The following is a 137,154-nucleotide window of genomic DNA, read 5'->3' on the forward strand; positions in this document are numbered from 1 at the left end:
ACTGTACGTCTTTTAGTCGTACTTTGAGTTTCATTCTGCTACTTACTACGTATTAGGGAATCATAAGTGCATTGAAACCAGATAGATGCAATAAGTCTTTTGGTATAGAGAAGAGAAAATCCGACGATGGTGGCTCATTAACATTGTCAGTCTTATTTCCGTACCACTGCTGGGCTGCGGCCTCCTCTCACACAGAAAAGGATTGAGCATTAATCACCACGCTTGCTCTCTTGGCTCAATAGCGTCTCCAGTTGGTTGGCTGCTCTAAGCGTTACATGAAAATTCTTGGCAGCAAATTGTATTGCGGTAGGTTGAAAGATACGCTTTTAATCGCTGCGTTTTATTGAGAAAATGATATTAAGCTCTTTGTAAAAACCGTTTATTGAGTTAGCGTCTGTTGATCAACACCCATCCTTTATATAGGTTTCTTAATACGTGTTTATGTATCTTTAAAATATATACATTTCGTCGAAATCGTCACTGAAAAGTACTCGGGAGCAAAGTTATTCGGGAAAGTTGTCATTATGTAGTTTGAACAGCTCGTTTCTAACACCGCGCTAAACAAAGCTTGCCATGGTTAGTCGTGGATGGGTGACCATCTTGTTATGAAAAAGTTCTTCCGTGTTTCAGAAGGCACGAGAAGCTGTAGGTCTAGAGGGTCATTTGAAAATCCATGGCTGTTGTTACGGGTAGTCACAAGCCAGAATGTCTTACCAAGGGTTTTTAGGTTGCCCGGGTAACTGAGTTGAGGAGATCAGATAGGCATTCACTCCATGTCAAACACTGGTACTCAGCTGCATCCGTACAGACGCAGATCATGGTGACATAAGTATATAGGTCAACTATGTAGAATGTAGGTCAACATGACATTATAATTGTTTACAATTAAACAATAATATCTCACGTCATGTGTCATGTAATTCAATTTGTTAACAACTACGTGACGCCTGTCAGGAGCCCTATAATTAATGTATTGTTAATTGTCATCGAAATAACTTGCTTTGTAATGGATTCTGTGTCTTAACTTGTAGGTGTTAAGGTGTATTTTTGGTAAGCTGTCTGTTTTCCACGAATTAGAGGAACTGTTTAAGCTAGACTTAATTATAAAATCTAAGTAATGGTTAAAGTACATGTAAAGGGGATGAACAGTTTTACCACGAAATTATAACATTAATTACAACAGAAATAATAACTTCTGGTAAATTTCTAAAAACATCATTTAGATCACAAAGCAATCTTTCAATCTTATTTCAAACAAATAAAATATCCGATAAATGATAAAACTTGGAAGATAAACTTTATTTCTCACTGTTTTATAGAAAAAAGTAAAAGAAGGTTTATATCGAATTGATTTAGGATAGCAACATCGTAAACGTGAAGTAAATAAAACATTACTGGCCGATAAAGAAAGCTACATAAAAAAGGGCGGCAAAACAACTGTCAAACTGTATTTACTGTTTCAGTGTTCCGAATTCAAAAGTTTGATCAACAGATTTATTTATTGGGATATAAAGCTATTTTACGTTTTTAGATAGGTAAGTAACTTATATTTTATGGAAGGAACACATATCTATTATTTGTTTACAAAATATACCAACGACAATGAGAAATAGTAAGCAAAATTAACAAGAAAATGCAAGTCAAAAATTAAACCCTTTCCGTTTCCGTCTTACCACTAAAACTTTTAAACGTCAGTTTAACACTTGTCTAAATAAATGTCAGATTATGACGTTGAATTAAGGTTCATTTTGCGGCCACACTTTTTTTAGACAAGTGTTTGACACATGTTTAAGTTTTTGTAGTAAGACCGTTATGTTTTACTGCGGATTCCTATAATCGATGTTTTGCTGTGGACACATAGATTAAAGAAATCAACCAGGAAAACATCTCAAGGAAACCTGGACTAAGTAAATATCATATCTGAAATCACCAACCCGCATTGAGCAAGCGTGGTGATTAACGCTCGACCTTTCTCCGTGTGAGACGAGGCCTGTGTCTAGCAGTGGGACGATAAAATGATGAAAAGAATGCAAGTAAACCCAAGGGAAAAAGTTAGTATAATATTCTAAACAATTTGACTGACGTTTTGCAGTTTGTAGAGCTCGCTTTAATGTGCGCTAAGATTTATCGCCGTCTTAAAATATAATGATTGATAGACGAAATATTTACGCATTGAATAATAAGCAGACTGGGCGCGGGAATGTATGAGCTAACAATAAAATGTATACAGACTTTCTTCTTGTACTAAAAAAGCAGCTTAGAATAATACAAACACTCCAGCTTTGTGATATCAGTATGATAGAATTCATTTTCGCAACAGCAACAGTGACAGCGCTTTCATACTAGCGGGTTTTTCGCAAAGTTCCTACTGGCGGTTGTTGCAAATAATTGAAAACTGCAAAATATGACGTTTAAAACCGAGTCACAGATTGTTGTCGCGTGTATGTGTCTCTTGGGTTTGCTATGCGCGACAAAGGTCGCCAGTATGCAATCACTGTTAGGCGCGCCCTTGATATATCATAACCAATAGATCATATCCATACTTTGGAACTACTCTTTGAGAAATATCAAGAAAGTCAGAGAGTTCTATACATCGCCTATATAGACTACAAAAAGCCTTTGATATCCAAGCGTCTGGAAGGCATTAATAGAACGAATACATTCAAATAATGACGTTCAATATGAGTATAAATAGTGTTCCCATATTGTACAATTATGGTTTTGGGTTAACATTGAAGTTTGCGCAATGATTTTTAGCGAATTTGATTGCACAATTATTTTGACCGTCTAAGGAGCGCCTTACGCTGTAAAAATGATTTACTTGTGTATGAGTCTATCCTAGTTATTGACATACATTCGGCTTCCGTTCCTGTACGTTTAGTTTTATGCGTTCAGTTACATTAGCAAGAGTTTTTATAGTTGCGGCTGGTAGAGAGTAACGTTGGTTTTCGAGAAATGTTTGCTTTGAAGTATGTTGGTAAATGTTATGTGTAATTAGATTTTTATCTTTTTTACGTTTTATCTAAATCCTATTGTGGTTTGCGTTTTGTTAACAATCTGTTTGGTACTTCAGTTTAACTTAATATTTGAATGCAACTTCCTGATATCTTAGAAAGTACGAATGTTGGATTCCTAACATCTAAATATTACCTACTAGCTGGTGTCCGCGACTTCGTCTGCGCAGGTTTAGTATTTCGAACAATATGTTTACAAATTGTAGCCTATGTGTTATTCTGATGTATAAGCTATATTATTGTAAAGTTTCATTAAAATCCATTCAGTAGTTTTTGCGTGAAGGAGTAACAAACATCCATACATCCATACATCCATACATACAAACTTTCGCGTTTATAATATTAGTAGGATATTTCAATTTTCACAATCTTCTGTTGTTTGTTCGTTGACTTCAAATAGTTTCTTTTCTAGGTCAACCAGTCAATAATATAAATATTTTGATAGAAATGCACCGCTTTGAAAATTAAGCTCCAGAGACGAGCTTTCACAGTCAATCTTAGTTAATATAAAAACTTAAACGGATATTCTATGAATGATCCAATGACCAAGTAATGATCGAATATTGAATTCTGTATAGAGGCTAATCCTCTAAATACTTACACTGACTTCTAATAAGGCAAGATGTTTTATGTCACGAGAGCAGTTGAAGCATACTTGTCCGAGTCGCAGAGTCATACAAAAAAACATGATACTAGTTGCTAGATGCAGCGGCAGCGAGTGTGGGAGTGTCATACCTACTTATACTGACTAAATAAAACCCAGGCGAGTTCCTTTTGAAGCCCTTTGTGTACCAGGGCCGCGGTAACTGGCGCGAAAGATCGTGCAGGCTTTTTTTTTTAACGACGTCAAAAATCATCAAATGACCCCTCCCGCTGTGGGTTAGCAGCGGTGAGGGAGTGTCAGACTCTTACTGACTAAAAACCGTCGTGTTCTGTCATAGGCCTTTTATGTACCAGGGCCGCGGTATCTCTTTCGAACAACCCGCAGCCCCGGAGCAACCCGCAGCCCCGGAACAACCCGCAGCCCCGGAACAACCCGCAGCCCCGGAGCAACCCGCAGCCCCGGAACAACCCGCAGCCCCGGAGCAACCCGCAGCCCCGGAACAACCCGCAGCCCCGGAGCAACCCGCAGCCCCGGAACAACCCGCAGCCCCGGAGCAACCCGCAGCCCCGGAACAACCCGCAGCCCCGGAACTGGCCTTCCTGCATCCTGCAGGATTTGGCCAATTTTGCAGACATCTCTTTGAGATACCTAAGCTTTTTTCTACAGTCTTTCTTATGACCTGAACCAACCTTTGCAGAAAAAAGGATGCCATCTAAGTTACGAATGTTTATTAAGTTAATTAAGCTAAGTTAGCGTCGGCAATCGATCACACTTGTTTGTACACAAACTGTGCTAATCTACGCATCAATCATGGTCCGATGAAAACGTAAACAGGCGACAACTTTGTTCAATTGTGAGCCGATGACACACCGAGGTTTTTCTAGGATTTTAACCTTTTATGGTGAACTAAGTCGTGGTGGCCTAGTGGGTAAAGGACCAACCCCTCAAGTATGAGGGGCGGGTTTGATCCCAGGTCAGGCAAGTACCAATGCAATTTTTCTGAGTTTGTATGTACTTTCTAAGTATATCTTAGACACCAAGGACTGTGTTTCGGATGGCACGTTAAACTGGAGAACCCGGCTGTCATTGAACATCCTTGACAGTCGTTAAGGGTGGTCAGAAGCCAGTAAGTCTGACGCTAGTCTAACCAAGGGGTATTGGGTTGCCAGGATAACTGCGTTGAGGAGGTCAGATAGGCAGTCGCTCCTTGTAAAGCACTGGTAGCTGAATCCGGTTAGACTGGAAGCCGACCTCAACATAGTTGGGAAAAGGATGGGGAGATCTCGGAGGATGATACGGTCGTTAAAATGTGGACTCTTTCGTGGATGTTAGATTAGATTTTTAAGTTGGAAGTATACCCTGCTGGAAATCTTTCCGTTTTCTTTGTATGTAGTTTTAAAGAATTATGAGGATTAAGACAGCAAATCACCAATTTCAGATGGACAAGCTTTGATAGTTGCGATTTGACGTAAATCTGTTATCTGAAACGAACAAGGAAATAACAAGCCGGAATTAACGAGCAAAAACAAAACATTTAATTTTAGCAGCTTCCAGTTTGAATCAGTTTCGTCCAGTTTCTTTTCAGGTCGGTATCGATATTGATTTATAAATTATATATAAATTATAATTTTTTATAACTGTAAAAATACTTTTTTCATAAGTATACTTGTAGATAATATTTTTACTCTTCTGATACAGTTATGTATTGTGGCCAGTGTTATTCGGAGCAATGATCTGTGAATGAATGAACGAGATATTTTCGTTCTGAAGTTATTTTCGTGAACGAATTCCAACAATCGTTGCTCTTGAATTTAGACTGTCATGTTTTTTATTGTTCATCATTTATCTTTTCAAGAACTATGTAGTTTAATTAAGTATGTTTTGTTTGGTTTTAGAAATGTTTTGGAAATATAACTGATAAAGTTCATTCGCATAAATAACGGCACTAAAATATCTTGTTGCTAATTTATCTTGTCAATTCGTTTAAACTTTACAGATACTCACTATTTATATGTTGGTATATTTAGAACTAGATTTTTTTAAGGTTAGTGGAAAAAAGAAACGTTTGTATAACGAGATAGAATAGTTAAGTAAATCGTTCTCTTCAAAAGTTTTGTAAGTTAGTTAGAACACTTAATTTGTTTTCATTTTCAAGTCCTTTTCAGCCTATTTCCGCCTACCACTTTTTTCTAAAATTATCTAAATTTTTCCGATTGTTCTACCTAAAAATGTGAAAAATACAGATTACTTTTAGCTACTCATTCGCCATAAATCGCCTATCTAGAAATTATTCGTGCAAAAGAAACGGTCAAGCAGAGACAATTATTTTTGTATTTATGATATTAGTAAAGTCAAGATAAACTTAGGTAGGTGCGTAATTTAAGTCCCGTATAAATTAATCCTCAACATTTTCCTGTAACAAAAATAAAACATATGATGACAAAAATACCTATACAAAAATACCTATACAAAAATACAAAATAATACAAATTCCATAGAAACGAACATCATCACTGCAATATTCCTCATTCATTCATTTTAACAGGAATTGGGTCAAGAACGATGCCTACAGAGAAACTTTACAATATGACCTGCACCAATATTGTAATAATATAAGTCAGGAATGTAATGACAGAAACGAAGACTTTTCCTCATTTACATCCTGGAATATTTGTACAAAGGTTTAATTTTACTAACATAACGCGACAATTTTACAAAATAATCGCGAAAGTAGGTTATTGTTTTTATGCTTTCACGCTAAAACACCTGAACCGATATAGTATTTAGAGATGGGAGTAGCCTAAGTAAACATTATACGGACGATTGAGAAATTTTACTCTCAGTAATTTAATTAGCGCAGACAAAATTAAATAATAATATTTAATGTTACTTCTTCTTCTTTCATGTGTTTTCTAAACACCTCATGTTTAACAATACCTGTGTTTTGTAAACATATGCCCATGTTTTAACAAAATAAATTATCTTTACTTTAAATATATAAATAATTAGTAGCGAGTTTACAGGTACCTACCTACATCTAAGTTACATAAAATAGCAAAATAAGTATTATTTACTTAGTACCTACAGGTAATTATATTATTACAAAACTGTTACAAAATCTGACTCAAAACTTAACCACTGCTAAGGTTAAAATTAGGCCAATCTATGCTCAACACAAGAGCTATAAATTTTCTATAAGTAGTTCTTGCAAATCGCTGTTTGCAACGTCTAATACTAAATTCAAGTGACATTGTAAAACATGTCATGCGTATAAACACAAAGATAGTGAATCGTTTTGTTCGCGAGAGAAAGTAAAAGTGTACCTAACGCATTAAATCCGAAAGTAAAAGGAATTAGAATACTTCTATACGTTTTAACGGTACTGATACAATGCTTATTTACCTTTATTTCGCTCGACAAAGGTTTTAATCCAAGATAGCAGTTTAAAATACCGTTGCTTACGGTTTTAAAATTAGAATTAGAAAATGGCGAATGTATTTGAAGGACAGTCATTGTTTTGATGATTGATTTTAATTGCTTACATATAACAACATTTCATCTGAATCACCATTTATATATCAACGCTGCGTGTAAATAATTGTCAGACATTAACAAAATATCAGAGCCAACATGTTTTTATTTCTAACCATAAATTATTTGTCTGAGCCAATAATTAGCTCTCGCCCTACGTACGCGTCATAGACAATGTTGTATTCGAATCTCGAACGCGGCTTTCCCGCCCTCGACGCGTGATCCAAATGAAAACTCCGTGGGTGTGGAAATTCAGTAGGCCAGTTCTCGCGCTGCGAGCGTCAAGTGCGGTTGTCTCCACGTCGCTCTCACCAAAGTTTCCGCGCGAAAGTTTTCACGTAAATAATAGTGACAAGATAATTTTACAATAGTGTCAAAACAGTGTTTGTATTATTAAGATTTGTGTTAAAGTGCGCCTTCCGACTTATGACCGACATTTCGATTTGTGTAAGTATTTTTATATTAGTATAAGTTCGTTTTTAATTTTATTTTTGCTTCGAATAATAATTGATGCCGTCTAAATAGGTTATTGGAATAGATTCGTAATGAGTGGTTCTCGCGACAGTTTTATTCATTTCGATTGACACGATGGGAAATCTTCAAAGAGTGTGATGTGACATATTTTTTTGTAATTAAAAATTATTTTAGTTAATGTTGTTTTATATCCGTTGGGATATCAAACGAATTAATGAAGATTTAGAAGTTTAAAACGAGATATTTCTTTCTTTAGATACTGTTATTCTAAAAGCAACAAATTGATGACAGAAGGAGACAAAAATGATGTAATTAAAAGTACCTACATTTTTATATTGTAAAATTTTTGACATACTTTTTGATAAGGAATAAAACCTTAGTAAGTAGAAAATTACTTTACCCAGTGTATTAAGGAATATTAAATATTATTTCGAATATTTATTTCAATATGCAATTAGAATCCAAAACCAAATAAATACTTATGGTTATTACCAAGTACCTAAATACTAAAATATTAATTACGTTTTCATGTCCTTTCGTAATAAAACATCACAAGTAACTAACTACCTATACTTACATATGTACCTATAAGTATGTAAGAAAACGCTTGGCACTTATTTCCCGCGCTGGGAACCACAGATTAGTAACATACGTAACTGAGCAAGTAGGTTAATTAAAAGAGTCCCTTTTCCTTACATACGTATGACCTTAATAAGTTATGAACCCTTAGACACGATTAATATTGCCCTCTGATTGTTTTTTCTTCTATAGAATAGTGCTGAGATTCAGTATTTTTTCTATTTACAGAGGAAAAATAAAACCCTAATTAAGGGCTATAATTACCCATAGGACGTAATTAAGCATATTTAAATAGTTAAGGCATGTTTTTCTTATGAAATGTGGAACTTAGTTGTATGTCTTATTATTATTTAGGTAATAAGTAGGTAATTAATATTGACATTCTGTTTTTACGTTTAATCATCTGTAGATCTATTACGTTCATTTTAAAGTACATAGATAATAATGTACTTACTTTTATATTTTCATAAATAATAAAATGATTGCCTACTTCAACTTCCACTTAATAATGTAGGTACTGCTTTCTTCGAGCAAAACACAAAATAGTTCCACTCATATCATCATCCTCCGAGCCTTTTTCCCAATCATGTTGGGGTCGGCTTCCAGTCTAACCGCTGAGTACCAGAGCTTTACAAGAAGGGACTGCCCATCTGACCTCCTCAACCCGGGTAACCAGTTCAATAGTTCCTACAAAGTTCCAACTAATACAAAGTTCCATAAACTAAATTTAAATTTTTAACTCATCCTACATTAAGAAAACGCACTACGTTAATCACTTGAGTTAATGAATCTTTGGAACCCACACACGTCATATATCTTAATAATGAGTTAACATAAAACTAATTAACGTTGCATAGGTATAAATAGTTATAAATTGACTGTTATGTTCTTTATTATGGAGGGACTGTCGTTGGTTATGTTAAAGATGATGGATATAGTATATTAGTGATATTTATGATATGGAATGAGTTGTTAAAGGTTTTGAAAAAGTCATGAGACAGAAGAGGGATAAGTTAATTATAACTTTATACAATGTAAAATTATGTGTTGGAAACGCATAGGCTTCCACCTTCGTCTAAGTTTACCTACATAAGTATTTATTTGCTATGGTAGGAGACCTTTCCATATTTTTCTTAATCATATTCCATAATTCTATAGTTTTCAAATATTCCTTAAGCATATTAAGAATTGTAATTTTCCCTGTCTCGTTTATTTTCTTAAAGTTTCTTAGCCAAATAACATAACAATAAAGTTACCTCTCAAACTTTGATTATACTAAATGATTAAAGCCTCCAGATATCTTCTTTCATTCTCCTATTTAGACTTGACTGCAAATATTTATTGACCTAGATACTTAGCTCTCTAAAAGTTTACTTCCTACCTAAAGATACCACCGTCCCACTTCATAGTAGCAAGTAAAATAATTGAGCATGGGTCGCAAGGTGCATATCCCATGTGTAGCTTAGCTCTAGACCCGGAGTCACGTAGGACGCGTTTATCACATTCCCTCCTCTTATCTTTCAGTAAAGACATCGGTTTTTATACCAGCGTTGCAATAAAAGAGTACTTAATGTAAGATAAGGCTTGATTCGCATCTGCGTTTTTTTTAAATCGGTAAAAAAATCTGTACCTATATAAAAATTAGGATCTCGTCTCTGATTTTTTTGATGATATAGTTCATTTAGCAAGAGTAAAACTGTATTAGACACGACTGTCTATGAAAAATAATTTGACAACTTCCTTTCCTCAATAAACACGGATTATAGTAACACCTAGGAATTAGAAACGAGTTCCTAACCATACATTTTCGACAGTTACCGAGGGGATTAGATGAGATGTTATTCCTTACTTGTATCCCACGTATTTTTGATATTTTACAGAACTAATTCTGATCGTCATCTCTATGAAAAACGCTACTTTACAAGACGGCTTAAATGTAACTAACTACATAGTTATAAACTGAGTCATTAAATAAGTAAATATATATAATTTGGTAGCAATTTTAATTCATACACTTGAGTAGTTTGAGCGGCAATTTAGTAGCAATTAATATAGTGCAATAGGAATGTTGTATATAGCTATGTGGTAATTAGCGTAGTTGTCAAGTTCTGAGTGCCAATAATGTTATTACTGCACCATAGAAATGTTTATTTAATGACGGACTTGGAGATAAAATCACTGCTTTGGCGGCGCGGTGGAGTGTTCATACACCTAGTTGCGAAATATCAAGGTGGGATCGTTGGAAAGAGTTATCACTGCTCTGGAAGATGCTCCAAGAAGAACAAAGATATTTTTTAAGTCAGTAAAAGTGTGACATATTTCTATGTATGCAATATTACAAAGCAGTGTAACATTGCAGGAAACTTTACGAAAAATGGTTCTAATGAACGTTAAAACTGAACCCTCATTACTTAGGTAAACAATGTCATGAGGTACTAGGGTCTCATATCCGCATAAAGGTATTGTATTACATCCCTAAAACCTAACAGCCTCACAAAATACATACACGTATTACACGAGAATCCCATACTTACACTAAAATTAGCAATAAGTATAGGGAAGGATAATATCATAATCTTTTATGATAGATGCTCCAACTAACGATTATGATGAAGAACTGGATTACTGGTATTATGATGCTTTTGTAATCTGAGGTCAATGACCTGTCTCTAAAACAAGACAGGCCCGCGTCGGCGGCGCGTGTTGTTCCACGCGCTCCTCAAAGAGAGTCAGCAGACTCAAGGGGATCCTATTAGGGGCAACGCCTGCTGGGGCTAGCTCGTTACCGCGGCCCTGGTTCATGAAGGACTTAAGAAAGAACATGGTGGGTAAGAGTCTGACACTCCCTCACACTGCACCCACAACGGGAGGATCATTTGATGATTTCCCACAAAAAAGGACAATGACCTAATGTGTGGATTAGTTTTATAAGAAGAACACGTGTGACAAAGATTTTGTTAGAAGCCTTTGGGTACGTGTGGCACATTTTATGCGTATAATTTTTGGATTAGCTTTCTTTTACATAAAACATGACGCTGGTTTCCTCAAAGGGTCTTACAGATTATCTTTCTTTTACATAAAACGCTAGTTTTCAAAGTCCTCAGAGGAACCAACTGAGGAGTATGGACTAACTATAAGATATGGAAAGTTAAATACGCTTGAACACATTGCTTTTACAAAAAGTTAAAGATATTTAAATGTTTAATAGAGTTTTGTATTATTTTTTTAAGCCCCGTGTCAATTATCTTTAACTTTTTTGTATCTAATGACACCTCAAAAATCTAGCTGTGTCTAAGAAGTAATTGAGGACACGACTTGCCATTATTCGGGCAGAATTGAGATTCCTGGTTCCATTAAATGTCACTTGGGAAACCCAATTACAATGTACCTGACTCGGAAATTGAACTTGCGAGCCTCATATTCAGTCGAGTGACCAATATCTGTGTGAAAATCATAGCAGTCAATAGTTCTACTGGCCGTTTTCCCGCGGTTTCACCCGCGTTACGTGGGAACTACTGCCTGCCCTGTCATTAAATATAGCGTATGTTACTCGGGAAGAGTGTAGCTATCCAACAGTCAAAGAATTTTTCAAATTGGTTCAGTAGTTTTGGAGCCCAAAACCTCTTTATTACACTAGTATAGAAGAACCTATAGACCAAATAAATGTCACAGTAAAGGCTTAAAGAAATTCAAGGAAAAAATGTTCTGTTCTCTCCCAAATAGAATAATAACAATAATTTATGATACATACGTGGACATTGGACAAATCTGTCGGCAGGTCACCGGGTTGGGGCACAAAACCTCAGCCCCCTTCATATGTCTTCATTAAGATATCCCGAAACAAATGTTCTATAATGTGTTGTTATACGGTGACCACGTTGCTAGAAGTTTGAGGTCAGTCCCGAAGAAAAAAAAATGCTTTCATTTATACAATAACTTTTCTTGAAAAAAAAGCATTTTTAGCTACTTAATTTTTTTATAAAAAAATACATCGTTAGCACATAACTTAAGGGATTTCTAAGAGCAGTGGATAAATACAACAATATACTTTGGAGTACTTACAAAATAATCTATACAAAACAGATATAGGTTCTTAGAAAATTTTTGGAGCGGAAAATAAAAGAAGCTAGATAGAATATGTAAACGATATCCGTTATGAATAAATATTAAAATAGCCTTAAAACGTTAAAACCACTTTACGTGCCATGAATAGCTTAGAATCTGGTCGTAAATTATAGCACGCAAAAATCTTCACAGCAAAATGGGGGCAGACGCTAAAAGGATTGAGGGATCCCAAAAAAAAAGAGACGCTTATCCCTTAGAATACCCGCATACTGTAGATTAAACAGTCGGCCAACAGTTGACACGATCCTCTGCCGAGCCTTTTCCCAACTATGTTGGGGTCTGCTTCCAGTCTCTGACCTCCTCTACCCTGTTACTCGGGCAACTCAATATCCCTTCGTCAGATAGGTGTCAGACTTACTGGCTTCCGACAGTTGACCCGATGTTTTGCAAAAAATATTTTTCAAAGAAAATCTTGAGTCCTATCAAAGTTTTCAATCGGTCTGATACCGGCTAAATACCCGATCTTTGTAACTTGCGTACTACTGATTGATGAGCCCAAACAAACTATCGGCTGACTAAAAATTTGTAGTGTGCCAGTACTCTTAGAAGTTGTTCTTCGTAATATGTATTTGTCAACATGTAACCTTTTTGCTATTTGAGGTTGGATTACAAGGTCTACTCAAGTTTAGAAACGTCAAGCGTGGTTTGTGATCTGTCTTTTTGTTGCTAACGATTGAACCAATCATCTTTGGTTCTTATTTGCTTTTGAAAAACTTGAAAAGGTTTATTTCTTATGAATTGACCGTCTTTTAATCTGTTTAAGGTTCAGTAGACCTAAAAGAAATTCAGGCTTTTAAAGGGTTGGGTTTAGAAATGTTTAAGGTTGGAAATATATTTTTAGATTTTTTTGCTTTCTCATGAAAATAACATGAATAAATAGAACTTTATATAAAAATAAGGTATTTAGTTGTGTAAAACGAAAATTAATGAGTAACAAATTATCTAAGAAAATATGGTTTTCTGTGATGTGGCGAATAAATTAACGACTTCAATTGATAGAATTAGTGTAGACCACCTAGATTTTCTAGTTTATGAGCAGAAAAAATCTTGTTTGTCACTTATTTCTCAGTAACCATTTACTATTTGATGTTGCTGGATCTTTACAACTTCCGATGACGTCAAAACCCCTTTTAAGATTAATTTATTTCTATCTACATATTGCTATTAACTGGCCATCTAAAATCATGAGCGGTGTAAGAATTATTATACTTTTTACCATTATGACGGACCTTGGTAAAGGAAAAAACCGGCCAAGTGCGAGTCAGACTCGCGCACGTAGGGTTCCGTACCATTATTTAGAAAATGAGCAAAAAAACTCGTTTGTTGTATGGGAGCCCCCAAAATATTTATTATATTCTAGTTTTCAGTGTTTGTTATTATAGCGGCAACAGAAATACATCATTAGTGAACATTTCAACTCTCTAACTATCACAGTTCATGAGATACAGCCTGGTGACAGACGGACGGACGGACGGACGGACAGAGGAGCGAAAACATTAGGGTCCCTTTGGGTACGGAACCCTTATAAAAGATTTCAGTGCATCACACTTAGACGGCCCACGGAAATGTTATTTAGTGATTTGGAAGTTCGCCAAAGTACAATTTTTCATGTACTTTCTTCCAATTTGACTGATTTACACGTCATTTCGGTTTCATTATGAGTTGACCGAGAATTTGGGAACACTCTGGCGGAAACTGAAGTTTATGAAATTAGCCGCCAGTGTATTTATTGGTAATAAACATATTATCTCTGATGTGTTATGAGGGTTTTTACGCGTTATTATTTATTTGATATCAAAGGAAGTTTGTTGAAATATTGGAGATGTTCTTTTGTTTTTAAGAATTGCACGCAAAATAAATGTGAGAGTGCTGAATTTAGGACAACTATTCAAAGGAGTAGGTATTTTTGATTAATTTAACAATGGCAACTAATATTTAATTATATAGAGATAAATATGGCTAAGCTAAGCTAGGTAATATTGAGTTTCTACAAAAGAAATGGTGTTTTCTTTACGACTAAGGCAGTTTTGCTCAAAAAATAAAAAAAAGAAACATACAATAAAATAATTCGACCGACATGACACAAATACACACAAACACATAAACCTATTTTTTAAACATTATTGTTGAACTAGTACCTACGTGAAACAAAAGGTAGTTTTATTGTTTTTTTACGGTAATAACTGTCAGTGAGAACAAAATACACGTTTTTTTTAGATTTCTAAACGAAAAGAAACATGATGCTATTTTTGAAATAGATATAAAATAAATCTACTTTCCTTACTTTGCAACTTAAAAAAATCCATGTATCAAAGAAGCGTTTACTCAGCAATATCATAATATGATTTTACAATATCAAAACAAGATGTTATTAATATTATCTTTGTCGTAAATACCATTGGCACAAACAAGACATTAAAAGTTTATAGGTAAAGCCTTATATGTGACCTATTTTCAGGCATTAAATATCAGATATTAATTAATAATTGTCTGTTTCGTTGGGATTTTATCTGCGTTTCCATGTTTAGTTTGAAAACTATTGTAAACCTACAGTTTATATATTGATTCTCTATTAAGTGTGCAATAAAGCAAATATTTTATTTATCTTTATATTTTTTTGCCAACAATCTCACAAAATATTATGTATATTTGTCCCACAAAATATCATATCACTGAAATTTTGTAACACCTTATGAACCTACTGTATTCATGTGCAAATAAATACTTTGACTTTACAAAACTCAAAAAAACGATGAAGGTTGTATAATGTTATTTTTACTATTAAATCGACTATATATTTACAACCTTACCTACACGTAATACAAAAGTAAAAAAAAGAAAACAGGAATGTCCCACCAAAATCATGGAGTTCCTACAAACGGATGGTGAAGCAACGCGCAGTGCAATGGCGTCTATAAATCGCGCCAATTGAACACAAAATTGATACTAATCGCTTGAACGGATCGTTTTATGTGGCCGAGGCGTAGAACTAGTAGTAGGTGGCTACTACTGTGAATGAACACGTATTTATTGCTGGTTTTGTGGACTATTAGGAAAATCTGTAGTTCCAAAATAATATTATAAGGTAGAAGAGTTTGTTTGTTTGTTTCATATACTAGTTCTCCAGTCTTTATCATATATCGCTTGAAAAATTCATCTCCTCAACCCATTTACATCGCTGAATTGAAATTAAAAAAACGTATAGCAACAGGGTTCCTTTATCACGTTATTAACCAGAAATAAAACAATAAGTGCGAGGTTATAAATCATTGAAATGAGTACGAAAACAATAAACCTAAAGTTAGTCAATTAAAAAGAAACAATAAGGAACAACTTATAATTCCAGACCAGACCAAGTTAGGCGCAAAACATTAAAGTAAGTGTATCCGCACACTATAAACTTTTAGTCGGCCGATACTTTGTTTGGGCCCATAAATCAGTGTGAAGATGAATGGTATAACGCATTACTAAGATCAGGTATTTAGTCGGTATAAGACCGGCTGAAAACACCAGTCTTTCCAAGAGGTATCGGGTTCCAAGAGTTATCGGTTATTCGAGGTATCGGGACGTCAGATAGGCAGTCGCTCCTTGTAAAACACTGGTGGTACTTAGCTGCATTGGGTGAGACTGGAAGCCCCGACATGGAAAAAGGCTGAATCACTTTGATTGGACAAAAAAAAATCTTTAAAAACAAATTTTGCCTACCATCTGAGCAACTGTAGGCCGACTAAAAGTCTGTAGTGTGTGCAGATACTCCAAAGTAAAAGTTCCATTACAGGACAGACTCGAGCGAAAATGATTAGCATACAGAACAATAGATTAAGCTCGGCTCGGGAAAATAGGACGGAAATAAATGGGATCTTTTTGGACAAAAATACGGTTATGTTTTATTCTTCTGAATGATACGATTATTACATCTGATGGTATATTTTTGGTAATGAAATTCTTTACTATTTTCGTGCTAACATAATTATGTAGGTATTTATATGCAAAATTCCTGTTTGCCTGTACATATAGGTCTAACTGAAGTTTATACTGTCGGAGTACTTGGGCCATAGCTGTTTGTTTTTGAGTGTAATGTGATCATGACTGAACAATTGAACTGATTAACAATAGTTTGAAAACAAACAATTGACAACTGCCTGAATTAAAAGATGACACCTGAAACCAAGCGACACTTTTTTCCACGAATATATCGCGCGTTAAGCGTAATCCGCTAATGTAAAAGCGTTATTAGTCATTACTCATCAAGTAAGCAGTATATGTGAAAAAGTACTGAATACGCACGTACAGGCGTAAAATAAACAGACACGCAAAACGTACGAGATATTAACAATGTCAAAACATGTTTCGTTTATTTTGACAACGTTGTTTTTTGTGAAAAAATATTGTTGAAGTTAATATGCAATAATATTTACTGTTTTATTTATTAAATGCTTTCGTATGAAGACGCTTGACGGATTAAAATAACATTACTTATTTGTACTTATTTGTGAATAAATTATTTAGTGAGTAAATATTTTTACCAAAGGTGGCTTGTAGAAAGAAGTTTAAGGTGTATTTAGAAACTTGCTGAGTATTAAAATACATAGGTAGGTAGTAGGATTTTTTAAAATACAGATTAACCATTATTGAAATTATAGTTAAGTATAGCTTACAACATTATTCTGATCCTTTCTGATGCTTTGTATAATATTTTACCTACCTATAGTCATTTTACCTACTACCAAAGAATATAGCCTACATTTCTAAAGCCACGTTGCTCACCTACACTAACACAACGTCTATGTTATTTCTTCTAAAAATAAGTTTTGTAACTTTATGAACATAGGAGAGAGATAACTCGGATACCTTATCCACAGTTTACCCGACAAACATAGACTTTGTATTAGATTTGCACTTCGAGCAATGTCAGGATTTCCATTTTTTGTCAGACTCGGAAAGTAGATCAGATTTCTGCGATGTCAGACGATATTTCTGACGCAAATCGGAAAATGTGTTGACGCTGGAAATGGAGCAATGGTGTCTGGATACGTTTTGAATATTTTTATACTTGAACTCAGGTTTTTGGCTTAGTAACATTTACATGTAAGATGAAGCTGTAAATTTATCTGTTTATGGACCTTATTTGCTATCGGACCTGTAAGAACAAAATTAGGCTGATTTCGGCTGAGTGGTTACATGTATTCTTATGTGATAAAGCTGAAGAGTTTGTCTGTTTGAACGCGCTTATCTCGAAAACCACTGCACCGATTCTAGAAATAATTTCAGTGTTACATAGCCTATTTATGAAGGAATCGAATGGGCTACTTTTTATCTGGGTGCGTGAAGTTGTCCCCGCAGAATGCAGGTGAAACCCGCAACAAACAGCTAGGTTATTCAAAAGTAAAATTCATCAGAACAAAGTTATTAAAGAAATTTCATATAATTTAAATGTTTAAGCCTTTTAACTGTCAAACTGAACCAACTTTACGAATTTAGAAAGTAATTTAAACTTGCAGAAGGTCACTTAATATCTGTCATTTCTCAGTCTAGAGTCTAGATGAAAAGGGTATTCTTAGCACATTGATTGACTTTATCAGATTCCTGGCTCAGTCATTAGTTTCTAGTAGAAATGGGAATAAAATTCTTCAAGAAAGTTCTACGAGATTTACGTAATCTTAGTATTTTAATGCCATTGCCAGATTTCTTAGGTTTTAAAAGGACTCAATCGATTGAGAGGAAATTTTATTTGGACTGATGCTTGAACTACCTACCTAGTTCTTACAGGATTCGTGTGAAACTGTGGGGAAAAGCCACTCCTTATTATATGGAAAAACCTAATATTTAAAATCTCTAGCTTAAATAATACTCAAACGATACTTAATTTTAAGTTCCACTGAAAGTATTTCTGTGGCAGCAAACGTAAGCCTAAAAATAATGACGTTTGAGCAGTCACGCAGTGGCGTTTCAATATACGGTCGTAAGATCTATTGCTATAGGAAACAACCTCGCATACCCTACAAGATTAAGTGCCCCAAATTGCAAAAAAGAAAAAAGCCGTTACGTATTTATTTGGTCCAAAAACTTTGACGGAATTGATTAAAACTTCGACGGCACTTTGTTAGGGTGGGGCGGCCATTTTTCTAAATGGCTTCACCTATAAATTATCTCTTTGTAAAAGTATTCCTATCATTATTTAGGATTAAAGGGGTGTAGTCACGTTACTTACGTGGTTTGAAGGATTTTTATAAAATAGGGGTTTGCGTTTCAAGTTGTCGTATGTTAGGAGCGCTATGAACTAAACTGGTTCTATTTAATTCAATCTTTTAGTAGGTAAATAGGTAGCTCATTCATTCCTTCGTTGACTTTTTTTTATCTGAGTGTGCGGAGCAGTTTTTACAGAATACAGGTAAAACTATACTTAAAAAATAAATCTATATCTATACATATAATAAATCTGTAAAAAAACTGTGTCTGTACATTGAATATATAAAAAAAATAATTATTGGGTGGGGTTTAGAAACAGTAATGGAGCACAAATCCAAAAAAAAATTCTGTCTGTTTGTCTGTATGTCTGCATGTCTGTATGTCTGTATGTCTGTTTGTTTGTACACGCTAATCTTCCGAACTACTGAACGGATTTCAATGATTTTTTCTTTGTTGTATCAGTATTAAGTCTGGTCAACATATAGGCTATAATTTATCTTTGAAACTTGAAGACCTGATGCAGAACACCAACAGACCAACAAAACTATAAGAGATACAAAAATGGTGTCATAGCAAAAATTGTTTCATGTGATGAGCATTTTCAGCTGAGATAATAAATTTGAAGATCTGGAACACCTGATGTGGAACCCCAAGAGCCCAGCTTCTCTGTACCATATACAGGTACGACGTTTTAGCAAAAGTTGATCAATTTGATAAGCAATTTCTATTGACTTATACAAATTGAAGATCTAAAACACCTGATGTGGAACTCCAGGGGCCCAGCTAGACTATAGCATATAGAGGTATGACGTTTTAGCAAAAGTTGTTCAATCTGATAAGCACTCTCTGTTGACTTATAAAAATTGAAGATGTAAAACACCTGATGTGGAACTCCAGGAGCCCTGCTAGACTATATGAAGCATATGAAGATATGACGTTTTAGCAAAAGTGGTTCAATCTGATAAGCACTCTGTATTGACGTATAAACATCGAAGATCTGGAACACCTGATGTGGAACTTCAAGAGCAATACTACACTTGAAATGTATAGAAATGAATGTTATGAAATAGGTATGGTGAATCAAAAAAAGTAATTAGTCCGTCTTTTAGTTTAGATAACCCTAAAATAATGGACACGCATTTTTCTTTTCTCTCTCTCACAAACAAATAATAACGAAGATACAACAACACTTGAATTTCGTGTTAAGCACTGCTTAGTACAAAGGATGATGGGTAAAATTGGCCGGTATATCCAATAAAAAATACCCGACTGCACACTAAAAAAAGAGTAAAACAAGCCCCACAATAATATTGATCAATACAACTTTACTGAATATAATTTATAAATATTGATGGAAAGCATCGCAGGCGGGGACCAACAGAGGCTCATTTATAGTCATTTGGGTTGTGCACCATTTAGCAGAATTTTCGTTGGTGGCGGTCAAGGTGGTCCCCGCCTGCGATGCTTTCCATCAATATTTATAAATTATATTCAGTAAAGTTGTATTGATCAATATTATTGTGGGGCTTGTTTTACTCTTTTAGTGTGCAGTCGGGTATTTTGTTTTTTAATAATAATTCTTTTATTTATAACTTTTAGCTGTTTTTTATTTAAAAAATGTTGTAGATGTAGAAGACTATGTATATGTAAGTACCATTTTAAATTATTTCGACGACATTTGGCTTTAGATTACGAGTGATGTTACTCCGCAACATAAATTTACCGCCAATGCGACGTTCAAGACGATCAAGACGACGTTCATGCATTTGATCAAGACGACGTGATTGTATCGCCAAAAGAATCGCTTTTTGCTTGCTAACGCATGAGTTGCTTTGCGTTGACGCAGAATTAACATGTTCCCGTGGAATTTTGAGAAAAACGTATCCTATATTAATTACTCCCGTGATTGAAATGAATCTAATGATACCGCATACATATTTTTAAAGGGAAATTTAGAAAAAATATCCCGTGGACTTTGGATAAAATGTATCCTATGACACTCCGTAATCAAGACAAATCTAACGATACCTCATACTTCAAAATCCATCAAGCCGTTTAGGCTACAGGAGGTCACAAAGGAACAGACATACATACATACTTACATACTTACATACTTACATACACTCGAAAAACATTACCCTCCTTCTTTGGCAGTCGGGTAAAAACCATTCGCATATCAAATGAAAGCTTAGACCCTAAGCTTCATTTTTTGTTATGGGCACAACCTTGTAAACCACCGGAGAACGAATATATGACACTTGATAGCATAGGACAGCCTATGGAATTAAACCACTTTGGCACGTATAGGTATACCTATCTTCTTATTATAAACTAGCTGATCCCGCGAACTTCGTATCGTTTAAACCTTCCCTGGAACTCTACAAACATTTTAAAACCAAAAAAAGCCAAATCGGTCCAGCCATTCTCGAGTTTTAGTGAGACTAACGAACATCAATTTATTTTTATATATAAGATAAAGATAAAGATAAAGATAACGTAGCTTTTCCACCACTGAAAGATTTTTCAAATCAGTCAGTTCGTAGCCCATTTAATGCAAATACTTGTCGTGAGTACTTGCACAAACATCATCTAATGGCCAGGATAATACATCTTGCTTTGAAATATAACCCTGTGGTTTGTGCATCGCTACATAGATAGTATAAGACAAAGTCGCTTTTTCAGTCCTTTTATCCCTATGTCACTTTGAGAACTTAACTCTTCCAAACTGCCCAACGGATTTTGATGCGGTTTTTTAATATATTATTATATTCAAAGATAGAGTGATTGAAGAAGAAGGTTTGTATGTGTAATAACATCCGTTAAATAGTGACGAAATACTGTTTTCCCGTGCGAAGCTGGGGTGGGTCGCTACTTTTCTAATAATTCGACAACCCAGGGCCGAATATCCTGGTGCCGCAGAAAGAGGAAATGCTATCTCCAATAATGGAAATAATATACGGTGGTAGAAGTAAAAGTTTTTATGTTTTGTTTTGCTATTAAAACAATTATGCCTAGTTAAGACCGTTTTAAATTGATAGTCTACCCTAGGCTTATTTAAATAAGTAATTAGTTGACGAAAATACACCATGCGATGAATTTTTCTACTATGGATTGTATTTTAACAAAAAAAAATGGTGCAAAAAGTATAACTCCTTTGTGCCCGACTGTACTTATTTCCGGTCGATTCTTGACATGAACTGTTTTATTTCAGTAACTGTATGGTGTAAGCAATAATCTAATATACATTAGAACTTTATTGGTTATCAGGCCAGGGTTCATATAAAATTGCCCATCATCCTTTTACATATCTAGACGTGGCGTCACGGGCCCCCACTCTCTAACTTTGTTCCGTTATATCTCATTATTATTTTGTATGTCTCTTCCAGACCTCGGGACTACAGAGTTCCGAATTTTTGGGCAAACGTGGGGCCGAAGCCAACACGCTGAAGCTCTTTTGAGACAACTTTAATGAAATGGTGACACAAAACCGACGATTATCCCTTTATACACTATAGAAATGCACTATGAACCCAAGGACAATCCCCGGTGGACGTCGTTAAAAAAAAGACAATCCCCGGTTCTGTGCTAGACTATTGCTAACTATGGAGGAAAACTACTTGGGCTATTGTGATGGGATGTTAGTGGATGACAATGTATTAGGTACATGTAAAAACGGCAGGTGGAGACTCGCCACCTCACTTACTGGGCCCCCGGGAACCAGTCACTGAATAGGAACAAGAGGACAACAGGGACATGAGGGGCTGAAGGGTGAGGATACCTCGGCGGACTTTAAACGCAGATTACGCGCTCCCTGTGCTTACCATGAGGCACCTACCCTCCGAGCAGGGCTACTAATCCTGCTCTAGCGACTCCACTCTGGACGGCCAAGCCAAGCCAGAGGCGTGAGACCTACCCCCGTCATGGTTCAGTCCGACCGGCCGGAGATGGGGGACAGTATACACTCCCTGGAGAACTCAGTATATATAGCCCCGCGGGGTCGCTACTCCCCATCATCAGCCTCAGATGTCCTGCGGTGCCTATATCTCATTATTATTGTCGTTATTATCTCAAGAGCCTTTGTCCCAATTATGTTAGGGTTGACTTCCAGTCACGATGCAACTGAGTACCAGTGTTTTACAGGAGCGACTGCCTATCTGACCTCCACAACCCGGTTACCCGCTCAACACTCCTCCAGGTAAGACTTACTGGCTTCTGCTATAACGACTGCCAAAATGTTTCAATGACAGTCGGAACCTACAGTTTAACATCCCTCAAAAACGGTCATTGGTATCCAAAATATACGTAGAAAGTACATACGAACTTAGAAAAGTTGCATTGGCAGGCACTTGCCAGACTGGAATCAAAGACGCACGCTCATACTTGAGAGATTGGTTCTCTTCCCACTAAACCACCACGAATTCCACTAAGTCACCACGACTTTGTCATCTATTTAATGTTTTTTACGTAATAATACGTGTTATATTTTTGCCACACACAACTTAAATGCAGACTAATTAGAATCACTACTTTTATCCCTATGGTCACGTCTATTGCGACTATTCAGATCTTTGATTTTGCTGACAACGTAGTCGCTGGCATAAGGGACAGGATCCGCGTACGAAGTCGCGGGCAGAAGCTAGTATTTAATAAAAGATTGTCGTCTTTGAATATAAATTGTGCTAAAACTATAAAACCTTGTAGTTTATTTTATTACAAACTTTTTTTTATTCTTAGACTTTGCGGTGTCTTGTAACCTTCCTTTGTCAAAGCAGTTTACAAGGGGTTAAGGATATTTAGTTACCGATTTATCTAGACCAAAAAACGTAGTTTTAGTAAAACTATATCACATCGTAAAATTCAATGTTATTTGAACAAAAATCTTCTTGTTTCTTCCAAAAGTATCATGTATATTTTAAGAGATCGTCTAAAATATGGAATGTGTGTATCAAATTACATATTAAGTTATTAATATTGGCAATAAATTATCCAATTTATTAAAGTCATAAGTTTTGCAAGAGCAACAGTTTGCTGCATAATAAATTAGAGTTAAAACTTTATTCGTTTATAAACTTTGACCTTATGTGCGTTATGGTAAAATTCCGATCAATATTAGCATATGAATTTTATTGGTAAAGTTTTCCTCATGGTTAACATATCTGTATGTTTTAAAACAAAGTCTAAAGCTATTGCATTGATTTTTATGTAGTTTCATCAATAGATAGAGTAATTCATTATGAAGGTTTGCATATAATATGTAGATATGTATCTATTAAGAAGCAGTTAGTCAAAGTCAAATCATTTATTTCTTTTAGGCCTTTACACGCTCTTATGAATGTCAAATAATGTAACTAAGTTTGATTCTAGTTGCCCATTCCAAAAGGGCGTATCATTTATCAAATAACAGTAATGTCTGACTGATTTAACCAAAGAATCGCTTTTATTAAAATGAAACCCAACCTAAGAACTATCCATTCACTAAATCTCATCCACATCCATATCACAGTTTTTACACACCTTTGCACCAAACATTTAAACTAACTCCTTAGTACATTTACAACCAGGACATCATAACTCCCTCTATTAAACACAGTTCATAATTCCTGTCCTCAAGGGAACGGAATTCTAACAAATGTAATATCACTTTAATATGCAGAATATGTGTAGCTAGTAAAATTCAGCGCAAACTAGTGTGATCGTGTTCCCGGCTGTAACTGAAGGATTTGTGAAATGTACAGTAGACTGCACATCAGTGGTAACTGTCATGCACCTTAACCCAATAGTAATAAGTACGATTTTCCTATAAAACTGTTACCACTGACCTGAAGTTGACTGTACGTATGTACGGACAAACGATACTCTGGTAGTAAATATGTAGAGTATTGTTTGGCAATGTTTACTGGGAGAATGTTCGTCGTATATTTTTGGTTATGTTTACTCTTGATCGGATGTAGAAGGGATTTATTTACAAGGGATCCGTTAAAATATGGATTTAAAACAATGGAAAAACTGATTTTTCCATTGTTTCACACGTCTGGGAGAACTTCCCTTATTTATATAAAATACTAGTATAAAATATAGCTTATCTTACTAGGGAGTAGTGAAGTTTTCCAACAGTAAAATATTTTTGAAAATAGTTTCTGTAGTTTCGGAGCTAAATAAACAAAAAGTTTCCTGTGTAGGTACTACATTCCTTTGGATAAGTGCAAAACGATTAGTTCTTCTAGTTACTAGAAGAACTAATCGTTTTGCGTCGTTCGTACTAGAATCTAGTACGATAAAAAAAGCCTGAAATACCGCTAACGAACTAGCTAAGCCTATAAATAAGTTCGGAAAATAATTGAGTGTAAAAATGATCGCAGTAAAAATGGGTCAAAATAAACTAATCATTCATTTTCTGTCACCGTCCGGTTTCCTTTAATTGTCCAAGTTAAATAAAGTTCTGTTTTTTATTGACTGTAAATCAAGAAGTTCCAATAAGTATTTGCTTGAAATAATGGTCGTGCCAGTATTTATGGAAATATATTTTTATTGTGTAAGTTTTAATTACTTAATTAAGTGAAGGATGGCTTTGATTTAAGCCGATGTTTTTTTACGGGAATGGCTTTAAGTGGTGAAGTTCCAAGTTCTGTTGATTATGGAAGCGAAGACGATTTCTAAATTCAAAAGAGTTTTTTATCGTTCCAAGAAGGTTTGAAAACTTTTTTATGTCACTGGTGATTTTTAGTTGTAGTGGCAACGAACTTATTTTTTTCAGTAGTATTGTATATAATTTATTTTCAATTTATTGCTACAGCTCAGAACTAAAATTCATTGACACGAGAAAACCTATCATTTCAAGCCATAAAACTCATAAAACATTCTACTAATATCTCCGGTTTTTAATAATCCCGTAATATGAATCCCGGAGAGCACAGACTGCCCCGGGCTAGCAATTAAGTTGCAGATTTCCCCGGACATCGGACAATTTTATTATAACCTCGTTCCGATGCACTGGAAAAAGATCTAAGCAGTATGGTCAAACGCCTTTGCCTTTTATTAAATCTGATCTACATAGACAATGTAGAATATTATATTTGGCGGGTTTTTGATACTTGAGTTTAGAACGATGCGTTTTCTGTGATGTGTTTATGAATATGGTTCTTCTAACCTACAGACAGATATGTGTTGCTGGGGAGTTTGTTGCGCCACTTCTTCTTCCCGGCAAAAACATATAGCAAGTGGTGAAGGGTGGGCGTTTTAAGGGCTGCCTTTTTGTGAATCTTAACGTTCAAAAAGTGCTGTTTTGCAGTTAAGTTTGAATAAATGACTGAGATTTTAATAGTCGATGCGGATTTTTTATTCATTAATTTAAAGTATTTTCATATTCTTATGAACACTAAAGAAATTTACATTTCGTATTGCAATCAATGATTTCAATATTTTTTCACCGAAATTATCAACTAGGTACAATATGTATACCTTCGTATGACAAAAAATAAATAAACATACCTGGATATCTCAACTTCCTTCCCTTTATCAGTTCTGAAGCAAATGTACGGTAGTTAAAAACACGTTAAACTGGTTGTTACAAGACAAATGATAAGAAATGCAACTGATAGCAAAGCATTAGCTCTTGATATGTAAATAAAGGATATGTTTAACATTATGGTCATGATGGTTTTCCGTTGTGACGCATTTTCGCGATCATTTTGTTAAACACTGACTCTCGACTGACTCGATCGGTTTTTTAACATCATTTTTGAAACCATATTTGTAACAAATAGAGCGTTGTGGAAAATACGCTAAAATAGAAGTGCTGTAAAAAGAATTCTAAGAGAGGGACATTCCTAATTTAAATGTTGTCTGTTTTTTTTACTGTCAAGCCTAAAAATGTTGTAGTTTCATAAATGTTTCTTCGTTATTTGCTACCGCATTCGCTTTTATTCCAAGGTGTACCTTTGCGGATTTTGGACTTACTTCAACAGGATATAATACTTTTTGAACAAACCGCAAAAGAAAAAGAAAATGAAATAGACAAGAAATTCAATTTAATCGAGGATATCTACATGAATTATTAGGTACTCTATCGATTCTTTAAGACAACTAAAGCACATCCCATTATTTATTTCTATTAACCGACCTCTTTAAATAGATTAGGTACAGCACTTTAATGTAGTAAGAGAGTCCTTGTAACTAATCTTTGCGATATTATCGCGTAAGAGCGGATGCCGGCTGATATACTAATGGATCATCCATTAGTCGTCTTCTTTGACTGAAAAACGGATAAGATGTCTATTCTTACAGTCTGTTATGCATATTTAGCTAAGGGATAGAAATTACATGACAACATCTAGTAACATAATAAGGAACAAAGTTTTCCGACTACTTAAATGATAGTTTTTCTTAAAACTGTTTGATTTAAAATTGAACGTCGTTTTATGAAAACACAAAAATGTTGACGGTGAACTTAGGCTAAAGCAAAGCTTGTACTATAAGAACTGGACAATTGATAAATGGACCTATGTTTTGTAGATATTCATCATCTCCCAAGCCTTTTTCCCAACTATGTTTTGTAGACATTATACGTAGGAATGCCAAGGCTAAATCACATCTATGCTGGAATCGAAGCCGCAACCCCCAACGATTAATTTGTTTTGCTAACACCAAACAAAAAGACTTCCCTGATTATTTTGTCTTCCGTGGACTTCCCCCTCTATTCTTTTTTAGTGTCCTTCCACCAAAACCACATATTAATCCCGTAAAATTTGTCCGTCAATTGAACTTAATAGCTCGCTGAGATACGACGACATATTTACGCGTTCTCTCCTAATGTTAGAACATGTTTATGTGTTGTCTTTACACAACATTTACTTAATGTGTTCCTAAATACAGCCTGTGAGCCTGCGAGTGTCTCACACTGCCGCGGTACAAAATGAGAATTGATGCTGTGTGCTGTATTGCCTGACGCGGCCCCTAGACCTTCAAATTGTGTAATACCTATTATATGATAACTAAATATTGTGCAAAATTTGTTCCATAGTTCCATTCCAAAAGTTTTAACACAATTTGGGAACTCCATAGGTAGTAAATAAGAGAGAATCTACCCGACACTGTGACTACTTATTGCTTTAGCAAACAGTAACAAATTACGCGTACCTATTACCTACGAAAATCTTGCCTAAACTGCAACTGTACGCGAACAGAAGATCAGGGAGCAGTGGGCTGGAGCCGAAATATGTTCGCGAACAAATGTGCGTGGCACTGTGTGATCCGCCTACTTTCTTTACGGACTGTAAAATGTTAGTAGGCTGAAAATTTTACTCCACAAAGATTGGTCTATCGTTATGGCTCATAAAATGTCTACTGGTATAATGTAGGAAAATGCTTTTATACAGTGGTTAGACTGCCTGAAGTACTGTTTTATCTAGTTGTTAGTTTTGTTTTAGTTTTATTTTTATGTTAATTGAAGCTTTTGTTGGTCATTGACTTTTGTGTTCTAATTGTCTTGTGTTGTTTATCTTAATTTAATTTAGATTGGCATATAGCTTCTGCCCTTGTCCAAAATATTATTTGGTGGGCTCAGCATACATATCTTCTTATTTCATTCTGCTCTATTTGATGTCATCTCAAATTATAACTTTACATAAAATAACTCCATTGCCAAGTCTCTGGAAGTTGGTGATTGATACACTCGTATATCGGAGAGCACATAACTGTCGGTCCTGCGTTTTATCTCTCGCCAATCGTGTCGAATTGTCCCATCGGGTAATGAGAGTGAAGGAATAGAGAGTGCACTTCTCTGCGCAAATGCTTATGCAGAAGCAGAATGCCTTAAAAAGAACCGCCATGGCCTTTATCTGGACGTTATTATTATATACAAAAAAATCTAAAACAACCTCCAGCCAATACAAGCACTCAGGCAGATAAACAGTATCAGTTCAGAGGCCACTCAACAAGCGAGCTTGTAAAGTGATCCACCAACAGTGCATTATCTACTTTAGTGTCATTCCATTACTGTGAGTTAGGGTGTGAACACTTGCACGCGGTTTGTGAAAAAAATACATAAACAGAATAGATTGGTATTACCTGTTTTGACATTATAATATTAGGGCTTATATTTTATTCAGGGCCTCTATCATCCACCTGTTTAATACCTTTTATGTGAACTTCTTGAAACATGGTGGTGTTCGTTGCATGGGAATTGACAATATCCATATTTTTGTAAACCAAATTTTCTAGCCCCATTTGCTAAGCTGTTGGATGATTCGCGTGAATTACGGCGCCTCTGGTACGCAAAGGGCTCCAGAAAGAACATGGTGGGTTTTCTTATAAGTCTGACACTCTATTTCGCTGTACATACAGTGAGAAAGGACATCTGATGATTTGCCACAGTTTAGAAATATTTCCATATTTCTCGTATTGTATAATAACGTAGAACTTACTATACTGTGTCCAAGCCTTTACAACATTCTCAAATGTAGTGACGTAAACAGATCCATAATCTATGGCTTTATCTTTATTTCTATTACCATCACTAGGTCAACAGGATTCAAATGTTTTGCCCGACTGTTCAGAAAAGGGTCATGGTTTCGCATGACGTACAGTCAACTTCAGGTCATTGGTAACAGTTTTATAGGAAAATCGTGCTTATTACTATTGAGTTAAGGTGCATGACAGGTACCACTGATGTGCAGTCTACTGTACATTTGTGTCATCTTTAGCGAAATGCTTGACATATTTGGATGTGCTTTATTTGGTGCAAGCGAAGGTTTTTTGGTAAAGGATTAAGTAATCAAGATTTGGCAATCCGGTTCGAATACTGTTTTGGTATTTAATTAGATGCCATAAAACCATAAAAATGTGATCTTATGGTTTTTAGAGCCGCTATCATTGATGTCGTTCACCAAGGTGTTTTTTATATAGTTACTTTTGGTTGGAAAGAAGTTCTTATAGCAGTAAAACATCTACTAAGCGATGAGGAAGTTATGAGTTATAAAATACAATATGTAGTTAACAGTTATTTATTGTATCTATTGCAAGCAGACATTAATTTAAAATCTGAAAAGTATGACATTAAAATCACTATTTATTGCCTTTGATATTTAAAACTTGTGGCTGGAGGCATCTTTACTAACACACAATAATATTTTGTTAAAGATATTTATTTAGTAAACATACATCATCATCATACATCATCAGCCTATCGCAGTCCACTGCTGGACATAGGCCTCTCCAAGTGCACGCCACTGAGATCGATTTTCGGCTTCTCGCATCCAGCTCCTGCCAGCCGTCTTGCGCAAGTCATCACTCCACCGTGCCTGAGGACGTCCTACACTACGTTTGCCGAGGCGCGGTCTCCACTCTAGAACTCGTTTACCCCAACGGTTATCGGTTCTTCGGCTAATATGGCCAGCCCACTGCCACTTCAGCTTGCTGATTCGGTAGGCTATGTCGATGACCTTGGTTCTCTGACGGATTACCTCATTTCTGATGCGATCCCTCAGAGAAACGCCGAGCATAGCTCTTTCCATAGCCCGCTGAGCGACTTTAAACTTGTGGACCAGCCGTACCGTCAGTGTCCACGTTTCGGCTCCGTAAGTCATGACAGGTAGGACGCACTGATTGAAGACTTTTGTCTTTAGGCACTGTGGAATCGACGATGTTAGGACTCGACGTAGCTTCCCAAATGCAGCCAACCCAACTGAATTCTCCTATTCACCTCGTCCTCAAAGTTGTTTCTACCTAACTGCAATGTCTGCCCGAGGTATACATATTTCCGAACAACTTCGAGAACGGCGCCGTGTATCGCAATCGGTTCCGGTAGAACATGTTCATTGAACATGACCTTGGTTTTGTCCAAGTTCATCCGTAGGCCGATGCGTAGAAATTTCAGCCAGGTCGTTAAGCATCTGTTGTAGGTCCTGCAGCGTTTCCGCCATGATGACGATATCGTCAGCAAATCAAATGAGAGATGTGTTCGCCATTGATGTTGATGCCGCGTCCTTTCCAGTTCAGCGTCTTGAACATATCCTCCATTGCATTAGTGAACAGTTTCGGAAATAACATCCCTTGTCTCACTCCTCGATGCAACGGTATGGGCCTTGTTTGCTGATTCTGTACTTGGACGGACATTGTAGCGGCTTCGTAGAGACATCTCATCACTTGAATGTATCGCCAATCTACTTGACAACGCTGCAGGGACTCCAGAACAGACCAGATTTCAACCGAGTCAAAGGCCTTCTCATAGTCCACAAATGCTAGACACAGGGGCTGATTATACTCTTTCGGTCTTCTGTATAATCTGCCGCACTGTGTGGATGTGGTCTATGGTGCCGTATCCGCTCGAAACCCAGCCTGCTCCGGTGGTTGGAATTCGTCGAGTCTTCGCGCAAGTCGGTTCGTGATCACTCTTGAGAACAGCTTATAGACGTGGCTTAGGAGGAAATGGGTCGATAGTTCTTCAACTGGGTTTTGTCTCCCTTTTTGAAGAACAGGACGACAACACTCCTACTCCACGCCTCTGGAGTTCTCCCTTCAAACAGGACGGCATTAAAAAGCTTCTGGAGCTCCCCCAGTACGGGCTTACCTCCTGCTTTTAAAAGCTCTGTTGTAATGCCATCCTCGCCAGGGGCTTTTCCATTTTTGAGCTGTCTCAGAGCGATCTCGATCTCGCCACTGCTGACTTCTGGCAGTCTTCGGTGAAATGGCGTGTTAATGTGGCTCTAGAATCCTCATTTCCGGGATCAGGTCGAGATGCATGCGATGCGTATAACCGGCCATAGAAATTTTCCACTTCCGAAAGGACTGCCGGCACCGAAGAAACGACTTCTCCACTTGTTGTGGTCAGCTTCGTCAAGTGGCTTCTTCCAAGAGATTGTACGAACACCTTTGACCCCCGATTCAGCTCAATTGCTCTTTCAATGGCAAGAGTATTGGAGTACCGGAGGTCGCGTCGTACGTGCTTGTTGATCTCTTGGTTTAGAGCCCGCTTAGCTGACGAAGTGACAGGCGGGTTTTCACGTCGTTTCTTCATAAGCCGTAGTCTCTTCCGAAAGCTTTGATTTCTTGCCCTTACGCTGCATGTTACAGAATCTCGAACCTTCCTCCCTGAGGATCCGAACCACATATTCGTGGTTCTGGTTAACGTCTGTTGTGGTTTCCACGGCGGCAAATCGGTTCTCCAAATTTGACTGGAACGTTTCGGATCCTGTCATGGTTTGGAGCAGTGTTGGTCGGAGCCTGGCCTTCATCAGACGGAAACGTTCAGCCTTGAAGTTAATATTCAGAGAGCCTCGGACAAGTCGGTGATCGCTACCGGTATTAAACCTATTGATCACGGAGACGTCTCTGAATATGTGCTTCTTGTTCGTCATGATGAAGTCAATCTCATTTTAGTCATAGTGTCGGGGCTTTGCCACGTCCACTTCTGGGGGGCTGCTTTTTGAGAAAGGAGTTCATCAAAAAGAGCCCCTCGCGTTCGAGGAAGTTGACGAGCATTTGCCCCCTATGATTCCTGCTTCCAAATCCATGGGATCCTACTGCCGATTCGCCGCAAGTCTGTACTCCCACTTTAGCGTTAAAGTCCCCCATGACAACGGTGTAATGGGTCTTTGTAGTGAAGTGGAGGGCCCTTGATATATCATCAAACATATCCTCCACTTCATCGTCTGAATGTGTCGAGGTCGGTGCGTACACTTGCACTACCTTGAGGCTATACCTGTCGGTGAGCTTTATGATAAGGTACGCTACCCTGTTCGACACACTAGACACCTCCACAACGTTATCAGCTAGGGACTTATTAACCAGAAACCCAACGCCACCTTGGGATTGTTGGTCTCCCTCTCGGAAGTACATTAGGTGACCTGATTCGAGGGTTATGGTGTCCTCCCCCTCTCTTCGAACTTCACATAACCCTAATATGTGCCACCTAATCTTCCCAAGTTCCACCTCGAGTTGCGCCAGATGCGAGTCAAGCCGTAGCGTGCGGCCGTTGTACGTCGCCAGAGTCAGTTTTGTTTGGTGGCCTCCCGTAACCCGGAGATTCTTCGCACCCCCTGCCCCGCCGTAACCACGGTCGCCACCGTGACCGGGAATAGCGGGACTGCCGGGAACTAGGGGCCGTGGCTTTTTTGTGCTGCTCATGGAGGTATTTAGCCTACTGCTATCACGCTGGCCAGACGGGTTGATAGAGGGTTTTTTTCGAGTTTTCCTTCTCTCGCACTGGTGTTCGGTGCAATTGTCTCCATTAGTCGACTTCTACGACACCCACTGGAAGAAGGGGTAGCGACATATGTATTCTTAAGCCGTCGCTACACGGCATATTTAGTAAATGGGATAACGAAACATCTCTTTCTTAAAACCATTTTATTGGCATCATTTTTCACAACCGAGTGACCTTTTCCCTGGATAAGACAATCCAGATTGAAGAGAATCGGATTAAACTCAGTTTGCAAGAGATAGGAATCTCACAATTATATTACACAGACTAGTCTTGCCCTATGACTTCACCTGTCTTTAGTTTCAACCAGACATAGTAAAAGGACCCAACTTTACACATGTCGTTCCATTATGAATTCTTTTGTTTCTATTTATTTTGCAGATATACGCGAGACACAATTGATTTTCTATTGTTTTATAATTAGCGACATACATGAGGTTAAGGGTCAATGTATATGGCTACATAGTTTATAAACTTTCTAAATGATTGTGTTTTCATTTATATCAGTAGATTCAGACTAAACTGATACCGTCTTACCACAAAAACTTTTAAACGTCAGTTCATGCCTTGTCTAAAAAAATGTCAAATTATGAAGTTGACATATGGTTCATTTTGCAGCCAAAATTTTTTTAGACAAGTGTAAAAACAGGGGTTTAAGTTTTTGTAGTAAGGCCAATAGTTTTTGTGATTACTGCGTTCAAACAAATGAAGAGTTTATACATACCTAGGTCTATGTAAGTATATATTTTAACTAGGTGTTTTTGAGACTTATTTCACGTCTTGAAATATACAAGCTGAAGGCGACATCCCTCTTCAGAGTTTTATTTTGCTCCTCAGGAAATTTGTTAATAATCTATTCGGCCAAACTTTTTTCGTAAAAACTTAAAGAACAAAAAATGTCATATTGATTTTAAATAAGCAAACAAGGCACCTAAGTACAAAAAGCAAGGAGGCTTAACATTAGAAAAATATAAAAGTCTGTACCTACATTTCGTTTTTACTTTAACTCCTATTGTTTATATTCATCGTTAAATACGACAGTAAAGTGCTATGGGCAGTTCAGATTCTGTCTAAGATGTTACTGGTGACTGCCTTTGAAAGCCTCGTAAACTTGTACGTCTGATAAGCAATGATGATCGTCTGACATACTTCTATGTTAAAATTTGTAGAATTTATGAGGTTTTTCAATTCGCCTTAAAATAAGAAAGATATTTTTCATGTATGGAAAGGGATTTTAGCTATGTAATACTGCAAGAAGTCAACAGACTGCAAGTTTTTAGTCGTCCGATAATTTGATCAGGCTCATTTTCAGCTTCGTAATCCAAACTTCCAAACTATAATATTATAAATGCGAAAGTAACTCTGTCTGTCTGTCTGTCTGTCTGTCTTTCTGTCTGTCTGTCTGTCTTTTCTTCACGCCTAAACTACTGAACCGATTTGTGTGAAATTTGGTACAGACATAGTTTGAAACTTGGGAAAGGACATAGGATAGTTTTTATTACAAAAAAAAATAAAAATAAAATTATTCCGGACATATAGCGCCATCTATTGGTCAAATCAAAAATCTGCTGGTAGTCACTATTCCACGCGAACGAAGTTGCGGGCAAAAGCTAGTGATACTATAAATTATTCTTCACATTTCTCTGTATTTTACAAACTTAGGTATCTTTTGAAAACTGAGTAACAGTTAAAAACTCTAGCAGCATAATTTTAATATTCATTTAATTTCAACTCTTTCAAATGTAAAAATAACCTAAAAATAATCAAGTAACCTAAATCTAAAACAGAGGTTTAACTTAAAAAATGCAAACGTCAGAAGTTAGAAAGTTGCACATAAAGTATTTCGCGATTTACTAGCGTTTGTTCACGAAACTGATGCAAATGAGGATAAGCAGGTCTGTAGGTTCAATGGTCGGTGCCATGGAGAACAAAATGACTAGCGGAGATGTCATACCGCAATATCTGGTAGGATATGGTCAATGCTCCTTTTGTTAAATAATATAAGATCCACATGCACACATACATATTCGCAAAAATAAATAAGTTTTGAGTTTTGCAAGCAAAGCGCCAAAGTGCGGGTGTTCGGGGAACGAGGAACGTTACTAGCTCGGCTCTTATACGCCTTCTATAGCTATTCTAAAATCACCAATCAATCAAGACCAATCTTAAATCTTTGGCAGATTGGTTTTGATTTGACAAGGCACTCGAACGCCTCGTTAGTTGTAGAAACTGACCACTGACAAGAAGGTACCCGACTTACCTTCTCTATGGCATCTCCGCTATCTGTTCTTCATCCGTGATCGGTACTCTGTACCAACTTGTAACTATATCTGAATGGTTCGAGGACTTGGTAAAGGTGGGTGTTTTGTGGATACGCGAAGCGGTTGCGAATATAGTTTTTTGTTGTTGGTTGTCAGTATATTGTGAGATTTATTCTAAGCTTTTATTTACCTTCACCGATGTTTGTGTGTCTGTAATGAAATTTTGTTTTATGCGTGCGTTTATTTAATTTTAACTTGGTAATGAAATAGGTATCTTTGAGTGTTTAAGCATCTACCTACTATATTTTTTTGTAAAAGAGGTATTAATAAGTTCCTGAACAATTCCTTTATTAAAAATTAAGCTTTGGATTTGTGTAAAGTGGATTATAAAATAACATAGGGCGAATTCCTACGAAGACATATGAATGGTGTTCAACCTTTTAGGGTTGATAATTTTTTAAGAAGTAGTCTGCACCGAGAACATTGCTCGCTATCCGCTGCCGCTTCTTTTATCACTATACACCCTTACCAAACTAACCCTCGAAAAGCAATAGATCTAGTACTGATAAAATCGTGTTTCACATACACACAGATATTGTGGAAGATCCCCAACTTGGGCCATTTATCATGCCCTCAGCATTACGCTAAGTGGTATAGCCTATTCGGTGAAATGTTACGAGGTATTGACTACGAGGGCTGCCTTTTAAGTTGTGTCGTTTGAAATAAGTATAGACAATCCAATAGGTTATTACTGTTTATTGTTTTTTTAAGAATACTTAGGGATATTTAATGTACTTTTGCATACGTTCAAAGCAGTTTTTGAAATATTTATTCCATTCCAAAGTGGGGCTAGTCAAAATGGCCTATTTGCAAGCGTCAACAGCTTCTTCAGGTGTGCTGAAAGGTAGACCACGAAGAATTTGCTTAATATTAGGGAATGTAATAAAATAGTTAGAATCTTAAATAAGGGCTATCAGCATGTCGATTCTATAAAATATCACAACTCACTTCGACATCACTCTCACTTCGACTTCGATCTAAAGGTAGAATTCCGTGGACGCGACAATAGTCAACCTATGAAAATGTATGGCACCGTTGCCGAGGCCCATGACAGTCGCGCGCGGCCGACGAATTTCGTAAGCTGCTCGCGGCATTGTCAACAATTTAATTCTGGTTTTACTAAAATTCTATAGATGTTATTAAGCGCTAGACCATGTTGAGAAGAGTACGGCCGCGAGCGGCTCACGAAATTCGTCGTCCGCGCGCGACTGTCGCGGCCCTCGGCAGCGGTGCCATACATTTTCATAGGTTGACTTTGTCGCGCGCGGCTGCGACAATCGCGACCCACGGAACCTTTAAAGTTTCGTGATTGACATTGTCAAACTACTAGCGCTACACTATCGAGCGTGTTGACAAGTTGAACTAAATCAAAGTCGAGATTTTGACAGATCTGTCAAAATCTGTCTATCTATAGGGGAGGTAGGGAGAGATGGGCAGTTGGGAGACATGATCAAATCAGAATAAAAGGGGTCCTTTTATTCTGATTTCTGATCATAGTTTTGTTTTTTTTATTGGGTAGTTTACGTTACCGACTGGTAACGGTGTTCATCCATAGATATAGATATCTGTCATTTCTGTGAGTTGTCAAGAACAAACACTCGTAAAAGTACTTAAATATTTTGTTGCGGTTTCGGATCGTTATAAAGAGAAAACTAATGAAAGGTATGTTTATTTTCTATTATTAATTATTGATTGTCAAAATCTCCAGTTACAATTATAGTAAGTCGATGCAATCCACACCTATTATACCTTTAGAAGAGAGTACTACAGCAATAGTTAATGGGCCCCACGTTTTTATTTTAGTCTAATATGACCGGGACCACCTACGTAGGTTGACAGGTAAGTCACAATTTTTATTTTCTAGTTTTCAGTGCACATAAGATAAAACCGTTTAACTTAAAGTTTTTACCGATTTTTTTTCATAAACTAAGTCAAAGTGTCAATTCTCCTATGGTAGGGAGGCTTGGACATACCATGTAATGTATAATTTGTAAATTTTTGCTCTTCTTCGTCAGTGAAAATTTGTGAGGTTATAAATCTGCGCGAAAAATCCTTTATAGAATCTTGTTTCAGGTACCGTTGCCAACTTGATCTAGAGACTATTATATTTAAAATAGTGTTTAAATAAAGTTCTAAGTGTTTAAAAGTGATTAAATGCCTACCTTTAACGATGGCTAGAATGTTTTTGCTTAAATCTTTATTAGAAGAAGCTCATGCTTTAGATAATTTAGAAAAGCGTCAACAATCTGCTAGAATTCGTAGTTTATCTTTATTAACTCGCGATGATGACTATGTGAGCATATATAGATTGTCAAAGGAGCTAATTGACCAACTGGAGTCTGATTTACTGCCCCTGATAAAGCCCACAAAACGTCGAGGCAAAGGACTTACAACTCGTGTAAAAGTAAGTATTGACACAGTTTATAGTTGAAAAATTGTAATCAAGCACACAATAATAAGAAAAACACTTAGTTCTTAATAAGGAGTATTCCCTTTATGTGGTTTCCCATAGCTGATATGTTTTCAAAAGACTCTGTACTTCAGTTATAATATTGGTATTCTCTTAAGCATGAAAATAACCAAATTGGTCTCAATTTTGTTTTCACTAAATCAGATAAAGTAGGTATTACATTTTTTATTGATTTATTGTTTCACAGATACTATGTACTTTATCATTCTTGGCTAGTGGCAGTTACCAGAAGGTTATTAAAGAGGGCATCAGAACTTATTTATCGCAACCGTCTGCATCTCGTTGCATAAATGAAGTAGTGGAAGCTCTGAACAATCCGGCCGTAGTAAAAAATATATAAGGTTTCCTCAAAATCAGCAAGAAAGGCAAATTGGCGCTGTCAGTATTTTTTTTCGTAGGGTAAGCATAGATTATATTCACAGCACGAATTTAGAGATTTCTGTTTATTTTATACTTAAAAGCTGCCTCAAATTCCTTACAATAACAAATTATAACTAAAACATCATATTTAGCTAAAATTCTGTGTCAAAACTGATAAAATTAAAACTGATTAATCTCGGTTGACATTTTGTCGAGTGGGGAAGTCACTAGCACAGCATTGGTCGATGTCGAGCTCATTTCACTTCGCAAGTGATTAGGTGATGTTTACAGAATGCAAAATCAAGGTCGTTCTGAATCGAATGCGAAGTGAGAGTGAATAGCGAAGTGAAATGCGAGTTGTTGTTCGAATTTTATAGAATCGACGTGCAGGCAGGCCTTGGCCCTGTTGGGCCCGCTGGTTGCTGACAGTATTCTACTTGTGTAGCCCTTTCATTTGATACCCATATTGAGGGGGCTGTGCCATTTTGTGCCGGCGGCCATATTGGATTTAATTAAAGGTGTATACAAAATTTCAGACCAATCGGTTGACAGGAAGAGGGTGAAATTTGAATTACTAAATTTGATCCAAGAATAAATAATAAAACAAATGGGGTGAGCTAAATAAAACCGTTTAAATATCTCGTAATGTTGAAACTGAGTGTAATTTTTAGGAAAGCTCTTTCATTATATCTAGCCGAATATAAGAAATGACAATAAAAGTTGATAATGATCTGTAAAATCTGTTTTTTTATGCAATAAATTGTGAAAAAGTGCCCATCCCTCCCCTACCTCCCCTAAAGTATGAAATGACATTACGAATCGAAGTGAAATGCGAGTTGTTGATCGAGTTTTATAGAATCGCAGTACAGGTGGATGATCCAAAATTTCAACATTTTGGGAATTCAAAAACGTATTTGTTTGGCGGGCGGTGAGCGAACTTACACTGTCATGGTGCAGCATCATTCGACGTCTTGAATTATTTTTTCTAAATTCGGTGATGAATTGTGGCAAACAAATAGTGGTATACTAGTCAGCGGCAACCGTTTTGCAATATTCTAGTACAATAGTGGCGAGGTGGCCACCCTTTGCCACAAACGAGGCAACCATTTTTTTTTTAAGTGATTCTTGAACGAACGACTCCGGTCGGTTTTGGCTTGTCTTGGAAGACCCAGACTGGTGACTGCTGCTTGGAATATGGATCGCAAGCATATATCCAAGACTCGTCACCCCAGACTATATCATAGACATGCTTTGACTCTCCTCGGTTAAATCGCTGCGGAGTTTTGCGACACCAACTTACACGGGCTGTTCGTTGGTCGTCGCTAAGCAAATGGGGTATCCAACGAGACATCAACTTTTTTACGCCAAGTTCTTCGTGCAGAATTTTTTGGATAGTGGTCCCTGAAATGCTCACGGATGCCCCTATTTCACAGTATGTTACATATTGGTCTGCGAGAATTAGCGGCCGCACGGCGTCGATATTATCTTCCGTTATGGCGTTTTTTGGACGACCTTCACGTAGCTTGTCACTGAGGCTAGAGTGGCCACGTTGAAATCCTAAATATAAGCGTTCTACGGTTCTAAGGCATGGTGCTACATCACTAAATACAGAACTAATCTCTTCAAAGCACTAAAGTCGCGACAACCCCCTTTTAAAGTTCTAGAAAATTATCGGTCGCAAATTTTCCTTAGATATTTCCATTTTTACAACCGACCTGCCACGTTTGAATGGACAATACAATAAAACTATTCGACCAATTTAAAAACATTTTTTTGTTTTCGAATTCTAAAATCAAGAAGATGAAAGTGGCATATACATATATTTTTAATAATCGCGGGAAGTTAGCAAACGACAGAACTTAAAAGGCAGCCTTACGTACTAAAGCGATGTGACAAACGAGGTAGTTTTACGATCTATGGTACTTTGGCTGTACGGATTTACTCATTTATTTGTCAAAATGTTTTGGGGGATATTTTATACGGATTTTTTTCATAGATATGTTTTCTGCCATTTATTTTTTAGGTAATAATTACTGCCACAAACTGAAATTTAATTACACATGGTTGTATAAGTGTCTAAAAATCATATTTAAGTTAAGAAAGGCTCGAAAACCGTATTACATGTTTTAAAAAATGCATGTAGCAAAGAATGTTACGATTTTTTGGTTACCTTGTTTTCCTGTTGTTTTAATCTTATTTTAAAGTAAAGCTAATAATAACTATTTAAAAGTAAAAATGTGCAAAACACAACTGACTCTTGCGACGTACAATGGCCGCACGCTACGGCTTGACTCGCATCTGGCGCAACTCGAGGTGGAACTTGGGAAGATTAGGTGGCACATATTAGGGTTATGTGAAGTTCGAAGAGAGGGGGAGGACACCATAACCCTCGAATCAGGTCACCTAATGTACTTCCGAGAGGGAGACCAACAATCCCAAGGTGGCGTTGGGTTTCTGGTTAATAAGTCCCTAGCTGATAACGTTGTGGAGGTGTCTAGTGTGTCGAACAGGGTAGCGTACCTTATCTTAAAGCTCACCGACAGGTATAGCCTCAAGGTAGTGCAAGTGTACGCACCGACCTCGACACATTCAGACGATGAAGTGGAGGATATGTTTGATGATATATCAAGGGCCCTCCACTTCACTACAAAGACCCATTACACCGTTGTCATGGGGGACTTTAACGCTAAAGTGGGAGTACAGATTTGCGGCGAATCGGCAGTAGGATCCCATGGATTTGGAAGCAGGAATCATAGGGGGCAAATGCTCGTCAACTTCCTCGAACGTGAGGGGCTCTTTTTGATGAACTCTTTTTTCCAAAAGCAGCCCCAAAGGAATGGACGTGGCAAAGCCCGACACTATGACTAAAAATGAGATTGACTTCATCATGACGAACAAGAAGCACATATTCAGAGACGTCTCCGTGATCAATAGGTTTAATACCGGTAGCGATCACCGACTTGTCCGAGGCTCTCTGAATATTAACTTCAAGGCTGAACGTTTCCGTCTGATGAAGGCCAGGCTCGACCAACACTGCTCCAAACCATGACAGGATCTGAAACGTTCCAGTCAAATTTGGAGAACCGATTTGCCGCCGTGAAACCACAACAGACGTTAACCAGAACCACGAATATGTGGTTCGGATCCTCAGGAGGAAGGTTCGAGATTCTGTAACATGCAGCGTAAGGGCAAGAAATCAAAGCTTTCGGAAGAGACATTAGGGCTTATGAAGAGACGACGTGAAAACCCGCCTGTCACTTCGTCAGCTAAGCAGCTCTAAACCAAGAGATCAACAAGCACGTACGACGCGACCTCCGGTGCTCCAATACTCTTGACATTGAAAGAGCAATTGAGCTGAATCGGGGGTCAAAGGTGTTTGTACAATCTCTTGGAAGAAGCCACTTGACGAAGCTGACCACAACAAGTGGAGAAGTCGTTTCTTCGGTGCCGGCAGTCCTTTCGGAAGTGGAAAATTTCTATGGCCGGTTATACGCATCGCATGCATCTCGACCTGATCCCGGAAATGAGGATTCTAGAGCCACATTAACGCGCCATTTCACCGAAGACCTGCCAGAAGTCAGCAGTGGCGAAATCGAGATCGCTCTGAGACAGCTCAAAAATGGAAAAGCCCCTGGCGAGGATGGCATTACAACAGAGCTATTAAAAGCAGGAGGAAAGCCCGTACTGGGGAGCTCAGAAGCTTTTAATGCCGTCCTGTTTGAAGGGAGAACTCCAGAGGCGTGGGTAGGAGTGTTGTCGTCCTGTTCTTCAAAGGGAGACAAAACCCAGCTGAAGAACTATCGACCCATTTCCCTCCTAAGCCACGTATATAAGCTGTTCTCAAGAGTGATCACGAACCGACTTGCGCGAAGACTCGACGAATTCCAACCACCGGAGCAGGCTGGGTTTCGAGCGGATACGGCACCATAGACCACATCCACACAGTGCGGCAGATTATACAGAAGACCGAAGAGTATAATCAGCCCCTGTGTCTAGCATTTGTGGACTATGAGAAGGCCTTTGACTCGGTTGAAATCTGGTCTGTTCTGGAGTCCCTGCAGCGTTGTCAAGTAGATTGGCGATACATCCAAGTGATGAGATGTCTCTACGAAGCCGCTACAATGTCCGTCAAGTACAAAATCAGCAAACAAGGCCCATACCGTTGCATCGAGGAGTGAGACAAGGGGATGTTATTTCCCCGAAACTGTTCACTAATGCAATGGAGGATATGTTCAAGACGCTGAACTGGAAAGGACGTGGCATCAACATCAATGGCGAACACATCTCTCACTTGCGATTTGCTGACGATATCGTCATCATGGCAGAAACGCTGCAGGACCTACAACAAATGCTGAACGACCTGGCTGAATCTTCTCTACGCATCGGCCTACGGATGAACTTGGACAAAACCAAGGTCATGTTCAATGAACATGTTCTACCGGAACCGATTGCGATACACGGCGCCGTTCTCGAAGTTGTTCGGAAATATGTATACCTCGGGCAGACATTGCAGTTAGGTAGAAACAACTTTGAGGACGAGGTGAATGGGAGAATTCAGTTGGGTTGGGCTGCATTTGGGAAGCTACGTCGTCGAGTCCTAACATCGTCGATCCCACAGTGCCTAAAGACGAAAGTCTTCAATCAGTGCGTCCTACCTGTCATGACTTACGGAGCCGAAACGTGGACACTGACGGTACGGCTGGTCCACAAGTTTAAAGTCGCTCAGCGGGCTATGGAAAGGGCTATGCTTGGCATTTCTCTGAGGGATCGCATCAGAAATGAGGTAATCCGTCAGAGAACCAAGGTCATCGACATAGCCTACCGAATCAGCAAGCTGAAGTGGCAGTGGGCTGGCCATATTAGCCGAAGAACCGATAACCGTTGGGGTAAACGAGTTCTAGAGTGGAGACCACGCCTCGGCAAGCGTAGTGTAGGACGTCCTCAGGCACGGTGGAGTGATGACTTGCGCAAGACGGCTGGCAGGAGCTGGATGCGAGTAGCCGAAAATCGATCTCAGTGGCGTGCACTTGGAGAGGCCTATGTCCAGCAGTGGACTGCGATAGGCTGATGATGAAAAGTAAAAATGCGCTAGGCATTTATCATGCCCTCAACATTACGCTAAGTGGTATAGCCTATTTGGTGAAATGTTACGAGGTATTGACTACTAAAGCGATGTGACAAACGAGCTAGTTTTACGATCTGTAGTAGGTACTTTTGCTGTACTGATTTTTGTTCCGTCCAAATGTTTCGGGGTTTGTGTGATTTTTCCTTGATTTATGTACCTACTTTTACTTTTTTGATTGTGTTGTGTAGTTATTAAATGATCTTAAGCGATTATTATTATATATTTTGGATCAGTTTGGTAAGTATCTACAAGTTTAGGAAGACTTGAAAAACGTGTTACGTTTGTGTTCAAAAGTCGATTTATTACGCGATATTTTTTACACACTTTTGTCTAGCGAGAAAAATTAAGGTTTCTTGTATTTCTTATTTATTTTGTGTTGTTTAGTCATTTCGTGAAATAAAAACAGTCCTAGAAAAGTAAACTGTTTTTTGTGACAGCTGCAGCTAAAAAACAAAACGCGTGCTAACTTTCCAGTTTTCTATTTTTAAAAGCGACTCAATAGCCTTTAAACCGATTTTAGTTCTATAAAAGAAAACTTTTTGCTTGTCTTTGTATTGCAAAATGAGTTTATATAAAAAGAGTTCCAATACTTTGTAAAATAAAATGTTGAAGTTACGCTCAATGGGGCTTTGATGTGTCTCGATAGACTGATATTAAAGGAATTTTATTCAGATCTAGACTTTATTCGCGTTAGTGCAGAATACTGAATAGTTGCAAAGAAAAAAGTGTTTTTCATCCAATAGCTGTTTGGTTAGCTTAGTTTGCTGTTGATAGATTATAAGAAATATTAACTTAGAACCTGTTAATAGGTACCTATTGGTTGTGGATTGTATTTTTCTGAAGATCTATTCCTAAGAGCAGGTTATTAATTTTAGATCATACCTACGTAAATATGTAGGTAGATGTTGTTTGACAGAAAGACACGCAAAAAATCTAAACTAATTTACATAAATGTCGCTGAAAATATTCGCTTACAGGACTGACAGCCTGACAGTTTCCAAAACGATCGCCCTTCACCACTTCACATATGTTAAAAAACTACGTGCCAACACAATCTATGTATAAATGTTTAAAATTCATATTGATGATTTCCCAGCCCACCATTAATTAGAAACTTCACAACAGTACAGGAAAATTTTTAAGTCATTTTGGCAACATTACGAAAAAATATTAAGAATATATTTCTGATCGGTACTTTCCATTAATGTTTTGCTTAAATCTATTTCAATCTACTGCTAAATAAATAAATTAATTAATAAAAAAAAACTCGAAAAAACACGCTTTATAAATGCATGTAAAAATCATTAAAAGACTTTTTTTGTGGCAAGTCCAAACACCGCTATAATACAATGTTCCATCATGAAATTTCAGTTCATATCTTCCGGCTCCATCATCAGAACAGTTCGACAATACCATATTATTGTATTGTCGTCAGAACTACATTCAGCATCCTTGGAAGATGGTTAAATTACTTACCTTGGATTCCATTACACAGTAACATACAGGTCGACCTAATAAAAGCGTGTTAAAAATATGAAGAATATAATTTTTAGATACCATTAATACTTTTTAAACCGATTTCAATCCACTGTCACATACAAAAACAATTGCTATACACACGGTAGGCCTCATTTTTGGCTAGATTAGCGATTCGGCGACATCAAAGCATTGGCCGATTGCCAGTCTGACTCAAGTACAGTCGCGGTCGATGGTTATCCAGAAAAACAATACGACCGAATAAAATACTCTTTGGTAATTGTAATGTGACTTTTAACGCGAAATAAACGTTCAGAAGTTTCTTCCGAAGATACTTGATAATGATCTTTTAGATCTCGCGAAATGAGGTTTTTTTTGTTGTTTTTTTTTTCTTTTGTGTGTTTTTTTTTTCGCTGTTCAAAATTAGAATGGATCGTTTAAATTTTGTAATGAAATTCCTCGGTGTTACTGGGTGGAAATTATTTTGTTAGCATGTTCTTTCCTTTTTATGTAGTCAGTTTTTGACGATGCCGTGTATAAAATAAATATTGCCATAATAAACGGTTTATGGGAAAATCATACAAATCTATACTAATATGATAAAAAGGAATATTTTTTTTGTTTCAAAAAGGCTTCGAAACTACTGAATCAGTAGAAATAATATTTTACTGCTAGAAAAGCTATACTCTTTCCCCGACGTGGGTGCAACCTTTTGAAAACGGCTAGAATCTCATAAAAATATGTTTAAAAGTATAATTTATTCAGCACATGATATCATAAATATGTTATGTACCCTCATTTACATCTATTGACAAGCTTATTTCCTTTCGTTTTATATTCATTAGCACCCGAATATAATTGAGAAACTTTTCTGTAAAGATCAAGGGAAAATTCTTATACGTCGTTTATTTTTTTGTTTTAAGTATACAATAATGCTGACAGCATGTAGGTTATAAAGAAAAGTATTTTATGGTTTTCGATAAGTACTTTGTGAGCGTTTTTTGACGTAAATGGCTTTTCTTATGTTTGTTATGACAGTTGTTACTGTAATAAATCATTTGTTCTTTATTCCAAAGAATTTTTATTTTTAAGGAATTTCGTCCACCAGAAAAACATTTATTGTTGATAAGAAACTGAATAATCTTACATTTTTTTCGTTTGTATAGCAAAACGACTTCAACGATTAAAAATAATCTTTATGGTAAGAACTTCAGGTGTATAGGTATGGGAATCTGTACATAAAAAAGGCTACTTTTTATCCGGGTACATGAAATAGGACCATTGAAACTCAGGTCATCCACGGTAAGAACTTTTCAGGTACGTATCGGAAACTGATCATGGCACTTCTAGGGAATGTTTTATTCAGCTACAGGACCTTGCAAAATAGTAAAAATAGAACCACTATTTTGTTGAGAAGGTCAGATGGGCAGTTGCTCCTTGTTGAACACTGGTACTCAGCTGCATCTGGTTAGACTGGAAGCCGACCCTAACATAGTTGGGAAAAGGCTAGGCAGATGGAGATGATACAGGAAATAGCACCTTTGGTAAAATAGTGAGAAACAGCTAGTTGTTTGTAAAAAAATAATGTTTTTATAGGAACAGAAACTTAGCGTAATAACTTAGCGAGAAAAACAAGACGAAAGCAAAAAGCTTATCTTGTTGATCCTTCGCAAGTTTTTTAAGATTGTTAAGAAAAATTGCTCTCAGCTCAGTTTGTAAGCGTCTCCTTCAACAAAGTTAGTGATCATTATCTAAGCCGCGCGATACTTGACGAGATTATATTCATTAATTTGTACGTTAGTGAGTTTTTGCATAATTTTGGGGATATTTTTTGTGTTCATACAGTTGGCGTTTGGTCTTCATCTTACATGTAATAATTTGCATTCCTTTCGTGCACGTGGGTTCTCTACATATTTATTTCCTTAAATATACAATTTCAGTTATTAACGGACCTAATACTCAGTACCACCATTTTATGTGTTCCATTAATGATAACCGTTTTGAGAAACAATCTCTGTTACCATAAAGATCATTGCAACGTAATCACTTGCATATTTATATAAGCTGACTTAAAACTTTTGCACCTACCTGTACGTCACAGTCCATTAAAAACACCACAAATGCTATAAATATTAAACATCATTTGAATTGTGTGTTGTCTTACTAGACGATTGTTCGCGATAGTACTTACCAGTGACATTTCTGTAGATGATTATACCCATACAGTTTGATGGTAGTTGCAGCAGCAAATGTGACAGTAAATCTATTTCTGTGTCTAGTATTTTCAGTATAAGATAGCTGATCTGTAGTCTGAAAATCTGAAATATTGGTGCATTTATCCTGTAAAATTATTAGTCTAAAGAAAATCGGATTGATGTATTATTGAGCGATTTCCACAATGATTTCCTCCAGCAGGTTCACCTACGTCCCGTGGAAATTACCTCACGCACCCGTATAAATATAGCCTACTTATAGCCTTACTCAATAAACGACCTAAGTACAGAATTTTTCAACTTGATCTAGAAGTTAGAGATTAGCTCCTTCAAGCAAAAAACAAACTTACAAAATCTGTTTTAAGGTATTATTGTACAAAAATCCAAAATTATGCAACCTATAGATAATGTCAATCAATTATAAATTCGGCAAAAATGACCTAAGACAGCCGAATCCGACTGTACCTAGATCTTAATAAGGCTGTATAAGTTTCCGTTAGACGTTCTTGTTGGTACAGCAGCTGGGTTGTTTGCTGTTGTCATTGTAATCAGAGATATCCTAGGTTACACGAGCTTGTGGTATTTCATGTTTACTTGTCTTGATAGAGGATTTCTCCCAAAGCTAGGGTAAGAAATATGTGGGGCATGCGATTGATTGCTCCATAAACCATAAACATACCTAAATAACCTATTTTTTTGCAAATATCAGAGAGTTTCTGATCGCTGAATTTCTTATAAATCAGTTTTTTTTATATAAATCTCAGTTTCCCTCATGATTAATAACATACATACTTAAAGGTAAAACTGAAAACCTCCTCTTTTGAATTCGGTTACAAATGGTTTAGTATAGGATAAGTGATGAGTTATGTAGACCATTTGTACATCTTTGGCAGTCAGAAGGTACAGTCTCAGAAGCAGTCCTAATTAAGAAGTATCTGGTTGCCCGGGTAACTGGGTTGAACACGCCACATAGGCAGTCACTCCTTGTAAAACACTGGAACTCAAATGCCTCCAGTAGGACTGTAAGCCGACCCCAACATAGTCGAGAAAAAGGCTAGGCAAATGATGAAAACATTATTATGTATGCCAAAATTTACAAACTACATTTCACCTAGATACTAGTTTTCAGCTCGTTTCCGCTTGTCAACTACATGTCTGTCTGTCTGTCACATACATGAAATAGAGTTGTTACATTTAGCACTAGGTTCTCGTAAAATGATGAATATTACAATGTCTGAAATGAAGTGTAGTCTTTTTGACGTCCACTATCAGTAAATTGAAAATGTATATCGCTGTCAAAATCGTATTTGAAAAAAAGTATTCTGTCTTTTTCTAAGCAGTTACAAACATAGGTTAGTTGAAATTCAACCGTTGATTTATTTGCAAACGCCGTAAAAGTCACTGAAAGTTTCAATATATTTTTTCTCTACGTTTTTATTGCGGTTAACTAGCTGTTTTCCACTCGATTTCAGCAACTACAGCCCGTACCGGGATAAAATATAGCCTATATTACTCGGGGAGAGTGTAGCCTTCCAACTGTGAAAGAATTTTTCAAAAAGTATCAGTAGTTTCGGAGCCTTTGGGTACAAACAAACAAATGCAGGTTTCCTCTTTAGTATATTAGTTTAGATAACTTTCGTAGACATTCAGTCAAGCAAAGGTTGTATTTATAATAAAACTCAAGCAAACATGCGTAATAAAACTAATCAGCAATAACCGTCCGTTAGCGCCAGAATTCCACATTTAAAATTATGTTTCACGCAAACACCATAAAGGTTTTAATTAGATTCCAAGTTCTTACGCAAAACGAGGGAGAATTTCTCGAAATACCCCTACTTACATAATAATTTTATCCTCTTGGAAACGTGTTGGTTTAAGCTTCAGAGTAAATTATATTTCCATATTCCTTCTCCTATTCTAACCCGGTTTTGTGATGTCCAACCTTTTTGATAATATTTACATGTCCAATGAATATTATACATATTTTTATGGGAACTCCATTCAAAAGTTTTTGGTAAGATTTTTTTAAACAGAAACATACATAGGTACATTACTGTTTATTGCTAAATGTTTGTTGATTTGCTTTATGTATTGTTTTTTTTTATTGTCATTTTCGTACGTAATAAATAAGTTCCTTATTGCCGTTGCGTATTTTTTCAACTAGGTATCTGTATACTTACGTAGGTATGTACCTATATCTTATTTAATGTCTCTTGTAATCGAGGTAACTGTTATAAGATTGTATGTGTCTGCAAAACGACAGACGAAACATAAGCTTCATCATAATTAAAAATGTCAAAACCCTCCAAATTTTTATGCTGTCAACCATCTCTTTATAATCGAGACATTTGGCAAAATCCACCGACTTCCAAAAAGATCCCCTTTACTGTCAAACTAAAGATTATTTCTGTTTTGTCACCTGTCATTTTTTCTAATCACCGTGTCACTTTTACAAATGTCAGCCAAGTTTTGAACTCGTTTAAAAGATCAATTTGTGTGTCCGCCATTTTTTTGCCAAAACATCAATCAGAATGTCCACGGTCCATAAAGTTGGGTTCGGTGTCGTTCCGTGTTTATGGAGTTTTGGAATTTATCGACATTGTTTTGTTATGAATTGGCGGCATTTGTTTTTAGAAATAGAATGCTGTCAATGTTATTGGTATTTTTAGAAGTACGTATTTTTAAAGTACTATGACTAAGTTCTCTTTATTTTTTTTACGGGTATTGAAGACTTTTTGCAATGTGGGAAAAAATGTGTTTGAGTTTTCTTTGGGATTAGATTTTTAGGAATTATTTGAGGAATCAGTTAACTATAGATTTTGGTGCCACATATCAAGAACTTTCCTAGAATCTACTATGTACATAACATTTCAAGAGGACAGAGTCTGTATAACATTTGCTTACGTAATATGTAATTGCGGTTATCTTGGACGCTGTAGGCTATAGATTGTTGATCAAAGTTTAATCGAGATTAAGTTCTAGTTGTTGGATTAGTAAACTTCATTAAACTTCAGATACAAATCCAGTCCTACAACCATTTTCTATCAATTATGTAACAAACATTGTATATATTACAACATTGTATTGTATATAGTATCCACAGCGGTAATTCCAATTCTGAATTTGCGGAAAGGCTATTTCAAAATTATTTTCTTCAGTCTACTTCTATATGATATTTATATGAATTTTAGCTACAAGTTTTAGTTTCCTTTTTCCTGTATTCTGGGTGCGTTTACAATCATTCATCACATTAATTTTCCTTGTTCTGAACAGGAATTGAATCTACAGCAGTCGATGTTACTGACCATTATATTTTACGTTCTTCCACATAGTTTAAGAAGAGAAATGATCCTCCGAGTCTTTTTACCAACCATGTTGGGGTCGGCTTCCAGTCTAACCGGATTCAGCTGAGTACCAGTGCTTTACAAGAAGCGACTGCATATCTGACTTCCTCAACCCAGTTAGTTACCCGGGCAACCCAATACCCCAATAGTCGATATTACTGACCATTATTTGAAGTTCTAGCACATAGTCAACACACTGATACTAAAATAAAGAAAATCAAAGCAAAAGTCCCTGAAATAACCGTTTCATCTAGATTTAGTGCTAATCATTCACGCACTAGTTTCAGCACAATTTATACGGTGTCTTCCTAGAATTAGCTGAAATTATTTCGCATGGAAACTGGCTTGCAAATAAATCTTGGAACTTCATTGTAAATTGTTGTAGAAGAGATAAATGTTATTGGTGATTTTGAATTATCTTTTGTTAGAAAATGTTTGTTTTGTAATTCTTTGGGATTTAATTAGGCACACTTTATTTTTTTTTATAAACACTACCACATATACTAGGCAGATATGTATGTAGGTATGTAGTTACTAAATGGGTACTAAATAAAATACGTTTAATATTAGGTGACTTTGTATCAAGCACAAACGACTGAACCAATTTTAATAAAATTTGGTATGTAGGAAGCTATACTCTGGATTAATAAAGACGCTACTTTTATCCATTTGCTCGAAGTAGTCCTCACCCACGAAATTACCCAAAACCGTTATCAGTAACATTATAATTTTGCCAAAATATTTTCACACACCAATTTCCTCCATTCATCTAATATACACACACATGAGTGCAAAAAAACTGACCCAGCAAGCAAGTAAATAAATCATTTAGTAAGTGTACAGAATATTGTCGCAGTTGGTACACTGTACACATTGGCTTGTTACGTTCTAGCTAAGTGCGTTACTGTGTCCGCTCTGTTACACGGAAAGCCCACGAAAAAGGGACAGCTTGTATTTTGATTATATTTGTGTATTTTTGGGTGGTATTTATTGTGTGGTGATAGGGTTGTGTAACGTATTTATGGGGCAAGAAGTATCTTGATAGAATGTGTATTGAAATTAAAAATAGGATTTGATAAAGATGAGAAAACGTTGCCATCATCATTGCCTAGCCTTTCCCCAACTAAGTTGGCGTCGGATTCCAGTTTAATCGGGTAAAGTGGAGTACCAGTGTGTTTTACAAGGAGCGACTGCGTCTCCGACCTCCTCAACCCAGTAAAGACTCCTAGGTAAGACAGTTTGTCAGACTTACTGGCTTCTGACCTCCCATAATGACAGCCGTTGAAAACGCTGTCATAATTAGAGATTTATTTCCAAAGTCATAGTTGTACTCTTTAAAATTGAGGTTTACAAAGTACGTAAGTGACATTACAAAGTACCTACAAGCAATTTATCTCCACTGTATTTTTATTCTGTTCTGGTCCACTGTAGAATTTTATGACACACTTCTAGATAAATCACTTGATAGCAACAAAGTAGTAATTTGTCTTTATAGTTGAATCATCTGAACTACAGAAATTTAATGAGCGGTACTTAACGAGGCGATATAAAATACTTCTAGGAAAAATATAAAAGCTAAACAAAGTCTGACAGTATGTGATAAAGTGCTTGTACATCGTAAAAATATCCAGCTTAATCGCTTGCCGTAAATTAATTTACTTGTCATTGTTTTATTGCGAACGTTAATGAATTGAGATGCTCCTTTTATTTGGATTGGAGTGTATTTTTGGAGTGGTGTTGTTTGGTAAATCCGTTCTAATAAAAAAGTATTAATTAAATATAAAAAAATATTAATTAAATACCAAGAGTTGACTTCTCAAAGTGTTTTATATTGGCCGTTTGAAACCTACAATCAATTCTTTAGAATTGTCTATTTGGGGCTAGGAGCCTTTACAATAAGCATATTGTTGAAAATACAGTATAAAAAAAACTTGTATAAATCATGTCTAAAACCTAAGTAATTGTTTACACTTGAACAAAATACATTCATCCTTACAATCACAAATAAAAAATAAAATAAAAGAAAATCTACAAAAACCGGCCAAGTGCGAGTCGGACTCGTGCACGAAGGGTTCCGTAAATTACAGTTAAATCAACCTATCTCAAAAACTATAAGAGATACTTTGATGAAACCAAAAATCGTTGAAAGAGTTAATTAGCATGCATCACCTCTATTTTTTTTAGAATTTTATACCCCGTAGTTATAAAAAATAGAGGGACATACTTTTACGACTTTGAGAGCTGATATCTCAAAAACCGTTCACTTTAAGAAAAATGTTTTTTAGAAAACTTTATATCATTTTAAAAGACCTTTCCATTGATACCCCACACGGGTATGTACATCGAAAAAAAAAATTTCATCCCTCAGTTACATGTATGGGGGGCCCCACCCCCAATTCTTTTTTTTACTATTTAGTGTCATATTTTTGTAGCGGTTCATACAACACATATTCCCATCAAATTTCATCACTGTAGTACTTATAGTTTCCGAGTAAATCGGCTGTGACAGACGGACAGACGGACAGACGGACAGACGGACATGACGAAACTATAAGGGTTCCGTTTTTGCCTTTTGGCTACGGAACCCTAAAAATCAAGACTGTATTTTTGCCGCGACATCACGGCTAGAACATAGTCGTAAATAATGTATGAAACACTACAACATTTCAATATTTAGCACTCTATTAGATATGAGAACGTTAAATTGAATGTCTCGTGAGCAAATTATCTTTGTTCTGAGTTATTTATTGCTTTCTTTGACTTTTTACTGTTATTTACGTGTACTTATTTATTAGGGTTCCGCACCCATAAGATAAAACGGGTCTATTACTGAGACTTCGCTGTCCATCTGTCCGTATGTCAACAGGCTGTATTTCATGAACCGTGGTAGCTAGACAGCTGAAATTTTCACAAATGACATACTAATTTTGCCGCTATAATTACATATACTAAAAATTATAATAAACCAAATAAGTATTCCAGGGGTCTCCCACACAATAAATGTAATTTTTGTACGGAACTCTTTGTGCACGAATCCGACTCGCTCTTGGCCGGTTGTTTGTAATCATTTATTCACATACTTAGGTTCGTACATTTGTTTTCAGTTTCACGGACGCGTGGTGTGATGACAGGTGAATATAAGGCGTACATTTAGCTATTTTTATATTTATGAAAGGTTTTTCATGTTAGAAAAAATGTTTTCTTCCGTTCTTTAAAGACGCCGTATTTTATATTTATGTGTAATGTTTCTATATTTGGGATATATCCACGATACAATTTCTTATGTCAAGAGGGTTGTAAGACTACGGTTAAGCCTTTGTATGGATAAATAAAGTGAAGTAGCAAGACAAAACATAACTTTCTTTATGTCACCTGCCTAACCTAGCCTAGCCTAGCCTAGCCTTTTCCAAACTATGTTGAGATCGACTTCCAGTCTAACAGGATGCAGCTGAGTACCAGTGCTTTACAAGGAGCGACTGCCCTATCTGATCTCCTCAACCCAGTTACCCGGGCAACCCTTTAGGCAAGACTGGTTGTCAGACTGTGGCTCCTGACTACCTGTAACGACTGCCAAAGATGTATAATGACAGCCAGGACCTACCTACCGGCCTGTTCAATAAAATTCAAATAGAAAAATAGGTAATCCAAAAAAAATATAATATCCGCCGAAAACTTAATAAAAAAGAAAAACAAGAAACACGATACACTTATTCCGAGAATAATCTTAATAAAAATAGGCGTCAACACTCTTAATTTAGTAGATTTTTCAAAATGGCCGCTTGTGGGCGTCAGATAACTTTACCCCGGGGAAAGTATTCATTTATTGTACAAACTTGGAGCCGGCAAAATATACTGATACAGATCTTGTTATTACAAACATAATTGAATTTGGAGTTTATAATCCTGTATTATGATATTGAAACGTTTATTTTTGGATGTTTTAGGAAATTGTGAGTGGCGAGGGATTCGAATAATTCGAGTATTATAATAAAGATGTCCCGGCTGTCATTTGAACATCTTTAGAAGTTGTTACAGGTTATCAGAAGCCACAAAGTCCGACAACCAATTTTACCGAGGAATATTGGGTTGCCCGGGTAACTGGATTGAGGAGGGCAAATAGAGAGTCGTGCCTTGTAAAACACTGGTCAACTGGAAGCCGACCCGAACATAGTTGGTTAAAGGTTAGGCAGATGATGAGACCCACCACGCCAATCGACTCTTACTTAGTTTGCGCTAGTTATAAATAGAAATACCTTATTATAGTTAATTTATAAAGCAATACTTAATTTGATCTGGTTAATAAGAAAACCATTTTGTCAGTTATTGTTTCTTTGAAGAGATAATAAGTAGGAAATTGTGCTAAATATAGCAGTAATAATCTGCTCTTTATGTTAATTTTCAAGTTTATTGTAAGCAGTCTACCTAAAATAACTTCCCTTTGAATTAATTTGTGACTAATTAGGACGAATTAACGTTTATTGGTTTTATTATTATTTCATACGCCTACGTGGCAATATTTCAAATACTTACATAGAATTATAAATAAACATAATTGAACAATAAGAAAAAACATATATCTTCAAACTCAAAATAATTTATCAAAACTTGGCTGCAAAACAGCATCACCACTCCCTATCTGTTTTTGTTGGGAAGAAGTGGTGCAACATACTCCCCAGCAATACATGTCTGCATTTGGAAATTCTAATTGTACAATTCATACATCTCACACAAAATATATTAAAAACAAATATTTATAGGTGTCAGTTTTCACGTCCTCAAGTGTACACCGTAAGTTGTAAAGGAAGGTAGTTTCTCAGTGAGGCGGACAACGTTTGCCGAGTGTTACATGACGGAGATGTCTGCCTACTGGAGGGGGAGTATGAGTAAGAGGGAGGGGGGGCGAAGTGGCCTGGATCAACTGTTATCTAGTTTACTAGTGATTGTATAATGAATAATTTGCTTCCGTTAAAGGTTTCGCAAGCGTCCCGTGCAAAGACTATAAAACCACTTGACTGCGCATACAGTGCCCCGACGCTCGCCAAAAGTTAGTGCTTTTGCGCGTACTATAAGGCTACGATCAGTACGATCCTTTAGTAGCGACCGTGAACTGACCAATAGTAGCCGCGGATTATGCCGCGTCCCCCCGCCCGCAGTGGTGAGTCGTGTTCTTAGAAGAAATTGGCGAGTGCGCTCTCTAGTGGTTATTTACTTTATGGTCCCGTGGATGTAATTCCCACAATCGGATAAAAGGTAGCCTGTAGCTTATAGCCTTTCTCGATAAACAGGCTCTCATAACAATGAAATTAGTGTGCTAGTCCAAACAAACTTTTATATAATATAACCTACATAGTATTTATATCATACTAGCGACCCGCCCCGGATTCGCACGATACATAGGGAGGGATGTAGGAACAGAGAAAGCGCTTTGTTTGATACTATGTAGTGATTATGTAGGTTTTAAAATGATTGACGACTTCCCCACAAATGAATTTATCATAATTAAGTATTCACTATGCTTAAATTAACATCTTCCAAAACACCTACATAAACTATAAACAGGAGCAACTAAATGTAAAAGCCTTGTTTTCCCTACAAATAGACACAACCGGTCACCTCCCTAGAGTGTAGTTAGGACAAGAATGGGATAGCAACTCTCAAGTAAATATATTAACGTGATCGTCTATTATTTGATCCTGCTCTTATAATACCTAATCGGGATTGCCGTTCCATCGGGCTATGAGAGTGAAGGAATAGTGAGTGCACCTGTGTCTGCGCAAATGCTTGTGCACTATAATATGTTCTGCGCTGTTGGCTAATCTCCTTACATGAGAACAGCCGTCATAGCCGATAATCGGCTAGGAGGACATCAATACCTAATGCTTTCAAGTTCTCACATCCCGTAGAATTGTTTGCACGAACCCGGATAAAAAGTAGCCTTCCTCGATAGATGGGCTATCTAACACTGAAATATTTCTTTTGTTTAGTAGTTCGTAAGTGGCGTGTACAATGAAACACAAAATTTTCCTATAAAATAATTATTAGGTATGACTATTCAGTATGCTTATTTTAAAATCTTCCAAAAATTAAACTTAATTTAAAAGCCTTGTTTTCCCTACAAATAGACACAACCGGTCACCTCCCTAGAGTGTAGTTAGGACAAGAATGGGATAGCAACTCTCAAGTAAATATATTAACGTGATCGTCTACTGTTTGATAAATCGTTGTTGTAATGATGCTATTTAAGTTTAGATAGCCGGTTGTATAAGTAAGTAAGTAGGTAGTAAGCGTTTTATATAACTGATGTAAAATATATTTACAACAAAATAACGTACCTATGTATTAAAATTACTTGGAGACCTCATTTTGTTGTGATGGTTGCCCATTAATTACGTTGCTACCTTTAGTTTTCCTAAACTTTTTTAAAAGCAAATTATTGGACACCTAGATTAGATTCCTAAAAAAGTCACAGAGATGATACCGAATTCATGAAATATTTTTCCGGACTACTCGCAGTAGCAAACCACAAATTATCGGTATCGGTATTATATAACCACAATAAACCAAAATATCTGCAGCCTTTGTGCGCAAGCAAATGCTCACAGTGGTCTCGCCCCGACAATACCTAAGTAGTTATAGCTACACAATTTTTGTTAACGTACAAAATTATGTGCGCGAACCATTTCGGTACAATTTCATCTAGACGTATCATACTATACAATCCTACTCTAAAGATCTTGTCTAAAATAACAAGCACTGATGTCTGAGTCTTTTTCTCATAATAAAATGTAAGTAAGTAGTTGTATTTCCTAGTTAGTTGGTTCCTCGTATATTTTGATAAAGGCACGCACAGACAGCAGTTTGGGAAACCCTCTGTCAGTTCCGCGCCATAGACTTAAAAGGATCTGGTTTTAAGGGGGAGTATCAATCGTTTTGTTTACTATCCTTATGGGAGGGTGTTCTAAAATTGGTTAACATTTTTTGTTTGTTGAAGTTAGAAATCCTTTTTCGTGTGAAAGGAGGCCTGTGCCCAGCATTGGGACGATAAAAAAAGCCTGAAAATTTTGTGTCTAGTAGGTATAGACTAGCTAAGTCAGAAATGTAGCTCAAAGTTATTTACAGCCTTTTCAATTTAGCGGATTATAGACGAGCTCAACAAAACATAGTCCAAAAAGGTTGAAGAGTCAATAACCATCCCCAAAGATAAGGTTATTAAATACGACAATAAAATCATGCATTTCGAACCAATAGTTAAAATATAGAGTTTTTAATCAAATATACTGTACTGCTCTCATATAAATAGGTGTTAATTTTACCTATGTATGTTATGTACATATAGTATTAATATACTGTGTATGGTATGTAAGTTATTTGTGTTGTTACTTAGGTGTCGTGAAACTATGTGGATTGCAACGAAGGCATAATCATTTAAATTAATTAACGAGTGAGTAACAGTCAACTCGATGAAATAAACAGAAGCCATGAAGAAAAACTTATAGTTTTGGATGTGGCATGTTGTTTTCATCAACTCTTGGACCTCCTGTTTTATCAATTTAAATATCTTAACCATTTTTTAAAAACATTGTGTGGGCGAATACACATTTTTAAAGGGGTCGATTCGCCTACTTTATAATTACACTCGTGCGAGTTCATGACAGTTAAATTCATGCAAATTGACTTCAAACCCGAAATATAATATCAGGATTACCACATTTCCCAAGATTTCCCAAAACTAAATTAAAATAGTGACGTGTAAACGACTTGCTTACTACTCGACGCGTCAGAACCATACTTCATAATAATTAAACTACATTTGCAGTCGCACCGAGCAGTTGTGTAAGAAATATTACACTTCACTCTCTGGTATGAAATAATTTACACTGTTAAGTTATTAACTTTAGCAGACTGCTGTTTACTGTAAATTATTAAGACCCACAAGAATTAACTTAGAAATTGAAAAGAAAACTTCGCAAAAAAACTGTCATTAAAAAAAATACATTTATCCGCGTAAAGTAGGAACTATTTCACACACTCGGAGAAAAAGTAGCCTATAATCTTCCTCGATAAGTAGGCAATCTAAAAACAAAATATTTTTTCAAATCGGACAACTAAGTAGTTTCTAAGAGAAGCGCGTTTAAATAAACAAACTTTTCAGCTTTATAATATCAGGAAAATTATATACTAACGAATACCAAAAACCAAATATTACCGAAAACCGAAGTTAATACCAGTTCGAATTAGATTTCAATAATATTTGTCTTTGTCAAAATTATCTTTGATATTTGTTTAATTACTATTTTGCGGGGGTAGTAAAGGTTAGTAGGTACCTATTGGTTTATTTTCAGTAGATACATAATTCGGCTAAATCAATTCTATTTTGATATTAGACTAACCCGGATATTGACAGGTGACATTTACCTACATAAGTGTCAATGTCAAAATTGGTGATAAGTCTTAAATGTCAAATGAGATAAATTAATTATTGAAGTGTTGCGGTGGCGTATGACGCAAAACTTTTCCCGCGAGAGGAAATGTAATTTCCATGAATATGTAGGTTTTAGGTTATAGCAAATGTGAAGAGCATAATTTTTCAATCATTTTGAGTCCATAAATAGGTGTATGTTTCGACATTATTTTAGGTTAGGAATGATGTGTAGATGTTTGTTGCCCTTTCATGCAAAAATGACGTACTACCTACTTAAGTAAGTAACCGATTTTAATGGAGCTTAGCAGAAATATACCTTTATATGCCATATTTCTTTTGTAAAGTTGTTATATAGGTATTTTTTATACAGGCACGGAAAATAATTAGTCTTTAAATAAATATTAGTAAAGTCACAGTTAAAAGTTACCAAGCTTCATTTCAATATTACCCTCCTACCTATGTGACATTTAGCCATAACTCCATTTCCTAAAATACCCGTTTTCAAACTAAACCTATTAACGTTTTCGAAGCTAAAATTCCTCGGAACCCGTTAGAAGGGAATCTCATCAGGATTATCCGATACTGCAACAAATTAGATACATAGTTGGTGCAGAGGTCTGGTGAAGTGCAGGCAACCTCTTTTATATGATTATCGTCTACCTATTTGGTCTTTTGAAAGTTCCTGCATTGGGAGAGCATTTGAAGAGTAGGGATTTATATTTCCACGAAAACTCATTGTTAGAAGATACTCATTAAAGAGTAAGGATTTTCCATGAATTCTCTTAGTAAAGTGTGTGATAAGAAAGGAAAATGCCGTCCTAACTTTCGAAGAAAATATGATCGTTGTACCTCTATTTTTACTTGTAACTGGATCTAGGAACTGCTAAGGTTGTCGACCTGACAACATGTACATATGACGCATAAACCCAAAGATTTAAACTCATCTACCATAACAGGCAGCCATGTTGCAAATTACGTTTCCTTAACACCTCCCGACAAATTAATATTTTGTTAGGTCGTAAAAAGTTTACAGCCTCTACGGAAATTTCCTTCAGCCTCTAATTATAATCCGTCACTTTAAATTCCTACAATAAATTACGGATGGTTTAATACAGAATGTAGGTAAGTATCACACAAAGAAAAAAAATACATCACTCTTTGGGAAGATTTGACATGAGAAGGCAAACGCTTTAATTTTTTTAAAAGGCATTAATTTTAATATCAAAAAGCCATCAAAATTTCATAACGTCATTACATGTTCTTTCAATTTGTAAACATTAAAATAAATTTGAAAAAGTATGATGATGAATTCATTCAACCACATTTCACGCCATAATTGCATAAAACTAGAATATTTTAAAGACGGAATCCGTAGCATTGTGAGACAAAAGTCGGAAAAAAGAGGATTTATGTGACCTCCTTTATAGAAGAGAGAAATTAAATTTTTGAATTAAGAATGAAGTTGAATCGAATTAGGATTTAAATGGTTTTGCAGTGCAGATTTTTGCATATATTTTTTTCTTTATATCTTAGAATATTATTGAAAGTTATTTTATAGTTTAATTTTTAGTCATTATTTTTATAATGGAAGATCCGATAAACATTTTTTTAGTTACCTATTAAATGTTTATGGGATTTTTTAATATTTTAATTAGTAGAAAATTTCCCGCCGCTTTTTTACCCACGTCCGTTGGGATTAAAATATGCCTATGTTTATTTATTTATTTGTTAGGTTACTCAGGAAGAGTGTAGTTTTCAAACAGTGAAATAATTTTTCAAATCGGTTCAGTAGTTTCGGAGCCTTTAGGATGCGTACAATCAAACATACAAAAATACTCCCTCTTTATAATACATATTATGTACCTAGTAATAACAGCCAATTTCTTCATCAAAAGTAAAAGAAAAAACGAATTTGACCGTTACTTTTACTTTTGACATTACTTTGGCTTTTACTTTTGATGAAAAAACTGGCCGAAAGACTAGAAGAACCGATAAACAAGATTTTGAGACCTATACAAGATGTCCTAACTACTACGATCTTAATTCGTATAAGATTCAAAATGAATGAAAATAGTTCACTAGAATTGAATTAGGCTTTGCACTTTTAAAGTTCTTCCTGTTCCAATCTAGTGTTTCAACTTGCAGAAAGTTTAAGTTAGAGTTTATCTTGTTAGTTCAACTGTTAAATAATTGCATTTTAACTTGGGTGCGAGTTTAAGTTACTGTGTTTGTGTAATGGGTTTCTTTTGTCGGCGTATTTCAAATGATTGCAACGTTGCAGGAAATTGTGTTCGTTCATGAATCTGTACCTACACAGCTGAATAATTTGTTAGTTTACTGAGGAATTACTATTGAAAATATTGAAATGCAAAATGCGTAGATAGGGGAATTTATAGGCTTTTTTTATTCGGATGTGTAGGTAGGTACTTGCCAGGTGATTGAAACCGCGATTGGAAATCAGTTATTTTATTAAGAATTTAAAAAGTAGATAAAGCTTATACATACATTGCATGTATTAAAACTATAGGTACTTTCTTATAAGGGTTTTTCATATTTTCTTATTTCTAATAGAAGCCCAAAAGGTCATAAGATATTTATCAATATATCAACCTTGTATAGCAACAGAAGTATCTAAAGAAAGCATTTTGTTTGTTATTTGATTTCGGCCATAAATTTTACTCAATCGCTCCATTCCTGGGAGTCAACAGTAAGATATATTTAAGGCTAATTTATTCCTGTTTACAAGAAAACAGAGTTAGCCTAGTAAGCTTTGTGTACCGTTCAATATTAGCATAGCTTGATTTATAATGGGCATGCCATTTGACATTCTAGGCTGCCTGAGCTTAATTAATGAGTATTATTGAAGTATTGATTTCATAATTGTCCACCAACAAGGTGGACAGAAGACCTTATAAAAGTCGCCGGAAGACGCTGGATGCAGGTCGCCTCCAACAGGTATCTGTGGTGATCTAAGGGGGAGGCCTATGTTCAGCAGTGGAGGTCCTATGGCTGAGATGATGACGATGAAGATTGATTTCATAGAATAGGTTAATTTTTAACGTAATTCTTGCCTCTTTTTACCCAACTGCCAAGAAAGGGTCATTCACCGGAGGCCTAAGAAAACTAAGAGCAGAATATTTTTGGGTTTCGTGACTTGAATAAATTATGACTTTTAAATAGTCTCCTCATTATATATTTGTCTATCCGCAATGCGAACTGGGTTTTGTGATTTTATCCCATTTTTAAGGTGACAGAAATGTTCAATTGGTAGTGTAATACAGAGGTAAATGTATATTTAAAGGGTGAAAATAGAGCACCACCTATGGGTCTGATATAGCCATACTAGCCCAGTTCCTTTAAGTTAACCATCCATTTTTACCAACATTGCATGATAATTACAAAACATTATCACAGAGTTGCAATATTTTTCACTTATCTCTCCACAAAAGCAGATTATCACCAACTCTTTTTTGAACTTCTTATTAATTGACTTACTGATAATGAAGATTCTTTTAGAAAGAAAGTTCTTTCACAAAGTTCTGAGCAAGATTAAATTGTTACTTTCCTTATGAAAGAATTGATATAGATGAAGTTTAGGCTTTGCGAAGTTTTTAACTAAGAGCGTATCTTTATCGGTGTTAAGACAAGCTTTTGAATTAGTTTCTGGAAACTTTTGAAGTGTCTTATTATTTTTGCGTAGTGTCTAAAGTAATTAATGTTCTTTGAAAAAATTATAGACTTTTCGACACTTTTAGTACCTACTAGCTTTTTACTATCGAAATTGAAAAGTATGTCAATCAATATAGATATTTACAGGTAAAATATTATGTACGTATGGACTTAAAATTTCAGGACAGACTTTTTCACAACTTCTGTAAAAATATTAAACTAACGCACTTTATCTTTGCAACTATCACTCAGTATTATATCCTTATAGAATCTGGCACATTCTCTTACTAAATCTCGCCTGCTAGACTACTGTAACGTCACTGAATTACAAGATTTGGTCAAGCATAATTTTATCACTGTCACACCGTTTCCCCCAGCAGAAGACTTTCAACTTACCTAAGAAATGTTTCAGCATTTGGGAGGAGCAACTATTGCATTTAACATACCCCCAACTTTTAATCACCAAAAACAAGTAGGTCACCCAATTCTCCCCAACTAAACACATACATACATACTTACATACATAAGTAGGTACATAAAGGGTAAGAAAATCCAATCCCTCGTGAATGTGGTGGCAAACTAATAAATATAAGTAAATGATGCAACTAACCAGTCTCCCTTGGGCAGTGGATCACTCGATCAACCGGCTAATATGGCCGACCGGTCATTGAGGCACGAGGGTTGAGAAAACCGGGGTATGTTGTGTATGAATATGTGTAGCTGTAGATTTTTGTTAGTGAAAGTCCGTAAACAAGAATAAGTTTTTAATGCAGCCTGAAGTCGAGTGTTAATGTTTATATAGGTACCTATTTAGTCTAACTGTAAAAAATATGACACTTTTTCAAAGCTTGTGAAAAAATAATGAAATAAATAATAGAACGAAAAATGGTTTGGTTTTCATTCCTCCAAAAGTTTGTATTCTAAAATACAAAACGTACATAATCAATTTGTGGTAATTTTTTCTCGATCGTATAGGAGCTACCATTTTTTTATTTATTTCTGTAGCCCCAAAGCCACTTTCCTGTGCTGCTATTTTATTCCTGCCAAAAAAGTTATAGCTCGTTAAAAGTTATTAGAACTCTTTTCAAAATATAATAAATATAGGTATATATTTTCTAAAAATATCCTACTTTACGACTTAACTCAATAAACTCTTAACCCTTACTGCTTTCAATTAACCAATTTAAACCGCAGCTTCTTAAATTCAGACTAGACAATTTCAATTGGGTAAGGCTGAACCTTGTCTAGACTTCGCCTACGCATTCAGACGTCTGAGAGAGACTTTAACTTAGGAACCTGTCAGACTGCTCGCGGGGTAATGAGAAGCGATCGGTTCTGCGTGGGGTGAAAACCATTTTAGTTTTCATTTGTTTTATTTTGGATTGGCCTTTGGGTGCTTTGAGCAAGTTTGGGAAACTACGTTATACTCATATTTTAAACGTTTAGAAGTTCCGCTACCAATGGGTAAAGATATTTTGGCAATTGTGAATAAAAATAATGTCTGTAAAATTAAGTGGCTTCTGAAAAAAATATATTTTACTAGCTTCTGCCAGCATTTTTACACAGCTGTCTGAAAAACTACTTCACGCAACTGGTTTAAAAAGTAACCTATACCCTTCTTCGGTAAATAGACTACGTAACACTGAAATATTTTTTAAGGAACTAATGAACCGATTTTAAAAATTATTTCAGTGTTAGACAACCCATTTATCGAGAAAAGGCTGTAGGCTACTTTTAATACAGGGCATAGTTGCCCACGGCATGCCTGTGAAACCGAAGCTAGTATTAGTATAGATACTAGCCACAAAACTTCGCTATTAGTTCAAAACAAAATGCACTCGCTATTCGCTCTCTCTACAACACAAGCCTTATAAATAAATTCCTTGAGGTTTTACCAACGCGTCTGACAGAATAGTTAATAACAAGCTCAATTTTAACTGAAATTACTTTATTACTTTTGTTTCTACACGAACAATTATAGTATTTTTGGAAATTCTATCCAATTTTAGACTACTGTGTGTCTGTGGTATTTACTTTTTAAATTCAATCTAAAATAAGACATCCGTGAATATCATTTGAAGGGTTAAAATTAGAATTGGCATTTAAACTTTGGAATAATATTTGAGTAATATTCATAGATAGTTTAAAATGTCTGACGTCATATATTGAATTAGAGACTTCATGGAATTTGTTTTTCGATGATTGCTTTTATCATTATCGAAAAACATATGACCATGGCTCTGTCTATTTATTCTCTTTATAACTATAGCAAAATGGTCATAATAATGTGGATAACATTACCTGGATTACTACAATAGGTATCTCATAAATAATTATTAATTACCTTTAAAAATGTTTTTACAATAAATAAAACTGACTTCATAATATACCCAAAAACATACATACAACAGTGGACAGTGATGCGGAGGAATACTTCGACGCCTGATCGATGTTCTTTTATGTTAATATATATTTTGTATATAGTATTTTATTTTTAGATTTGTATAAAGATACATACATAGGTCAAACTTTTTTTTTGAAGTCGGCTTAAAAAATATTGTTGCGTAGATACCGATCTTTTCCTCACAAAGTAAATCTTCCTTATCTAAATATTGACAGTAAACCCTACAGCACTTCAGGTAACAGATAGGATTCCTGTCACAATATCACCCGCCCCGGTAGCGATTCTCGTTGAATATATTTTCGTCCGTATATTCTGAACTTGTATATTTACTTAACCCGGTGAAACGGTATGGGAAGAGGCGTGGACAAAGGTATATTAATTTTGTACTGTAAATAAGTATGTTGTTTTTGTGGGAATTTTGTTGATATTTTGTTTTTCGTATTGTTAAAAAGTAGCTAATTTAACTGTTCTTTAAGTTTATTGAAAGCTTAAACGATGTCAGGGTCAATGCATTTTGGAAATCAGATATCGTTCAGTAGCAAAACATCAAAGCAACATTAATTTTTAAAAAGTATCTGTCATTTTATTTGCCGATTTTCCCAAAAGAATGACTATCTCAATTCAACCGCGTAAAAGAATTTTTAATATCAAAGAATCTCCGATCCTAAAAATGTTCGGTACATACTTATATTTTATAGGCACGGAAACGAGTAGAAAACTGAAACTGATGATGAAGTCGTACATAAAAGTAATAACAATTAATGAATCACTTTCAAACGACCAACACTCAATGAAAACCGGATCTCCATACAATATCATGACAAATCTTTTATCTCCCCGACTCTCTCGATTTACCCCTCAAAACGTTCACGGACATCAAGATATACCCCATACCCCACCCCGGGAACTATTATCCCGGACCTACATATCGTCAGATGCTAATTGTCCGGATATCCGGGACGTTAGACACACGGATAAGAATCTTCTTACATTGGTCTACACGCACACTTGCCCTGAACGTTTTACTGGGAAAGTTTCAATAGCTTTTTTTCTGCGCAATAGAGTAAAAGAGGGGCTATAAAATCATAACTGTTATTTTTGGTGGGGTATAAAAATATTTCATGTCAACAATGTATTTGGTAAGAGATATTTTTTCAGGTTATGAGTATACAAAATATATTACCTATGATTATCGTGTTTGCTAAATATTTATAAAATATTGGAACATTGTTGACGAGCCTGCAAAGACAAATAATAAATAATTAAGTAGATCAATTTTATTTGTAACACCCTAATGTCGAAACTACTGCTGAAACAATTTGAAAAGTTTTTTCACTGTTGGAAAGAGAGACTGTCCCCGGGTGACGACTATATTATATCCATTCATGGTAAGAACAGCTATTGAAATAAAAACATTAACCTTTGACTTATTTCGTCCAGGACATATGACGCGAGAAATCGCAAGTAAATCCTAGTATATGATACTTCTACGAAGTGTGAGGATGTGTAATCAGCACCCAATGATATTATCTCTTTGAAACCAAAACACAGCTTTGAAACTCAGAGGCGTTCAGGACCGTTCATCTGTATATCCGTCTTAAATATAAATGGTTACTGTACTTATCAGTAAGATCTGTTTATGAAGATGTGAGGAAGTGTCACTATGCCTCAGTGAGTGTGTACTCGGATTTAGTAGTAGATAATTTGGTTCTAATGAGCTTGGTTAGATTACTGAACGAAGATAGGCGTATTTCGGTCCTTTAAATCGTTGAATCTCGGAAACGCGAGGGAAAATTGATATCTGTGTTGTATTATATTTTGTGAGAAACAAGAAGATCCTACGTTTATTAAAAATTATACTTGTTTACATCGTTTTCACGGTATGTGACTGAGAAGGGAATAGATGTTAGTATGACGGCTGAAAGAGAAACGAAAGCGAAAATCATATGAAACCGACCCCAAATAACTTTCGTCGTTACGGCAAAACTTTAAAATTACTTAGGTAATAACATTTTTACACTTTCGATAGCATTATTTGTTTTAATTGTAGACGTACCTACCTACCTACACCCAGTCTTTGTTTGCAAGGACTACAAAAACCGATCCCATCAGAGGCGAGAATATCCTTCGAAGATGATGACATAGTTTTCCATTGAGACCTCGAAGACCCTAACACTCATACACTAGATCGTTTATACCCAACTCTGCGACCTAAACTTACCATAATGTCAGTTTCAGTTCACACGCAATTCAAGGGTACCCAAATTATGTAAGTTCCTATGTTAAGCGTAGAGTATTGAACCAACCGGAGACGTCATGAGCGCAAATCTGGAGTCCTATAGTCTACGGAGTTTCTTGGCGGTTCTTCTCCGTAAGACCCACTCCTTGGAACCATTCAACTAACTATTGAAGTTTCGTAAGAGCCTAAAATAAGTCTAAACAAATAACAACCTTTGACGCATCATCGTCTTTACGGACACGACAAAATTGACAAAAACACGCATAAACCTGACGCGTACATGAAACGACTATGAAAGGCGCTCTGGTACGATCGACAGAGGGAAAATATCAGCAATGGCATGTCCAGCAAGTTAAATGCTCTAAGAAGTAAAGGCTTGTGAAATTCCATGAGTGATTCGGTACGTGTGACATAGTCTAACAAATTATACTGAGCAAGAAGTTTCAATGCGTGGTGATTAGACTGTTGTCAGCTGTATAAAGTTTCTGACCCCTAAGTTCTATGATTTATCGTTTTATTCCTTTAGCCCTTTGCTCATTTGTTCGCGTTTCAAACCAAATTTATATTTTTTATGAACAAATAGATGAGCATTCTTCTCATCAATTTTAATTTTAAACTAGCCCACTCGCGGTTTCATCTGCGTCCATAGATAACTGCTTTCCATAGCCGGATGGTGACAAAAATTATCCTAGGTCCTTTTCAGGGTCTAAGCTACCTCCCCTCTTACTTTCAGCATAAACGGTTCAGCCATTCACGAGTTATGGCGAGACTAAGGGATATATTGATACATTTTTAATTACTTACATAGATTTTCTCCGGAAGAAAACCCAAAGCTAAACATTTTTATTTTGGAGCTTCCTCAACATTTTTGCATTAACAGCTACCCAAAAATTTTAGCCAACTGCAATATAAATTATAAACAACTGTAAATACTTCCTTTTGACAGATTACCGTCAAGGCTGGTGATTACCAAGATGAATTTCACCATCGTAATGTGTTAAATTTTCCAACTAATTTGTATGATAACACCCTCCGCTTTAGGGTTACCTAAAGTAATTTGCTTTCTAATTTACTGTAGAATTTTGTTATTTCAACGTTTAACTTGAGTTATTTTGTTTTGGGCGGAATTTTGGCGTAATTTTCAGGTTGCATGTAGTTACATACCCGTATCTACTTAAAAGTAAAAGTATGTGGTTTAGTGCAGGAAATACATTTACACTGGTTAATTTACATAGTTATGTAAATTTATATGTAGTGTGTAGTTATATAAGTTTGTATATTTTCTTCTCATCGAGTAAGCTGCAGGTTTTGATCACCTAACAAGCTCGAGTGTCAGAGTTTCCTCAAATCCACCTGACGGCCTCTTACGTGGAATTGTTACAACGACTGCTACTGAGCAGCATATGGGAACGCCGTGGCTTTACTTGGCCTCTCACACACGGAAGTTTTTATGTTAAATATTCATTCACACAAGAGATAAGAAGTTTTAGCCTTTTTTATTAATCCGCTTGTCGACAGTAGCTGAACTGAAACTTGCCATTGTTATCTTCTTTAAAACAGTCCTTACAAATGAATAACAAATAAGCGAACAAAAACGAGAAGGAAATGAAAGTTTGTACAAATACAAACTCTTTAATGTGCTTTTTGATATTAAATAATTTACAAAACAAAGGAAACCAACAGTTTTCCTTTGAGCAACGTTTTAGTTGAAGTATTGTAAATATTAATTGAAACTTCTCCATTCGGTTTAAAGATAATTTATTGATAAAGTTAGTTTTGATTTTCGCAAACCATTTATTTGTTAAATGGTATACCTAAAATATTTGTGTAAATTCGGTCTCCATTCTAGCCTAATTGGTCCTTACCCATAAAGCGAACGGAATCGGAGTGTAAATTTTCCTACCACGTTATTTACTGTCAACCAAGAGTAGGTAATCCAAAAACATAGGGTTTTAATGACGAAGCACTCTAACTTTTTGAGAGAACCACTTTTAATTCTGTATTTTTTTAATTCACTTTTAATTCCATTATTAATACCTGTATCTACCAATAATTGATATTTGATGATTTTTTTACTAAAGGTGTAATTCAATCAATAATATGACCTTTCTCTTGTTACAGATAACGCCGAGCAATGCCGCAAACGTAAAAACAAAACCAAAACAATGTGAAAATATGAATTGACCACATGATTTCAACAACCAACTACACACACACAGTGACACATGTGAACACACTACAATACGACTGTAGAAACATAACATATAACTACAAAAATGCAACACATAACTGCACCTTCGAAACTGGTGAAGAATACGACCATCAAGGCTTTGGGAAGACGAACTTCTCCAATGCGACATACGCGATGTCGAACGACAATTTTACGGAGTACGCAGAAATTCCGTATTACATAAAAGCGACTTCTATGACTTTCTGTATAGTGATAATGTGTCTTGGTGTGATAGGGAATGTGATGGTTCCAATAGTGATACTAAAGACTAAGGATATGAGGAACTCGACGAATATTTTTCTGGTGAACTTGAGCATTGCGGATTTAATGGTCCTGTTGGTTTGTACGCCGACTGTGCTCGTGGAGGTCAACTCGAAGCCGGAGACTTGGGTGCTTGGGAAGGAGTTATGTAAGTAGATAATAATTATTATTACCTACTAAATAATACAACTTATATGGCAACGTTAGTGGTCTTTTTTTATAGTAGGTATCGGTACTTAGTCATCCTATATGAATGAATAGGTCATATTTTAGGAAAATATGACCTATTCTTCATTTTAACCTTTGGCTTACACCACTATCTTCGGTCATCAGTTTCACCCGCGTCCCGTTCGCGCATCTGGGTAAAAAGTCGCCTACATAGCTTTCCTTGATAAATGGGCTAAACACTGAAAGAATATCTAAATCGGACCAGTTCTTAGATGCTACGATTATCGGATCGAAATAAAACCCTTCAACGTTATAATATTAAATAAGTACACAATCAATAGGTATGCTAAACCAAACACTGCTTGTCAACTCTTGAAAGGGCTGAAAAACTATATTAAAAGCACACATACTGAGTCGAAGATCACATCACAAGATATGAAACTCGTGCATGACATACAAAATATTATTCATGAGCAGTTCGAACGAGAATGAATGGTGGATAATACTGAATGAAATGCTGAATGAATGAATGAATGAACTGCACTTTCGCACTCGAAGAAAAACGACAAGTTTGTAGAATATGAAACGTGTTTTTTTCATGAATGGGGGAAGTGCAAGCAGTTTTTAAGCCACTAATGAGCGCTCGCTAGTACCCACAGTTGAACTAAGACATAATGCTAAAAAATACTTCAGAGAAAATAAAAGTGATGAAGAGAAAAACTAGATTTCAAAGGTTATTTTTTTGTGCGTATCTATACTTATTTTATGAAGAGTTTGTTTTGTTTACTTGACCACGCTAATACCAAGAACTACTGACTGATTCAATTTGGAAAAAATATTTCAGTATTAGATAGCCCACTTATCGAGGAAGGCTACTATATGCTTTTTAAGCGGGTGCGCAAAGTATTGAAAAAACTTGTGTGATGTCATATAAGTTTATCATATTGGTAAATACTAAGACATTGCAAATAAGGTTCTCCACAAAACTTTTTTAGAGGTTTATTCACTAACAGCAATAAAAAGGTATATCAATAAATATTTTTCAGGATTTGACGACATGACAAGATAAAATACCTACACTAACCTCACAGATATAACTTCAGCGTTTAATTTATTTATTTATTTATGTAACTTTATGCAATCCTAAAATTACAAAGGCGGACTTAATGCCATAGGCATTCTCACTAGTCAACCTTAGGGTGATGCAGAGATAGCATGGCAGGTGCAATAATAACTTAAAAAGACATCCTCATTAGAAACCTATTACATTCCTAATATTCCTATAGGTTGTAAATATAGTGTGGGTACATATTTGACTGAAAATAAAAGATACATTTCCTATAACTATCCACGGTACAATTTCAAATGCCCCGACATAAAGTTCCCGGCGGACTGTAACTGATACATTTGCCACTAAAGTGCAAACAGATCGTCCGTCGCGTTATATTGAATGTATGTCTTTACAAATGGCTCAGTATTGGTATCAGCTATTCAAATAAAAATAGTTGTTTGTATGTTTTCCACGTATATTAGTACTATTGGCAGCGTCCGCGTGGTTCTATTATATTTTCTGTATCCATGATGACCTTCATTTTATGACAGCATCATAATCAGCCTTTTTATCGTCCCACTGCAGGGCACAGGCCTCCTCTCATAAAGAGAAGGAATTAGCGTCAATCGGAAGATAAGACGGATTGGCAATTAGTCTTTAAAAGACATGGTTTCCTGGTAATGTTTTTCTTTAGATTTAGTTTTTAGGTATTTATTTAACTACAAAAAAAATATTCTAATTATTTTTACTCTTTATCATCTTTTTACTGACTATCCATTTAAAAAGCCCGCTATATACGTATACTCCTCTTATTATACAAAATGTTCCTTTAGAATATCCATACAACAAATACATATACTCGTATGTATTCAGATCTCGTCAACATAAGTAAGCAGACACTGACAATCCTCTCAGTCATGGGCCATTAAATAAACATTATGAGACCGAAATACTTTGGACTTGCAAACATGTACAATATAGATTTGTTCGTAGCTTCTATTTATTGATAAGATTAATAATTATGTTGAACCTTATTATCACACTTCTACTGCCGTAAAATTGAACAAACAAATTGGCCTTAAAAATAAATAAGTTTTGAGTTTTGGATTAAGTAGACTTTATGAAATTCAAGTGTCAATAAAATACTGGTTGCTTATTAGTATTAGTGCTCCCAAAATCGTTCTTTAATTGCATGCCGAGTTATTCCACATTTCATTTAATATCAAGTCATAATTTTAACGTTTCTTAGAACATAAAATAATACACTTAATTCTTCATAAAGTCTTTATTTAAATAAGCAGTTTAATTAGTAGCTCGTAAAGCTAAGATTTTATCAGCAATTGATTGCCGGTTGCCATGGTTACAAGATAAAGTCAGTTGCTCTTAATATTATTATTTTAACATTAAAACTCAATCTTTATTTCTTGGTATGCTCATTAAAGTTCGTTAAGATACCGACGGGTATATTTTACAAGTTTGACTGCCAATCCGACCACCCTTGTTAATGGGATATTATAAAAAATCTTGAGAAGTGCGAGTTGCAGTCAAGTACTGTGGATTCCGTATATTATTTGGCGATTTTGTATGCTGTATTAAAATGACGTAACTAATCTTTAACTACTAACATCCTTGTTTTTTCATAGCTCTAATAATCTGTAGAATAATTTATTATTTCTTCCCAACTTCATATCACTTTTCTTTTAATTTTAAAAATATAATTTAGGTAAAAATGATAGGTAAAAGTTAGGTAAAAGTGTTAATTTTCAGGCGCCTTCAAAAAAGTGATATCAAAAGTGGATATCAAAATACATCAGGTTCTATTTCATTCTCTACGGAACCCTAAAACTTAACTTTAATTGTGTTTTAAGAGTATATTCCCTTTAAACGCGTGCTTAGTAATGCCGCTCACTTAAATCGCGTTATTTTGAAGTCTTCTTACACAAATATGAAATAGCGAGGCAGAGTAATTTGGGAACGTTCTTTTTAATTTTGAGAAATAACTGTAAAGTATCATCAAGCGCTTTTAGGCCCTAAATGTGTACATTTTAAGCGTAAAAGTCGTTTGCTAAATGGATTTGGTGTGTTTTTGTAGGATCTGAATATTATAATACATGTATACTTAAAGTTGCAATATTTTCAGTTTAAATGTTTTTCAATTACAATAAAATAAGTGTTTTGTTTCAATGTCAGCTTATTCAGTATCATATACCTATGTACCAGAAAGGTTTTTAATATTGTTTTATTTTCTTTTAAATGGGTCAGTAGCTTTGACGTGAAACCCAAACAGACATACGGAGTCACTTTCGCATTTATAACATTAGCAAGGATTAAGGTCAACCATGAATGCAAAGCTAATACTAAAAGCTATTGATTTTATATATGTGAAAAGGCACTTCACCATCGAGGTTATCATCATATGAGTAAATAAAAGTAATAATATTTGTTCAATCAACCTCTTAAGTTATCAGAAGCTCGATATAATAAATCATAAAAATTTTAATAAATAAATAATAAGCGATGAGGTAGGTATTATTACGAAAATAATTATTTTGGATACAAGTTTTGATTGGTATTATTAAAAGACTACACTTGAAAGCAATCGAATCGGGGTCAGTTGTTTTTTTAATTGTAAATACATCCGTTTAAAAAATAACAATACCCATATTTTGCACTATATTCAAGCATAGTCATATAGCATTCAAGCTGCATCTTATTAGACTTTAAGCCCAGCCCAACATAGTTGGGAGAAATGCTAGGCAGATGATGTATTTTCATCTAACCCAAGTTAGCTGGTCTCAAGTGTACTGTCATTATTATAAAAGCAGATAATAAAAAAGCTTTAGACCAGCTTTAAAACCAGTCCTTTTGATCCGCAATTTAATTTAAATTAATTAGCCATAATAAAGTAGCGGAGCGAATCAATTTGCGAAGATATTTATTGGATATTCGATCCGTAAAAAAAAAACGTTAGACGGCAAGGAAAGATTTTTGCGTATTCTTGAAAGTAATCTTTTCTCTTTGATGCTTATAATTTGAACTGATAAAATCCAAAATATTTTTTAAACTAGATTCCGCTCCTGGATACCTCGGATAAAAAGTAGCCTATAACCTTCTTCGAAGGTAAATGGGCTACCTAAACATTAAAATACTGAATTTCTTTCTAGTTGTAATGTACTGGATATTACGCGTCGCGTCGCGTCGAGCGGGACGGCTCTGTGTGGTGTTGTCCGTAATATCTAGTACATTACAACTGCTCAGTGTCGCGTCGCCGTCCCGTCCCGCCGCGCCGCGCCCGCTGTGTGCAGAGACCTTAATACAACTGAAACAAATGACTGAAAACAATTGAAAACTATTTTTAGTAGAACACTGATTTCTCAATTATTTAAAAATAGCTACACACACATGTTATACGTCGATTGTCTGCTAAAATTAGCCAGACGGAACAATGACTGCGGATCAAAAGGTCATTCGTACGTGTAACGGAATGTATTTTTAACTTACTACAAGGAAAGGTTGAGAATAATAGAAATAAAAAATATAACTATTTTACCTAATGGATAAGACAGTGGTAGATAAAAAAGGACTTGTATTTGTAGGACGTTAATTGTATAAAATTACAATCAACGTCCACCAGTGGTTTCACCCATGTTCCCCGGGAGCTACTCTGCCTAAACCCCTGGCAAAAATGTGACTATAGCCTTTCTCAAAATTGTGCTATCTAAAACTGAAATAATTTTTCGAATATGTCGAGATCAGCTCGTTCAGTCAAATATACACTTGAACTTTATATATAAGTAAGTGTATATAGTATTAGTACAGGTATTGCCTGGGTTTTTCAATATTCGACTCGTCCCTTTTACAAAACAGATACGTAAAAGTATATTTTCTCCACTTTTCTCACCTCTATTTCTGCTGAAAATGGGCAGTTGTCAGTTATTTTATTTTAATAAAACTGTTCGTAACAATACAATAACCGCTGTTCTCTTGTAACGTACCAATACCCACTAAATAGGTGACCATTCACAGCACATGCTGGCTTTGTATCAAACGACCAATACAAAAACTATATTACCACGAAATTCAACCTTATTTTGTAAACCACAAGGTTGAGATTCCTTTGCTATTGAGTTCGGAAGCCGAAACCGCGAAATGCCCTAATTAAGTGCAATAAAGTAAATGTTCGGCGGAGATTACACGTGCGACTTTTAATCGTGCGATTTTTTATCGGGTTCTGTGTTCGATATGCTATTGAGTGTACCTCTATTTTACTCGAATATTGTACTTTTCTTTTTGAAATCTTGACCATTTTCAGCAAAATAAAACAAATACAATGTATAATAATAAAGGCCGATTTTTCAACCAACCAACAGATAACTTTTATCTGAAGAATAGGTTTGATGTGTTTAGATAAAACTTTACACATACACATATTAGGTAGGTACTTGATGACCCCAACATTTTAGGTATAAGTTTTAATACCTGTAGTAGGTACCTAAATTTTGTGTTGAACATAAAATAAAGCATTGTATTTCCCAGTCTTTATGTGGTGAAAAATACCAATAATATGGTTCAAACACGCAGTAACGTAATTATTGAGTCAACTTTACCTCGTGATAATATAGTTTTTATACTGTTTTCGTGCTCATTTTCATTAAACAAACAAAACTATGTGAGCGTAGATTAAGTACTGTAATGTAGGAGGCACGAAAGTACTTGAACTACTTTAAATAAATATATTTGTACACCTGTAGTAATCAAGTGGCGCAGAGTAAATTACTTTACATGGCTTGATAAAAATCGTTTATGTATTTATACTTTTTGCACAATGTACAACAGTGAACTTAATGCCTTAGGCATACTCTACCATTCTACCTTAGGGTGGTGGTGAAAATTAAATATAAGTCATCATCCTAATTATTTTCTATCTAATCAGGGTATTCTATATGTATGTTCGCCAATATATTGTTGTAAACTGAACGAATGAATACAAGTAATCACATTTTGACTACCTATGTAGGTATAATGAGCAAATATAATAGCAACATCATTTTATTTTCCTTAAGAACTAAACTTTACGTAACTTAACAAAAACTTGATTCTAAACTAAAGCAATTCTAAGAACAAAATATTAGAAAGTTTCCAAAGTTATTGGAGTATGTTAAGACATAACGTCTTATCCAGATATCTGAACAGTTCAAGAATATATCACGTGGAAGCAATATTTTATTGTAGTTTGGTTCGACACCTACTTATATTAAAAACGTGAGAAAATACTCGCCAAGAAGTGTAGTATCGTGCATTCAATATTAGACTTGTCTGGCTGGTAAAAGTCGCATATTTTAAGTGAATTAAATTACTTAAATGCGAAAACCTGTGCGGAAGACTGAAAAAACATCTGAACATACATACAAACTTTTGGATTTATGATATTCGTAGATTTACAATCAATTGACAGTCAATCAATCAATTGCTTACGAAAGTCTCTTGGTTTCATCCTAGACACCACTGAGTGACAGTTTTAAATAGTCTGAAGTAAAAATACAGAAAATCTCACTAACTAGAACTTATTGGTCTTTTCTGATAAAAAAAAATCCGAGGACCTGGAAAACAGTCAGTAGGCTCATAGCGTTTAGAGAGTTTATCGTAGTAAAACACAGCACAATTTTTTTGTATGAAAGTGTGCACAAACCCTACGTTCTTGGCCGAATTAAAACAAATGTTCTCTGAAACGAAGAGCTTTCTTTTACGAGAGTTTTATTAAGTGACCGCTTAGTGTAGCTAAGTATAGATCTTCAGGTGTTAAGTGGAAGTAATGAGAGCGATTTCAAGAGCATAATCGTTAAGTCAATGACTTGGATAGACCAACAAGTTGTTCGCATATTTTTTTATTAGTACTAAGGTTTGGGTAAACTATTATATGTGCCAACGTGCCTTCCGAAAAACTTTATCCGTGTTACCACAAAAACTTTTCAACGTCAGTTTAACACTTGTCTAAAAATAATGTGGCTCCAAAATGAACCATATGTCAACGTCATAATTTGTCTTTTTTTTTGACAAGTCTTAAACTAACGTTAAAAAGTTTTTGTGGTAAGACGGTTACTTTTTTGGTGAATCTTGACTAAACCCTTACTAATCTTATAAATGAGAATTTTACTCAATGTCGCACTTTCACGCCAAAACTACGGAAATGATTGAAATGAAGAACCATAGGTTACTTTTAACCGATTTTGGTAAGTAGGGTAGTTCTCCCGAACTTGGGTAAAACTTCTTTCGCGTTAGGCTAAAAATCACTAACCGATTGTGAGAGCCAAAAATTTCACCAGTCGTGAACCTCACCTTATTCAGCATACCTTTAAGCCAAGTCTACATTTTGGCAACTTAACTTTATACCATCTACAGAGAGCATACAAGTCCACGTTGAATTTAAAATTGTATTGTCTTAGGAAATATGGATTTGGCAAAGCGTTTTATCTGTATCTACCTAATGTACAATTATAATTTACATTGCCATTTTCTTCAATACAGAATAAAAGGTTTACCTAATTCTGTAAATATGTTGTCTACTTCAGCGTAAAAGGCTTAACTAAGAATATATACGATTAAAACATTTTTTGATGTGTGCATTTTTTGTAAAATGTGTGCCTAGGACTCAGTGATTTAGTAGAAAATTTCACTTCTTATGTACTTTACTCGACTGCCAAAAGAAGTTATGTTTTTAAAATTATGCACAAGCTTTCACTCTGCCAAAATTTCAATTGCGCTTGCCAAATCTAACCGCAAAAACGGCTTCTATGCCTATTAGCATATCTGCGCCTAATTTATGATAAAGCGTAGAGCACACTGCAGTGCGGACGCCAAAAGGCTGTATTTAGACTGTTGTTGGATCATAATGTGTGTGAACAGCTTTATGACAGATTGTAGTTTAGGTAGGTACGTTTTGAATGCTAGCTGCCAAATGCAACTGCCGACCACGGTTGCCGCGACTGCATTAACCGGCGGCATGTGCATAACTGCTCTGTATAAAACATGAAACCATCCTCCGAGCCTTTTTCCCAAACTACGTTGGGGTCGGCTTCCAGTCTAACCGGATGTAGCTGAGTACCAATGCTTTACAAGGCGACTGCCCTATCTGACCCCCTCAACCCAGTTACCCGGGCAACCCAATACCCCTTGGTTAGACTGGTGTCAGACTTACTGGCTTCTGACTACCCGTAACGACTGCCAAGGATGTTCAATGACAGCCGGATGATAAATTTACATGAAACCGTTTAGGATCAAAGCGGTAGTAGCACGTGCAGTTATCCTCAGACATCGACCGATGTCATGCAGTCGCTGCAAATGCGGTCGGCAGTTGCTGTTGCCAGCCTGTTTTCAAAATGTACCTCAAGGAAGTTTTCAGTTTAAGACAGAGATGGAGTGATGAATATTTTTTCTTATTTTTATATATTGATATATTTTTTCAGTCGCGAGTTTCTTTAACTTGCCTGAAAATATGCTATGTGTATTGTAAAATAAAGTATAGTTTTACCTATGTCCCATATCTTAAATTCTGAGTATGTATTAAGATAAAAGCTTCATATAACTGCTGTTTAAATTCAGCTGAAGTATTTGGAATGGAAATTTTATCTTGTTAATCTAACCCACTTACAGGTTTAAGTTTCTGCGAATACGACAGTTTTGTAAGCCTTGCTGAACAATTTTATTTTCATAGCGTACACTTAGTAGTTTTGTCTACTAAAATATTTTTCTAATCATAGGAAAATTCTGTTTTCCATTTGAGTTCTTTATGAAAGTTCAACGATGTTGCCATCTTTCTGCCTAAATAAATGTCAAAATAGGATTTCTCTTACCTAATAGGTATGCTAGAGACAATTAAAATATATTTAACTTACCTATTAAAATAAATAATAATATAAATAATTGTGTATCACCATTTCATTAAAATCTCAAAAAGGCTTCAACGTGTTGGCTTGGGCCCAACGTTCACCTACCAAAAATCTGGGACTCACTCCCGTGGTTTTTTAAAGATTTACAAAATAAAAATAATTTATAGCGATCTAAGTATAGATAATACTAACTTAACTAGCACCGGGTAACTCAATACCTGTTTCCTGCAAGTCAAATCAATGTACGGCTTTCAACAGAACTCGAAGCTTCCGTAGTATTTGTCAATATCGGGACGCTATATACAGTTTCTACTCAGGACAGTAACTGCATTCAATTGCAACTTGCAACAATTTGATGACAAGCGACGTATACTTACGTACCTATAGCATAGACATATAAGAGTAGGTAAAGTTATCGGCACGAATCTTGAGCGCTGACCTTCATCTGCGCAGAAGTGATTTATTAGCAAAGAACCAATCCCGAGTGACTATGACGCGATGCACTGCGGGCCAACCACCGTTAGCCCGCCCCCGCGCCTCACTTCATACCACCAAAGGGACCCAATAAATTACTTCTGCGTAGGTGAAGGTCAGCGCTCATGATTCGTGCCGATAATTATAATGCTAATAATCCCCATATATGTATAATGGGGTTGCCATTGAAGCATTCTTCGCCTATAGGTAAGACTTAATGCTAGAATTTGATAGTCAGAAAAGAAATAATCCTTCAAGTTTTTATGTGTACATGAGAATTTATGCTTAACGCTTGAATAAGAACTGAGCAAATGGAATTAAATAATTTGAAAATACCGTCCTACATCAATTTGAACCCAGGATCTACACAATAGTGAAACGATCAATTGAAGTAGTATTATAATTTATTATTCAATCTAATCTACCTATCAAAATTGTATACTTACGTAGTGCCTTAAAATCTTATACTTACGTAAATAGTGCCTATATTCTACCCAAGTAGCAACTGCCCCTATCTAATTTTAGCCTAACTCTGTGGGTCGAAGCCCTTCGAAGGTTTAGAATATCGAATTTTTAAAGTATTCGGTATCTTCTGTTATTGGATATTTAATCTTTACCGTCCTTACGTTTTAGTATCGTGTGACGTAAGCGGTGTATAATTATGTTAATTAGTACTTAAATGTATGTCTTTAATACGTTTGTTGACTTCTTGACAGGACGAATTTGGGTGTTTCTTGTTAAATGGTAAGAAGGTGTACCCACGGGCCACGCATGTGTTACAAAGACAGGTTAGATATATTTAATCCAAAGAGTAGGGCTAGTGAATTTTGATTCCTTTGATCTGCACTGCGTGTGAACATCTTGAATAATAATATACTTAATAGCTAAACTGGAAGAGTTGAATTACAATTAGTACAAATTCTCAGTATAACTAGATCTTTAGACTCTGTAAATTATTTAACCTGACCTCCTAAACCTAGTTATCCGAGCAACTTGCCTCTGGGCCCTGGCCCTTGGCTATACTGGTAAAAAATATAACTACGTTGTTTATTATTAACTTCTGAAACTAAATTAACAATGTAAGTAAACCAGAATACCAATTATTTAAACCCTTTACAAAATACCAAACCAATTTCAATACCATTGTCAAATAAAACGGCTTTTAGGGAAATAGGAAAATTAAACAGACAAAAAAACACACATTTATCTGTAAGCAATAAATCACGGTGAACCGAAAAGCCTATATTTAGTGGATAATGTAAAAACTATTAGCCGTAATGCGGGCACGATTTATTGGGCCCTATCTACGTTTTGGGTCACTTAAAATCTATTTTCCTGGTATTTTTATCATGTGACTTAGCAACAAGGTTTTCTTGGAATGTACCTATTAAATATATTAGAACAAAAGCAAGCCTACGCACTGGAAATTATTGAAACAAAAGCGAAATATTATTAGCTATTCAATTGTTTATTTCAGAGTGTGATGAACTCTTCCAAATGGCTTAGGTATTTCACTTAGGGCATCCTATGCGGCGTCCTATGTGCTCTAAGTGGAGCAAGGCAAGGTACGTACCTACTCCATCACACATACTTAAATGATTTTTTTTAGATTACATAACATGGTTCTGTATGAGATACTAAAAGCGACCTATATATGTTGTTGTAGATTTCAACAGGATTTGTGGCACTAATCTATCAACGAGGAGGCATGCGTTCAGTACCGGAGTACCTACTTTTATAATGACGACGATTTACACATATTTAGTTTCCAAAAGTAAATTGAAAAGATCTTAAGTCCCATTTTTGATTAGGCTACATATGAAAAGCGAAGTATGTATTAAACAAACTAAAAGATTTGTACTCTGGTCACCTTTTACGACGACCTCAGGCAAACATAATTCTTTATTCTTTTCCACGCCTTACCCATAGGTGCTATTTATAGCTTAATTTAACAATACCTAAGTGTACAATATATCACAGTATTGGCTTCGAAACTGCCTATAAATCGCCATAAAATCACACCTAAACTAAAAGCCACAGATTTTAATTTGTGCCAATATTCGGCCAAACTCCTGGCTGGACCCATGGAGAACAAAATGACTAGCGGAGGTGCCATAACGGAAAATCGCCTAAGAAAGTAGCGCACCAAAATGCTTGTGAGCGGAGGACGAGGAACGTTACTGTGTTCGCCCTTTGGACTTGACCATTTTTTTTTGTAATACCAAAAATTGTTGACAGATGTCTTAAATAACCCGAACGCCTTGTTACTACACTCGTAATTGGTCGTTTTGGGCATGCCCGCACTACGAATTTGACCTAGAAGAAGGCGCATGACCTACCTGCATTATGGCATCTCCGCTCATCATTCCTTACTCCGTTGCTGGACCAAAACCAACAATTCTTTTTTACGAGGTCCTTTGGCGCCGCGTCTAGGGGCCGTTAAACGCCAAGTTTTAACAGTATAGAGTATAGATGATATATCATAATGAAATAGTAGTTTTGTTTCGATTTGCAAGGAAGTCTTACTCGATTTTATGGTCTGCCGAATTTGTTTCTATCGAACTCTGGGCCGTTTTTCTAGAACGAGAACTTTTGTGATAATCATGATTTTTTAGTCCATGAAAAGGTGTTATCCAAAGGTATGCTCCAAAAAATTTTTGGAGCATGACATAATCTTCATAGTAGTAGGTTTATCTGTGCCCAAACCCTTAAAGATTCTTATGAAAACAATTCGTGTTCGACCAGAACTATTTGCTTAAGAGCCAATTATGGCAATTCTATCAGTTGTTAAGAGCAATTTTCTAACAATTTTGTTCTTATGTACCCTTTAAACATCATTTTGAGTAGAAGGTACTATTGTAAACTATTACGGTGACATATAATATAATGTTAAGGTATATAGGTAGGGTTAGGATCGGCAGTCCACTTGCCATATGATCGAGCACAAAGGTTGCAATTTCGCGTACATTCTAGAAATGTTCACACGTATTTTGTTACTATTTCGCAAATCGACCGAAAAAACCATTTGTGTGCGTCACAGTGCACACCGGTAAAGTCTCGCCTTCATAATGTAACTTTTGCTCTTTAGTTTCATATCCCAGAGGTTCTGACTTTTAGAAGTGCGTGGGTGAGCACCTAATCAAGAAACATAGCGCTAAGTTGCATCTAGCTGCGGTCTGTGTTGCATTTATAATTTATTGTATTATATAGTAACCTCATTCATCTTGTTTTGTGCAACATATTGCGATAGTCTAGCTCTAAAGTTATTAGGGGAGCTATTTTGGTACTTATTATAAAATCAACTTGCATAAACGTGATAACATTTTGACGAAGTTTAAGAAGGGAATGTATTGATGTGGATCACTGTACTTGTCAATTTGTTTGAACACGCCAATCTATGGAACTACGGGACTGAAAAAAACTTTCAGTGTTACAAAGCCCATTTATCGAGGAAGATCTTTTTTTTCCGGTTTCGTAGAGTAATTCCCACGGAACAAGAGTAAACCACTGGCGGAAGCTAGTTCAAATATTGACAAGCTAAAATCATTATGTAACGAGACATAACACAGCCGGAATCCGGACGAAATCTGATCAAAAATGTTAAGAATAGAAATGGCTATAGTAAACAGCCATAGCCTGTAATCATTTCTGCCAAAATTAGGGTAAAAAAATCTCTTGAATCTTTCAAATACAAAAATGTACGAGTTTTTTGCGAAAGTATTCTCAATAGCCGTTTTTAAGACAAAAAAGATCCCGAAAACACGAATTTGCACTAGATGGTAAGTGGTGGAAGAGGATAAATAAATCCTAAGGAATTTATTCTTAAGTTACTATAGTAATATTTTAAAAGGGGATTGTAATTACTGTGCCTAAAATTGTAGGACTCATTACCCGTTCTGGAATATTTATGATCTGTTTATTTATTATTTGAACTAAAGGTCAGGTTTGTAAGGAAATACAAAATATTATTGTAAGAACTACCCCATCTTCAAAGGTTTGGTGGACCTAAAAAATCTGTAGTTTAGTGTAGATACTTATGATTTATGCATAAGTAGTTCGAAAACTTATAGATATAACCTACCTATATGCATAAAACTTCGCTAAGTTTTCATTTGCAACGAACACCTTTATAGTCGCAAGGGCGATTACTAAATTTAATTTTTGGATTTCTGGTTTTATGTGTCAAAAGGGAAATCCTTAAATTCGAAATATAAAATCCTACCTTTTTTGTAAACCCGCAAATTACTGTACCTATTATCAACACTAGTGCCACCACCATATTACCAAACGACCAAAAATTACCCCCCAATTTCAACCAACCTTTGTTCCCAGGTCTGGCAGTACCCTTCGTGGAGCTGACAGTGACCCACGCATCAGTGCTCACGATCCTTGCCATCAGCTTCGAGCGCTACTACGCGATCTGCGAACCCTTGCGAGCTGGATACGTCTGCACGAAGACGAGAGCAACCCTCATTTGCGCGCTGGTCTGGTTCTTCGCGGCACTGTTCACCAGGTAATTTGTAGTGGCACGTGGGTGGGGATGGTACTTTGAGGATCAATGATGAGTAGAGGCACAGCTTTGGGAAAAGATTTTGGTACTTGGAGGATTTCTCAAATTGATTGGTTGTTGAGATCCAAATGGGTTAAGGGTAATTTGCACAACTAATATTTAGTTTATTTGGATTGGGCCTTATCGATGATATTTTAACATTAGATGCAAAACGTATTTTGGTTGTCATGTCGGCGAATTTTTTTTGTTTTTTTTTTTTAATATATATTTTATATAAGATTACGAAAGTAAAGACCATATTAGTCCTAGGTCGTATACCATCTCTGCCCACACATCTCCTAACTATACCTAAGCTATAATATTCATAAGTTACGTGACGCCTTGTATCAATACACATTGGTGACCACCAAAACGTGAAACCAATTTCTAAAATTCCATAAAACTGTGTTATTTTTTGCATCAAAAGCTTGGTGTTTCTGTGATTAACGAAACAAAGTGCTAAGTGTACGTGTGTGCTAAAAATCAGCGCGAAAACGCTGAAAGTGAGCTTATAACAATGCTATATTAACTAAACGCCCAAAATGGACTATGGGTGTTGGTTTTGCTTGAAGCTAAGCCCTAAAAATGATTGTTATAATTGGTTTGAAAACGGATACCGTTCCGATGGTTCCAGTGCTACAATTTATCATGTTCCGAAGATCCGTTTTTGTGGATTTAGGAACTGATATATCATCGAAAAATGGGATTTTGTACTTCGATAAAAAACATAATTCATGTGTCAATCATTGTGAAGAGTTATTGGCATGTGAATGAAAAGCTAATATTTTCTATTTTTCTAAATCCGTTTAGATCCGTGTTCTACCATTAATCTTGATCAGTCGGCCCTTTGATGGTGATTACGTGTTCTTTCACATTGTACCTACTTAATGTTTTCTATTATTAAGTAAGCATTGTTACTTTTTGGAACACCAAGAAATTCTTTCTAACCTGTTGCAGTTACGTTGAAGGGTCTTGACCTATAATGATATGTCACTTGATATAAAAAATCTTTAACTATAATATGTGCACCTCGGAAAGATTCTCACCTTTTCTCTTTAAATCAAATCCTTTTATTTTGCAAAGAATATGAGTACAAAATAAGATGTTTTAACACTTTACACAGGAGTTCCAAGACCTCCTTGCAAAAGAGAAGTAAATAAGAAAGGAGAATATTTTTTTCTTTTGATATGGATAGGGATTTAGTTAACAGCAAGCTTCGATGCACCGGATATCATTTTAGTGCTCCTTAATTCCGCATCTCGGTCTATTTGCTTCCAAAACTTTCTCAATAAATGCAAAAATTCACATATTCAGCAGTTTCTTGGCGTTTTATTGATGTGTTCATTTCATATTCTTCGTTTATACTCCTCGGATGCTCTTACTTGCACTGCTCGTATTGGAATTCAATAAAATCCGTATGGGTTCTAAAATTTCTATTGATACTTGCAGCTTAAGGCTATCTTTCAATGGTTAACAATCGGTATTGTTAACTTGGGAATTGTAAAATATACGTATAGATATTTTATGACATTTTCGAATTTATCGTTCGTATGCACTTTTTGAATGTCAAAAACAAAAGAGAGACGACCCTACCGGGTTGCTACTTACCTATATGTTTTTTTTTAAGAAGTGGCAAAACGTTATCAGTGTAAATATTTGGAAAAACTATAAGTAGGTTATAAGAGCAATAGTCGTGAAGACATTTCTTTCAAGGTTACATATCTGACCTTTTCTGATTAGTTGTTATTTATCTTTTGACACCCTTTTCCTTCAAAGGGCTTCCAAAAACTTCTCAGTTGATTTCATTTCCTCGGTCCCAAGGGACAATTATTACGTACCCTACAATATGCCAAGGATACTGTTTAAGACGGGATTTGGTTTGTTTATTCTCTGTCCGTAAGTCAAGTATTCCCGTAGTTGAGAACCCAAAATTATTTCTGTCACTTTAAGAGCACATTGCAAAATTTTTGTTGGTTATAGTTAGTTTGGGCTCATACATCAGTATGACGATGTATGGTAGTACGTATAAAGTGAGATGAATGGTAGTAAGTCAAGTATTTATCAGACCGAATAGAAACTTTGATTCGAATCAAGTATTCTTTAAAAAAATATTTGCCATCCATCGGATCGACTGTTTAATATGCAGTGTGCGGGTACAGTAACAAGACACTACTTTTCTTATGTTGTTGAGTTTCAAATGCTTATAATTCAAAGCTATCACTTATGAAAAGATACTAAAACCCTTTATATAAATCGCAACTATTCACGTTGTCAACAAACAACGCAATTTTCTAACAAAACTAAGAAATTGATATCACAATTATTTTCAAGAACAAGTTTTGTTAGTATGATAATTTATTCTTTATGGTAGTTGAGCATCGAACTAGGAGTATCACTAGTAGCACACTGCAGACTAAACAGTCGACCGACAGTTGACCTGATGTTGGGCAATATTTCAAAGAAAATCTTGGTCTGATACCGGTTAAATACCCGATCTTTGTAATGTGTGTACTGCCATTCGTCTTGATCAACTGCCTCGTTGGTCTAGCTGCCGCAGACGCGGCTGCTGAGCAAGAGGTCTCGGATTCGATTCCCGGGACGGGCCGAAATCACTTTGTGGGTTTTAGAAACTTTCACAAAGTAGCCCGGAGCCCGGAACTTGGTGATTGATACACCCGTGCATCGGAGAGCACGTTAATATCGGTCCGGCTTGTGATCTCTCTTCGATCGTGTCGGATTGCCGTCCCCTCACGCTATGGGAGTGATGGAATAGTGAGTGCACCTGTGTCTGCGAAAATGTTTGTGCAATATAATATTATGTCCTGCGTAGTTGGCTAACCTCCTTATGTGAGAACAGCCGCCGTAGCCGATATCGGCTAGGAGGACATCATCATCATCACTCCATTCATCTTGATACTGATCTATGATGAAAACTATCGGCCGACTAAAAGTTTGCAGTGTGCTAGACTTAGGACCAAGATCCCGACACCTACGCTTTTAACAGTAAATACAAAGGGACTAAATTATTTTATGATTCTGAAGAGGTTTTGTCGAAGTTTCACAAACAAGTCACTTTGTTATGTTTGCTTTATTTGTGTGAATAACGTTGTTGTTTTACTGTGGTGTGAAGGGTAACCTAACCTATATCCTACCTAACCTATATAACCTTGTAACCTAACCTATATCAGTTTAAGCTATATTGGGTATTGTAAAAAAACTGCTGTAGATTTTGTAAGGGTTAAAATTTATTTTTATTTTAGTGTTTAACGAATATTGGAATTCATAATGAAAAATCTTAAGAATAAAACATCGCTTGAACAGCACAGCCTTACTACAAAAACTTGAACACTTGTCTAAAAAAAGTGTGTCTGCAAAGCGGACCTTGTTTCAACACAATCTATCATTTTCTAGACAAGCGTTCAACAGACGTTTAAAAGTTTTTGTGGTACGACGGTTACACTATATTTTTTGTGACATGCAAAGAAATAGATTGCTTTCTGTCAGCTAAATCCAAAATGTCATCCTATTTACAAGTAATACATAAATATCTATTTACTATTATAACTTAGAACCTAATACATACAAAAGCCCATACTGTTCACAAAACTACATTACAAAGAATAAGAAAAGCTCCAATATGACTTGATTATTTCCTAGCGAGCAGACGGCCAGCGTCCAATATAATGTCGTTCCTATTCGCGCAGTAATGCAACTTGTGAACTTGCTATTTCCACTTGCAATGCCAAATGGAGTTTTGTTACGTTGCCTTTTAGATTAGGTTATGTGTGTTTCAATGTAAATACCTACATTGAGTTGAATTAGGTAATTATAGATAATAAGCTTATATATTATCAAGTTATATAAAAATGCATTCAGTAGTTTTTGCGTTTAAGACGAACAAACATCAATACATCCACACAAACTTTGCATTTATAATATTAGTAGGACATGAAGGTTAGCTCATTTATCATTTATTCATGGAGCATAATGTATATTTCTTGACAAATTTTAATATAAGTCAAAGATCAGTTTATCAGTTAGGTATGCACTATAGGTACAATCAGTTATCAAATAAACTATTGGGACCCACATTAAATCTGGCCCTTCGACCCGGAGTACAAAACATCGAAAAACGATCTCAAATACACAAGAAAAATACCTAATATTACCAGTAACACTGTTGTTTATCTATACTAACGCCTATGACCTCACAAACTCAATTTGTGACACTAATTCTATCTCAAAGAGAGGAAACTTATTTGGTCCCCTTTGAGTTGGCGCTAAAATGTGTTACTCTACGTTTTATGGTTTGACGTGTTAGAAAAGAGGCTTATTACTTTTACTTTATTTCCTTGAAAATAGGAGAAAAGTGGGTCTGTGGTTGGTTTTGTAAATAAATGTTTTCTAGGTATTTGTATCTTTGATAGGTCCTTTGAGTAAGATGATTTTAGGATCTTTGATATGCTCGGTATATTTTTAGATTTTAAGATGGTAGTTTTTGGCCGTGGCTTAGTGGCCGTTTTTGGAATTATTGAATACTTAAATGGGTTAAATGGGAATTTGTCTGTATCTAGTTGTAAGAGAGTGAATTGGGATCGCACTATTTTTCGATCATTTTTTTCTATGCTTCTTTAAAACTCTAAATAATCAAAATAACATCAATCTTCAAATTATACATACTTAAATTTTTTTTAAACAAAAATCAACAGATAAACTAGAATAGAGTAAAGTAGGTACTTTTAAACCTATTCTGTAGCCAACCCATATTTTTCTAATTTCAAACACTTTAACGAGTTCTGTCCTTACATATTGTTTAAGTTTATAGTTTCATAGCAGAACACTGGCCACATATAACGCGGAGACATAAACTAGCTGGACTGACATAACGTTACTTGCAAGTTTCTACGCTTTGCATTTTATTGGCTGGCAGCCCGTAAAACTAGTCCGCCATTTTGTGCTATGAACACTAAATTGTTCATAATTGTGTTGGAAAGTTTTGATCATTTTTTTTTATGGTGGTGTTGTAGTTTTTTAAATGACGTGTTGGTTTATTAGAAAGTTTTGAACGTAGGGAATAAGATGCATAACAAGTATTTTCGACAAAAAGACAAAACATGCAATTTCATAGCACAAAATGTAATAGGTAAATGATTAGGTATAAAAAATAGGTTCACCTATATTTTCGTAATGCATAAAGTCAAAAGTGGTTTAGTTATTATAAACTGACCTCATTGCAAAATACCAACTCTAAAAACTTTCTAAGCATACCGTGACATTTGCTAAGAGCACACAATATCCTTTTCACAAAGATTCCGTACAAGGAGACTTCTAGTACATTATTCTAAAGAATTTTTAATACCACAGCTTATTGGAGTTCTACACGAGATGCTGTCCTCTTTATTGGTTCCGAGTTTAAATAATAGATGGCGTTTTGCAATAAATCCTTCTTGCAGCCGCCATATTGGCCGACTGTCGTTCGTTCAGTTCAATTGTTTGTGCATGCTTCCCGGTGAATGAATGGCGCTGTTCTTAATTTGAAATTCCGCTATTGTTACTCAGAATATTTTCTTAGTACAAATATTTAAGTTCGTATTGGCATTTTTCAATACTTTCTAAGAACTTATAGGTATTAGAACTTTTTTACCTTTAAGTTTCTCTTATTATCTGTTATTTAATATCGAGTAGGTAGTACCTTTTTGAGGTGGGACATCATCAAATGACCCTTCCTGCTGTGGGTGCAGCGTGAGGGAGTGTCAGACTCTCACTGACTATACCCACCATGTTCCTTCTTAAGCCCTTTATGTACCAGGGCCGCGGTAGCTCATTCGAACAATCCCGCAGCCTCGGCACCGAATAGGTACCTCAAGTGGCTTTTATGTATGCTAAAAGGGTCTTTATTTCTGAGTACAGTTTTCAATAATTATCACAAAGTTACTGTTAAACTTTTGCCAAATACTAATTAAGATTAGATACCTATACAGGTCTTCGACTTTAGAAACTTTAAAGTGCTCCATACCTTTTAATGTTTGCGATAATATGCAAATACCCACTATCTTTTATCATTTGCACATTTATTGGCATTCGATGGTAACAAATTATTACAATAATTGCACTGAAGTTAATTTTAGTTACAAATTGGTTGGTATTACTATACATACTGTTGTTAATTTTAGTTATAATACTATTCATGGGAGATCACTTTTTGTACCTTTGACAGTCGTTACGGGCAGTTAGAAACCATAAAGTCTGTCTACCAGTCTTATTTCACCAAGGAATATGGTGTTGCCTTCGTAACTGTATTATGGGGGTCAGATATTCAATCGCTCCATGTAACACCGGTAGTAACTGTATCGGGCCAGACTGGAAACCGACTCCAACAAAGTAGAGAAAAAGCTAGGCAGATGATATTATCTTTTTCTTTTATGAGATCTTTTTGATGATTTTGTTATTCTGTAGGTATCTTATTTATAACTTGAATTCCCTCTAGTTACTTAACGGTGTAAAAGGAGAAAGTCGTATAACATAAAATAAGCCTAATAAACTTAAAATACAGGAAACAAACTCACAAGATATTTACCACCTTTCCTCGAGGAATTCTTGTTAAATTGGCTAAGTTTAATTGCAATTCAACTTTCTGCAAACTTTTTAACCGACTTCCAAAATACGAGGAAGTTCTCGATGCGGCTTAAGTTATCTGACTTACGGATATTTTACTCAAGGCCAGTAAGAAGCTTTTTAGTACACTACCAAATATCAAAATGTGATAAGAAAATATAATTATTTATTTTTTTACTGCCGTTATTAGGAACGGTCGACTTTTTTTTTAGTATCAACTAAACTATTGATTGTAATGTAGGTGTGTATTAAAAAAAGAAATGTATTTTTCTTAAGCTCTTGTATCGAAAATGAAGAAAAAAAGAAACTCTTTCATGGAGACCTGTTAACATTCTAATATGTACTTACTTTTATAAATATACTATTCAAATAAATTAATCAAACATACTTAAATTATGCTAAGCTATTGCCATTTCAGGTTTAATTTACACGCATGAAACAGTGATAAATATAAACATATATTTCGGCATAAAAATACTAAAAACCCTTTAAGAAGCAAGGTTCGTACTATTTCGCTTTACAATATGAATGTTTGTGACAGCTAGTGTGTATGTGCTTTATTTGTATGTTCGTTCGTTTTTATATGGAAAACATATTTAGAATACATTGCGAGAATAAATGCAACTTACTGGTATTTAGGGGAAACACTATTAAAAAAAAAAAATAAAGGTTTTACACAAGTTTGTTGTACCAACGACAAAAATATATGAAAAACAATGAGGAATAATTGTATGTTTGTAAAGGCTCCGAAACTACTGCATCGATTTGGAAAATTCTTACACTGTTGGGAAGCTAGACCATCTCCGGGAAACAGTCTATATTTATATATCTAGGTATGGGCAGTAGTGTCCACGGACCGCGGGTGAAACCGCGGTAAAATAGGTAATCTAACATACATGTTGTCATTTATTTTTCTAACTTTTCGACTGCAGCTCATAGCAATCTCTGGGAATATAGGAAAATAACAATAAATTAAAAAGCCAATTAACTTAAAGCAACAAACCTATTGTACCAAGCAGCGTTCATTCAAAAGCGATAAGTTCGTGACCTTAGAGACCTGTCCTCATTTCTTTTGCAAAAAACGAACTAAAATATTAACAATGCTTTTTGCAAGTTGTCATTCCAAATGAAAATTGAACAATGACTGTGAATAAATTAAAATTCTTTATTAAATACTGCTGTAAATGGGGGCAATAGAACTGTGATAGGTACATAAGCTAGTTTCCCTTTTACATTAGCTATGAACTGATAAAAAAGCTCATTTCCCTTATACATTAGCTATATACCTTTACTACCATTTTTAAGCTGAATATTTCGAAAATTCGATGTTCGAAAGTCTATTTTTATCTGACAAAGGCATGAACAAGTTTAAGTGCATAAAATAGTTCCTACACACAGCAGCTATATAATCATTAAAAGACATTATAAAAGTATAAAAAAGACAAAAAGTCATTTATTCAAAGTAGATTAGAAATTAGCAGCAATAATTCGCTTTTTGAAGGTCATCTTTACAAAAGACAGCCCCTAAAAAGGTCTCTTCATCACTATTTTACTAATAAATAATGTCTAAGTCTGTACCAGAGTGAAGTGAGGTAAAAAGCAATTAGTGCCTTCTATTTTATTTGGAATAAATAAACTGCATGGCGTAGTGTATACTAAATATGTTTTCCAGTAGCTACTAACTGCTTATATCGCACTATAATATTTTATTTTCATATTATTAAGATTTTTATGCACGTGAGAGGATTTTTATCTTTATATCTTTTATGATGAATAATGAAATCGTGTTTATGATGGATAGCAAATTAAAACTTATTTATGGGTAGTTTTGACTTCTAAATAAACAAAAAATAATATTCATTGGATATTCTTATGTAAATTGTATTCTTAATGGAGATACCATAATACTACTTATGATTAATATTAAACTTAGTTAAATTAAGGTTATGCAATAGTAATAAATGCATTTTTTTTCTACAACCCGATGGGTCGTGCCTTAATAGTTTCTGAAAACTGGTTCTTCAAATACCATAATATTCACGTACCTAAGTGACAAATTACAAATACATACAAAACTCAATTAAAGACCAATATAAAAAATCCTGCTAAATAAAGACAAAGAGTAGGCGATTATAGTACCAAAAGATGTTAGCAATATCTAATACGTGACCACTCTAATAGAACGTTGTCCAAATTGGGAGCGACCCACTTTCTATTCGCCAAAAATATTAAAACCTTTAGAATCAGTATATCTCCGTTACATAAAAACAATAAAATAGAAAACCCAGTTATGAAGACCATTTGTCAACCGTGTAGAGCACACTCCAAACTTTTAGTCGGCCGATAGTTTGTTTGGACTCATAAATCAGTATGAAGATGAATGGTAGTAAGCACATTACAAAGATTAGGTATTTAGTCGGTATCAAGCCTACTAAAAACTTTGATTGGAAAGAAAGCAAGAAGAACATATTTCATTTTGTGGATATGGTTACAAATGTTGTAAGGTTTAACTTTTCAGTTATAGCCATACTCTGCCATAATCAGTCGTACAATTTTTTTTTTTAAATCAAATATTTCTTTAAAAGTTGCCAAACATTATGTCAACTGTCGGCCGACTATTTAGTCTGCAATTTGCGTTTACTCTTGGAATTAGTATATCCGTATCCGTTACATAAAAAAAAACAATAATATGGAAACCCCAGTTATGAGGACATCTGTCAACCATTTAATGATTTTGAATAACGAGCTTGAGCTTTTGAAGAATTTGTTTTGTGATTTATGTCACTGACAATTTGAAAAGCTGTAAATGGTGGTGTCACAAAAAATGTTACGTATTCTATCGTTGTCTAACTTTGGAAATGTTACGTTTCTTTTATATGTTTTTTAAAAGTCATACTGGGTTGTAAAATTGGCATAAAATACATGGCAAAAAAATTAAGTCAGTTTGTACATGTACTTTTTATTATGGGAAATCATTAAATGCTGTGGGTTAGCAGAGTGAAGGAATGTCAGACTCTTACTGACTCAAACCCACCATGTTCCTTCTTAAGCCCTTTATGTACCAGGGTCGCGGTAACTCTTTCGAACAATCCCACAGCCCTATTTTGTACTACTAAAATATCTTTTGTCATTTGTTTTTGCCGTGACTTAATCACTAGTTTTGTAAATAAAGACATTAAAATTATAATAGCGCATTAAATTGCATAATATCTACCTTTACCTACATTTAGTTGTCACCAAGACGATAACCAATGATTAATTTGATATTCTAAATGCTTGATTAAACAAAAAGCCTATAAATAAGGCAGTTAAAGAAATTTATACACCTCAACTAAGAATTATAATTAATAATAATAACATAAAACGTGCCATTTGATTCAACGTGTAAAATTTTAATGAAGAATTTGAATGATATACAGGAAATTATGTATCATTAGTGTCTGCATGATTTAATATTATTTTCTGAGTATTATAAGCTAGTATTTAGGTTGGTTGCACAATAAGTAAATATTAGAGGTAGACACATATCATATTAATTAGAACTCCACATATTATTTGTTTGTTTTTCTGTTCTCTAAGTAGACTGTCTTTTGTTTCGTAATCATTTTATGGGTTTAGCACGAACGCACTCAAATATTGGAGACTCCTTTTCTATTGCTCTATTTGGTCCTATTAAATTGAAATAAAAAAGTAATAGTTCTTATACATAAAGCCAATCGATAACAGCCTATTCAAACTATTTAGTTCGCGTAAAGTGTTCGCAAGTCGTTCGTGCTAACCCGTAGTGTTGTTGTTTGCTTAGTAGATATCATGATCTTAATTTTTCTTCTTTCCAGTCCAATCCTGGCCATCGCCGAGCACCACACAATCACTCGCGGTGACGGCTCCTCTTACACCCAGTGCCTCACTCAAGCCGTCACCTACTGGCAGATCACATTCTTCATCGCCATCATCATTCTTCTCTACGTTCTACCTCTTATCATCCTCATAGTATTATACAGCGTTATAGCCAAAAATCTCATCACGGCCGCTTCTAAAGTAGTCATGAACAAAACTGTTGATCCGTACAACACTAGAGCTAGGAAACAAGTTATTTTAATGCTTGGAACTGTTGTGTTATGTTTCTTTTTATGTCTCATGCCTTATAGGGCTTTAACTCTATGGATCATCATCACACCCGCCGAATTCTACGATGATGTCAGCCCAGAAAAGTGGTACAACATACTTTATTTCGCAAGGGTCATGCTTTACATAAATTCGGCGATCAATCCTATACTTTACAATTTGATGTCTTCGAAATTTCGTATCGGGTTTTGTAAAGTATGCGTGTGTTATAAAAGAAAGTTAGAAGATAAGACGAGAAGGGCTCAGAGGACTATTACAAATGGATCCACAACGAGTAGCAGTTTGACACGAACGACAAACAGTTTGAAGAAACTTTTCAGTCAGCGAAGCAGTATCGACCGTACTGACACAGAATCTGAGAGTAAAGAAGAAATCGAGAAAGGTCTTTTTGATAGAATATTTACAAACAAAACATTTGTCAGACAGCAATCGGCTCCCGTTTGCTCAAACACGAATACAAAGCCGATTATAAACAGGATGAGGAGTGAAGGAAACATTGAGATAACCGAAGTAGTTGACGTAGAACATAAAATTGATCCAATAGATAGTAGCAAGTTTATCGGTCATTCCAATAGTAAAAATATTAGGTCAGACAGTGATGTTGACAATTCGGGAAGAAGTCACTCTTTGAGACGGAGTGTGTTGATCAACAGTGCCAAAGCAAGAAGTATGGATTGCGAAAAGAAGGTGTCTTATCAAAAAGTCAAAGTGGATTGCGTTGTGGCTTTTCAGAAGTCCAAAAGTGTTGATTATGAATTTCCAGAGAGTTTTGTGTAGGTAGTAGAATTTTGTTCTTTGTAGTTTTAGGCTTTAAATGTGCGGAATTTATCCTGATATTTTTAAAGGGCATTATGTTACCATGATTTGTAAGATTAGCCAAATGTATGTAACTTTTCCTCCTATTTGATTTGTCAAAGCCTGAATGTTGATAAGACTTGTATTGTATCCTATAGCTCTCTGTTCATACAAATACTAAATTTTCCCCTACAAATATTGTTAAAATTATTCGATTATACTTATAACTCGTTCAGAGTAATCGAAATAATGAGGGGGTTTTAAAGAAAGTGTGATGAAAAAATTGGTTATATTTTGTAATAAAATAAGCCTTATACGCCTTAAAAAGTATATTGAGACCTAATAAATATTCCTAAGACACAGGTGTATGTGTTAAAATGACAATGCTTTTAAGATATTTTAAGAACCATTGTAAATTATTACTTACATAAGACATTTTGCGCTTTTAGAATAATAAAGCGATGAATTCTAAATTCTGTTACTGAGCCCGTGCTGTAGATATTTCATCCTTGTTATTTATTTCATACTTTGACTTTGTCTGTATAAATGCACATACTTTTGCAATATATAAAATGCCATAAGATTTTTCTAAAGCTGCGTACATACTTAGGTACATTGGAAGGCAAAAAAATTGGGTTAGTTATAAAAAACCTTCATGTAACCTAATGTTTTATTCATACTCATCATCCTCCGAGCCTTTTTCCCAACTATGTTGGGGTCGACTGCCAGTCTAACCGGATGTAGCTGAGCACCAGTGCGACAGCGCTGTCTGACCCCCTCAACCCAGTTACCCGGGCAACCCATTACCCCTTGGTTAGGCTGGTGTCAGACTTACTGGCTTCTGACTACCCTAATGTTTTATTATGTAAACTTAAGTTTATCAACACCAATATACTATCACTACAGTAAACTGAAAAGATTATCCTGATTTGTAACTGACCCAGTTTATTGCACCCGAGTGTAGCCATAAAAATCTCAATATATTGCAGCTTGGTACCACAGTTTAAAGATGTACAGTTGTGAAGCTACCTACTAACGTTCGTAAAAATGTCACTCACACACGCATGTGTATCGACGAGCTTTTATCGGTGCTACCCGATGCTGTCAGTACTGATAGTGTCGTGCATTGAGCATAGGCGTGTGTGAGTCACATTGTTACGTACGATGTTAGTACGTAGCTTCACAACTGTTTACAAGAGAATATATTTAAACTGTGTCAGTGCTATAGCGTATAATAAGCCAACCAATCTTGTCATGCCTGCCAGTTTTATAATAGTTTAGCTAAATTCTAAGTTCTAAGTATATGTTCAAAATGTATGTATAAAAATGTGTACCATTTTAATGTTTGTTTGTAAAAGTTATATTGTAAAAGTACCTATTTATTAAAATACTTTAGTTAATAGAGGAGATATTAATATATTAAGTGCCAAAGTATAGACCTGGTTTTTATTTCATTTCTTTTTATATTAATAAAAGGTATGGTCAATTTTTCCTACATACTATCAACTTCTAAAACATAGGATCTGGCCTAGATATCCCAAGATCTGGTCAAGTTACAACAAGTTCAGAATATTCTTATTTTCGTCTACCTACCTAATAAAGCTAGAAATCCCATCGGCGCGAGTCTACTGCTAGCATGTGTTTGCGCAAAAAGTTTGCATAATTACATCAGACGGACATTTCTAAAATGTTCCCACGCAATTTGTTGCAATTTGCAATTAATAATTACGTATTAATATACGAAAGCGCAGCGTAGGACGTCCACCAACAAGGTGGACAGACGATCTTATAAAGGTCGCCGGAAGACGCTGGATGCAGGTCGCCTCCAACAGGTATCTGTGGAGATCTAAGGGGAGGCCTATGTTCAGCAGTGGACGTCCTATGGCTGAGATGATGATGATAATGATACGGAAGGCTAAGAAAGTGCAAAAGCTAACTTTAGGGCAGCAAAGTTATATGATAAAAACTCAGACCATACATTAAGGAGCTTTACCAAAGCTTTTAAGTCCGTAAAGGTAACACATCATATTGATCAGTATGCATACCACAAGCTAAGCTACATAAGCTATAAGTTACAGCTTATCTGGAAGATTTAGCAGACAATGGACGCCATCAGAAGCCTGTTAAGTTATTGCGAACTTTAAGTTATTGCACATTGTGTTCAAAACAATAGGACTATAGGGTTGTCACATGAAAAAATCTCAATATGGAACTATGGACAGTAAGCACATATTTTTGTCAGCTGGTAATTTGATCTTTTCATAGATAACTATGAAAAGTATAGTATCCGTTAGGTTTCAGACCGACTGAAAAGTTTCATTAGATTCTCAATTACTTTCAGCCAATCATCAAGTCATCATGCTTCAAATCTATTATCGATTTTTGCCTTACCATTATCAAAGTTCTAAAGAAAATCAAACTTAAAACCGCGGGCAACAGCTATTTAGATAGGTACATATTTACCTGGTCCTCTTTCATGCCTGTTCTATACATTTATAAAAACTAGTTGAGCAATTTTTGGATCTGTCATAAACAGTAAACTTCTTTATTTTATCACAACGTAGCAAAGAAGCTTAGAAAAAGAGACGACCTATAACTTTAAACCAACATTCAGGAATGAATTTTATCCAATGCGCAAAGTCAACTTATAGTTAAATAAGTTTTATAGATACGTATATTTTTATTTTATCGTGTTTTAGTACAAAAAAGAAAAGTTATTAATATCGAAAGATGTTTATTTTGTAACCGATTGTACGGGCACAGTCGTCATAGTAGGCACGGCGGCAACATGAAACCGGTTTACTGACGCGAGCGCTGCTCCAAGCGCGTAAGAATAGTTGGTATCCATATTTTGCCGATTTTAGGGCGGATAAAAGAATGACAATTTTTTTTTTTACTGATGATGCAGATATGTTCTGTTAATGATTCTGTACCACCAGTTTTTTTTTGTGCACACCTTAAAATTGATTCCTGTATAACATACCGCGACAACCCTAACAGCGTTAAATATGAAGGCAGCCGCTGAATTATACAATTTGTTTACCAAGTTAACTGTATGTCTGTTTGTATAGGGTTCAAGGGAGGATACTCACGTTCATCCACATTTGAGGCACTCCACGTTTCTGCAGATTTATGTGGAGTACCTCAAAATAATGTCAACTTCATGCTCTCTTGAAGATGGTTAAAGGGTTATCTAGTGAATATTATGAAGGCGAAAGTTTGAGTGTGTGTATGTTGGTTTGTTGCTTCCTGATGTATAAAAGGATGCAGGTATTTTGAGTAATCTTCGCAATAATATAGCTATATCAGAATAACATATTAGGCAACTTTTTATCATGGAGCGGAAAGAAGTTTCCACAGATTACGGCTGAAAACGAGGGCGAATATATGATACCTCCCCCGATAAATGGACAGGCTGAAGCAATTTTTCAAATCGGTTCTGTAGTTCCTAAGATTGTCACGTCCCCGCAAATAAAACAAAACCTTCAGCTTTATAATATTAGCATCTATTATAATTCACCTATATTTCAAGAATATATAGGCGCCTAGGATATCTGACGGCTATTTATGTAACATTCCTTCATATCTATGACATTCTTTATATAATAACCACCATGATGTTTTAATTAAGTCAGGCACTTCACACAAAAAGAAAATATGAGCGGACATTTCATAATTAAAAGTTTTTTTCCCCATTCCCACAGACGCCACCACTTGTAATGAAATAATTTAATTTACCAAGGAAAACAGATAAATAGGCTCCATTACGAAGAAATATTTTTACAGCGTTATGTAATAAGACGAGGAAAAAAGTTTCACAGAATTTTCAACCTTATTTACATGGGATAAGGCTCAGGAGCATCTGAACATCTTTGGCATCTGTTACGAGTAGTCAGAAGCCAGTAAGTCTGACACCAGTCTAAACAAGGGGTATCGGGTTGCCCGGGTAACTGGGTTGAGGAGGTCAGATAGGGCAGTCGCTCCTTGTAGAGCGCTGGTACTCAGCTACATCCTGTTAGACTGGAAGCCGACCCCAAAATAGTTGGAAAAAAAGGCTCGGAGGATGATGATGTTTGTAAGTGTTGTATAGTTTAGATTTAGAATGGTGCCACCAGTCAGGTAGAACCTATATATTGGGTGCTGAGTATATTGGTATGGGAATTGCGAACCTCGTGTAGTCATAGATCTATTGCAATACTGGATGTGACTTTGTGAGAGAATGCTTCTTTTTAAAGCAGCATTACTTCTAGTTTTTAATTTTAAAACATTTGGCCCTCAAGGCAGTTCTAGTTAGCCGTAAAGCAGCTCTCTATTATTTCTGTAAAATATAAGCACGAACCAAGAACATCAATACAGTAACTGATATCTTCAACAGTTGATATTTATAATTGTGTATATTATTTTCCACTCTCATAGTACGCTTAGCCTCTCCTTTTTCAGTAGCTTTAATTCTGTGTAAGTACAAAGAAATCCCCTTTCCCCACAATATCGGGCTGACCGCAGACCACATGCAATAATAGCTAAGTACATACATACATATATATATATGTATATGTACATACTACTAAATTATCGGCAACTTGCGGTTCTTATCGGAAAAGGCCATGTTGGTCACATAATGAAAACTAGATGTTAATTAATCAGTGTTACGTATTTTCCTTGACCTTTCCTTCTTTGCTCGAAAACTTAACTTCAACGCAATTCAGTATCTTTGTAATGACTATGTATTTATTAACCACATTTTCAAATAATAACATTTTAATTAAAAACTCTTCTTGTAAAAAAACCAAAAAGCATACAACGTGTCCAAGACGCTGGCAACATTACCTTGTTGGATCGCCATGCTAATCGTTTGACCGAAGTAGCCAGACTTTTGGTCACGAGAAGCGTCAACCAGCCTACTGAGATACTATACTTTAATAACCAATATTTTTTTCTCCACAGCCCCATCCTCGCCGTGGCTACCTTCACGTACGAAGATTACGAGGACGGCACCCAGGTCCCCGTCTGCCTCACGCAGGCCGACACCTTCTGGTCAGCTCTTTTCTTCATCCTGACCATCGCAGTCTTCTTCATCGTCCCTCTCGGCGTGCTTCTAGTCCTCTACAGCGTCATTGCCAAGAACCTCATGGAAAACCCCGTCATTATAGCACAGAATACTAAGAACACTAATAATACAGGCAATGTTGTACGTTACAGAAAGCAGGTCATCCTCATGCTTGGAACAGTTGTCTTATCATTCTTCCTCTGTCTTCTTCCCTTTAAAGCTCTCACGCTATGGATCATCGTATTCCCACCAGAGACAATAATGTCATTAGGTATAGATGGTTACTATATACTTTTGTATTTTTGTAGAGTAATGCTGTACTTAAATTCGGCGATAAATCCAATATTATACAATTTGATGTCGTCCAAATTTAGGGAAGGATTTGTCAAGCTGTTAAAGATAAATAAGTTGATGAGGTGTAGTCGAACATTGAGGGAAACGATGCAAAGACGTGACACGTTCAACACGACAACATCTACAGGATTCTCCAGTAGTCAGAATACTTCAGACTCATTTTGGAGGAGATATAGTAATAGGACATCTTCCCAAAAAATTTTCGTCAACAGAGAAAGTAAAAAAGTCAAAGAAGAAGTTCAACAAATGAAAGTAGGTGAAATTATAAACGTGGAGAACACTAGACGTAATAGTATGAAAATGATAGCAGCCATTAATGAGACAGATAACGAGACATACGCCGACGTACATGATAATCATTATTCTAATGAACTAGCGATAGACACTGCCAATGAGAACAATAAACAGATACAAATACTGAACCTAGATGTTAAAACTAACAATGTGTATTCAATAACTTTAGACGTAAGCGATTCTGTGGAGGGTAGAAATAAGTTCGTTTGTATACCAACACTTGATAGAGAGAATAATATATTTATATACGATTACAGAACTAAGGAGAGCTTTGTATGAAATGTTTTGTTTGATAATGTATTTGGCTGGGAGCCAGACTATTATGTGCATTTACTTAGGCAAACATTGTATGACGATTGAATGTTACATCACTGGTCTTAGATTATATTGTAATAATCCTACCATCCTTCTTAATTCTGACATGACAAATGTGAATGAATATGTTTGGTATTGTTTCATTGCCAACTTAAACAATGTTTCATACCTAGCTACGTTAAACCCTGCGAATAACAAAGCGATGTTTTTATTCAGGAATTTTAAGAATGTAAATTGATAAAAAACTTGCAGGATACTTGTCAACCTACCTCAATCTGTGAAACTTTACCAATCGAACATTAACTTTCCACTATTGTAATAAGAATTGAGGTCTGTATAGGATTCAGCTACTGTTACAGCGTTTTTATCGTCCCACTGCTGGGCACAGGCCTCCTCTCACACGGAGAAGGATTGGGCGTTAATCACCACGCTTGCTCAATGCGGGTTGGTGATTTCAGACTATATAGTCAAGATTCAGCTACAATACCAGGAAACCCCGAATAGCTAAATATGCATATATGTAAGTAATTCTTACGTATATTCCTATTAATACCCGACCAATTTTGTCATAGTAATTATTAAAGGGGACCTATTAAACGGGTGTCGATAGCAATCAAAGGCCTTTGACAGATCGCTTTGTTTCTAGAGTGCGTTCCAATTTCACACACAATTTGCGCGCACATTAATTAGGTTTCGGTACAGGCCTTTCGATAAATTAGCCCATAAATTCAAGGTACCCTTGCTAGTTATTTGTTTTCGGAAGTAAGAGATTGGTAGGGGTACCTAATATTGTTGGGGACGATATACCTAAGTAAAGGCTAAGACGTTAAAAATCTCAGAGAATAATGGTTTGAAATCATTTTGAAGGTTCCTGAACCATTCTCAGATTTTACTAGGTACACAAATTCCCCGTTAATTACTATTATTATGAATGGCAAAATAACTCAATATGTTTAAGAAGAGGCCTGTCTCTGGTGTCGATGATGATAAAATAAACTAGCCTAAATGTCTGTCTTTTAGGACTAAATTTTGGCCAAATAAACAGCTATATCTATTTATAATAATCGACCAGTGACGTAACATTCGATATCTATCACAATATCATTGAATCAGAAAAGAACTAAAAGCCGGTCTTAAGTCGTTCACTCATATTATGTTCATTCGGTCTCGACAAGGTGATCAATAGTTCGACCCATTTGTCATCCCGATTCTATGATAAATGGCCTACCAGAACATTATTGCTCTTATCTATTTACTTAGTTTCAATAGTTATATGCTTATGTATTTGATTTTCTTAACAGTTATAAAATGTTGATCAAGTGTCTGGTCATTGCACTCAACTTTGAAGACGAAGTGTTATGTTTTCTTGTATTTTTTTTATCAAAAGTCTTGGTTGATTGTATGTCTAAGTTATGTCAGTAAAAGATACATAATGATTGTCACTACGCCCTTGTAAAACTGAATTTAATTTTTTTTTTCAATTAATAAATGTTGCATTTTTATTAAAAAGTAAATATGCGTACAAATAACAATACAGGTATCTAAGAGGTATTTTTTTAATCTGCTAAATCCATGTTTATTTATTATTTCTCTCACGTTTTCAATTTCATTTACTTAAGTAAAATTGCCTACCTGTCTGGCTTAGCTTTTATCTTATTCTATGATCTCTTACTTAAAGCTGCAAAGCTCATCACAACTTAATAACTTAAGAAATAATAATAAACGAGAACTTATGTTTAGTTAAACAAGTAACAGTGTAAGTTATTTCTAACCTTAATTACTTACTCAATGCAAAGCTCTATAGTTAAACAATATTTTATAACATTTAACACACTTTAATTTATTAGCCCAATCTTTTTTTTATAATATTTTTTATGAAAATGTACCTATGTTACTTGAAATAGTTGATCTCTGTACTTATTGCATTTATTTTAAAAAAAAACATAATATCATTAAAAAATAAGTTACAAAATAATAATAATAGTCAAAAATGTATACATATTTAATTTTAAAAGGACAATATTAAAGATTTTCTATGCAATATTTTAATTTAGGATAAAATAGCAACATACGTACGTACCTATTTAATAAGTCAAAATACATAGTTTCTACTATTTATTATTTCTTATGTTAATAAAAAATATTAAACACAAAAATAATAACAATATTTTAACTGTAAAAAAATGTGTTTGTAAAATAGTAAAAAATAATCATAAAATAAAAATAGACCATAGATTAAAAACGATATGTCTAAAAGGAACGAATTATAGAAAGGACAGTAGGTTGAATACTGCCCAAAATGGGTGCCTATCGCGAATCGGGACGTTAGTATGGTGTGCATGTATGTTTATATGTATTAGAGAATGTTATAATATATTTTATTACAATGTAATAATAAGTAAATCAATGTTGTTTCCACTAGGTGGGATTCGCTTAGGTATAATTATTACATCTGTTTTAATTGTTGCAAAAAATTCAGTCAAATACTTGGCACATTTTAAGTTTTAACCAAAGAATTTTCTTTATTTGGCGACATACAATTTAAAGGTACTTTTTGTTACAAAAAAATCTTCCTTTCTTATGCAATGATATTTTTGTGTCAATACAGTAAAAAAGGCAAATTAATTTGACTGTAATTGACGTACACAATAGAGCTAACATTTAAAGTTACCTAACTATTCCTTACAACTAACAACATATTGATCTCACTGCTGACTGTAACAACGTAGTAACCGGAATTATTATACGATAATAACAAGATTGGAATAACGAGGGATGAATATCAATCGCGGAGTTAGACACACAAACATAAGGTGTAAGCAAACTATGTAGACAGTACGCAGTAAACTAGAATCATAATATTGTTGTCAATCAAAGTTTGGTAAACTCAAACTCAAAGAAATATTTCAAACAGACCTATATAAGTTCTTCTTAACTTAGTTCTATGGGGCTCGGTTCTAAGAGTTGTGTCTCATGTACCGGCAAAAAAAACATACATTTACTATATGTACAATAGTTTCCTTACAATACAATAATGCAAGTGAAACTAATTAGATATATTCTTAATTAATTATGTGCAGTTTTATATTGTTTTTAATGGAAGACAATAAATTGGTAGTGATAATTTTTGTTAGTGTCAAGATTGTATGATTTGACTTGCCTAAGAAGTTTTTTTTTAATTAATTACCATCTGCGGGTTGAAAAGTATTTTTTTGTTTTTAGTCAAATTAAATGTGCCAAAAAGGCTACTGTATAAATTAATTGATTAATTGTATGACAAAACTGATTATTTTGATTGCGAAAAGATAAATATACATAAACAGAGCGTTTTTATTATGCCTAATTATTATTCTACTCTGTGAGGACAAAACTTTGTCTTTTCGCATTCACAACATCAATAAATGAGCTAAATAAGATGAATGTAATAATATTGTATTCACTTAACGCCTTGATTGTGTGCGAAGTTGAAAATACATGTATTATATTTAAATTCATTTGTTTTATTCAAGAAAAATCTTTCAATTGAGTAGTATCAATTTATATGTCTTACAAATGCAAAAGTAACTTTGTCTGTCACGCTTTCATGTCAATATGATTTAGTTTTAAATGAAATTCTACACTCATAATCCATGAGAAAAAAGAGCTATGTGCTATCCGTATGCGGGAAATAGTTCCCTCGGGATACGAGTGAAACCATGGAGACCAGCTAAACTGTCGATATCATTCTCGTGGTTATAGAGCCTAACTTTTAGTAGCATATTTTATTAAGAAAAACATAACCATTCTTGGCTAATGACATATTTTTTTACAGTATTTAGTTCCTTTCACTGTCTATACGAAAAATGAAACTAAGCTTGAACTCACATTTTGAACTCCAGAACTCATAAATAACGCCATTAAAATCAAGTCCAAAAATATAAAAAAATGCAGTTTTTAATTAAAATATAATTTGCATAATTTTGCTGAACGTTTTTAATGTGGATGCATTAAAATCACAATTTAACGACTATCGGACGATCCTATATTGCAATTAAGATTAACAATAAAAAGGATTTTATGCCGATATTAATTATTAATTTATAATAATATGCGGGAGTGTAGGAGGACATGTTATAAAGAATATTATTTAATTGGTAGCAAAGTTTGTACTTAATAAATGAGCATTGTTGTCAAAAACCGTTTTATTAAAATATTAAAAGAAAGAAAATAATAAATCTTAGGTAAATTCGAGGATAACCTGAAGGCTGTACATAGTAGCTTTAAATAAAAGATTTTATCTATTTTTCGGCAATAGAGTATTTTATCTAAAGCCAATCGTCTTTAAAATGCTCTATTTTACATAAGAGTGATGAAAGTGCGTGTATTTCATAAATTAATAAAGACCTGTAAAATCGAAGGTCAAACAAACAAAGAGATAGACGCAGAACATTTTATCGTAGTTTTTTTGAAAATAGATTATCTACTATTGAAAAAATAAAACGGCCCTACAACATAAAGGTAAAAACTAAAACGTAAAAATGGCTGTGAAAAACCATGCTGTAACTACTAATCCCTTACAGTAACATAGTATGATACATACGTATAAATATGTATATGTATACAAAAAGCCCTTTGCATAATATTATGAAAACGACCAACAAAATGTCATGTAGGCCATTCATTCTGGCATTCTAGTGCAGTTAGAAGTAAATCGCTTGGTATTATGAGTGGCACCTTCAATAAGGGTAGACCATGGATTAAGGAAAGATGAGCAGAGATGCCGTAAAGCAGGTAGGTCAGGCGCCTTCTTGTAGGTCAAATTCGTATGGTAGGCATGACCAAAACGATCAGTTAGGAGTGAACTTTTTTTTATGGGCAATCATCAAATGATCTCTCCCGTTGTGCGCGTGAGTTTCAGACTCTTACTGACTAAAACCCACCATGTTCCTTCTTAAGCCCTTTAGGTACCAGGGCCGCGGTAACTATTTCAAACAATCCCGCAGCCCCGGCAAGCTTTGGGCCTGCCTGTTAGGACCACATAGAACTAACAAGGCGTTCGGGATCTATGTATAAGACATATATCGATTTTCGGTATTATAAAATCATCATCATCGTAGGTATAAGGGTGGAGATCGTGACGTTCCTCGTCCCCTGCACACTCGCATTTTGTCGCGCTACTTTCTTAGGAGATTTTCCGTTATGACATCTCCACTTGGCATTTTGTTCTCCATGGGCTAGACGCTCACTAGTTGTTTAGGCAGATTCATGGTAATAACGTCTGGGGTTAATGTGTACTATTTCAGTCAAAAATGTATGTTTTTGTTGTTTTCAACCCTTTGTGAAAGGATATCTTAGTATTTTTGGGTAGGTGCTCTTTCTATACTGAATGTGGTGTCGGCGCTTGTTAAATAAAATGCTTAAGAGAAAAAAGTCGTGCCTATAAAAATATGTAAGGATACTTCATAGTTATGAATAAATTTAAAAATATTATAACGAGGAGAAAAACTGTGTTCTACCCTAAAGAATCCGAAACTACTCTACACTTCCCTATGGGAAGCTACACTATCCCAGGGTAGCATAGTCTATATTTTCTCTGGGTGCTGCTGTAAGAAGTCAGTTTGAGTATGACTCAAATTTTAAAGTTCACGATGACGTAATAACTTTAGAAAACGTAAAAAAATAAGGTAATGAAGTACAGATATTCATACAAAGTTTATGTGATCCATTAACTATATTCTTCATGTAGATTGAAGATACCAAATACAGCTTTAATTTGCTCTGATTTAGCGAACTCATTTACCATTTCGGTTTTATAATCGTTAATTAATATAAATATAATATTTTTTTAAATGGTTTGTTGTAAATGAGTTCGCTAAATCAGAGCAAATTAAAGCAAATTAAAATTGAATGTATACATGGTGTTGCTTTTATAATGAACTGCAAAACCTGTTTTGTGTAATGAAATATGAGGAATATCTATAAATCTATTTGATTGGAATGGATAGATCACAACAGCTATGAATATGACATAAGGTTAAAAACGCTAAACCCTATAAAAAGCAAAAAATAACTTTTATCACTACGTAAACTAAATTTTGTCGTGTCGGGGGACCGCTCTAATTCATTACTTTAGATACGTGTTTTTTTTTAAACGAATGTTGTAATCAGGTAGGTCTATATCATTTGCTTTATTATTTATGTAAGTATTTATGAAGGTAAAAAGCGGTCCCCCGACACGTCAAAATTTAGTTTACGTAGTGATAAAAGTTATTTTTTGCTTTTTATAGGGTTTAGCGTTTTTAACCTTATGTCATAATTATTGCGTACTTTTTTTGGGTCGGGGGTTTTTTTAAATTTATAATTTAATTTTATTTCATGCTTTTTAAAGGAGCTCCTTAATTTTTCCTTCTTTCATTTAATTTATTTTATCTTAAGATGGGGTCGCTATATGAGATGTCGAGATTTCGAGAAACAATAAAGATTAACCTTTGGACATTCTAGATTTTCAGCAGAAATATAAATCGGTTTATCCGTTTCATTCCGGCATTCCAGGGTTTCATCCGCCACATCCCATTTCCAGCATCAGGTTCTCGTCAATCAGAAACATGAAGAGAACTCGTCAAGACAAATTCAACGAGCCCAAACTCGATGGGTTTACTAAAAGGCAGTTCAGGGTTACGTCTCCTACCTCCGTGCCCTAACAGCAGACCAGCTCAGTGGTTCGAAAAGACATTAGTGTTTCAAATTTCAGATCCCACATATACTTGCAAGTAAACAGAGCGTGTAACATTCCTATCACATCTAGCAAACGAGCTGATGACCTTGAAGACCTGAACCGATTTCCACCAAACATAGCTAAGAACACTCCCGACTGACATACCTTTTAAACAAAAAAAACCGCATTACAATCGGATCATCCGTTTGGGAGCTACGATGCCACATACACACACACACACACACAGACACGTCAAACTTATAACACCCCGTCGTTTTTGCGTCGGGGGTTAAAAAGTAAATACAAAATTATCCTATGCGATTTGCCATTTGGAATATATACCAAAATTGACATATACGCCTAAATGTCTATTTCCATCTATATAGTGTAAACAGTGTTGTAGTAAGGGTTTTAGAATCGTATCTTCATAATTGGTGAAACGTAAAGAGCAAGAAAAATCTTCTCTACGTACACAAAATAAATATAGTTTTTTTGATTAAATCCTTTTATTTACCTTTTCTGTTACAAAATTCAAATGGTATTTTTAACAACAGCCTGTATCAAAAGTTTTTAATAAAGTAATTTTAACAAAGTAGCTGATGCGATAGTATCTTAATATGCGCTTAAGAGCCAAAGAATTTGAAGTACTAAACCGGTTTGCAGTTATATTTTTGGCAAACGAAATTGTCTTCATGGGTGGGTAGATTTAAAGTTTAATATTGGTAGCAATTCTATGCTAATACGTACCTCATAATAAAGGAGAAAGGTTTGTTTGTTTGAATATCGGCCCAAAACCTGAAATATTTGAAAAATGCAGACATAAAGAGCAGTAAGAAGAAGCCATCGTAGAGACGACGTAAGTATATAGAAGTCATTTTAAGTATGTATAATGTGCCAAAGTAACAAAATGTTAGTGTTGACTTTCAACTGACTTGCTACCCGTTGACAGACAATAGTCAAAGTACATATATCAATGTATGAAAATGTTCCCAAAATAAAAGACAGCCGCGCACACTACCCAAAAGAAAAATAAGCCACAACGACCGAACACCCAGATCTCCATATCCTAGATTCTAGCTAGCTACCCTAGGATATAAACATATATAGGGTCTATCTAAGGCACACAAAGTAAGCTATGTTAACATGAAATCATCACAACACAACGTTCCAACTAAGTGAATACCAAGCATTGTCTCACCTTTATTTGTGCAATTAATTAAGTAACACAATGATGTCGAGATAGGAGCATGGTAAGCACCGTTTGTCACCTCTGACAATGACAAATGTGGCTCGTGGCTAAGTGTGGCTGCTTTGCTAAGCGGAGCGGAAAGTACGCATTTCTGGCTTAGTTTAGCTTTGCATAGTGATACTTGTTAGACGGATGGTGTTATGCTTACTTGTATTGCAAATACGAGATTAATTCAGTGTATTTGTTGCATCTTTTTAGAAGAAAAGCTCTATCGATATATGTACAGAAGTTTGAAATATTTAATTTATCTGTTGTTTTGTTTACTCGAGATAATAATTTTGTTTACTCGAGAAATAATTTTGTGCAATTAATTAAGTAAAACAATGATGTCGAGATAGGAGCATGGTAAGCACCGTTTGTCACCTCTGACAATGACAAATGTGGCTCGTGGCTAAGGGGCTGCTTTACTTTGCTTAGCGGAGCGGAAAGTACGCATTTCTGGCTTAGTTTAGCTTTGCCTAGTGATACTTGTGAGACAGATGGTGTAACGCTTACCTACTTGTATTGTAGATGCGAGATTAATTCAGTTTGTTGCATCTTTGTGGTAGAAAGGGTCAGGTTCATCAATTTCAAAATCAAATCAAAATCAGAAGTCATTTATTCAAAGTAGACTGAAAATAAGCACTTTTTGAACGTTAAATTTACAAAAGACAGCCCCCAAAACGCCCACCCTTCACCACATCCTAAGTGTTTTTGCTGGGAAGAAGAAGTGGTGGAACAGACTCCCCAAGATGTGCATGCAAAGAAGATTGGAGGCCGGCGATAAATACAAATTCTACCACCTACAGAAGACCTTCTTTCGAATTCTTATACAGCTTAGTGTGTATGACTAACTAATCTAAACTAATAATGTTATAGAGAGGAAAGCAAATTGATTTTTGTTGTATCCCAAAGACCAAACAAGGATAGACTAGCCTTTCTTAGGATTAATAAACTAGACTTCATAGCTACTCCTAGCCGATTATCGGCTACGGCGGCTGTTCTCATATATGGAGATAAGCCAGCTGCGCAGAACATACTTATTTAGTGCACAGGCATTTGCGCAGACACAGGTGCACTCACTATTCCCTCACTCTCATAGGCACCACGAGGCAGTCACAACTGTATTTATCATACCAACCAAGTACAGTAATTAAGTACCTAGGCTTCTATATTAATTTCCCATTTATTTGAGCAATTGTTACTAAAAGCCGGCATTGTGCTGAAACTATGGAAATAATTAACTTGATTCCTGTACAGTGCTGTATAAATTAAGTAGTATTGTGTTCTGCATTTAGAGCTTGATAAATTACCATACTCTGCTGACAATTGCACTAAATAAGTCAGACATTTTAACGTCTTATTTATTGTGAAAATTATTTATCTTATTTTCCTAACTTTGTCATTTTCCTATCAATAGGAATAGATACGCCTGATATAAATTGACCATGTTTCTATGGAGCGTGAAGTACATACTCTATATGGGACCCGGGTAAAACCGCTGGCAGAAGTTAGTATAAAATAACTCAAGAGTTGGTAGACATTTTAAAGTCCGTTTCAGAGGCAAGCCGAAATCTTGTCCTGTAGGTACCTACTGATCATATAGTACCCCAAGACTGAATTAAAGAACTGACTATTTAGTAGTTGGGTTTTCAACTTTTAATTATGTTTTTTTACTTACTCAAAAACATGTACCTAAATAGGTCTCCAGCCAAAAAGAGCCCAAAAAAGGGAATGATTTCAAAAACATTCAGAAAATAGAAGCTGATATAGGAACTTATGTTAATTTATCTCACCTTCCTCGATTTGCTTCGTAAGGGATATCAAATGAATCTGGAACAAAAACGCTGTCTTCTAATAAAGGCATGAAATTCAAAACCAATCCTTGATAGTACGTACCTTGATAGGATCAACCCAATATTCAATCCAATTGGTCCAAAGGTCCCTACAAAACTTTTTTGCCGTTTCATTACTTTGAACTGGTTTCAAAAAAGTTGTATCGAATTCAGACAAATTATTATTTGGTATAGACAAGCCTCCTTTCAGAGGAATAGGAATAAATATTAAAAACAGCATTTTTTTTGTGTTTTGATGATGTTATATAAAAAAGATTCAAGTCTTAACATAAAGAACCCCATAACTCACTCATTTGAAGAAGGTAGATAACAGCTAGTTGGTCAAAAATTAAAATGGTGTGCTTCCTTTGGAAAAGAACTTAAACAAGTTTAAGCCAGTGGTTTCATCTGCACGTATAAATAGTAGCCTTCCTCGATAAACGGCCTATCTAACACTGAAACAATGTTCCAAATCGGTCTAGTACTTCCTGAGAATTACCACTTTGAAGCTAGCAAGCAAACAAAAAAACCCCTTTGCCTTACAATATTAGTATAGATTCGCTCTAGGCGCCTTAGAACAACACTACCTAAATGAAAGGCTGAAGTACCTACTATTAGCAAACATAGACAATATCTTTGAGTGACAACGTTTGACAATGAGTTATGGAACACAGCACCGACATATTGTACCAGTTGATAACGTCAATCAATCAAATGGGAAACTGTTATGGAAATGGGGCAAGCATATTCTAGACATATTTCTAGGCATGTAGATTTTACTTAGGTACTAGGTACTTGGCCATCCAACGAGGTAATGCTGCAAGCCTTTTGGGTACGCTCCCAGTTGACAGCGATGGGGATGAATTTTTTGACGCGTTTTAGATATAGTGTTTTTTTTATTGTTTTACTGGGATAGTTTTTTTTGTGTTGTAAATATATATGTAAATAAAGAAATGGTACTAGAAAAGATAGTGCACAAAAGAACATGGTAATATTTGTAGGGTAAAATAAGGTATTTAAATATTATTTTACTTTACAAGAATAAATTGGTCATGGAAAAATGTAAAAGGTGATATTTGTGTACATACATAGGTATGGTAAAATAAGTTGCTGAAATAGTATATAGTGTGAAAAAAATTATTCACGAGCATCGTTCAACCCTGTAAATATGATATACATATTGTAAACTATTTGCCATAGAAAAATAATAATAAATAATCTAACTCTTTTCACTCAGTTTACTCCAATTTTTTGCAACATAATGTATGAGAAAACAAAGCATTGTTTTTCAAACGTACCATTGTAAAACAAGTTACAATTTTTACGATGACTGTATTTCATGGAATCGCAAAAAAAGGTTCAACAAAACAGTTTTCCCTCCACACAATTTGGAAGCATAAAATATTGCACTGAAACTCAGTGTACAGTAATAGTACAGTGCACACTGCAAACCTTTAGTCGGCCGATAATTTGTTTGGGCTCATAAATCAGTATGAAGATGAATGGTATGCGTGCAGTATGCACATTACAAAGATCAGGTATTTAGCCGGTATCAGACCGACTGAAGACTTTGTTTGGAATCAAGATTTTCTTCAAAAAAAGGTCGGCCGACTATTTCGTCTAAAGTGTGCGGTTCACTAAAAGTACCGATTTATTTGGAATAACAAACAAGAGCCATTCATTTGGTACTTTTGAAAATGTGCTGAAATAAAATGAGAATGTCCGTTGGGCATTTTGTTTGCGCTCGGTTTTTCTCGCAGTGCTTACGTCACAGCTAGCCGTAGATGCGTAAAACAATGCTTAAATGGATAGTGTTGTGAAGGACTTATGTATATCGACTATCGATTTTTGAGTAACCAGATTTTTTTTTCAAACTTTTTTCAAGGTTTATTTTTCTGCTTGTGTTTTACCCGCCTAGAGAAGGAACTCCTTCCCGTACCCGGATAAAAGGTAAGCTGTATTTTATTCTGATTTGTGCTGCCAAGTTTTATCACAATATGTTCAGCTGTGAAACTTGCTGTGCACCTTTTTATAAGAATGTAATAAATATTTATTTTTGCTACTGTTACTACGGCTTCATTTTCGATTAGATTGATATCACTCAATAATATTGGTGTCTACATTTCTTTTGTGAACATTATTGAATAACGATTTTAACGAAATTCACGAAAAGAAAATAACTTGGGAAATCAGCATATAAATATAGTGTATGATCGATAACTCTTTGATCGCTTGAGTGCCTAGTAACATGAAACAGGAAATAGTACTTAAAATGATGAATGAGGCAAAGAAAAGTAACATTGAAGTCAAAAAGTTTTTTATTCATGTGTAGGTATATAATATGAACATTACAGTTCGTTACGACTCCAAATATAATTAGGATAAGGGTAGGAGGATAATTATGACATGATTTTCTTAAATAATTTTCCCATAATAGGAACGAAGGAAAAAAATACTTATCGCCTACAATAATATTATGCGGTACCGTTTTCTTAGCAACTACATAGTAACATAATAAGATAGCCTTATTTATCTTTCTAAATATGTACTTATGCTCAATACATATACACATTTTGTGAAACTATTTGCCTACATAAAAACAACATGTAAGAAAAAAATAATCTTGATTCTACAAAATGTTCACAATTATCGATAAACTCTTTTCCCAGCTCTAACTCGAAGGTCAATGTGAGAGGTCATTTCTCTGAATCAGAAGCTTTTTGGGGAACAGTTATAGCTAAAACCTCCCCTATTACGGACTTATTGGGTACAGTAATGCATTCCACAATCTTACTCTCAGTTTGGGGGTAGGCAGGGTAAGTGGTATGTATGGGAGAAGATTGCAAATTATTTGTATTTAAGTAAAGAGTTAATTTTGAAAGATGTTGTGGCTTGCTGGGTAAAGCATGGGTGAGCCTTTTAAGTAAGAGTGTGTGGGTTTGATGCTCAGGACGATCAATGTAACTTCATTTTAGTTAAGTTTTTAAAATTAATTATTTGTAATTGTTTAACTTGTTTCTTTCTTTATTGAGGCATTTAAGAGTCTGTAAATAAAATGCTACGAAAACAATATAATTTTTGTGAAATAAAATTTTCTGAAAATTCTTTACGATTCGATTATTTTGGATAAAAGCTCAGCGTTGTTGCTTGGAAAAAATATGATATTTGAAAGCCTACATACAACTGATCCTAATTCCATGCACCCAAGTGTACATATCACAAGTCTTACATAAAAACAAGGTTATTCCCCTTTTACATCAGTATTCACAAGTAGTGTAAATAAATTTGATTCACCAGGGTTCAATGAACTTTACCTCTGAATAAACTACGTACGAGTAACGTGTCACCCTATATTCATACGAGATGTATTATCTCAATTCTTAGCTGAGGGAATTCGATTTGATCTGTGAAAACTATAAATAGGTGGGTAGATAGATGAATAGGAGAACTGTTTTTAGTGTATCACTAAATAGGTATGGCAATTTCCCTGTACTCCCATACATACTTTCTTATGTACTCTCTTATATCGGGTGTGTCGTTCATAATCACATTAAGTGCCCTGCCTCATTAGGACGCCAATGGCGACGTCGCCGGCTACGTATCCAAGCAGTTAGTATTGAAATGTATGGAACCTAACTCACTTGGCGACGGTTTGGTAACGTCGCCAAATTGGATGCGTGGCCACGAGCTACAGTTCCCTATGTGGCTTCTGGCTACCGTGGCAACTTGGTGACGTGGCCACAGTAGCCACTATAATGTACACGGTAAAGCGCACCTCCCTCACACAGTCGCCAATGTGGTCGCCAGTCAGCTTGCAATTTCTTGAGCGACGACGTAAACAATTGACTGTCGAGACGCCATGGCCACTCGACTTGGCGACATTTGGATGCCAGAAGTAGCCAGACCTGTGCCGCTGGCGACGTCGCCATGGCGTCCCAGTGAGGTAGAGCTCTAAATGAAATGCGTGAATATACTGGTTAATATATGTCGATTAAAACGAAGAAAAAAGAAAAATACATAAAAATAAAAAAATGAGTTTTTCAAACAAAGTAAATAGAATAAAAATGTTCTAAAATTAGAACACCATATAAAAGTCAATCATTACAAACAACTGAAATTTTCCCTTGAAAACTGTCAGCTGTCAACTGATCAAAACATTCGATACTCCGAACTTCATCTCTGCTTTACATATGATGTTGTAAATTATAAAAACGAAAAATGACTCCTGTGGTTAAACCACTGAATGGATTAGGTTATTTTTTTTACAATTCGCCATAGAATATCATAAAGTATATGCGATAGGATTTAATGTGATTGTGAACGACACACCCTGTATACCACCCCCGTTTATTCTCTTTTACACTATCTCTATGTACTCCCTTGAGTATTCTTCTAATGAACTCCCTTATGTACACCCACCCTCATGCACCTGGATTTAATAAATGTGATTGAAATGTATCAGTCTTATCGGAGGTTGCAGCTTGCACTATAGCTTTCCCGCTCCGTTCTTGCGTGCGACATCATCGCTCGATTCATATAACATCATCGCTCGATTCATACACGCGAGCAAAACTGAGCGGAAAATCCACCAGTGTGAAAGCATTGTTGGTTTTTAAAAGAAGTTACTAGCTGCTGCAATGGGGTTTTCCTATACTCGTATCATCCTCCGAGCCTTTTTCCCAACCATGTTGGGGTCGGCTTCCAGACTAACCGAATTCAGCTGAGTACCAGTGCTTTACAAGAAGCGACTGCCTATCTGACCTCAACCCAGTAACGAGGGCAACCCGATACCCTTTGGTTAGACTGGCGTCAGACTAACTGGCTTCTAACTACCCATAACGACTGCCAAGGATGTTCAATGACAGCCGGGACCTACAGTTTAACGTGCCATCCGAAACACAGTTTTCCTATACTCATATACAGTATGTTATTAAACTGCATCTATTTATAGTTTGAACTACAAACGGTGTGCCATTCTCATAAACCTTCTTTTGTTTGAATTCTTTTTTAAAGTTTATCGTCATAACAACTCTGACGTTTATGAACACCTTTGAAGAGATCAAATACGGGTTATTAATAACTAGCTTTTGCTCCCGACTTCGTCTTCGTGGAAAAATGACTTTCAGCATGGCATGGGATGGTACTCGACGAGGTTTCAGATTCGATTCCCGGACCTGACAATTTATTTTGTCTTTTTAGGGAAAGAAAATATAGAGCTCGCAGTAAAATATAGTAAGCATATCAAAATACAAATATAATCAGACCGTGTGAACCCCAAAAAATAATTTTGTATTGAGAATTATTTTTTCTTTTAAAAAAATGTCCCGTTTTGGCAAAATATAGCTTACTTTCGTTACAAAGAGGTATTTTGAGCTTTATACAACACCTTAGAATAGTAGAAAAAGATTGTACAATCAGACAAAAGTATAAACGTATTATAATGTTTTTGGTGTAAGTATAAAAAAAAATCTGTGAATGGAAATAGGACGTTTTTGGTATCAAATTAGGTCAAGATTGTTTTTCTCCAAGGAAGTACTTACATATTTGTCTAGTGTTTGGTATTAAGAAAAAAGGTAATATCGCCCACATATGAGTAAAGGTTAGAACGAGTCTAAAAAAGGAAAATCTGCGTCTTATTTACACCATTCATGACACAGAACACGACTATTATTAGATTTCTTACAATTTACTGTACCTATCTACTTAGGTACTTTTGATAACTACAGGAATAAGGGCCAAGAAAAAGAAAAAAAATAGTTCGGTATTACGTAGTCACTAAGCCATTTTACGACATTTCTCTAACGCCCAAATTCCCGACAAAATAAACGTCAGTTTTCTTAAAACATCTGATTACTAAGAATTCACACTTCAGTGACCAGTTTTCAAAGAGAACAGTTGGTTGACGAAAAGCCGATGTACTTCTGTGTTGTCTATGAAAATAGACCTTAAACATTATGAAAACAATTTAAATATTGGAGCATAAAAGTCATCAAGCGGGAAACTACGAAGCCAAGTAAGTACATTAAAATACAATGTACAACAACAGCTTTACATAATTATTGCACTCAAAAACTTAAAGCTTAAGTTAAACAGTTTAACACGAACTTAGTTGTGCTACAGTTAAGTAAGATGAAGTTTAACAGCTCCCAATGAGAACTATAATTGTAGTTACATTGAGGAACTGAGTGAAGTACAGATACAGTGAGATGCTGAAAATATGGGACAGTAGTAAAAACTTTCATATCGTGTAGGTACTTAGCTACTTAATTAAAAATATGAACCGAATGAATTTATAATAACTTCCCTGTCCCATAAGTGATGACATACACCAATTGTTTATTATATTGTGTCTGCTTGTGGACATTAAAGGGGTTAAGAATATCACTCCCCTACTTTGGTGATCAAATCAGTTTATTTTATATACTTAGTAGATAACATACGCGTCTTCAGTATCCCGAGGGAATCATGTCCATCACCCGAACAAAAAGTCGCTTACTCAGGCTCCAGGGAACTCAGCTTCAAAGTGTAATAAACAAACAAACTGCAAGGCACAGCATGGCAGCAATCCTGTATTTCTATGTCATTAACACTTTATCAACCCAAAAATATCTCCACACTCACTCACCCAAAATTTCGGCCACAAAATTTACTACTTTCCACATACATACAGAACATTTGACCGACATAAAATCTTCGAATAAGGCTTTAAGGCTTTAAGGCTTTAGATCTATCGCAAATGATTTTCAATCAAGACACCCGAGTTCCGGATACCCGGACACTTGGCGTGCCATAAGTGAGAATGACCCGCTTTTGTCCGGCTCGTGTAGATGATGATGCCCCGTGTGTCTTATCGAAGATAGGGAAGAATTTTAGGAGAATTGAAGGTACGTTTTTGAGAGGTATTTTAAAGGTTACTTCTCTTGAAATACATACCCACCCAAAACAAAAATGTGAAAGGCTGCCAAGTTCGATAATATGGAAATCCTTCGCCTATAAAAGAAGAGAGATCTGAATAAGTACCAAGTTCCATACACATACCTCAGTTAAAAATAGTTACTTTTTAATAATGTTACTTGGCAAGTTTTCACACACCTTCTTATAAACCTCCCTCCATGCCAAATTTCAAGTCAATACGACCATTGGAAGTGGTCTAGGTTTTTGATGAGTGAGTCAGTCAGTGAGTGTATAGTAAAAATAGCGATTTTCTGACGTCAATATCTCAAGACCTACAATAGGTATATTAATGAAATTTTGTATACTAGATAAGTGAGGGGGTCTCAACAGATACTAGAAATTTGAAATGTGTAAATAAAATAGATTTTGAGTTATAGGGGGGTCGAATTTGGCCTGAAATGGTTCGTGTAATATAACCCACGGCCGGTGTGTCGCTTTTTTTGCTCGAACTTGGCGGACACACTGCCGTGTGTCTAGATGTTTTTTTTTTGACAATATTGTCACATAACTACTGTGACTAGGTATTCGAAAGAAAGTCTTATCGTTGGTGACCAGAGGGCTGGCTTATTCTTTGGACAAAGAATTAGCATTGCCATTCAACGTGGCAATGCAGCCAGTCTTCTGGGCACGTTTCCGGAGGACAGTGATGCGGAGGAATACTTCGACGCCTGATCGATGCTCTTTTATATTATGTTTTATGTTTATATACATTTTGTATATAGTATTTTATTTTTAGTTTGGTATAAAGATAAGTAGTTTAAGTTTGTATATATGTATAAATGTATAGTGTGTACATTAAGAAAGACAAAATATGTGTACAGAATGAAATGATGTTGAATCAATTCGGCCCTAACATTTTTAGTAATTGTAATGATTATCTTTACGGTGACACATGCTAATTTAATAAAGAGGAAGCATTTAGTTAGTTTTGTTTCTTTATAAAGAAAAAATGCAAGGAAAACCTATGCTAACCCTATCATCCAATAGCCACAAACTATTAATTCTCCCTTTCTTTTACAAACAATACCACTTCTCATTAGTATTCATAGATTTTCAATCAAGATGGGAGTTACCAGGGGGGAAAAATCAGCGCTGATATGGCCGACAATGGCCTCCTTTGTGGCGGGAGGGTAAAAGATATCGAGTTGATGTTCTACGTAACTGAGAAGTGAGGTCTACAGGAATTTGGGTATATTGGGAGCTTTTTTTTGTGATGAGATTATGGGACGTGGAAATTGTTCGGTGTTTGAATATGTTACTGGGGAGTTTGTTGCGCCAATATAAATGTTACCTTTCAGTACTGTGTTTATAAGGTATTAGATTTCAACGTAAATAGTGAGTAACAACGGGCTGATAGAACCTCGAGTGTTTTAACGAAAACAAACTGAATGTTTTGATCGTTTTGGTATACAATCAAACCTGAACTATTTTAGTGTCAGAAAAGTAATCAAAACAAGTAATAATGTAATTTTAAGTCATTTCTAAGTTGCTGTTTCATGCACATATACTTTTACGCTTCTGGCCTATCTAACAAGACCATTGTTTTTGAAGTCGGTAAAAAATACTTGTAAATTGTCTTAAAAGTATTTTTAAGTGCAGTCAATTTAATTTTGCTGTTATAAGCCCTTTATCACAATCGCCTAAGATGATTCTCTTTTATTTTTTTATTGTTCATAAAAACTGATCGTAAATTATTTTCAATCAAGTGCTGAATTTCAGCGGTGTGTCAATGATCGCGTTTTAAAGATTATTAGGCTGTGGCTGTAAAATATAATAGCTGCGTTGATGGACTGGTTTGAGGGTTATTGAGGGTAACGCGGTCAAACTTTGGATGGGTCAACTATAGTCTGTTCTTTTAAGCGACATTTTAGTGAAAATGTTCACTTTGATCCGGTTGCAAACTAGTACTCAAAGGTTGCAGTTTCGTGAACATTTTAGAAATATTCACACACATTCTGTTCCGTTTGCTAGAGCGAGTAGAACAGAAAATACATTTGCAGTACACTTGTGGAGACGTCGCAGATTTATTAAATGGTTGCTGTATGTGCCTATCTTGGCCAGTAACTATCACACTGTGAGTTTCTTTATTTTTCTCTCCTTCAATGTTTAAATGTAGTATCAAATCTCTCCTCGAGCTTGTTGGATTGCCGTCCCATCGAGCCGTGAGAGCGAATAGAGAGCGCACCTGTGTCAGCGCAAACGCTTGTGCACTATAATATGTCCTGTGCAGCTGGCTGATTTCCTTATATGAGAACAGCCGCCGTGGCCGACAATCGGCTGGGACAATAGGGTATTTTAGTCTAGATGAGAAAAAAATTAAAAGTGCATTACAATGATTGTTTAGAGGAAAAGCAATCGGGAAATGTTAGTTTCACTTCGTAAGGTACATAAATATATTTTTTATTGCAGTTTAAAGTTTTTAGGTTTTTTTATCTGTCTTTGAACACTACGAAATGTCGCCGCCATGCTAATGACGTCATTACGGTAGTAAACAACTTTTAACCAAGTGTTTCTCATATTTATATCCACTGGTACTTGAATCCATAATTTGTCTGGTCTTTTTACACTAGTGTTCTCACATTCAGAAACAACACACCAACGATACGGAGCATAATTACTCATTATTAAAATTTTCAATACATATCAAAATATGTATTACTGACAGCTGTAGTTTGTTTACTAACGTAATGACGTCATGACCAAAAAACAATCATGGCGTCCGTTGTGTGCCGCGTTTTCGCGAAATACGCGCGAAATTTGAAATTATGATAAAACAATTAATTTATATTCGTACATAACGTGAGAAAAAAAAATATTTTTAATTTTTTAGAGATATATTAAGACTAAAGAATTTATTTAAGATATATTTCAAAAATGCATTTAATACCCTATTATGTATAGGTATGTATTTTTAACATCTTCAAACCCGTATCATCGAGTCCTGTTCACACCTGGCAATATAGCGTGATATATTTAAAGCGATGTGTAACGCTTTGCATTCGTACTGTGATTCATTGCCTTCAAGGTATTTGTGGAGAAATAAGAGCAATGTGATGTTTTGTGCGAGTCGCGGTAATGACGGTGTGTTAGATACTGTTGGGTGTCAATTGGTTATTACATTATCACATGTTTGGTCAGGTTTTTGTAGATAAAAAGTAGGTTTTCTTCTACATATTATTTTTATAGCATTATACAGAATTCAATTTAAAATCGTTCGTGAAAATATTATATTCGTTGGTAATAAATTGTGACGACGATTATTTTTTACACAAGAATATTTAATATAAGTGTAGTGTTCTCTTATTAACACACTTCATAAATATAAAAACTGCAAAAATATTTAAAATATAAATATCTAACGCAATTACATAAAAATATTTTTCAGTGTACGTCGAATATTTCGGTGTTACCAGGAATTACGCACACAATGTTATGAGTAACAGAGCAACTACTCAACACAAAAAGAAGCTATCTTTCAACACTTCATAAATCTAAATATGGATCATCACATCACCTGAAAGAAATTTGTTACTATGCAATTTGGGCAGTAGAAATGAGTACTGAATGAAATAGTAATGGTTTGAGTAATATGTACAATATTGTTTCATTTTGTCATAAAACTGGTAAAGAGCTAGCTAGACCCTTAGATCATAACAAAATGCAAAGGGTACAACTAAGCGAGTAATCCAATACCTACATATTTCAGACTAGCTTCCACTCGCGTTATTACCCGATCCCCAGATAAATTACTCGCACCCACTTGATAAAATGGTATCTCTAAGATACCGCCTACCCTTGTACCAAATTGCATCTCAATCCATTCGCCCATTTTAGGCTGAAGCAGAGTTACATTACCATTTATGATATTAATCAAGATGGGTTCTAAAACGTCAACATTAACAAGAACATCACAGTTAGTTAACCCAATTTGCAGTTGTGTACGTGAACACAATTTTGATCTCTTATTGTGGCTGTGAGTGTCCACAAATAAATTATGTCATTAAATGTTCGCCAACGCAATTTGCCACTTGTCTGCACTTTTTTTAACGTAACTTTGTTGTGTGAAAGATGTTTGGTTATCGTTTGCAGAGGGGACAAAGTGCAAAACATATAGTTCGTCAGGTTTATAAATCCAATACCTTTTAGTCTCTTATTTTAATTCAAACTTCAAAACGGGAAAACATAAATGTATAAAAAGAAAAAAAGCCCAAAACCACTTTAATATAATATTTTAATTAATATATATGACGGCGCCACCGTCGATGTGTCAACCGTCGATCTGTCAACGGTGGACCTTATATAAAGCGGCGCGCGCGCACGACTCGGGTCATTCGTTCGCCGACCATTGCCGAGTGCACACCTCCCACAAATTCGTGATAAATAATTGTAGTGACTAATATTGTGTTAATTGGAATAAACCAAGTGATTGTGTGAGAACCCCTTTGTTTTATTTAAACGATGTCGGATCCTGACGCCGACATATATATATATATTTTATCCAGCTGCGCGAAAGTAAATAGCAGCATAAAGTATAACACCACAAAAAGGGCCTTCATGATCTAACTTACTTAACACTAACTTATTCATTAACCGGCCATGACTTTACATAAACTACACACCACACCACAAAATAGTCCTTCACTAACTTAACACCAACTTAACTAACTAATTAATTAAGTTACGCATATTATCGTGACCGATGCCGTTAATTACAAAGAGTTGTATTGAACTGGTGCAGCGGAGTAAGTTGCGCAAACAAGCAAATTGCAACTACCCGCAAATACTTCAGCTACTAACGTGCGGCTAGGAAAGTTTCGAGTAGAACTTGTAATAATTATTGCGAAATTCTGAATCCTGAAAAACCAGAAAGTAAAATAATGACCTAACATGGACTGTTAGCTTCGATGACCCGTTAATATATCAATATATACACATAGAGAGTTGTCTCTCTTCAAAAGGTCTCTAGAAGGAACCCAGGTAGATTTTGGTCGGTAAAAGTCTGACACTCCTGGGAGTGTCAGAATTTCAAACAAGAGAGAACATAGTCAGAAAAGTAATTTACGTTTTCTTTAAATATTATGTAATACATTTTGCTGTTTGACCTGCCCGCTCATTTCATAGCCTAACGCGAGTAAATCGAAGCAAGTTTGAAGCACGCAAGTTTTAATAGAAGCGGGGACCGCAGCATGTGCTAATTATTGAAGAATTCTCCTCATATCTAGAGGAATGTCGCACTTGTAATGTATACTTACTTTACTTTCACAAGGGCACATCAACTTCTAACCCAGATCTAATTTTTGCATGATGGGAGGTTTAATCATATAATTCTGGATCATCGAACTGAATACAAGTGTGTCGTAGTAAATTCTTGTCGAGTGACAGGTCACAAATTCATAGGACGTTTTCTGACTTATATTTTCTTTTTACAAAATTAACCCATATTAACCGTGGCAAGGAGAACCCTTAAAAAATGTTTAACTAAATAACAAGCCTTTCCTTTGTGGATAAGGAAATCCAATTACCTCACAAAATATCCATTGCAATTTTCGCCCTAAGCTTTGTTGTTCACTGTAGTATATCATTGGCAGTACCTATAATACATAGTTATGGAGCGTCAAACGTTAAAGCCCAATTTAAGCCTCTTGAAAAAAGAAAACGGTGGATGCAGGTCACCTCCAACAGGTATCTGTGGAGATCAAACGGGGAGACCTATGTTCAGCAGTGGATATCCTACGGCTGAGATGATGATGATGATGATGATGAAGAAGAAAGAAGACGATGACATAAATTTTTAAAATGTTATTACATATGTTAGTCAATGTCTCTATATTCTAAATAGAAAAACATTTGAAGAAAAAAAATGGAATAACTTCCACGATATAGGTTTGTGCTAAGCAACATGTATTTTATCCGTTTACGAACTACATAAATTGTATTAATCTGACTTTTACTGGTTTTACAGTTCCCGCGGGAATTGCAGTTTCGCGTTAAATCTGAAATCCTGGAAAGTTATTTATGTACTTACCCGTATATTACATAAACACATATTTATTACAGATGCATGTTTTTATATATTTGATGTTTTAAGTACATCTTGGGTACCAATGATTAATCAACGGTGAAAGAAAACATCTCGAGAAAAACTGAACTTTAAAGTCTTGTTCCATCATAATAAATATCTAATGCAAATATATAACTAAACTAAACCCCGGGTAGGTCAGATAGGCCAGTCGCTCCTTGTAAAGCACTGGTACTCAGCTACATCCGGTTAGACTGGAAGCCGACCCCAACATATGTAATTTGGAAAAAGGCTCAGAGAATGAATGATATAGAAATTGAAAAATCATAATAAAACAGAACAAAACAGACATAGGTACCTAAGCATTATTTTACGACCACAAAAAACAAACTACAACAATTTCATTTTTATTATTTTCAAAATTGAATTTATACTATAACTAGTTGAAGTTAGACCTCGGACAAGGGACCCTTCGATAGAGTAAACGTGCTTTGAATAAATACCCGAAACTTGTTCAATAAAAAACTTTAGTTTTGCCAACACAATTTGTTATGACGTCAGGCAGGCTATGTTTCTGAAATTCTGAAATGTTAATTAATAGTTGTGAGTAGTAATCGCATGACACTAAATTCTCATTGTGTTTCGTTATATACCTAAGTTACATCTTCAGCTGCCTTCCTTAACTGGCATTATTCACTGTTTAAATTAATCGTTCAAATTGGTTTCAAGTAGGTACCTGTGCTGTCGTATGTCAATTGTTCTTTCATGTCGGAAAATGCGCCAATATGAAAAGGTCAAACGCCTACACGTTCGAACACGGGCCAAAGCCTAGTCTACTAATAATCCTTTCGATTTGCATAAAGCTAAAGGAACCTTTCTAATAAGAACGGCTAGTACCTATGTAATAAGGGAAAATTTAGGCTAAGACTCAGAGATGCCAAACATTTTTTGTTACATCAAATTATGCATTATAGCATAACATGCTGATGTGTCTCTGAACGGACCTTTAACGTGGAAATTCTCTAAAGATTGTTGAAAGAAAGGTTGATTGAAGAAAGGTTGAATATATATCGATTTAAAGCTGTTGAAGAAACATTCATTCAATGAATAAAAGAATGACTAGTTGTTAATGGAATAAAGGCTAAAGTAATTGATGTATACCAAAAACCATGTTTTGTTTTTTTGAAAAACAACGAGACCCAGGTTCATCAATCTATAAACGAAAACTTAAAAAAACAATCCATCTCCCAAGTGATAGGTATTCTCAATTTAATTTAAAAGATCTTTTATTCAATATCCTTTTAACTTAAAAAGGTTGGCAACCCCACCTGGTATAATGCTTGATTAGCACCTAACCACGGAATAAGGAAAGATAAGCGGATATGCCATAATACAGGTTGGTCAGGCGCCTTCGTCTAGGTCAAATTAGTACGGTGGTCATGACCAAAACAAACAGTTACGAGTGAACTAAGCGAGGCGTTCGGGTTCTTTGAGACATTTGTCAACGATTTTGGTATTACAAAAAATGGCCAAAAATTGGTCCAAAGAAGGCGTAAGGGTGAAAACAATAACGTTCCTCGTCCCCCGCTCACCTGTATTTTGACACCTAAAAATCCATCGTGTTCCTTCGCAGGCTGTTCTTTCGAACAATCCCGAAACTTGGCATTGCTGAGCCCCGCTGAGGGCCGTTGTGACACCTCCGCTAGTCATTTTGTTCTCCGTGCCCCTACGTATTGAGCTGAAAGAGGCGTATTGCTAAATTGCACTTTACCACTTTACCAAATTGCTATCAATGGGTTAGATTGAAAGCTGTGTTTGTTAATATGCGACTTTATATTCGTTTCTCGTGATTTGGTAAGTGGATACATCTTGTTTTATCAGTTAGCAATCAGATTCGAGGCATTTTACTTACCTGCAGCTAAGGTTGATTAGACTTGAAACAATTTTAGCTGTGTTATTTTTGAAAATATTTTGTAAAGTTGTTAAAGTTTGTAAACATAGTGTACATATTCTTATTTAAATAAAAATTCTTCAGTAGCTATGTTTTATAGTCATCAAGATTGTTGCACGACCAAAATTGGGAGAATTACTTACCATAAAATATTCAGATACAAAATGAAGCCTATTTTTATCCTAAAGGAAAAAAAACAGATATGTTCCTACCTAAAGAGTTTAAAATTGTAAAATCGATCAAAGTTTTTAGTCGGCACGATACCGACCAAATGCAATATACGTTCACTACTATTCATTTCTAAGGCCAACTAAAAGTTTTCAGTGTGCTCTTAAGCTTACTTGTATTTTCATACTTTTTCAATCATTCAATCCTACTCAAAACTTATTAGGTACATCAACTGCAAAACAAAATCTCTACTGCATCACTCAAAAAGATAGGAGCATAAATTTTTCCTCCCAACCGCAGATAAAATGATAAACATGCCGAAACTCCAACTAGTTTCATGAATAACTTTGTTCATATGAAATTCATAAAAAAGATACCAACGTCAAAGAGTTTGTAGCACCTTTTACCCCAATTTTTCTGCAGGAATTTATCATAATATTTTCAGGATGATACTGAAGGCGAATGGGATATTGACTGCGTTTTTCAAAAAGAAAAGGCTGTCTGTAATTCAGTATAATAGACTATAAGTAATATGAAATTCAATCTGCAATAAAACACTGGTACTGGAAGCCGATCCCAATAGTTTTTATACTTAGGATTCTGATTACAAGATCTTAGCTCTCTGATAATCTGATTTTAACCGACTTCCAAAAAGGAGGAGGTACCCAATTCGAAGGCGGATTTTATCCAGGTATTTTTATTTTCACTTTTATTTAACACGTCTTTGTTTACATGTCATGATAAAAAATCGATCTGGTAAACCAACAATTTACCAGCAGATTTTTTAACACAATAATAATAAACAAAGAAAAAACACAAGAATCTGATTTAAATCGGCACAAATACAACAAAGTTATGTTGCAGTAAAAATATGTAAACGTGCACTCGAGTGAACGACAGAGTGCGGACAATTTGAGATATGTCCGAGACGAAACTAACAGACGTCATATTTATAAACGTTGTGAAGTGCGCGTGTAAGTCATGAGCGGTAGCGGGTAGAATTTTAAACATTGTAAATGTCAGATATTGATCAGAATATTGATTTTATATAAAAAACACCGTAAAGGTAGATATAGGTAGATTATGGATATTATGATAAATTCAAGTTCTTGTTGTGTTTAGTGAAAATAATTTAAAAATGAAATGTCAAATCTGAAAAAAAAACGAAGAAAAGAATATAAAACGGAACGGATATATTGTGAATTTTATGTAATGGCTTCACGGAGAATCCGTGTATTTCCTATATACTTTTTATTAAATGCGTGTTTTATTCAAAGTTTAAAAAAAATGTGTATAATAAAAAATTTACTTAACTAAAAAATAAACTTTTTCAAAACATTAATTTTAAATTTTAGCCTGCACCGCATCTCATAATGAATGATGTGGACATGTAAATATTTGTGTGAGAAATGTATTTTTGTCGCTACTATGAATATTCCCGTTGTTTACACTCTCAGCTGTCACCGGCTGCACTATAAATAAGGCACAAGTAACGTATGTAAATAAACAAACCATTAGTTAAAATTCACGCCATTTATTTGTTTTGGTTCTGTCTAAATTATATTAATTACGACAGTGGATCTTCAGTAGGCATTTCAAATACTTTTTTTTAACCTTTATTGAAGCTTTTCACCGACTATATTTCCCGACGTTTCAGTTACATTCTTCTCTAAAACTAAGTATGATTCCGTGCTCGAGATTTAGCCTCATATCCTATTTCATAGAAAACGGTTCTCCTTCATTTTTCAATACATAAGCAAGAGAGAGACACAACGAGACAACAACAACATTTTTAAACTACCTATTAATAAAGCAGGAAGTTTAATAACAAATAGGTAAACTACCTTATTGATAGCTTATTGAAACCCACATTAAAACAGTCATCGAATATCAAAAATAATAAAAATCGGGACACTATTAAAACTTTACCGTACCGAGAACCATCTGCGACTTCACGACACACTTCCAGCGTCCACGATAAATCCTTTCCCAAAGATTATATACAAAAAAAACTCATCATAAATATGCAGACTTATCTTCTCTTTATAGGGGTTTCAGTACTTTCCTATGAGTAACACCATAAAGGAATTTGAACCTTAAGTCTGTAGATACAAAGTTCATTTTGCAATGTGTTGGTAAGGACAAGGTTTATGGTCAATTCAAGGGGTTTACATTATAGGACAGCGATACGTGAAATTCTAGTTTTGTAGGAGGTCCTTCTGAATTGACTGCGAACAGCTTTATGAGCTACAAAATGTTGAGTGAGTGTAAAAGGTAAGGTAACCTACTTGGAGTATGTAGGCCTAGATCTTTGAAATTGGCTAAGTTTAGAGACGAAATACGTTACTAGGAAGATGATTTAAGTAAAATGATTCAAACTAATACAAGGAAAACATACAGTATTTTAAAATTAAAATTCATATACCCTTCGTGCAGTCACTAGGTCTCAAAATGAATCTCATCATCTGCCTAGCCTTTTCCAAACTATAATGGATTAGGCTTCGAGACTAACCAGGTGCACTTAAATATGCACTTAAGTCTATAAGTTACGTAGAGTGACTACTTAAGAGTAGGTACCCGGTTATTACATGGAGTGACTGCCTATCTGGTTTCAAATAAGTACAGGAGTATCTATAACATTTCTTTGACATCCGAACCGCACAGATATTTAAGCGTTTCAATTTTTCTCGACGAAAGTTTCAACAAGTTCTATGAATTTCAACATTGTGTGTCTAAAATATTTACAGATAATATCCTAGGATACATGTACCCTTAAACCCTTTTTTCGGCATGTTTCTTTATACCCATATCACTCTGAGAACATATGACAAATCCTTTTGTACAACAATGACGAGCTTCTTGTAATGTTATGCCGTATACCGTTTTACGTACTTTTCTTTAAGAGGGGTCCGAAATTGCTGTTTTTGACGATAGATCTTGGCAGAATTATGGTCGGGAGATACACAGGTTTCAGGGTTTTAGCTTTAGGTATTTTATACAGCTTCTCTATGTAACACTGATATATTTAGTAATACTTATCTTTTCGTATATTCGTAACTACTACACGGATCTATCTATCATGAGGTAACAACCCTTAGCGCGGTCGGTCCGTGGCTACGTAACCATATATGTTAGGACATTTCATGAGTTCCTGCATTTTTTGAAAGGCTCCTTAATTTTTGGCAATGGTTACGGGTCAGAACCCAAAAAGTCAGACCACCATTTTTAATACCCAGGTATCGGGTTGCCCAGCTAAGTGAATTGAGGAGGTCAGATAGGCAGTCGCATGTATAGTACTGATATACTCAGTTACGTACTGTTAGGCTGGAAGCCGACCCCAAAAAAGTTGGGAAAAGGTTAGGCAGATGATAATTATGCATTAAGATATATTTGTAAGTAACATAAACATTTTAAATACTGCTTAGAAAGCGATTTTTTTGATAATATCTAGTCTAAATACTGACCCAAATGTTTGTAAAGGTCTGTAAACGCTTTGGGCTAACCTATTTATTTAGTAAATGTTCTGGTAAAGAAAAGCAATTGTCTGTTTTGACAACTAATTGATTTAATATAAATATTAATTCTAATTTTGTGGTCTGGAATAGGTTTTGGAATGAGACTTTTAATTTTTATTACTACTTCTCATTCTCCAGAATTGCTTATTACTTTATTTGAATACTTGAAGCTTTTCTTTTTCAAAAAACAAGGTGGCTCTAAGTTTTCCGTAATAAAACACATCAAGTTAGCCTAGATTTCAATACTAAGGTCCAAAACTCGAAGAGAACCTTTGTCACAAACGTCAAAGTTAATCCAATTTCTCAGATTCTAGGACACAAACTTTCAACAGATTTGTCAGAGAAATTGAACTTAAAAAGGGCGAAAATCCCTAATATTGGTTTCTCATAACCTATTTCACAATATCAAGCTAAAACTGAAATAATACGAGTCTGAAGGTCAAACGATAATGTTCCTTTGTATTGAAAGGTCAAGTGCGGTGACCTTCGATTAGCTAGAGATGTCCTGATATCGAGTTTTGGTATCGAAAATTGTCGTTGGTTGTGTGGTAAGTTAAGCTAACTAAGCTTGGGGACCTGGGTTCGGTTGTAAAGAAAAGTAAAGTTTTCGTTTTTATATTTCTTATTTCGTCGATAGCTACTTTAAATATTAGTTTGTTAGCATGAAAGCGCTTGAAAAACTACTGGTTCGAAAAAAAATCAGTGTTAAAAAGCCCATTTATTGAGAAAGGCTATACCTAGGCTGCTTTTTATCCCAGTGCGCTGAGTAGTGTCTTCGGGACGTGGATGGAGCCACTGACAGACGCTAGTATTAGATACTTCATCGAAATCACCACCGAATGCCAAAAATCTCCCCCTCTCTAGTAATAACCGTACATTCGGAAACAATATAGCGTTTTGGTCACAACAGGACATACTTACTAATTGAGGTCTTTCCGAATAAACCAACATGTAGGTACGGTATAAAGTTCTTATGACAGAATAATGATTTTACTTTTATTCCTCCATAATTTGGCAGTCGTAGATTAGACCCCTGTTTCGTATTTGGATAAGTATCACATTAGAGGCTTACTACCTTCTGCCAGTGGTTTCATCTCTCGCCCCAGGGACTCCTTCCCGCACATGGTTAAAAAGTAACCTATGTATTATTCTGATATATAAACTATTACTGTCATGTGTCATCAAAATCCATGCAGTGGTTTCTGCGTAAAAGTGGAATAAACAAACTATATAGTATTAGTATGAACCTAATTATGTATTAAATCGTTTTCAGTCGTTACGGGTAATCAGAAGCCAGAAAGTCTGACAGCCCCTCTTAGCGAAGGCTATCGGGTTGCCCGTTTAATGCAAGTGGCAATAAATCAACAATTTAGTCGTTAATTATGCGGACATCGTTTCCAAAGGGTTAATGGTCAAGTTAGGTCGAAGCCTCTCATTAATTACTCTCTTAAGTCCCGAACTAACTAATTGTGAAGGTTTTCAGGTATCATTTGTTATACTGGGTCTGATTGCCAGATTTTGTTAAAAGGTATGCCCTAGCCTTGACTGTTTAAAATAGTTTCAGGTAGTTTCTACTGTTGCCAGATTTAGGTCTACTTCTAATCCTTATGTGTATTAGTTATAGGTACTTTATTTTTAAGTAAGACTAGCTTCCACCCGCGGCTTCACCCATATCCGAGGGAACACATGGATAAAAAGCAGCCTATCTATAATATTAGATATGTTATTTTGATCTATGATAGATAATAGATATGAATACCTGGTTTCTTTAAAATCTTGTAGTTTTAACGTGAAAGAGAAACAAACTTATGTAAATACGTACACACATAAGTATGTACCTAAAGTAAATACATACATACACACAAACTTTCGCATCTATAATGTTAACAGGATATCAGGTGCGGTAATTCCCTCAAAAATAGCTAGTTTTTATTTTCCAAATTATCATTGATTCTTCGTGACTCCTACAACAATCATAGATGTGAGGTCACAGAAGAATAGAAGTTCAATACTTCAATACGACAGTTGGATAACGTTCGCGCCAATGCTGCTTATTTCGCTATGAAAACAGTTCATTGTGTTATTAGAGAAAATATACGGTATGAAAATCTGCACGGGAAATCTTGAATCAATAGCTTTCACACTAGAAATCTCACCTTTTTAAATGTACGTAAAAATAATCGTGGTCAAAGTTAGTCGTGCAATAAACGATACGAACGATATGATACACTATACACTTACACAAGACTTTTCGTTACACACAAGACGACCTTACAAAAGCGTGTTAAAATAAAAATTTAGTTCGGGCTTTGGGAAATGAAAAAAGGAAGCAAAAGATTTGAACAAGTTGTTGAAAGTTTTATTTCAAAGAAAGATCTGAATTTTAAATGTGAAAGAATATTTTGGAATTGAGACACAGAAATTGATATTTGTTCAGCGATGCTGACATGCACATTAACATGCGCCTTTTTAAGGCCAAAATTAAAGCTTTTTTAAAATTTCTGCGAAAATTCCGCGAAATTGCAACTTTTGTACATTATTTTGCTAGCAGCGGACTCACGTTGACATGACAACGTGAAAATGTGCCAACAAGTCGTTCCTGTAAATAAAAGCTAGCAATTAGAACATCTCTTAATAACTTTCTGTAAAAATGATGAAAAAACTTACATATCTCGGCTCCAAATACACAAAAAAAAACATTATACCATACATTAAAAAAGTACATATTCTGTGCCCGTATATTCCAAAGTTCCTTTGTTGAGCCACAGAGGTCAATAAGTAAGCGGCTTGTAAAAGAAAAATGGCGGCGAAATGAACCGCTATACTGAAACTAACGTTACATTTTCTATCGGTATCGAGTATTAAATGAAAGAAAATACAAACTTGTATAGCTAGTGATGATTTAATATAGATTGGATGTAGATGGTATTATTACCTATCCTTACACATAAGATAAATTCGAATGTAAGTCTCACACAACACACAACACAACATCTCGATCACCCTTTTACGCCAAAACTACCGAACAAGGTATTAATTTTTAGAATACAGCATAGCCTGAAAAAGGAAATCGGATACTTTTATCCTAAGTAAGTTAAGTAGTTTTCTCAGGACGCAGGTGAAGCCGCAGCGATCAGCTAATACCTATGTGTTAGTTCGATTCTGAAAACCAGTTTTACCAAGAGGATATCGGCTTGCTCGGTAGAAGGGGTCAGATAGGCAGTCGCTTCATGTAAAACACTGGTACTCAGTTGCATCCGGTTAGTCTGGAAACCGACCCGAACTTAGTTCGGAAAAGGCCTCGCAGATAACGATTATCTAACTGACGAGTTAGTTTTGGATTTGTGCCCAAAACGTACGCTAAATCACGACCTAAAAGTTGAACATGATTGGCAAGGCAAAATATACCTAGACAGGTACGAGTAGGAAAATGGACTGTAAGGTCTGAACTCACCAACTCGCATTGAGCAAGCGTGGTGATTACCGCTCAATCCTTCTCAGTGCCTGTGCCCAGCAGTGGGACGATAAAAGGACGATGATGACAGGTGAGGATACCTCATCCAAAAAATGAAAACCTTAATACCTATTAGAGAATAGTCATGAAATATTTTACCATCCGGTCAAGGTAATGTCAATTTTCCAGAAAATAGTCAAAAAGAGTCATTGATACACTGAAACACAGAAAATAACTGATGTAAACTCCCACAAAACCAATAAACACTCTTCCCAATAGTCCCAAAGAATCCATTATAGACAAAATCTAGAACATTCGGCCAGCCCTCAGATTATCCTTGTTCGCAGTAACGAGACGTGTAGTGGGTCACAGGTGCTTACTGGACGCTTCGAGTACGCCGTACATATGTATGTACAGACAACCAGACAATTTATATGTAGAGGAATATTGGAAAGAATTGCCAAATCGTTTTGGTAAAAGTATGCATTTGTAAGAGCTCATTGTGGATGAACAGATAATAATAATATAATATTAAATATTTTATTTTGTACGGAAATATACAGCGAAAGTACAGAGAAATGTCTTACTCTTAAGAGTAAGTTGTACAAAAATGACAAAAGTTGTAGGTCGAACGTCTGACTTCTAAACTAGGCAATAAGCCTGTGTCTTAGAACCCAATGTTCAGATTTTCATTTAAATGTTGGTACTACAAATGATTATAAGGATAATGCATCGCCAATCCTTTTCTCTACATAGTCTAAAACAAAGTCGCCTTTTCTGTCCCTTTATACGCTTAAATACATATAAGTACTAAAAATGCGAAATAAGTGGTGCCTTCCTACGCCTATCATCATCATCGTCCTTCCCTTATCCTAATTTTCTTTGGAGTCGGCGCAGCATGTTTTCTCCTTCCATGCCTACTCTTTTATCTGCCGGCATCTCACAAGTAACATTATTTCTTTACCGCTTCGACTTTCACACAATCCATCCATTGTTTCTTTGGTCGTCCTCTTTCACTATACTCAAAACCTTCCTCAGAACATGACTTACCACTATATTTTGAAATTGGCGATGCTATCGCTACATAACTACAGCCTGCTCGATGGTTGTAGTTCGGAAGCTGGTAGGCACGTGTTAGATTTTGATACATAATAGAGCAATTTAATGTATTATTTAATTATTGAAATCCTAAGAATAAGTGTAGAAAGCAAGGAATAAACATAAAGGTATAAAAAAATAAATAAAACATTTTCTATGATCAAAATCAAATCGAAATGAAAAATCATTTATTCAAACTTGGCTTGCAAAATAGCACTTTTAGAACGTCAGGATTTTACAAAAGACAGCCCCCAATACGCCCACCCTTCACCACTTCCTATGTGTTTTTGCTGGGAAGAAGAAGTGGTGGAACAAACTCCCCAGCAACACAATTCTGTCTGTATGGTTATAACCATTAAAACATAAATCATATATATCATAAAGAAATAATTACATATGGTACTCAATGTAATACACAGTACAGCATAAATATATCTTAAAGGAATGTTTAAAGCGATAGATCACTATACATTTTAAACATCAGCACAATAATACATATAAACAACAATTACAATAAAAATCACAATAATCACATCATAGTAAGAAAGTATAAATCAGGAAGAATACTTAACTTTCGTGTGTTGTCTACACCTCAACGTCCACCAGAAAAGTGCCACGACTATTTTAAAACATCATTTCGAACAGTCATACTAATCCGCCAAAATTGACCAATCAGAGACAAGTAAGCTTTATATACAAATAACTAAATTCACAATTGAAATAAACTAATTTAAACACACCAAATCTTATTCAAAACTTATAACGATAATTTTAATATTTATTTTATCATTAAACATGTAAGATTTTGGATATAAAATTTAATGAACATAAAACAATTACATAAAGGTACCCTCGTTTTCATGTGCGTTTACAGAGACAGCAAAAATATTCAATATTTGACATTTAAAGTTCGTTTACAGAGATAGTTAAAATCAAGAAATATACCATAATCTGACACACGCGTAATCGACGAGGCTTTGTCACTATCCGCCATATTAAACAGATTAATGCTACCAACAGATTATTGGTCCGCTGTTTGAGTTTGTAAGCTTGTCAAACTCATATATACTTTGCTGCATAAAACGCTGGAAAATTTTAGTTTTCAGGACGTTAAATATCATGTAACGAATAAAAATAAACACAGGTTTAAAGATGAATTAGCTGTTTCCCGCGTTCCGGGGGAAGTTTTTCCCGTACCCGGCGTAAAATATAGCTCATGTTACTTGGGGATAGTGTGGCTTTCCACCGGTGAATAATTCTTCAAATCAGTTCAGTAGTTTCGGAACCAATAATGTTCTCCTTATTATAAGTATTCGTATATGTACAATTGTACATACATTCTATAAGTAAGTATAGATGAATGATCATCAGTATAAAACGCAAAAGCCTCCCTTTTCGTAGAAAGATTGATACGCGTGCCCAAATATCTAATTCCAACCTTTTTCCTGCAACGCAATTTCCTTGTGATTTTCCCTCATTCCATGGTATCTCAGTGTTTTTTTTTTAATGTAAAAGGCGTTTGTCTGATTCAAACTATTTAGCTTGGAAAAAATCGTTGACCTTAGGGCCAAGACTTTTGAAAATACAAATATTTAAGTAAACGATAAACACAAATAAAATATTTAACTTAAATTCCAAAAGAAATTGTTATGTTTTCTTTGACTACAATTTTGATGTTTCTCCAAAACGAACTTGTAGTATTGTGTTGTAAAATAATATTTCTTCGACGTACAATTCTGAAAGTTTTTTTATGAAAATTGGTATGATTATAGTACGGAGCCAAATGGCTTGGACAAAAAGTGTATATTGTCAAAGTTTACAGTGCTCTCAAATTGTTGTAGACAATGGTTGTAGTTGTCAACTGTTTCGATGTTTTATTACTTACATAGATGTTATGTTGAGAACGATTAGCGGGTGACCGTCTTTTATAGGTCATTTTTACTGCTAGATAGATTTTCATCATCATCGTCACATGTGTAGCAGTCGTTACGGGTAGTCAAAAGTTAGTATGGACAGTCTTACCTAACTAACGGGGTTGAGGAGGTCAGATAGGCAGTCGCTCTATGTAAAACAACGGTACTCAGCTGCATCTGGTTAGACTGGAAGCCGACCCCAACATAGTTAAGAAAAGGCCTGGCAGATGATCGTCTTGCCTTTAGCCAATATTTGGGATCAATGCAATATTATTTTTCTTGAATGCTTCTTAGTCCGACGTTGCATTGTAACCCGCCATACCTACCGTCTTTCAAACTATCCATCTTACCTATATCTGTGCCTATATCGTTTCTCTGGTCGTCCCCTGCGCCTAAATATGTACATATCTACTTACTTTACTTTAACATGTATTTATCTAATACAGCTATTTTTGAAGACCATTAGGTAGGTACATAAAAAAAAGAATATAAATTATACCTATATCTTCCGACAAGTATACCTTACTAATCTCTACATTTACTTCAATTTAGAGAAAAAAAAGCATGCGAAGAAAAAAAACAAACAATGCTGGTCTGTGCATAAAATCCGTTACACGCAGAAACGTTATTTTTTCCGGTCAACGGCTAGAAACACTTAACTAAGTGGTTTCCCGACCTACGTTAGACGCGCATCTTTGCTTGCTTTGGATTAGAATGTAATATCTTATCCTTATATATGGTCAAACCACTGTTAAGACAGTCAAGGGAACCAATAAAAACGCGGGAACAGGCCATTTTGTGGACTGACAAATGTCATTCTGACAGTTTACCAAAGGTGTAAAAAGGTTTTATTGTGAATGATCTGGCTTATTTATATATTAAAGCATAAGTATAGGTGTAACAAATTAAAAGTACTGAAAGAACAAAAGAGTCATGAATATTTTTGCAAAAATTAAAGACCAAGAGTGAGACTAATAAAAGTGTAATGTTTACTTGAGCACCAACATTAACTACCATTAAGTAATAATTTAGAGTACGACTAATCTCCTTCTAAGTTTTAATAGAGCTGTAATGTTTAAATGTTTAATTAACTTGCATATTTAAATATTCGGCGCAGCTCTAGCGCGCAGAAAATTTAAATGAATTTGGTACGAACGCAGAACGTTGTGGTCTTCATTATTTTACTTTTTAAAGTGTTCTTAACCTGCATTCGTGCATTCCTTTTTTAAATTGTGGTCGCGTTCGTGAATTTTCTTTTATTTTTCACAAACGAGTTTTTAATGTCTGTTTTTGGTGAGCATCCGATAGAATGTATGGCATGTGCTTTTAATGGGACTTTAATCTTGTTTTTGCTTATCTTGCAATGCAAGAAATATGCCATAATACTCCCCTAAGACATTTCTCT

At 35.4% G+C, this 137,154-nt stretch overlaps 1 protein-coding gene across 1 annotated transcript; it reads left to right on the forward strand.

The window, feature by feature from the left end:
* The first annotated feature begins 7,322 nt into the window (after nt 1–7,322).
* LOC110374305 (uncharacterized) lies at nt 7,323–101,107 on the forward strand. Its single transcript, XM_064040230.1, has 6 exons — nt 7,323–7,596; nt 68,878–69,395; nt 83,159–83,339; nt 93,827–94,859; nt 95,274–95,275; nt 99,855–101,107. Exons 2-6 carry the CDS (start codon nt 68,945–68,947, stop codon nt 100,882–100,884), a joined length of 2,697 nt encoding a protein of 898 aa, XP_063896300.1. The 5' UTR covers nt 7,323–7,596; nt 68,878–68,944; the 3' UTR covers nt 100,885–101,107.
* Nucleotides 101,108–137,154: the final 36,047 nt, after the last annotated feature.

This window comes from Helicoverpa armigera, chromosome 21 (assembly GCF_030705265.1).
Source record: "Helicoverpa armigera isolate CAAS_96S chromosome 21, ASM3070526v1, whole genome shotgun sequence".
Lineage (NCBI taxonomy): Eukaryota > Metazoa > Arthropoda > Insecta > Lepidoptera > Noctuidae > Helicoverpa > Helicoverpa armigera.

Bases quoted from the DNA above. Each gene is read 5' to 3' on its own strand.
- LOC110374305 (XM_064040230.1), top strand. From the start codon at position 68,945: ATGATTTCAACAACCAACTACACACACACAGTGACACATGTGAACACA. The intron at 69,396-83,158 runs GTAAGTAGATAA...CTTTGTTCCCAG, and splicing joins GGTGCTTGGGAAGGAGTTAT to GTCTGGCAGTACCCTTCGTG. The intron at 83,340-93,826 runs GTAATTTGTAGT...TCTTCTTTCCAG, and splicing joins TTCGCGGCACTGTTCACCAG to TCCAATCCTGGCCATCGCCG.